The following is a 121,896-nucleotide window of genomic DNA, read 5'->3' as shown; positions in this document are numbered from 1 at the left end:
AGATGTAACATCAGAATAACTTCATTTACACAGTGTTTCACAATATCTTCATTTGAACATAAGAATTGTTTGACCATTGTATGAGATGAAGGAAGATGTGAAAACTGTTTGCAAAACAAAAGAAACTGCAAGTGCACCATTTTATTGCTAAATGGCAGCTGAGTCTGTTAACTCAAAGCAATACCAAAGTAAATATTGTTAGTCAGACTTTTAGACAACATCGGTAAAATAAGGATATATAAGGCTCATCATTCCTGTAATATGTGCATTTACTATGATAAGGGTAAAAACTGAATTTTATCAAGCAGAAATATATCCAGGCTACAAAAGAATGATTTCCCAAGATGATGTCTTGCCACTCTCAGATTGAAGAGATAACATTCTGTCTAATATTTTACTTGACTCACCAGGCACATCAGTCTGCTGTGTGACTTTTTTCTTGTCTTTGGATTAAACAAAAAATGATTGTAATTCTGCTGGTGTCTATGTCCATGGTGGTGTACAGTGGTAAGTGGCAATGTATTTTTCTGATTATTTGACATTATGTCAAAATACTATTTTAAGTATGAGCATTTGGAAACAGTCCCTTAGAAACACACCTTCTCTCCTCAAATTTTGGTGTTCAACACCCAAATGCACTTGAAGACATTTCTTTATGAAGTACTTATAAAATATTTTTCTCAGGACTTGTAGTGAAGCAACAAAATATGTACTGGGGTTAAAAATACAACCAAAAAATTGCAACTTCTTTTTGCTAGCACTTTGTCATTATTTAAGGCATTAAGTCTCCAAATTTATAAGTTTCATATAAAGAGATTCTATTCATTAAATACATCTGTATTGTCTTAATTCTCCAAACTGTTCAGTAGATCCTGAATTAGAACCCATGTCCACCTAAAGCTCCTCTTTTGAATTTTATTATGAATAGCTTTTTCTTCATATAACTCTTTAGATTTTATTGTCATGAGTGAATGAACTTCCTTGAGTCAGGGATGAGCAAACATCTCAAATTTCTGCAGTCTCTGCACTGTGTAGGAATGTCAGTGAGAGTTATGATGTGCACGTGAAGAGAAGGACTCTTAGAAGGTCTGTCACCATTTCTGGCCAATCCATGGGGATATTTCTAAAGGGAAGAGAAAACTCAGGACCCCAACACAGAAAAATTCTCCACTGACCTTCATCAGCTTCACCAGCTGCTTCTCCTCTGAGGGGTTGCTTGCATTGCAGTTCAGAAATTAAACAGGTCTAACACAAAACATACAGGCTAAAATTATGAAGCTGAACCTTAAGACTTCTAGTATATAGAGAGAAATCAGAGATAATATTCACATTTCCCACTGCAGTGATAGCAAATGCCCAAGTACCTGCACTATCTATTTATCTTAAATATATATATTTTATATTGGTACTGCACTCAAAAATATCTGGACATTCATACATTTTTCTGACAAAACATTTAAAAAAAGTCCCCCAAACTTTAAAAGGCTGTGCAGCAGTGTTTAGATTCTTTCCCTTTAGCTAAATACAATGAGAACATGAATATTTAAAGTGTTACCACGTTTAGGTTTGGGGAGGATTATTGATTTATATTTCTGTGGGATTCATTCTGCTGATCTCTGCTTTGAGATTGAAGCAAATATCTGTGCATGAAAGAGCATCTTTGAGAGGAATTAATGTGATTTACCCTGAATAAATAAAATAGTTTGAGTTTTTGCTTCCCGAGGATTTTAAGGAGTGCATCCATGCCCTGTTTTAGGACATTTTTAGTGAGCCATGGATGAAAAAGAGAACTGGAGGTGCAGTGATGTTTTTTTGATGGGATTTTTTTTGTACAGCATTTCAGAAAACTGTTGTCAGGTAGGAAAATCACAGATGCAGTCCAGAAAGAATTTTATATGTAACTGACATTAAAAGAAATTCCATGGATAAGGTGTACAATGGGAAAGCCCAAGAGCTGATGTATCATACAGGAGTCTCCTCAAAACGTAATGAATTTTTTAACAGGTTTTGAGAGAGGTGAGACAAGCTGGCATGCCCAGGGTCTTCTGAGGTTTAAAGGATTGATTTTTGTAGCGAAATCTTTCACAGCCTCCACAGGGAATGACATAGGACAGTATTTCCAAATACATGATACCAAAAGAGGAAAAGAGAATAATTACTCCAGAAGGTATTTTCTCCTTGTTCCTCCCACCCCCAATTTAAACAAAAGTAAGCAATCTTGTTAGCAAACATTGGTTCATTGATCTTGACTTGGTGACAAATAAAAAAGTTTTTTTTTGTAAGTATAGGATTAGAAGAGCCAATGATTTACCAAAGTGCTGAGCAGACATTCCTCTCCAGGGGAACTTCAAACATTTATGTGTTAATTGGGTGTACACAGTTCAGTTTATTCAGAAGAACTAATTGCAAGTGAAGGATAGGGGAGCAAGCACAGTTCCAGTACCCCTGGAATATGATTTTGTCAATTTTCTCCTCTGACACATTTCAACTCTATGGGATTTTCCTGTTTTCCAAACATTTTGCTGAAAGGACCAATTGAGTAATGGCTCTTCTTCAACACCTGGTTTGAGCTGTGGTGTGATGCAGTGTGTCAGACCTGGCTCCAGTTGCACTTGACAGAATCTGGCCCAGGTGATGTCTGTCATTGCAGAGGAAATACAGGCTTTAAGCCAGAAAATAAGGGTTAGTTTTTCTCTGGCAAGCATGTGTACAAATTTAGCATTCAATGCTGGTTTTTTGCAAGGCATGCCATTATTTTGCCTGAAGCTGAATTCCTCATGGCAATGAAGCTTTCAACAGATGTGTTCCAGTTCTGTGAAAGACCAGCCTTTATTGGGAAGCTTCTTCTGGTTTGTGGAAAGCAATTTACTCCCCTTAGTCCTGCTGCAGAGATGGACACTTTTGGTGGATTATTCTTTATCTAAAAGTTTCTCATTGTGACCAAGAATTTCAGGAAAAAGAATAACACAAGAGGAAGCACCTCTTCCTGACTCACTCAATCCTGTCTTCATATTCTGCAACTGAACTTGAGAAATTAATTGCTGGGAGGATATGACTATTACCATGAAAATCTTGTTCACATCACAAAAGTTGTGGATATCCTGAGAAAGCACTTCATATATGATCTTTAAAAAAAAATAAAAATCCTATTTTTCTTAATCCTTTACTAAGCATAGAGTTAAGCCTCCTGTCTAAAAACCCCACTACTCTTCTTTACTCTTTTGCACCTATATTTATTGCAGGAAAATGTAACAGATGAACAAGACAACTGTCAGCTCTTTCCCAGAATTTTTTTAGAGAAAAAGGACAGCTTTCCTAATGCCAGTTATTCTGAGACATAACTTATGCCATGAATTTAACACTATGGGCTTTTTCAGTTTTAAATATATAGATCCTTAAGACAGCAAATACCCTTTACTTACTACATAAAAAAAAAGTTAAATAAATCCAAAGTAATATATTTTCTTCTGAAATCATGCAGAGGAAAAAAAAAACAGATTAAAAATGGGAAGGGAGAGAACAAATGTTAGATTTTACTCTAATTCAGAATTTGGCCAACAGAAAAAATGGAAGTGTTGAAAATACACCAAATCTACCACATCATCTTCAAAAGGAAGAAAAGATAATTAAGTTGAAGTATGAAGTTATAGGAAGAGAGACAATGAGGCAATAAGGCAATAGTCAAGACTGACTTAGAAAAACCAGATCACTTCAAATAACTCTGCTTCACATTATAGCACATATAGAGTGCTTGGGACATAGGTGGGCACTAAACCAAGTTTATATAATTCTACTAATTTGTCCCAGAAAGGGCAACTGTTCAGATGAGACAGGAAGACAAGGGTTAGCTCATCCTCAGCAGCAATACCTGCTCAACAGAGACTGGGTTTTGAGCTGAAGTGGGTGTGAATTCCCAGTACACACCAGTCCACACCAGTACAATTCTGGGCTTCCCAGGGTGGGGGTGGAGCTGAGCAAGTACTTCATATCTCTGATAAATCAGCCTACCAGTGTATGAAGATATTCAAAATGCCTGCAGTGTGTCATAATGAAATACATGTTGCTGGTTTATTGTGATCTTTTGGAGTTTGGTGGGGTTTTTTTTTGGTTTTTTGGTTTTGTTTTTTTTTTTACATTTAAATGTTTTTTTTCTCAAATTTATTTGCTGAGGTAGGTGGCCAAGAACTGGAGCCGCCAGCATTCCTGCCAGAGCTGCTTAACACACCTGAAAGAATCTTGAGTAAGAAAGGTTTAAGCTTTACTTTCTGCAATACTGCATGGCAGTGGGAATCCTTGTACTCCAGAGGCATCAAAGGGAAGTGTGAGCAAATAGCCAGGGACTCATGTCAAAATGGTTTAACAACTGAAGTGAGACTAGGGGAAGGCTGGTAGGGGGAGAAAATTTTTTTTTAAAGTAAGCATTGTTTGTTTATTTTTTCATTTAGACAACGCCACACTCTTCAATGGAGTCTTTCAAAATGTGGAAAGTGTTGCATTATTTTTTGGTACGTATTTGTTCCAGTTGTACTTTAGCTCTGAATAGAAATCCTGTGGGGTTTGTTTTTGTATATTTATTAAGATGAAACAGGGATTTTTATGGGTGCAGATCTCCCCAAAGGCCGCTGTAACACTAAACACTGCTGAGTGCCAAGCACTGCCCAATGTCCCTGCCTAGTCTGGGCTCTGTGCTCCTGCAAACATCACCTGTGTGCCACCCACAACTGCCTCACCTCCACTTACCAGGTGTTCTATGGCTGTTCTCTTCCAGACTGCCTGGGCTCTCACTTCACCTGGTTACAGTCCATCTTCACCAACTTCCCTGCCCTTCTCAACTTTGTGAACAGAATGAAGTGTGTCACTGGGTTTTGCCCCAGGGATTTCGAGGACTACGGCTGCTCTTGCCGGTTTGAGATGGAAGGGCTCCCCGTGGATGAAGCTGATGAGTAAGTCACATCCATGAGAGGTCCTTTTGTACCCTGACTGGCAATAAATGCCCTCCTGCTCTGATTACCCAAAGCATAACACCTGTATAAATTATTTAAAAACAGTAATAAAAAGATAGATTTATTTGGGGGTAAGTAAGACCCACACCATCTGGCTCTAGTGAGAGAAAATGTAATCTCTGGCCAGGACAATCAAATAGTTGTTTAATTATATCAGCAGGAGATGTGAAAGGAAATTCAAAGAGAATCAAGATACATCCATGTCTGTGAAGAAAATGGGTTTTCCAACAATGTAATGTATTCATTCCCTGAGTGAGGACAGCAATGGCTCAGAAAGGGCTAAGCCTATAGATAGGTGGAAATTAATCCATCCACTCTACAGCATGGGATGGCTGGGAAAAGGAGATCTAACCCTGCTACTGGAAAAAAACCCATGGAACTTCTCTGTGAAAGGTTTTCTGAACAATTGTGATGACATCCTGAAATGGGAGCCTGATTCAGTTCAATGGATTGATACCCAGGAGCTGAGCACCTGGGCTCTTGCTTTACTCAGCTCCATTTTAGTGCAGAGCAGCACAAACCCAGAAACTGCAGAAACATCCATCAGCAGGTTTGTCCTGAGAAACACTCACACAGCCAGTTTGTATTTACAAATTGTGCAGCCCTGGGGTGAGGTTTCCTTGTCAGCACAGAATTTCTACTGCCATGTGCAGCAAACAGAGACTGATTCTTGCTTTGCCACTGACAGAGATGTGCTCCTGCTTCAAGGGAGCCTCCAAACCAGTGGCTTGCCTGTCTCTTCCAGAGACAGTTCCCACAGTGTTGCAATTTCTTTCACTGATTTTATTTCTTAGAAAACAGTTTTGCAAATCTTGGGGCTTTTCTGTGCCATTTCTGTTCTTTAGAAAAGGATTCAATGCCTCACAGCAGGTTTTTAAGGCATGGGAAAGTACCAGTGCCTGTAAGAACAAGCTTTTCCCATTTCCCAGAGTAGCTCATTGTCATATCTAAAATAGGAGCCTCCACAGACTTTGTCAAAGAGAAGCAGGCCCTGAGGACAATCCATGTCTTGCAATGACAGAGAAACAATCCCTTCCCTGCTTGCAAAGGGAAACTAACTGAATTTTTGGATTAACTGTTGCAGTAAATGTTGGTGTAATTGTGAATCTCTAAACAAACAAGAAGTGCAGAGAGTTTGTGTTAGACTCCTTATGCAGTTAGGGGAGCTTTTAGATGCTAACACCTCACTACACTTCAGGTAGAGTCAGGAGAGGGTTGAGACATCATCAGTCAGGTGTTCAAAACCCTGTTCCTGAGGGGCTCACAGATTTCAGTCTCATCCCTGGAACAAGGCACAGTAGAATTTGTGGTGCAGAGGAGACATCAGGCCTTTCTGCTGAATGCTATTTGCCCTCACTTTTTTTAGATATATTCCTTGGACTCCTTCTCTGGTTGTGAAGACAAATAAAATATTGTGATAATTATTTATTAATACAGTCAGGGATTTGATATGAAATTCTTTCTAAATATAGGAGGTGAAAAAGTGAAAGTGCATGTATAGCATGTGTAGAAGGGCTCCCTAGCAGGGAGTCTGGCAAGGAGCAGGTGTGATCCATCCTGGCAGCAGATGCTGGGTTTGGATGTTCATGCTGTCCTTGTCTTCAGCATTTTCCAGGACAAATGCAACTCAATAGCAGAGCTGGATTTTGAGTCCATTTCTCTGAAATGAGGATATTTCAATCTGAATCTAACAGCAAGACTGTTTAATCTATGTAACAATTTTACCTGGGGTAAATGATGACTGTTTTACTTGGAGTTTCATTTATAGCTGATGTCAGTGCACAGAGATATTGTGGAGATGATTTGTCTGTGCAAAGAGCTGAAGAGAGGAGAGGACTGAAGAAGAGCTTGTTGGTTTAGTTGACTTTTTATTCCTACTCAAAGTGAAGTGGTCCTGTAGGCAATTTGAGTTTGGCAGAACAACAGGGGTGCAGGAAAACACAAGGTTTCTGACTGCCTCTGTTGTATAGTGGCAGGAGAAAACTGTTTTACTCCAGTGTGAGAAAAATATTTCATGGCCCTTTCCCATGGCTAAATGGTGGATTTCAATTGTGATTGTTGCATAGAAGTACAAGAAATAGAGGATAAAACTGCATGTATTTATATAGTCCCAATGAGGAATTCACACTGCAGAGCCATTAACCCTCCGTGAGTGCCAGGTTCAGTTTAGTTCTCCAAATCTGCAGTGAGGAAGGTTGGGATAGGACTGGATCCAAGATCTCTAGGGCTGACTTGTGGGGCTTTGCTTGTGAGTGAGCAGTGTGTTGAGGGGAAGTATTTGTGCACTGGCAGTGGATTTCTTACATGAAGTGCCTGCAAAGTCCTTGCAAGCACCCGGGAACCACAGCAGGACAGAAATGTTTGGCCACCCACAGCAGGAAGACCTGCTCCCAGCATGGAGCTTTGCATGCAGCCATGGTTATCCTTCCACTCTGACTCAGGGGAAAGCCTTTCCTCTGTCTGGGGATCAAACTGAATGGTTTGACCTCTCTGTTATTTCCTCTTTAAGATGCTGCTTTCAGCACCGCAGATGCTACGAGGAAGCGCTGGAGATGGAGTGCACGTGGGACCCATCAAAAATCTCTGCAGATGTCAGCTGCTCTACTAAAAACCTGACCTGTGGTGAGATTGACCTGTCAAAAGAGCTTGACACTGGAGCCTCACAAGTAGTTCATTCTGGTCTACCTACCAAAAGTCATAGAGAAATTATTTGCTCCACTTCCCAGAGCTCCTCCAACAGGCAGACCACTAAGCAAGACCACTAAGCAATGCTTGAGATATCTCCACACATCAGAAATGCAGCAGATGCTGAGGAGACACCTGAAAAACAATCTTCTGAGGCATCAAGGCCTGATTTTTCAGCACTTTGAGGGATCAAATTCTTTCTTCAGAGGGTCACACACACTCATCAGCTAAGCTCTACCAGTGAGAGCAGAGATTGTGTGTTATAACAGGAGCCATTCCATGCAATGCTGGTACAGGCCTGACAAGAGTGGGGTTCTTTAATGCCTAATAACATGTAATATAAATTTTCAGCAAGTTTTGGCTCTCAGAAAAGACTAAATGCTAGAACATGGTTTGAGGACACCAGCAAAGAGGAGCAGAATCCTCAGACTATACCCTTACATCCTATTTAAGCAACAATCTGATCCAAATTCCATTTCTTGTTTCAAATTGAAACCATTTTTGTTATTTAGGCCAATCTCTAATTGTCCAAGTCCATTTAATGCTTTTTCAGCTCTTTCTATATAGTCTCCATCACAAATACAAAATAGAAGTGTCGCAGCTATGAAAAGTCAATGTTTTTTAAATTCTGAAAGGTAGGAAATTTTGAAAATAGTATTTCATGGGGAACTGTTTCCTATCCTTTGTGTTAGGAATAAATTTTTAACTTTGAGAGAAGTGAGGCACTGGCACAAGTTGCCCAGGGAAGTTGTGGATTCCTCATCCCTGGAAGTGTTCAAGGCCAAGTTGGATGGGGCTTTGAGCAACCAGGTCTAGTGGAAGATTTCCCTGTCCATGGCAGGAGGTGGAAAGACATGAGGTTTAACACACCTTCCAGTCCAAGCTGTTCTAAAGTTCTTTGATTCTTTATAAGGAGCAAATCACATATCTATGAATGGCTTGGATTGTGGATTGTGACTTCATGGAGTTAGGAGGAATATTTTAATGAAGTCTGTGAAATGTTAAATGCAGCATCAGCTGCATTAAGTTTTCCATGGAAGAATAGAGCCTTGCTCTGTAGTCCTCAATACTCTGCAGACACAACCAGAGGCAATAATTTATTGACAGCCATGCCAGGCTGCATCAACTGGTGTTTAAGACAAGAGGTGGACTATTAAACTTGTCCATGTTTGCACTGAGAAGCACATTATAAATAGGTTTGGACTAACAAAATACAGACACAAACCTTACAGGGAGGAAAAAGCAGAAGGTGGAAAGGATTTTTCAATAGTGCCTTGTTTGAATTTTTGTTTTATTTTCAGAGTCTGTGGATCCCTGTGAACAGTTCCTCTGCACCTGTGACAAAGATGCCATTGAATGCTTTGTGAATGCCAGGATCAACTCCTCCCTGAATGGGCTGGATGTCTCCTCCTGCCCATCTCCAGTTACAGGTAATAACAGGGATCTGACCGAGTGCCCCCTCCTGCCAGACTTTCTGCTGGCACCAAATGTGACCTAACGAGAATGAAGCAGGAGCTGGGTGCCTTCCTGCCATAAACCTGGTCTCAGTTTCATGTGTCCTGTCCATTTACTGCTGCTTGGGTGAGTACCAGGAGAGAAGGTGGTGGCAGACTGATTGCTGTCCTGGAGCAGGGCCAGGAGAGGCCTCTGGGCTAGGGAAGGGGCTGGAGGCCATGAGGCAAGAGGAGAAGGCTTGGGAGGGATCTTATTGCAGTTCTCAGCACCAGGTGAGGTGTGGAGAGAAGGTGCAGCCAGACCCTTCCTGGAGGTGCACAGGGTGCAAGGAGCACCACTGCAACAGGGAAATTCCAGTTAGATGTGAAGAAATCTTTTTCTTCAGGAAGCTTCTGCCACCTGGAATGAATGAGTGATACTTGTGATGATGTCACTGGCAGGAAATGTTGAAAATATTGCTAACCCAAATCTTCCCTTAAACCATTCAAAAACTGACTGGAAAAGCAAAAACAAGCTTACGCTGTTCAGTTGCTTGGTTTCTATTCTGGAGGGAAAAAACCCTGCAAAGGATGAAGGGGAGGTTTATCCCCATGGTCACACACTGATCTGTGCTCTGTAGCTGAAATTACAGCCCTGCAAGGCCAAATGCCTGCCCTGTGGGAGCAGGCCTGGATTAAAAACTTCATTCATATGGATTGCAACCAGAGCATGGCAGGGGCAGGAGCTCTGGGTTCCTAAGCTGAGAGAGATATGAAAAAGCAGCCTTAGCTTTTCTAATACTTTGGGTCACAGTCACAGCCTCCAGGGCTAAGGACAGACAGACACACACCTGAATCACAGCCTGGATGTGTGCATACCCTCCCGAATGCAACAAGGGAGAAGAAAATGCCCCAGGAAGGTTTGCATCAAAGCCAGTTCATTGTCTTTTTTAAAGACAGCAATCTTTCACTGGGATCAGATGTCCCCGATATACAGTATGGTAGATCCAACACACCAAAAGTAAAGGGGAAATTGTTCTTTGCTAACAGGAAAATCATGCTGATTTTATCACTGCTGATAAAGACAGATTCCATTTGAGTTCACTGGATGTCTCTGCTAATTTTAAATTATATTATATTTTTTGATGATTATATTTCTTGATGAGGATTATATTTCTTGATGAGGAGAAAAAAAAGCAACTTTTGAATGAAATTGTCACTTAATGTTCACTCATGTTATAATCCTTCTGTGTAGCTCTTCTGACTGTAACTGTGTCCAGTTCTGACTTTGGGGAAAAAAAATAATAACCCTATCTGATCAATCCATAGACAAAGGATTTTGGTAGGTTCTTTATTACAGAGAAAAAATTGAGTGACATGGGCATGTATTTGACTAAATCTTTAATAGGAATACATTCAATGGACTCCTGATTTGTGCTATTCAGATCAAACAGTGAAAAACTCCCCTTCTCACACTTTATGAGAGACTTTTCTCTTTCAGAAACAACCAGCAAGAGAGAGCTGACAACACGACACAAGGAGGGTAGGTCACCTCTGTAATTCTTTGTCTGGAATGTATTAAATTGAGACCAGCTTATACTCAGAAAAATAAGCTGAAGAAATGGGAATTTAAAGAATGCTGACTGCCAGCCAATTCCTCTTGTTGAAGTTGAAACTCTTTGGGATTATTTTTTATTATTATACTGCATGTAGCTCAATAGAATTTAGTATCAGCAGGGTATAAATACTAAAGAAATATTTTAATACTGCTGCTGTAATCATAATAATATTTAGAAATAATTTCCTTTTCGATGACTCTGATCATGTTATTCCAGGATACAGTCTAAGGAGCACCCTAAGCCATGATGTTCTGGAGTAAAAAAAAAATTTCTTTTTGCAGCATTGGTTCATCAAAGGACTGATGAAGCACTGGCTGTGACTGCATCTGTGGAAGAAGGTTTGCAACTTAGAGTGAAAAAAGCCCTGCTTGCAGCTCCCAAAAGCTGAGAGAATACAAGATATTTTCTTTCTTTCTGGCCTTCTAAAAGGACTGATGTAAAACTAGATGTAATGTTTTGGTGATGGAGTTCAAGATTGAATGGGAAGGTGCAATTTTTCAATTTGTGCATGTAATGTGTTTAACCAGTGTTTACAGCGAGTTTCCCAAGGGCTGAGAATCAATGCTCTTCAACAAAACCTGTTTTCATCAAAACAGCCTTTTTTCCCTGGGAACACAGACTGGAGCAGGTGAGCTGTTTGGCAGAGAGGCCCTCTGTGGGTGCCAACCACAGCCAATTGCATATTCTTGTCTTTAAAAGATATTGAATTAATTAAGATCAAGCAGTAGCACGAGGAAATTCTGAGCATGGTTTGTACCAATGAGCCACCAGTTTGGTGTTTTATTTACTTGTAATGAAGAGATCCAGGCTGAAATCTCCTCACTCTGGAGCCTCCTTGGCGAGTCTCTAAACCACAAGGCCGAGTGGTTGTCATGGAAGTCACCTCACTGCTGCAGAGAGAATCTGTTCTCCTCTTGCCTGCATGAGGATCAAACCATTCAGTTTGATCCCCAGACAAAGGAAAGGCTGACTGCTGCCTTTCCCTGAGTCAGAGTGGCAGGATAACCATGGCTGCACACAAAACTCCATGGTGAGAGCAGGTCTGCCTGCTGTGGGTGGCCAAACATTTCTGTCCTGCCACACGAGAGGCCAGGGACAGAAGGACCCAAAGCCCTTGGTAACTCTGGGTGGGCCAGGATATGATGTAGAGAGGGAGACCAGTCTTGGACTCTTACCCAGTTTAGCACTTTTCTTTTGTGGCTTCATCACAAGCAAAGCCACACTGCTGTAAAGGGAGAAGTGGCACCAGAGCTGTTTGGAAAATGTCCTGGGGGTGCTGGAGCACAGCTGCCTCCGTAGGAGCCAGTGAGTGCCCAGAAGGCACAGAAGGTGCCCAGAAGGCCAATGACAGCTGTGTGACCAGCAGGACCAGGGCAGTGATCACCCCTCAGCACCATGAGGCTGCACCCCGAGTGCTGGGCTCAGCTCTGGGCTCCTCACTTGAGAAAGGACATTGAGGTGCTGGGGTGTGTCCAGGGAAGGGCAACGAAGCTCACGAGAGGACAAGAGAACATTTCTTTTGAGGAGTGGCTGAGGCAGATGGGTTTGTTTAGTCTTGAGAAGAGCAGGCTCAGGGACCTCACAGCTCCCCAAAACCACCCGACAGGAGGGTGTGGTGAGGTGGGTGTTGGTCTCTTCTGCTGTGCCTGCAGGGAAACAATCAGAGGAAATGTCCTTAAGATGAGACAGGGGAGATTCAGATGAGTCATTTATAAGAATTTTTCCACTGTTCAGGTGCTCAGACATTGGAAGGGGCTGCCCATGGAGGTGTTGGAGTCACCACCCCTGGAGGTGTTTAGGAGGAGTCTGGATCTGGCACTGTGCAATGTGGTTTGGTGGTTTGGAGGTTACAGGGGCAGGGCAGGGCTGACAGCTGGGTTGGGTGATCTGAAGGTCTCTTCCTACCTTGGTGATTCCATGATTCTCTGTTCATAAACCCCAAATCTGCCAAGCACAGATGCAGCGTGCACTGGACATGTGCAACCAGGCCACTGCTTGACCCAGAAAATCACAGAGTGGTTTGTGTTGGAAGGGCCCTTAAAGATCATCTCATTCCAAATCCCCTGCTGTGGGCAGGGACCTTTCCACCAAACCAGCTTGCACAGGGAGAGGTGGAAAGCTGGATTTTTTTGAGAACCTAAGAACCTGATTTCAAGCTTTAGTGTGCTCCCCTGTGTGTGCCATTGCCCTAAGTGTGAATCTGAAATAATGAAAACCACATTGAAATTTTTTTTTCTTTTTAAAAAACAATGTTTCTTACATTTAAAGGTTTGTGGGTTTATTTGTTCTTTATATGTTTAAATAGCAGCACCTGCAGAAGTGTAGGTACCTGAAAAGGCTTTATGCTGAATGTAAGTGCTGGCTGTTCTTTCATAGCTCTCCTGGATTATCAAAGTAGTTTTTTTACAGTATTTTTCATTCTCACCTAGCAGCAGCTCCAGTGTTGGTTCCTGTTTTTCTATCTGCTTCTGGGACACTTTGTAATAGAAAACAGAACTCCTGAAGGAATGAGAGCATCTGTATTTGCACATCTGAAGCAATGTTTTACTTCCTGAAAATAACTACTCCTGCTCCCTAATGAGGCACAGTCCATCATAAGGTTCCAAGCATTACCAACAAACAAAAACCTGTATTAGGAATTTTAGAAAGCTGAAAACAATATAGGTAGTGTTTCTAATCAGTCTTTGAAGGAAACATTTGGAGAGCCACTTACTATTTAACCAGTTGTCTTCCTCTTTAAGCCCAAAGAATCTTCAACATTGACAACTGTGGAAGCTTCATTAAACCAAAGCTAAGTATCATTGAGAAACTCATTCAAAGGATTTAAGAAGTTAATTCTTCACATCACAACATCCTAATAACACAGAAAAAAAAAGGGGAGATGATTTTTTTAGATCATTTGACAGCTGTTTTTAAAATTTACCAAAAGGTAGCTGACAAATGGAAATCATTTTATTAGGTAAAGGAAAGAACTTAGAGGTCAGGGAGGTATTTGGACTTATGGCTGCCCATCCATACCTGACTCTCAGTGCAGACAAACACAAGATGTTTGCAAGGAAAGCAGCATCCTTCCTTGCACAACACTGGGATACCAGACCTAGTCCTGTTTAGTCTATTTGTCTGTAAAATGAACTTAATATTGAATTTCCCAATTCAGCCATATTTACACTTCTTTCATAGAATCATAGAATCTTGTGTTAGTGCTATGTAATTATTTGCATGCAATGAGATTAATTTAGGAGTATCACTTTGTCTACAACCATCCATACACCACTGAGAAAAACAGGCAAATGTCTCTCCATGCTATGTCTGTATCTTCCTGTTTTCAGAAAAAGCTCTTCTCAGCAGCCTGACTGTCCATAACTGTGCTGGCAGTGTTCCTGAGTTTATATTTTCTATTTTCAACAGTGGTTTCTTTTGAGCCCCGTGACAGAGCCTTGGCAACTTCCAAAGCCAGAGGTAAGAGTCATTAAATTTTGTTGACAAATTTGGCACTCTTGACTACAGGTGAAGATGGATTTTCATTTATGAAGCTCTGTGGTGTCACAATCAAAAATCTTCAGCACAGGATTTCTGGATAATATTTCTTCTGCTGACTTGCACATCCTTCAGCAAAACACTTTGATTCTCCTAATTACTATCTTAATAAATTCAGGCTGTTTGGTTAAGTTTTATAATGCTTTAAGTCAAAGTAATTTCAGAAATGCATGGCATAAATTCAGCTGGCAGGTCAGTTCCATGATGCCTCTGTTTTTTGTACAGTTACCTCAAGGGACCACAGAGGCACAGCTCCTGCTCCCCCCATCCTCTCAATAAAAGGTCAGTGACCCTCAGTTTTCCTCTTTCTTTGACTGACACAGCAAATCTTCATCTAAAAGCATCACAGTTAAAACTCTGTGCATGGTAGCAACAGGGCTGCCAGAGAATCAAATTTAGATCAGGGTCAGATAGAAGATACACAAACAATAAAACCTGGCTGAGAAGCATTAGCTGTTCCTTGCCTCCAGCCACTCATTTGCACTCCTCATCCAAGTGTTTCTGAAAGCCTCTTCACATAAAGTTTAATGATATAATGGTTGTTTCTGTAAATTACATTCACAGCATCTGCTGCCAGAAGGGTTTATTTTGATTTTGCCTCCTCCTTTATTACAGATAATTTCATGGAACTCTCTCCCAGTCTAAAACCTGTTCCAGCTTTTGCAGGTGTCTGTGCTTTGAGCACAGTCTCACCAGTAGGCAGAGCTGAAAATGGAGCACCTTGATAGGCCTGGAAGTTTTCTCTGGCCCCTTTTGGATAGAAAGGATTATCCAGGCAGGCTGAAATCCACCAGAAAAAGTCAGAGAAAACTGCATATGGAGAGTAGAGAGCAGTCATTTTTTGACTCTGATTACACTGTCTGAACAATATCCCTGTCTCCCACCCAATGGATTCAGCACTGCTGAACTAAGCACTGGTCAAAATCACTAAATGCTCTCCTACATTAACTTGGATGTACCAGAAAATCTGTGTACTGTGTTTTAGGTTTGCACGGCTCCCAGGAGATTATTTGTGATATCTATTCTTAGCTAAGTGTAGAATTTCCCAAACTCTGGTTTTATTTTTTACATCCAGCAGGAATCACTTTCATTTCAACATTTCACTGCCAAACAAAGTGGCATAAATTGTGCACCTTGCTGAGCTATCAAAACCAGTGTGTGACTATTGATCCCTTTCTGCCACCTTTCATGGGCTTTGCTGTGTTCTTAGCAGTACTTTAATTTCTTTTAATCTGTTCTCTTATCCTGTGACAGGTTATTTTCAACACATACTAAAACCAGAACATCAGAGGGACAAGCTTAATGAATTTGAGTTTAGTCCAACCAATAAATTCAGCCAAAGAATTCAAAAGGAAAGCTTTAAATATGAAAATACATGCCCATTAGTATTTTAAAAGTATTTATTTTGTGAAATGCCACATGGTTCACATTGACATTTAGAAATGGAAATGGAACCATTTGATAAGTGTTTTCATTTACAAATTAGTTTATATTAAAAAGGCATAAAAAGATTTTAAGTACCTCCAAATTCAAAAAAACATTCCTGATCAACAACAAAGTGTCAGATAATGTAAAAACAAACACCAAAATATTTTTTAGGATAAATAATCTCCTGAAAATAATTATTTTTCAACTTTTTTTGCCCTCAATATTTCCTTGTGGTTACAACCCAGTGAACCCTTCCGTCACCCAGCTCTGCATTAATCAAATTATTTCTTCTTTCACTGATGTTACTCTCAGTTTTAGAAACTTCAGGTAAACAGACACTTTTTAAGCAATTTACTCAGCAAATGACATCTCACTTGTACTTTATCTCTCAGTACAGCTGACTAAGCAGCAAACATGATTTTCAGCACCTGGCAAAGCTCTTTGTCTCAGTACATAGAGAATTAAAAAAAAAAAAAAAAAAAACAACAAAACAATCAGCAGTTAAATTGGAAGTAGTTAACCACAGTCCTTTCTTCTGAAAGGCAAGAGATGTGCATAAATGACCAGTGTGGATACTCTGCTTTTCCAGTTTTCCTCTCAGATACTCCTTCTCTGTGACCATCAATTCACACTGGTTCTGCCTGAGGATATTACTCTCAGCAGCTATCTAAAATTAAAATCTTGCTGGTTATTTTCTATTTCTTCTTCTGCTTTCTTTTTTCTGCTTATTCAGAAGAAGATAGATTTATGGAAGCTTTGGTCCCAGTGGAAGAGATAACCACCTCCCCAGCCTCATTCCCAGGAGACAGTAACTCAATGCAAGTCAAAATTGTCTCCACCAACAGGAGTCCTGCAGGCACACCTGCAAGGACAAAAGGAAAAGGCAAGTGAAAAATTAATTACACTTTTTCTAATTCTAAATTAGAAAATTCTCCTATTTGTGTTTACAGCTATGTGAGGAGCCAGCATTTTTAATGGCTATGTAGAATGAAACTATTTTGTTATTTAAATCTGGAGGTTGCATACAATACAGGATGAATAGCACTGACTGCCCTGGAAGGGGCAGCTCACTGCCACCAGACCAGGAAAACTTAACCAACCATTAATAAATAGCCTCCCACTAGAATGAACAAATTTTAGGAGACTGCAGTTGATAATAGTTTAGAATATGCACTTTTGGACACTCCTGAAAGAAGAGCTATTCTACCTTCACAAGTCTAACCTATGCATTTGTCTTCTCCAGAGACAAGCCCTGCAAAGGGTGGCCTGAGCACAGCTTCCTCTGGCAGAGCTCTGGACCTGGGACTGTCTGAGAGGGGACCTGCAGGGAAAGGTAAATAAAGGCCTTTTTCCCCATTACATCTGATGAAATATTCAGCAACCTCTGTATTAAAAGCAGGTATGTATTACATATAAATATTATAGTTATTTTAAACCAGTTTAGCACATATGTATTGGTACTTAGAAGAACAGGAGGTGGAGACATCTGCAAAAGCTTCCATCACTTTAACCTCTTCTGCCAAAATGCTGTCAGTAACACTTATAAAAACTACTAATTATTAGCTTGTAAGGAATTTTTTTCATTTAGTGCAGTATCTAAAATGAGCTCAGGGAATGTTTCTCCCTGCTTTTGTTTGCTGGAAGTAATTTAATCACAACCTTTAAGTTCTTTGTTTTATAAGCAGCAGCAATAGGAATTTTCCTGCTCTTCATTCTGACCTTTTCCCACAGCCTTGCCAGTCAGACTTTTTCTCACCATTTCTGATTCTGTTCCAATTCCTGCTCAGGGATCCCAGAGATCCTAAGACATTTTAGACCTGTCATGGCTATAAATCCACACTCAAGGACTGTCTCATCCATCTTTTTAGGCTTCCAATGGAGAGAAGGAGCCCTGGAACTGGAAATGAGCAGAAGAATCAACCCCACCTTTCACTAAACTGGAAAACACAATTTTAAAATACCAGCGTTTAGAGAGCACAAATCAATTCCCTGAGCCTGTGGTTTATGCTGGGATTTAACCTGAATGAATCAAGACCCAGGAAGGCACATGGGCAGAATTTCCTGTTGGAAACAGTAATCCAGGATTGACCCTGACAGGAGCAGGGAATCAGACTAGAGCTGCAGAGGGGGAGATGGGATTACTCGTGGGAGAAGGGAGGATGCAGAGGGAACAGAAGCCCTCCCTCCCTCCTTCTCCTGCAACAGCCTCTTACATCCTTTCCCCAGCAAAGTCCCAGAACAGGTCCCTTTTTCCTGATATGGAACACTGTTTTCTTTTAAGTGGTATGAATAATTCCCATAAAAACAGTTCTTCCTGAGTAGAGGGTGCCACAGAGACATTAGGATTGGGATTTGGTGATGCCAAACCCTCAGCAGCACAATAGCCATTACAACAGATCACTCCTGCATTTGGCCTAGGGGCACTGCAGCTCAAATTGGACTATATTTCAAATGAGAACAGAAAAAAATATTGTTTCCTTCAGCAAAACATGGTCATTGTCCAGCTATCACTGTGGAAGCACAAGAGGTTGGGACTGTATTTTCCAAATCACCAAGACAGAAACCACTGAATACTCAGCTGAGTTTGAATATTCCAAAAGAAAAAAATTTACCTATGAAGGAGTCCAAAGGACTGCTAAGTATTCTCATTGCAGTCCAATTTGACTTGTATGTTCTATCTTCATAGGAATCGCTCTCCCCTTTAAACTGCCTTGCCCTTTGGCTGTCTTGCTCAGTCAGCACTCTAAGAGCCATAGTTCATGGACTGAAGCAGTAATTTAGAGGTGGTAAAATGTCATCCTTCAAAGTTTCTGGTAGCTCTGGAAACACTTCTATCTTCACAAGAGAGCCCTCAAGCAGTGAGGACACGGTGTGTCAAATAACAACTTTGCTTCGCAGTGTGTGAGCGACTGACCTTTCTGCAAGAGAGAGGACGTGGAAGAGTGGAGAGGGAGCTGCCCCAGCTTGGAGAAATGCTGTTCTGCTTAACTGAGAGATGCCCAGAGGAATTTGAGTCCTATGGCTGCTATTGTGGCCAAGAGGGAAGAGGAGATCCCACTGATGCACTGGACAGGTGTGGGCTCCTCTGTGTGTGCCATTGTTACTGCAGTGCCCATGGATAAGGAAGATCAGAACATCATTTTCTGGGCATTGTATAGCTATGGAGCAGTAGTGAAGTCACATTCTGGGGAAAAAAAAATCCACTTAAATACATAAAACACAAAATACTCTCATGTGACTAAACCACATTCAATTGTTGTGCCAATATTTTGGAGAGGACTTACTAACTCCAAATAAGAAAGGAGAATGATGGGAGGTTAGCCAAGCAGAAGGAGGAGAACATCAAAGGGATGAGGATAAGGGCCACTTGGCTAAGAGGTGGCTTGAACAGTGACTTATGAAGAGCAGAATTAACATCCACCCAGGGCACACTGTCCTCCAGAAGGGAACAGAGCTGAAGCAGAGTTCTGTCAAAGTGGGAGCAAAGTTCTGTCAGAGCTGCAGCCAAGAGCCAGCAGGGCTGATGATGAGGGGCAATGCAGAGAATTCCAAAATAAAAGCACCTCTGGGAGCGTTGTATTTACAGCTAAAAACCTCCTCCTCTGAGGAAGTTCATACAGTTGGGGCACATCAGGTCCAAGTAGAGCACACTCCTTTCTCCTGCACTCACACACAAAAAGACAGCCCAGGCATGAAAAATTGGATTAGATGATGGCATGATCTGGGTATCATGATGCAGTTTTCAGATTTCCAGCCAAGATTTGAACACTGGAAGACACTTCTCATGGCAGACTAGGTCATGGTTACAATTGTAATTGTGTCTTGAAATTAAAACACACCCCTCTTAAACACGTGACACGAAAAGCGTTAGAAGAGGAAAGTGAAAGTAGGAACAAATATAGAAATAAAGTAGGAACAGCTTAAGTTGATTTTTGTTCTTCATAGAAAAAAAAAATTCCAGGGTATGAAAACGAAATTTTTTTAGTTTTAATGGGCACTGAAAATAAAGACAGACAAATAATTGTGAGAGTTCTGGGATTCAGGAAGAGAAAGTATTTTCCATTTACTTCTACTGTTTATTTTAGATGCTGCTTCTCTCATCACTGCTGTATGGAGCAAGTTAAGAAACTTGGATGTCATGCAGAAAGAAATTTGAAATCTGAAGTTGTATGTTTTGATCACACACCAAAATGTAAGCTTGCGTGAGAGGAAACTCTCATGTCCTGATGACAGTGTACCAACATGACAGACTGAGTTACACTATGACAGAGCTGCTAGAGCTGAGTATGGGACAGAAATATTTAGCTTACAAAAAATTAGCAATGTTTACTATAAACTTTTTTCCTAGTTGAGACAAAGGTTATTACACTACTGTCTATGTGACCAGTAATGTGGCCTCTGCTGGGTTTTGGGGTGTCCCCAGTGGGCTGCAATGGATCTGGACAGCTCAGTCCTGTTTGGAACAGCCTGTCCCAGTTCCCAAGCAGTCCCCAGCCACTGGCTGCCTTAGCAAGCTTAAGTGATACCAGCTCTAGTGATTATCAGCTCGTTTGTGATTTCAGCTCTTTGCTTGCTAGGTGCCTAGGCAGATGCAGAGAGAGGAGAAGGCTGTGTGAGGTTCCACAGGAATCTTTATTGAATCTTCTGTGAAGGTTCTCAGGGACAGATCTTCTGCTGAGCTGGGCAAAAGAAGGGGTTTTTATAGGATACAGGGGTTTTAGAAAGTGTCCAATAGTAGGGGTCAAAACGAAAGTGAACTATAGTCTTACAGAGAGATAAGCAAGGGTCCGAGGCGGAAAAAGGGGCTCCTGTGGTCCAGTCATCATGACTACTAGGCATTTCCTATCTTAGACTGCTGAATGCCATGGGGGCACTGCAGGATCTGAGCCTGCTACAGACCAGGTCAGGCTGAGAAACTTACATTCAGACGTTTTATAATTACAGTCAGAAGTCAGCTACTTGTGTCTTTACATTCACAAATTCAACTAAAGCCAGCAGCACCTTCCACTGCCCAGCACCTTGGTGCCAGGCTTTTGTTTAGGTAATTAATTGTGACTTTGGAGACTAAAATTCATGGCAGATTTGAAAATTTTATTTTCAAAACCTCATCTGCCTGTGGCAAATTATACATGAAGAAAGTTCAACAGCTTTCAAAGGTGAATTGTGAAATTTCTCTTTCAGGCATTGGCCAGAGCACGTGTGAGAAGCTCCTCTGCGCCTGCGACACGGCCGCGGCCGAGTGCATGGGCTCTGCCTTCTTCAACGCCAGCCTGAAGATGCCCCACGGGCAGGGCTGCCGGGAGGAGAAGCTCTCCTGCCCAGGGGACTCTGCTGAAAGGCCTCCAGCAGGCACCCAAACAGGCTCACAAACAGGCACAGGGGCTTCCAGCTCCGAGGAGAGCAGTGAGGAGGAAGGAGCTCGGCGGGGAGGATTCCGGAGAGCCAGGAGAGGGATGGGGAATGCCAGAACTGGGGGGCACCAGGGCAGATAACCCTGAGGGCAGAACACCACCCACCTCCAGGGGCTTGGCAAGGGCCAGCACAGCAGCCAGGCACTGAGTACCTGCCCTCCTCATCCTCTCCACGCTGCCTCACACTCTCCAGCACACAAATGACATAATCATAGACTAGGATTAGGTGTTAGGCTGTGTTAACTACTCACTGTGGGGAGGTCAGCACTATGGAGCATCTGTCTAGGTCAGATATTACCTTAAATACTTATTGGACAGTGTTCTATATAACTTCACTTGATTTTTTAATGTAAAAACTGTTATGATCAGACTGACTTTTGTTAACTGTGCACTTGGTTCAGACTGGATCTTGCTGATGGTGTCCAAGTATTCCAGGTTTTTAATTAAACCAACCTGCAACTACTCCAACTTCCTCTGTGGACATTTTTCCTTTACTGAGCTTAGCAGGAAACACCCAGAAGCAAAGCTAGAGTAATTGCATGAAAGTTCCTTTGTTCATTCCTGTCTATAGCTGTGTGTGACTCCCTTCTGAGGGCAATAGGTCCAAAATGCTGGACAGATCCTCCTCTTAGGGAAGCCTCTTCCTTCTCTGGGGCCCAAGTTAAGGACATGAGCAGGAAACTTCCCAGCCTGGTACAGCCCTCAGACTGTTACTCTTCCATGTTGGGGTGATGAAGTCACAATGTGCAGTTCAAGGGTGATCAAAAGAGACTTCAGCACCTTGGAATGGCTGATAGGAAATGTGGAGCATAGGTCATTTTTTCCCCTATCCTTGCAGGAACAGACTGAGTCTATCAATACTTGGCTCCATGGCAGGGGTCACAGCCAGAATTTGGGGTTTTGTGGTAATAGGATGATCAGCACAACACCAGACCTGTTTGTGTCAGATGGGATTCACATTTCTCACATGGGCAAGAGGTCTTTGCTCATGAGCTATCAGGGCTGACTGACAGGCTTTAAAACAGACTTGAAGGGAGAGAGGTGTAGTATCAGGCCATGACAAACCTCTAAAGATCCCTTCCAACCCAACCCATTCTATGATTCTGTGACTCACCAATATTCCTAGAACAAAAAATGTTGCTGCAAGCTTCCCAGTGATTCATTCAGCAGCTCTGAAAGGTCTGGATTTCTTCTTCATCATCTTGTTCTACAGGACTGAACTGTGTCACCAAAGTATTCCTACAAAGACTATAGCATGTCTCCCTACTATCCAATGACTGTGGCATGTACCCTCATGCTGGGTGCAGAGATGCTGCCTGTGTTCTTCCAGATCCTGCTGCAGTTCACGAAACCCCAGCCTGTGAATCGTGTGTGAACTGAACAGTGTGAGAAGAGCAGGTGAAAATGCCTGTGAATGTTCTTGGATGAGCAGTTTATATTGGATAAAACTCTGGCTGGTGATAAGCCCCCTTCAGTATTTTTCCTACATTAAAAGTGCAAAGGATTACTACAGTGCAAAACCCCCCCAAACAAAACCCTAAACAAACAAACAAAACTCCAAACATTACCACCCCCTTCCCCTCCACTCCAAAGCACAAACAAATTCCACCACACAAACTCCCAAAATAAACCCCAATGGTATTTAGTTACATGAATCCCTCTGGATCTCAGTGGCTACATCTTCAGCCCTGGTGAAAAAAACAACAGAACAAAAAGACTTTCTTTAAGGGAAGGCAGAGGTCAAATAAGTGATGTGAGAAATTCGATTCGCAGACAAGATTTTCATTAACTCCCCCTTTATGCTGTACAGAAAAAGGACATCTCAGAACTGAAGCAAAATGCTAAAACTGCAAAATGCCCATTTTGGTCCTATGCTGAGGATGAGATTTGCATTACACTGCAACTTTTATCAGTTTTATTATAGGGATGAAAAATTATTTTACATTTCACAGAATTTATGAATAAATATTGCAATGAGAAAGTGAGAGAAATGATAAGCTGAAATGTGGTAAGCAGGTGAATGAATTGCACTGCAGAAAAACATCAGTTCATCTCTTTGACAAGAGTGGTGCTGCTGTTCTGAACACTGCACCTTAAAATAAACTCCCATTCCTTTCTGCTAATTATTACTTCATGGTTATGCAAACATTCACTCAACTATGCTGAATTTTCTGACTGCAGAGATAGGGATGGATCATTTAGTCAATCAGGTAAAAGAGAAATAACAAAATAAATATGCTTTTGTTCAGGCAATTTGTCATTAATTCCTTTGAGCTTTTTTCCCCAGTAACTCTATTTTAGGAAGAGTTTAACACCCAAGTTGTGCCCTAATTACTACCACATGACTTGTGATGATAAAGTGAGGTTTTAAATAATCTAGTCATGATTAGGTACATTTATTCATAATCAGAGATCATTGCTAAAATAATTTGAAAAATGACAAGCAGATAAAAAAGAAACATTTAGCATAGTTTTTTTCTTTCTTCTCTCATTCTCATAGTCACTTTACACCATATTTTTCATAGATTTGGGGCATAACTGGCCAAAACATAGCTGTTTCCCAAAAGTGAACAACTAATTTATTAACTAGTAATCTACAAATATTTCCTACTTCAATATTTTAACTTTTTAATAATTGAATTCTTTGCCTGTCCCATGGGCACCAACACCTTTCATTAGACCAGGTTGCTCAAGGCCCCTTCTAACCTGGCCATGAACACTTCCAGGGATGGGGCACCCAGAGCTTCTGTGGGCAGCCTGTTCCAGTGCCTCACTACACACACAGGAAAGAACTTCTTCCTAACATCTAATCTAAACCTTCTCTTTCAATCTGGAGCCATTCTTTCTTGCCTTATCACTGCATGCTCTTGCCCAAAGTCCCTTCTCAGCTCTCCTGAATCCCCTTTAGGAACTACAAAGTGCTATAAGGTCTCCCCAGATCCAGAGGAAATCATGTTCCTCCAGGATGAACAGCCCCAACTCTCTCTGTCCCCACAGCAGAGATGCTCCAGCCCCTTGATCAACTTTGTGGCCTCCTCTGGACAAGTCACCTCCTTGTTTTGGGGACTGCAGAGAGGGATGCAGACCTCAGGTGGGGTCTCCCAAGGGCAGAGTAGAGAGGGACAATCCCCTCCCTTGCCCTGCTGCCCATGGGGCACTGGGTACAGCCCAGGACATGTTGTTTGGTTTCTGGGCTGCATCCAGAGCACATTGCTGGGACATGCTGAGCTTCTCACCCACCAACACCCCCAAGTCCTCCCCAGGGCTGCTCTCAATCCATTTTCCTCCCAGCCTGTGTTTGTACTTGGGATTGCCCTGACCCCAGGTGCAGGACCTTGTACTTGGCCTTGCTGAACCTCATGAGATTCTCATAGCCCCACCTCTGAAGCCTGCCCAGGTTTAATAGTAAAAAAAAAAAAGGTGTGCAAACTGAGGGCTATTTTAAATGCTAAAAAAATTAGTAATTGATATATAAATTGTGAGCAATAAAAATTAACTGACACCTTAGAAAAGATTAATTTTTAAATTTTGGTTTATTTTATTGCTTAAATATAGATTGCACAGTGTGTTCTTACATTTATTGAAACTGGTTCATTACATACAGTACAGAATATATTACCATTGGAACAACAGACAAATTAGCCCTACTCTGGTTTTGGACAACAGGCTATTTCTACCTTTTAGTATGACCATGAATTTAATTTATCTTAAAATGACTCACTACCAAAAGCTATATTTTTTTCAAGATGACATAATAGGAAAGAGAACCCCAAGCAACAGCTGGAATACATTGAAACTGGGTACCAATTATAACCATTAAGACAGTGCTCAGTGTGTTGCAGATAACACAGGGCCAGTTTGCATAAGGAGCTTTTAAGTTCTGCAGCTTGTCTGAAGAACATGAAGAGAAGTGAAACAAAGCAGCTTTGTACTGTACAACAAACAGCATTCTCAATTCTTTTGGTTTCATTCATTGGCTCATATGACAATAACTACCAAACCAATACATTTTACAGTCACTCCCATCTCCCATGTGTCTAGAAAGGCCAGAGTGAACCAATTATCAACTTACAGACTCCTCAGAGTAAACCAGTTATCAACTTACAGACTCCTCAGTGAACCAATTATCAACTTACAGACTCCCTGAATTTCCATAAAGGAAGAAATGAAATATCATGTGAACATACAGAGTGTTACAAACTCTTCACTCCCTGCACTACACCTGCACAACACCTCCATTTCCCAAACTGAACATTGGAAACACAGAAACCTACCATTACCATAAAGGAAAAATATTTCATTAACAGAACAGAAAATGAAATGCTGAATCTAGTTTTTTCACATGCAGCATTCATGCAACAGAATTCAATCACAGAAACAATCCTGTATTTACAGCACTGTCTCCATACTGCACAAGTGCAAACAGAAGTACATTCTGTATTACTTAGACTCCTCCTTTTTGTACAAAAGTGCCAAGTGTTATTCTTAAAAAAATGACAGTGGGTAGGTTTTTTACATTGTATCCCTATGTTGGATTTACTTTTTAAAAAATTACAGTCTTTATACAGGCCAAAAAGTCTTAGTCTTACCTTAAAAAAAAGGAAAAAAAAAAGTGAAAACTAAAAGCTAGAGTCCTATTTATGTGTAGACTGTGGTCTGATCAGGCTGACACGCTGCAGCAGTAAAAATCACAACGGAATGCTGTAGATAAGGGGTTGTTTCGTCATCCACTAACAGCTGTGATTGCACTGTTAAACTGAAAAGAAGGTCTCAATTACCTTTTGAGCTTTGTGAATGCTTTCTGAAACTCAGCATGTCATCTCATAGGTTTAAGTAGCTGATATTTCTCTATGTCATGCCACATCAGGCCTTTAAATACTGGACTACTGTTCAAAAAACTTAAAATCCTTTTTACAATGGGCTTGCAAAGGCTCCAGTCAGCAAATCAGCAGGGCTAATAATCCTTCAGGTCATGAGTTATGCAATCAAAGATTAATTTAGGTTGGGACTTCTGAAAGTCATCTAAACCAAGCTCCTGCTCAAAGCAGGCCTAACTGAAGTTCAGTTACTTTCTTCATGTTCACTGTTGATCCAAAACACTCAATTAAATGTCTACATTTATTATAGATATTTGAGAGCATTCATTCATGTTTACACTGCCCCAGTCAGATTCAGATAAATTAAGGGACTTCAGATTTACTATTCATGGCAATCCTTTTTTTGCTGGCAGGATTTAGTGAGTCATAAAGAGAACCTTGATAATTATCATCAAATGTCCAAGATTTACTTTATCAGTTTTACTTTATTTACATTTGAATAGTATATGCTCAGATACATAAACCTATGAAATTTACCTTAAAGGTTTGAGAAATGAAATAAAAACAAACACAGAGATGCGTCTCTAAAAATGCTTTTGCTTGAAAATATATGTAATAAATTCTTCATCTTTAAATGGTTTAATTGAGTTTACTTTCAATTTCTAAAATATCACTAAAAAGCTGTTATAAACTACAGAGAAATGTCTCACAGAATATAGTTTTAGTATTTATGATTTAAAATGCCCTCAGTTTATTTTCTGCTATACTAAATATATCTCTCCTGTATTTATACTAAAGCAGACAAAATACTACAGTGTTTTCAAAAGTACAGTCTGTAAACCATACATCTTAAGACATGAAATATATTGCACAAGTCCGTGCTTCAAGAGGAGATTTTCTCCTCTCTTATGCAAAGCTTAAGATTTAACTTTTAGCAAGAAACACAGTACATATACTGGATGTAGCTATCTAAAAAGCATGTTATGGGATGCATCAAAATATACTTAATAAGTGCCCATTAATTCATTCACTGTATTTGAACACATGTAAGGTATTGGTTTTTCCATCTATTCCAAACCAAACAAGTTGAGCAGCTGTGACAGCAGGAACAAGAGGGAGCTCAGGTAGGGCTCCCGTGGTTACATTGAATGAGATGAAGCAAGCCAAAAGCATTCTAGTTTGACATAGAATTGAGGTGGAGAGGAGTAAAAAAACAAACAAACAAACAACAAAACAACCAACCAAAAAAAAACCCAACCAAAAAAAACCCAAACCAAACAAAGGCTTTAATAGGTTTTTCAGTTACAATATCTCAAATTAAAGGAATTTGAAGCAATACAAATTCCTAGAGTAACTGAAATATTTACCTATATGGCAAGACAAGTTTTAAATCTTTCCCATGTACTCAAATATGAAAATGAAGAAACGTGGTCTGTGAAAAACCTAACTCAAAATAGATTACAGAATAAAACAATTCAAGACAGTTTCATGAATTTGGCTAAAATAATCTGTATTTGGCTCATGTCCATCATTATATTAAAGTTAGATACAATAAACAATAAAATTTGAAAACTCATCTTGTTCTTTCTATTGTACTCTATTCTAAATAATGTCCAGCAGACTTCAGAAGACACTTAATACACACAAAGATCTGGAAACTTCATCTCATAGACTGGAACAGAATGGTAATGAGGATGTCCAGCAGTCATGGTCATCGCTCCTGAGGGGCTGGGTGGAGGACTGTGTGAGAAGCACAACCAATATACAGAATTTACACTTACATGGATTGCTTTTATATAAATTTACACACTTACAGGAGAGAAACAAGATTAAACTACCCCCCATATATATACCAACAGTATATAATAAAATAATAAAATACCAGTAGTATTTTATCCTAGTCCTGAAATTCTAATTAAATTATCATGCCCTGAGGATTTTTATATTCTTGTCTGCATCATCAATTTCACTGATGTTACAGAACTATCAAAATGCATCTTACTGCTAATAAATACTATTTTTCCTGCATAATGATGTGCACAACTCTCTATAATAACACCATGAACTACTTGGGGGGCTCAATATCTAATTATTTTCTCAACCAGATGCAGTATTGGGAAAACAACAGCATCCTGCAATACTACTGATAGACACAGAGATACTGTAAGACACAGTGACATGGTTTCTGAATATTCTCCACTATCAGGAAGATTCAAAGAAGTAAGAAAATAGAAAAGCACTCTTTTTCAGTGTGCTGGTTTGGCTTGGATAATTTTTTTTTTTACAGTAGTTGGTATAGGGCTGTGTTTTGGATTTGTGCTGGCAACAGTGTTGATAAGACAGGGATGTTTTTGTTACTGCTGAGCAGAGCTTACACAGAGTCAAGGTCTTTTCTGCTCCTCACACTGCTGGGCCAGGGTGTGGGCTGCAGGTGGACAGGAAGTTGGGAGGGGACACAAATGGGACAGCTGACCCCAAATGACCCATGGGATACCCCATATCACTATGGGACAGCTGACCCCAAATGACCCATGGGATACCCCTTATCACATGGTGTCATTCTCAGCAGTAACAGCTTTAAGGAAAGCAGTAAGAAAAAAGAGACATTCAGAGCGATGGCATTTGCCTTCCCAAAGAGATTAGCTGGAGATGGCTGAACATCTGCCTGCCCATGGGAAGTGAAAGAATTTCTTATTTTGCTTTGCTAGCATGTGTGACTTTTGCTTTACCTATTAAATTGCTCTTATCTCAACCCATGGTTTTTCTCACTTTTACCCTTCCAATTCTCTTCCTCATCCTGCTGAGGAGAGTGAAGCCAGTGGCTACACAGGGCTACATGGACCTATCAGGGCTAAACCACAGCATTCAGTTAAAGCAAGTATTTTCTCCTTATTACATGTGTTTGAGAACACTATGACATAACCATCTGAAAACAGCCACCATTGCTTAATATTATCATTTTTCAGGTATGATACTGTTCTTGCATAAAGCCTTACCGGATGGTGAGTTCCAGTATCTGTGCCAGTCTATCGTGAAGCAAGTTTGCCTAGGGAAAAAAAATTAAAATTGAATTATTAACTCCTAGATATTGAACTGAGCTACAATGGCTGTGCCAGGCCACACTCAGGGTGAGTGTGTTCCACACTGCCACATGTAAATCTAGGCCACATTTCTTAATTTCCTTTTTCACTGCTGCAAGGACTCTGAGCCTTAAAGATGTATTTGAGATTGGGTGAGTGTGTCCTGGAGTGTCAAGAATTATGGACCAAATTCTGCTGCTGCAGACAGGAGTTTAACAAACCTGAAATAAATTTAGTTATTTAAAATACATAGTGGGTTAAATGCTGCTCCGGTTATCCCAGAATGAAACAGGCATGGACTGTGAACCTGGATTTCAAAGAGAGCAAGAAGAAGAATTAAGGTGAAGAATGTACAAGTTACCCATTACCTTCCAAATGGTCCAGGAACAAACACAAACACATTCAAATTACTGGAATCTCCCACCATTGATAGCACTGAAGACAAAACAAGGAACTGAATTTCTAAACAAGTAACAGCAGCAGTGACACAACAACTTAAATCACCTTCAGTCAGCACATGCCCACTAGTGCCTACACTGATATCCTCAGTGCTAACATTTTGCAGAAACTCACTTTGGTTTCACATTGAGCTGCAATTTCTTCAAATGGAGCCTTTTGGAACTTTTCAATCACGAGACGCCTCTTTTCCTTTTCCTGTTCTTCAAGTCCATTGTTATCTTGAAAGAATAATGAAAAACAAAATTAAAGACAAATGCAATCTTTACCTATGAAGTACAAGAAATATCAAATGTGCACTGCAGAAGTGAACAAGGATTGTGCCTGAAGTGATGCAAGCATTCTCAAGTGATCTGTCATCTGGCACCTGCTTCTAAAGCCAAATGTAGATAAAATTCCAGGGAGATGGTTTGAGGACCAAATTTTTCCCCTTTCTTACTAAGTCTTTAATTAAAATTAACATCCAGACTCCCTTTTGCTTTATTGCCTGCACTTCTCACTTACTGCACACAGGTTCAGATTTAAGAGGAAACAAGAATCTCCCAGTATCATGCTACTGTTCTTAACATCAATGTTTAATTCAGATTTTAAAGAGGATTTTGGTAGACTGAAAAGCATTAATTAGCAATTACTTATAGTAATATGAAATAAGGAATCTGGATAATTCTGTGTTCTCACAGCCAGGTCACTTGTCAAAACAACATTCTTTTAAAAAAACCTCAGTACTTTAAACTCCACAATGTGTAATTTACAACCTATTTTTGAATGCACTGAAGACTCAAAAATCTTAATACAAAAAAAATACTCAAGTTACCTCATAAGTAATCACTCAATGTTACTAGAGTATCTCACATTTATAGCTTTGTCTGTACTGCAAATGTAATAGATGACAGGCATTTCCAGATGCTTTTCATTCAGCCCCATTAACTTCAGAAAATGAATTCACTAACATTATCAAGATATCATTTCAGAGATTTAGAAATAAGTAACTGGAGTTCTTAATAAATTTACTAGCTGAAAAGAAAAAAAAATGTAATATTGTATGTTATTCCGGCCTCTCTCTTTTCTTCAGCAATTCCATAGTAATCATGAATTATGCTGCACAAACACAACTGTAACAAATCTTACCAATGGCTTTCTTCAAAGCTTCAAAGGTGATTTCTTCAGTATTATCAACCTAAACACATAGAAAAAAAAACTCCTTAATCATCACATATAAAATATAAGCTTCTAAAAAATAAGGAATATGATAAAACACAGAAGGCCAAGAGAGCCTTACAAGTCTCCAATAACTTCATTTGGACTTTCTGTGACAGCCAACAGATCACTAATTCACATTTTGAAGCCACTGCAGTTAGTGAGGAAATTTTTACCAAATGAAAACTTTCCAGATTGTACTCAAGATGCTCTATGGTAACATCCTTTATAAATGGATTTGGATTTAGGCAGAGGAGTCCTTTAGGTCAGGAATAAGCTATAGTGTCTCTATACTGTAAAATCTCAGTACTGGTTCTTAGGCAGCTGTTGCCAATAACATCAACTGCTTCCTGAGGCTCGCTGAGTGTCTTGGTTCAGGGCAAATTTGGGAGAGAACCCCCAAAGGGATTCCTCTAGAAAAGCAGATTCAACTGGCCCAACTCAGTTACCAGCAATGTGATGCTAAAATGGGAGCTGACAGTGGAGTGCTGAGTGGAGAATGGTTACTGCTTTAGGCTAACTTTGTATCATGATGGGTTCACATCATTTGGTGCTTACATCATAAACACTGGAGTGAAAGGGCTCTTCATAACAAGCTATGTCTGATGCACTGAGAAAATCTGTTCATCTACTGATAGGAATATCCATTTACTGATGCACTTCACCAGAATTGCTTGAGGATGCAAAATTACTGAAGTGTTTCAATTAGTTATAGATCTAGTTTCTATACCAGTAAATATATTTATAGTGAAGCCACCCTCTTGGCATTAGGGGAGAATGTTTAGATGGCAGAACAGTCTTCATCTGAACATAACATGGTTTCTTGACTTGAATTTCCCCACTTCAATCCTTCCAACATGTGAACAGGCTTCCTGATAAACACCAACTCTTAAGAATGGTCTAGTATGATTTAAGGTAAGGGGTAAGCTAGCAAAAAGTTCCTTTATTCCATTCAGAAGATTATGAGTTCTTCCAATCTTTTAATTTATTGGCTTGAACTACTGCTAAGGGAAAAGGAAGTAGCTGTTTCCTTTTTACATGAGAGTTATTTCATGAGCTGCAGCTGTAAATTATATTTTTCTAACAGGTTTTTATTAATAAGCATGTATCCTCTACCTCTAAATAAATAAAAATAAATAATTTTTTTGTAAAATATTTGTGGATATGGCTACAGATCCAGAGTATTCAGGTTCTGAAATAATCTTTTATACAGCTCACATTTGGTAAATGTTAGTTGTTTATGGCTGCCTTTCATAGTGTTAGTTAATCTCCACATTAGTTGCTGGTATTACCCAGCATTATACTTGATTAATTAGTACTCCAGAAGCACTACCTGCATTTACAGGTAGTGTACCTGCTTCACCTTATGAATGGAGATAACTATGGAATAACTCACTTCCTGAACAATATTCACTAAAAGACGTGGCACCACAAAAAAAACTTTGAGTCTCCTGACAGAAGAACTGCAATTGTATTGTAAAAAATAACAGCTATTTAATGGATAAACAGTCTTCTATCTCAGGGCAGAAATGATATCATACATCATTATGTCCTAAAACTTCCATTAATTAAGTAGGTAATCCTCTCAATCATAAAGATTTATGCTTGTTTTTTTTTTGTAATTGAGTTCTGCTGATGGTTATGGATTGCTATACTGACTAACCTACACAGCAAGAAAACCAGATTTCATATATAGGTATGAAGGTCCAGTCAGCTAACTGGAAAATACTGTTTTATCCTTTGCCTTGTAAACAAATCTCATAAAGCAAGTAGAGGAGGAATACTTTGCTTCTCTGTTCCTGATTAATAAAATTCACATTTTTAAGAGATAAAAAGGAATTCATTATCTAAGACACTGGACTACATTAAGACCACATTAAGCTGAGAATCCATAAAAAGATTTTATCTACAACCACTACATCCACTTCAAAATAGTCTATGTCTCAGTGCTTGACATAACATCAGCATAACTTGAAATCTGAAATGGAAACTTCTTTCATTTAATTCTACTTTCAAGGGAGTTGGTCAATTACACGTAACCACATATAACGAGTGATTTTAAAAAAGAATACTTATGTCAAACAGTCCTGTGAGGAGCATTTACTTGCTTCAGAAAGCTAGAGATCTGATTGCCTCATTTATTTTTCAAACACCTTTTTATTCTTTCCACTTTTATCTGTATCCTTGCTAAAGCACAAAAGCAAGAAGTGAACACAAAAGATCATCTGAGGTATAATGAGCAAAAAGCAGAAAGGAATAATAATAGTAATAATAGTAATAATAGTAAAAATAATAATAATAATAATAACAATAATAATGCAAAACATATCACTTCTGTCTAAAGTAAAGCTTGCTCCTTTGCTATAACTTAATACTGAATTTTTTACTAACAAACACCTCCATTTCAACAGCTCATCTCCATTGCAGCCAGTAGAAATCTACTTAATAAAAATCAGCAGGACCTTGAAAAATATCCAGTAGAAGTAGAAATTTAATACTTCAAATGAAGTGTCAAGTTATGTGGGAGAAGTTTAGTTATAATGTGGTCTTCCTAAGGGATAATTAACATCAGCTCCTGTACCCTACATATGAACTTTTTGTTGCTACTTTATACTTCCTTTGCTGCATGTCAAACTCCTCTGGAGAGGAACCAGTGACACAGGTGCACACAATCTTCACCTGTCCCACTCAGAGACTGCAGGTCTCCCACCAGGCTTCTGTTTCTCAGGATTGTATCTCACAGCCCCAGGCTGTTGAACAAGTCTCTCAAATACTTCAAATGATACAGGGATACAGATACTGAAATTTATTGTATCCCTCAAAAGGCAAAGAAAACATTTTAGAGTATCTACTCATAAAGCACCAGTTGTTCAACAAGTAAATGAATGTATTGCTACACCATAATCTGTAGTACTATCTGTAAAAACTGTAGTGCCAAATAGTTCACCCTTTTAAACAATAAGATCTTTATATTTTATTTTTATTTATTTATATTTTATATTTATTTATACAATAGGAGTGTCTTTGACAACACATTTCTGCAAATACACAACTTAAAAAAGAAATCCCCCAAAATATTTAACATTGCTATAATAATCAGATATTTGATTTCCTGGAAATATTTCAATTACATTCCCCCCTCCCTCCACTCAAGATGCTGCTTTAAAATAATCTGTGATTTTCGTACCTTATCCTCTATGCTGCAGCCAGACAGAATATCCACCTGAAGAGACACTGTGTCCACAATACTCTTCCTCCTGGAGAGTCTGTCCTCATCTATCATAAGAAGAAATTATTTTACTTTTTGCACAACGCTCTTGAAACATGTTCAGTCAAATTTTTACCCATCAGATGCAGTTTTTTTCCATATGCCTGTTTAACCCAAGATCATCTATTTTATCAGTTGAACTGTGAAAAATGATACATTTAGAGTTACTGCTCTAAATTACAAATCATGAAGAAAAATAACCTTTTCATAGTCCCTCCCTCCTCAAAATTACAGATCTTTTCAACTTTCCCTTCAAAGTCCAGAATTTAAAAAAACTGATGTCTTATTCAAATGCATAATAATAACAGAGCACATGATGATACACAGCTGTAAAATCCTTTACAAAAGCCTTTCTTTTTTTCTTTTTTTTTGTGAAATTGAAGTATTAATGTCTTAATTTTAAGGTATTCTGAAACAGAAGAGGGCTTATTGGAACACGATTCATTGACAGCAGAAACAAAGATTTCTGAATGGAGATGAACAACAATCCCTCCTTATTCTTGTTGCTACAAGTACCATATTCAGCAAGTCTAAAAATCTACTGGGTGAAGAAAATTCTCTCCATTTCTCACTTCCTTATTTTAGCAGGTCCAGCTGGCCTAAAAAGTTGTCAGAATAAGACCAACTGTGCTGATCCTAAAAGAAGCACAACAATTTAATTACCGCATAAAGAGATTATGATCAAATGATCCATCAGTTGATGGAATCTCCTTCTGTGACTGCAGTCGTAGGACATTGCACCACTAGTGTTTTGTCATTTTTGACATTTAATATATTAACAAAAGATTTTAATGAACAGTAAAAATACATTTTAAGACTTGTCACAAAGATCCTCTGACAAACAGACACTTGAGTGGCCTGGCCTCTGCATGTGTCATTTACAAAACCATGAACTGCAATGTCACATTTTAGATTTTAGGCAAGATCAAGCCATTTGGACCTTGCTATTATTATCTGATGACTTGCACTGCACAGTTAAAAGCAGCTACAGGCACTTGATACTAAAAGAAAAAGAAGAACTGCAAAACACCCCCATGAGAAGGCAATTTATACTGGTTCTTCTGCAACCTTTGTTTAAACCACTTCTAGCCAAGCAAAGTGCTTTTGCAGTGCAAATATTGAGCATGAACAAACAGAATTCATTCCAGCAGAGCTGAACATGCTCAGCTTTTAAAAACCAAGAAATAACTTTCAGAAGTCACATATATGAAATGTCATTTTAAGATCAAGAGGCAGTGAAAGAACAGATTAGTGAAAAACACCTGAATTTCTACTAATATTTGCCAGGTTCTCAGACACCCTGAGCATTTGAAATGGCATTCTGAAGGATTAACTGAATTTTTAATCCCTGATGGCTCACTGGTACATGACCCAATACATTCCAAATCTGAGGAAAGCACTCAGCCTGCAAGAGAAAACACCCAACAAAACCACACCTCTGCTGCCATCTTGCTGCTCTCTCTATAACTGACACACAAACACCAGGAGATACATTTTAGGGACTACTTTGGACAGAATTCATTTTTGTAATGGATGCCTCACTAAACTTACATATGAAATATGCCCATTTATCTCTAATTTCAACATATTAAGTGGGCAAATATTTGTGACAATTACAATTTTTTTCTCTTATAAAGTACAGTGTTCACCCACACACATGAAGGAGCCCAGGGGCTCAAGGACAGTGATGGAGCCCAAAACCCACTGGCCCAGCCCCTGCCAAGGCTGTCCCAAAAGCCTTGGCCCCATTGCCTGGGCAATGGGAGCAGCTGTGTGTGTCACTTCACTGACCAAGGTGGGCTCCATCACTTTTGACAAGGGACAATGGCTTTAAATGGAAAGAGGGTAGATTTAGATTAGATATTAGGGAGAAATTCTTTCCAATGAGGCACTGGCACAGGTTGCCCAAAGAAGCTGTGGCTGCCCCATCCCTGGCAGTGTTCAAGGCCAGGTTTGATGGGGCTTTGATGGGATAGTGAAGGTGTCCCTGCCCATGGCAGGGGGCCTTGGAACAAGATGACCTTTAAGGCACTTCTTTTCCTGGGTGAGGGACTCTGTTCTTTGTACAGTCATTATCTTGAATGACCAGTAATTAAGATGAATAATCATTCTTTAAACAACTGAGAGCTTTTTCCAGCTTTCTACAGATTTTTGTAATGTCACTCAAAGAGGTAATTAGTACCATCACAAAAATGATACCTATGGCTCTACTACCTGCTCAGGAAAACAAAACAGGAAACTACTTTTTGGCAGATTAAAAAATCATGAGCAAACACAACAGCAAACCCCACAGCAGCTAACATTGCTACAGGCATGTCAAGGGGAGAAACAAAAAAAGCATAAGGAAACACTAAATCCACTAAGTACAACACAATTTCTGGCCTAAAGGTCTTTAGGCCTTCTAAAAGCATTTTTGACTGCACATCCTATAGGGACACACCACAGGGCAGGAGAGCAGGCTGACCTACAGCTCATTTTTACCTTTTGACTTGTGTTTGCATTTATGAGGTTTTTTGCCTGATGGAAATAGAGGCAAATTAAATATATTTATATATATATAAGTATATGTAGACAAAAAATGACTGAAAGTCTTTTAAATTAGTTTTCTCCCTCAAGTAAGAAAGAGAAACAGGTATAAAAATTTGCAAATATGAATGTCTTTCTAAGTTGTTAAGAAGTATCAAGAGATGAAACAAAATCAGGATGACAAAATTATGTTCTATAAGTCATTGTTAAGCATTGTAACACTGATATTTGGAAAAAGCAGAAATAATTAGGATGAAATATTTACTGGCATTTTGGGTTCAACTCTAGGTTTCACAGGAATATACAATAAAAGGTATTGTTTCTTTATTAAGGTTAATGATCTCTTTTGAAACACTACATTTTAGCATTATAATCTTAATAGCAGAAATGTAATGCTTCATTGCAGTAAAAAAAGAAAAACTTAGGAATTCCAAAATATTCACTTGGTCCTGATTCAGTTAAATGAAAAGCTTGGGAAGCTCAATACTCCACAGGATCAAAGATTCATGAACTTAACTGGCTATGGCAACAGTCAAGAAACAAGTTTTGGTTGCTGCTCTTTATAAAAAATTACAAAATCCCTGAACCCATCTGATTCACATTTACTAAGGATTAAATATGGCAATTTCTCATCACCTGCAGAGGCAGTTAATCACACTTGCAGCTAAACTCAATTAATGTTGATGTCAGAACTTGCGTCTCTTCCTGTGTGGGAACGCATTTTTAGCAAAGTGTACAAGAAAATCTTACTGAGGTCATTTGGGTACAAATATATCTGAGCTTCTAGAAGAGGCTTAACATAAATTTCAAACCAGGCTATCTTCTTCACTCCATTCTCATTCACTCAAAGCCTGTAACATTTCCTCACTTGCTGCCCACCTCTTCTGCCAATACTAAAATATAACGTTAACTGGTTTTAGGTGCCAGAAGAAATAAGCATATGAACATTATCCTTTTCAGAAGAAGACAACCAGCAACAGAAAACAGACACTGTGGCTGTGCTGGAACATATCACTAATGGGCCTGCTTGCATTTTTGGGACAAAACCACATCTGCTGTGTGGAGAGCTCAATTCCTCCCACAATAACTATCCAGAAGAGAGATTCAAGAGCAGGCAGCAATGTCTCTAAATCAGACTGCAAGAGAACACATCTGGCACTCACTAGCTGTATGTACTTTGGTTCCTTCTATGTGTGAGCTAGAGAATACAGAAATCACATTTTACTGCTAGGTACTTTAAAAAGGCCCTGCTTTGGGCTGGGGTATCCCCTAGTCTATTACAATAGCAATCCATTTATATACATAGTCACAAAACACACATGGTTAAGAACAAATTCTTCAATCATTTTTTTTTTCAGTAATTTGCTCAATTGGCTGTTGAAAAGATATTAAAAGTGAAAACCACACAAATGTCACATACTAGCTAGTCCTTCTGACATTATTCACTCAGCCTGTGCAGCACCAACTCCCACAAACCTTCCTCAGGCAACACTTTATTTCCACTGTTACCAGACACTAAGCTTGCATAGGTATCTGGTGGAGGAAAATATCTTATTCTTGCTTAAATTAACATCTGCTCATTGGCAGTTTAAGGCAAATAAATCAGCACAAGTCCATGTGGCAAAAAGATGGAGTATCTTTCATCTAATGTTTACATGAAAAGCTGACTTGTATATTCTTTCCTCATTTTCTAGATAAGTTAGTACAGGTATTCTTTTGAAGCAAAGACTTCATTAAAAAGAGTCAATATGTGTTCTAAGACCTTCTGCCTCACTTCCATCCCTTAAGGAAAAAAAAAATCTTTGAAACTTCTTAGCAATAATACAGTAGCTCATGAGAAGAAAAAAACCACCTTGAGAAGACAAAATGATCTGATTAGGTTTTGTTGCCAAGCAGTCACATTACATTTCATTGGCACACAACACATTAGGAAAACATTCTTAATAACTGGTGCTAAGTGGTGTTGCTATTAATCACCACTTACCTGTTACCTGGGGCACATATGGAACTGACAGTCTTTCCACATTGTATCCACTGCCTCCTAATGATTCTGCAATCTTGTTTGTCAGGAAAAACAGATCTGTTTCATCCTTCTCTAAGGATTTTGGAAGACTGTCAAAACATATATTTGAAGTTATTGTCTACCAATAGGTATTTGTTAGTTAAATAAAATATTTTTCTAATGTCTGTGAGCAACCAAGAAGGGTCAATGGTAATGATTTGATGGAAATAAAGCTTGGTCAGTTTTTTAGGAATGAATACAAACCTAAAATTAGTCCACTGAAAACCTCTGCAGTATTTTAGATTACTTTAATTAACACTTCTTGTTATCTGAAATATGTTCTTCACCTATTCTGCTACATCTTGAGAGAATATGATCTCTGTTAAATAAAAAACCTGCACAGCAACAGTAATACTAATAGTAATTAATTAATTGTAATATTTGTCATTTGCCAGCAGTGTGCCCTTGTGGCAAAAAAGACTGAGGGCATCCTGGGCTGCATCAGGAGGTGGAGGGAGGAGATTCTTGCCCTTTATTCAGGTGTGGTGAGGCCACACCTGGAATGCTGAGTCCGGAGCTGGGCTAGCCAGGACAAGTAGGGAGCCCACCACTGGGCTCCACAGGGTCACTGAGGTGGATTATGGGGCTGGAGCATCTCTCCAGTGAAGACTGAGAGAGCTGGGCCAGGTCAGCATGGAGAGGATAAGGTGAATCTCATAAAGTGTACAGCTCCCTTAAGGGAGGGAGGGTGGAAAGGCCTCAGAACTAAGCACCTCTCAGTGCTGCTCTGTGACAGAACCAGAGGAAATGGGCACAAACTGACACACAGAAGGTTCTGCCTCAACATCAGGAAACACTTTTTTGTGCAAAGTGAAGGTGACCAAGCACTGGCACACGTTACCCAGACAGGCTGTGGCGTCCCCATCCCTGGAGATATTCCAAAGCACCTGGATGTGGTCCTGCACAGTCTGCTCTAGGTGACCCTGCTTAAGCAGGGGACTTGGACCAGATGACCTCGAGATCCCTTTCAGCTTCACCCATTCTGTGATTCAGTGAAGATTTATTTTGCTGTCTTAGCACACTGAGCATCCTATTGTGTATAAATGCCTCTGACTACTATTAAAAAAAGTCTGAAGCCCACGTTTTTTTTCCCTATAAGTGTACATGCTTTTAATGCTTGGGATTCTTCTGCCTGTTCAGAACACCATAAAACCTCTGATTTTTTTCACATATGGAATATTTCTCAAAGATGTATGATTTTTAATAGCAAAATAGGGGCTTCACTGTCCACTAATTCCCATTTTGTATCTACTTACTTGGATTTGTCTTTGAAAATTGTTTCTGGTAGAAAATAAGCTGCTTCCACACTTCTGGTTTCAATGACCTGAAAAAAAACCCCATGTCAAATAGTAAAAATTGGAATAGCTCCATAGTTGTTTTCTTCAACACCTAACCTTCACAAACATCAACCTCAGCACAAATGAGATGTTTGGGATTTCTTTTAACCAGGGAAAGAGACTGTGGCTCTCATCCTTTAGACTAAAAATCTGATTCTTATAGGTCTTGTGCATGTCAATACTATTTTAGCAAAGACAGTGGGGCCATAAAGTCTTATACCAGATTTGGCTCTTTATATATGGCACCATAAGCAAAATAAAATGTTGTATCTTGAGAGAAGATTATTTTCTTTATAATCTTAAGAGTCAGCAAGTAATGCTGACTTAATGAGAGACTGAAGATCAAGAACAATGTCAGTGGACACAAACAGGGAAGCACAACAAGCAAGCACCTGACACAAGTTATTTACTGATTTTACAGTAGACTGTATATTGCTCTAAATGACCTGAAATATTTAACCATGTCTTACCTTGCTGACATGCTGACAGAAGGCAGGCACTGCAATCATCTGACTCAGGAAGTTTAGATATGCTGCAACCAATGCCATGACACCACAACGATTAAACATTGGCAGATTATCCTCATTGATGATGGCAATGTCCTGAAATAGAAGGGGTAGCATGATGCTTTCCCAAGTTAGCAGGCTGTCCTGAATACATGGAAATCAAACTTATCATTGGTTACACTGTATGACATACGATGTTTATCTGCTATTACTTAACATTTGATATCTCTCATCTTAAAATTCTAGTCTTTTAGCTCACTCCTGAAGTAGGAATATATTGATCTGAAGTTAGAGAGCTTAAAAGATTCAACCATTATGAAGAAAAATAAATTTACTCGAGTCAAAATTCTGCTTCTCAGACAGGAAGTACAGGTTAATGACTGGTAGTCTCTTGTCCTTACCACCTGTTGATCTTAACATTTTCTCAGGAAAACTAGAAGGAGCAGTTTGATAATAAAGATCACCAGTGTGAATCACAGATACAGCACAAAAAAGGGAATTATTTAATCCATATTGGCACTTTTATGTTTATTCAGATTGTATTATTTTTGCTCTAATAAAACTCCTAATGTCATTCCCAGCAAGTAAGGATTTGGTTCAATTACATATTTTAAAATTAAGGATGTAAACTGCATTTCAGATATTTTATAATACAGCTGCACATTTAGGAATAAGGTTAATGACAGAATATACTGGGAATACAGGGCCCAATTTCATCTAATTTCCAGGGCACATGTTAGGAGTACTTTATTTTTGATTTCAACACAGATAAAATTAATAAGTTATCCAGCTTCCCTGAGGACTGTATGCAAGTATGAGTTAATATTTGAACCTATAAAGGAAATGTTAAGGAATAAAGCCTAAAACACTGACAGAATATTAGTCTAAGGTCTAAGTATTAGTCTATTTAGTCTATTAGACTAAATAGAGTGCTTTAGTAACTATTCCCAACCAATCAATTAATTATACAGAAGTTTTCATCCTGGGTGCAGACAGCCCATACATTTTATACAGAACACAAGATCATAGGTTGAGAGAACACCTTGTCAATCTGCTAATGAGTATGAGTGATTCTAATAAATGTTTCAAATTTTTCCACATCTGTTTTTCCTGAACAGCACATGCTGTGGAAGTTTGTTACAAAACCGATTAGATGAAGTTTCCCCATCAGTACATACAAATTGCACTTCCTTAGTGACCAATCAAGTCCAGACCAAATTATGGGATTTCCAATTTGAGGATCAATACACAAAACCCCCCAGTTCTTCACATCTCCAATTACACATTTGAATTGTCAGTAAATAAGATACAACACAGACCCATACCTGCAAGGCAATCGCTAATCGAATGAGGTCAATAACCACTTCTTCATTGGCCAGTTCTATTGTGGTAAGAGCTAGAGATGTAAACAGGAGTTCAAAGTTCTTCTGGACATTGTCTTCTTCTTTGCAGCCTAGGTAGATGTGTCTGTACAACTGCTGACCATGCTATGAAACACATAAAATGGAAAATGGCTATTAAATAATAGAAAAATTTAGGTAAGAAAGGATATTTAAAGGTCTTCTGGTCCAATTCTCTAGTCCAAACAGAGCCAACTTTGATGTTAGATTGAGAATTAAAAAACAAAAAAAGGATAAAATACATGGTGTACATATACATAGAGAAATAAGTACATGATTAATCAAGTAGACCTCAAGTTTCTAGTAACAGCTACTTTATAAACACTATACTGTTCTATTTTATGCACGAATGTACAGATAGAGGAGATGATACAGAGAATTGCATGATTACTGCACAGTATCAGATGTTGGAATTTATTTCCTGTTGAAATATTAGAAAAATAATATTTGCCCATTTATGAAAAGGAGAAACCAAAAAGTAATCTTGAAATACTTTTCAAGAACATTTGAGACATTTCAAGAACTCATTTTCAAGAACTGATGAGCTCCAAGTGTTATCCTTGTCAAGACATCAATTTGTTCATTGAGCACCTCCCCTCAAACAGCAAACCAAGAAAAAATTCTGCTAGAAGGTGTTTCACAAGGTGAGCAAGGCTCATTTACCAACGTGTGTAGGGAGGCTGCAGCTCTAGTGAAGAACAGTGGTCATCTAATGAAAGACTCTCCACTTCAAAAGTGACCTTCTTCTCATTACACTGTGCCTAACCAAATATCAGTAAATAAACTATTATCTCAACACAAAAGAAAAATGCAAACACAAGAAACACAAGATAAGCAGCAGGTGCTGTATGGAACAGAGCTCAGTACCACCCCAGCATTCCTCATCTGGTGGGGGGTACAAGTCTCTATCAGCTGACACAAATAATTTTCAAGTTCTAAAGACCAACTCTAGATGTATTAATTCAGCTCTAGAAGGAAGCAGAAAAGTGATTTTCAAGCTCTCTTTTTCAAACAGGACATATTTACTTGAGAAATAATGATGACATTGTTGGTCTTTTCATTACTTCTAAAATCAAAGAGCTGCTCAAATACACACTGTATTTAGAAAAGAGGGAAACACAGCTACCAGCAAAGCACAGAAGCTACTACAAAATAAAGGTTAGCTGTTTAAAGACCCAGTATATTTGGAAAATAAAAGTAACGATTTTTTTTATCCTACTGATGAAGAATGGCATCTTTCTAGATGACTGGAAAATGCAAGAAGTTAAATATTTCCCTTCAAAGAAAGGATAGCTATAAACTGAGCAACTGGTCTGAGACCAAGAGTTTTGTGCCTATGTTTGGTTCCATTCCACCTGGGTGTGATACCAAATTGTCTCAGGATCCCCATTAGCATCAAACAAGCCCAAATGGTCGTCCAGATATTTATGAACTTCTGGAGATACCTCATCCCTGTCCTTTGATTATGCAGAGCGTCTGGGAGGAGCAGGCTGCTAACATGCACACCTACACCAGGTGAGTAACAGTATCACACAGATAATCATTGACTGACTTCATTTCCCTGGGTTAATATATTTTTTAGAAGTCTGTATGCTCTTTTCTTGACCTGTGAAGAATCTCTTTTCCTCTTCTGCCCTTTTTTTCAGATCAATATTAACAATTCAAATATTTAGTTTGACAGCTACAACTTTCATCTAGCAAAATGCATCTTATCCAAATTGCTTTAAATCATAGATACCAAATTATTGAATTAAGATTTAATTCACTTTTTAAAAGATACATTATTAATAATTGCCAATGTTGGAGTATTTTTTATATTTGTATTATTCCAGATGAACGCATACTGGAAGAATGTTAACTGGACTAAATTAAAGCAAGAACATTTATCTTGCAAAGTTACTTGAATGCTGTACAACTCTAGTTTGCATACTATTACATGCAGTATTTTGGCCTACTTCAGTATTTTCTGGTTTTTGTTAACATACCTACACAGATAAACCAGTCAGGAATGACAGAGCACAGTAACAGCTTTATGCATTTTTCCCACATAAAACCCAAGGTGTCTACTGTAAGCCATTTCACTCCACTTAAGTATCATCTAAAAAAAGCCCATTTTTCTTTAGAACCAAATATATTGAGAAGTCACCTGGTACAAAGTCCTGTGAAAACAGTATTTTAAGAAGATAGCTGTTTTTGTGCAAAGTTAACTTTCTTTGACATCTTTACCTAAAACATAAGTCCCTGTACCACAGCTATAAAAAGATTTCTAAATACAAAATTTCTAAAAATACAGCAAAAATTAAAAGCCAAACTAGTGAAAAACTGCTACTGAGCAAAAATTAAATGCTGTGCAGGGATCTAACAACAGGGAGATCTTTTCAGAATCATGGTTTTGACATATGCTGGTTTAATTTCATGCACATGAAGGTTTTAACTGAAGACATAAATTAAAGTTTTATTGCATGGAATCATCTTTCAAGTATCTAGAGAACCTCAACACTAAAATCACTGTAACTTGCTTACAATAATTTGGTATTGATCTTTGTGACTTGTTGCAAAACCACAGCTGTAGAAGAAAAGCAAAAGCACTGGTTCTGTTACTGATTTCTAGACAGAAAAGTGATGCTCATTCTATTACCTTTTTCATGAAGCTCACGTCTTGCCTTGAAATCTTGTCTCGTTTTATCTTTAGATCAGAAACATCTGGTATTATTCTACAAATGAAAGAGATGCGTTGTTTCAGAAAAAAACAAGTTGGAAATTAAGAGAATGTGGAATACAGGAACTATTCAAATATATCTTGACCCAATTCCCATTTTAATTATATCTATGCTTAACAAGAATATTCAAATTTCAGTTGAAGATGGAGAACCAGAAAGAGAATTATGATAATCATGTATTTTTTTATCTACATAAAATAAAAATAAAAATAAAATTCTGTCTTCTACATGGCTAAACTATGATATTTGTAATGATTCTTTAAGTTACTGTGCTCTGAGGCTTACCTGTAAAACTCTTGCCATGAATAAATGACACTGAACACCGTGCATTTACCAAAACAGTATATTAATAATTCGTAGTAGCAAAAACATTTAAGAATCAACAGTAGCTGTCATTCAGGTAATGCACTGGAGTCTCAAGCAGGCAATAAAGAAGAGCAGTACCTGATCCCTCTGAGCTTGGCTCTGTTGTCGTGCCGATCGATGAGGTTGTGCAGGATTTCCAGCACCAGCTGCCTCAGCTCCGAGTCCTCCATGAGCGAAGGAGACAGCAATGGGTCCAGAAAGGGGGCAGGAAGTGCATTACTTATTGTTGTGGCTTTGTATCCTGAAGTCACCTGTTCATTGTTTGAAATAAAATTCATGTGGCATTACTGCATTTTAAGAATTAATCACAGCTGTCACTTTTTAGTGGGATTGCTTTGGCATCCACAACATAGATTCAAATTGAAGTATTGTATTAATTTTGAAAATTCCTGACCTCAGTATGAATTTGGAAGGATGTCAGCATACATTTTCAAATTAAGCCACTCATGCTAAAAGGATTTTTCAGGATCCTTTCTTTAAAAACACACTCTGAATCAAAAAATAATGTATGATTTATGATTTGTTTTTTTTATATGGCCTATGAAAATTTGCAGGGCATGAATTGAAGATGATGGGAATTCCAGTCAATAATTACAATAGAAATTTTTCCATTTCAGGTTATGAGCTGTTCACATATGGCAGAGTAATCTCAGGTGAAATAAAAAATGAGAAATCAGGGCCTATATGTACACCTCAAAGATTTATGGATACTATTTTATTGCAAAATATGAAGTAAGCAAATATCACTTTCTTAGAAAACTGGTGCCATAGTGTTATTTTGAAAATTAATACTACCCTGACATGTCTCATTCAGTTACTTTTAACTAAAGCAAATTCTGCAGGTACAAGAAGAAAAATAAACAACTACCTAACAAGTAATTCAAATTTTAATTAGCTAAACATCTACAGTAGCCAGAAATATTTAAAATTTACCATCCCTTAAAATGGAGGTTTACCACAATATTACAATTTCAAAATATATTACAAAGTACATATAACCTGTTGAGCATGAGGGAAGCAAAACTATTCCAAATTTAGTTATAATAAATGCAATAATATTTTCATCCAAGACTTATATAATAATTCTATCTTCTTTATATATATTCCATACCCTTACAGTTTTTACATGTGAGCTGTGTTTTACTGGTTTTGGCTGGGATAGGTCATTTTCTTGATAGCAGCACATGTGATACTGTGTTCTGGATTTGTGACCAAAGCAGTGCTGGTAACACAGAGATGATTTGGCTACTGCTGAGCAGGGCTTACACACCTCCAGAAGAATATTCCATATTAAAATGTGCCATGTTCAGCAGCAGAACAGGAGGCAATTTGTGAGGGCTGCCACTGCTTGGGGACTGGGCTGGCTATCAGTTGGCCTGTGGTGAGTAGTTGGGATTTTGTTTTATTTTATTATTACTTCTTTTTCTTGTTTCTTGGTTTCCTTTTTTTACTTACTAAAAGGTCTTCATCTCAACCCACTTCTCTCACTGGTACTGTCCTGGTTCTCTCCCCATGCCCCTGGGGCAGGGTGAGTGAGTGCCTGGGTGGTGCCTGGTGCTCTGGGTTAAACCTGAGTGAGCACAGTGCTCCCAGCTTAGCTGAGGGCTTCCCAGGGACGTGGCTGACAGGAGCACCAGGGGCCAAGAAGCTATCTGATCAATCATTCTGAACATGGAAAATGACTGATATCACAAGCAGCAAGGCTGCAAAACAAAGTGCACACTTTTAATGAAGTGCCAGATTTCAACTGCCTGTACAGCATTCACTTGGCTACCTGTATATGCATGACAACAGACTAATTATGCTATGAAATATTTTTCTTTTGTAAAGAATACATGGTGTACAATGCTGGATTTTTTTCACAATATTTATCAATGACTAATTTATTAAGCATGAGACAATGACTTTCACACCTTTGTGCCATGATTTTATTTCCATATTCTAGAAGATGCAAACCAAAATTTATGGATTTTATTTCCGTATTCTAAAAGAGATGCAAACCAAAATTCAGTGTCCAAAATGTTAAATCCCTTCCACACTCTGACTCCCTTAAAGCATACTTACAGGCTATGTAGCACCCCAAATCATTAGAACAATTCTTACCTGTTTTAATGGAATTTTAATACTGGTGAGATGTATATTGTCAGGAACAGTTTAGACATACCTGAGTCTATGTTTAATGAAGACAATGTGCAAAATGACCACCTGAGGTCCTTCCTAACAAGTTTTCTATCCTTAAACTGCAACTCTGAATGCCCAGTTCTTCTGCAAACCAGAGTCTAAGATTTCAGATTTGGACAAGCCAAGAATGCTTTAACCTATTTGCCTAACACCATATACGTCATGTCAAAGCAGGGATAGAAACTCATTTTGCAGGAAATTCTTCTGCTTTAATTTGTGAAATCATTCCCCTATTTGAGTCACTAAACAGTTCTCAGCTTCTGCAAAAAAAACAGGCCAGGATTCTACTGGCAAGAGCCTCCTTTACTACCCACTTCCTGATTTTTACCATCTGGGTCTATTTCCAGAAATACTCTGAAGATTTACAGCTGAAAAATGTATCTGTGATAAAAAATTCAATCACACCTTACAAGAAATTTGGGAAACATTAGGAAGGAAAGAACAACTGTGTCTGAGGTATCCATTCCTATGGTTTTAAAACATTGGCCATTCTACTAATTACCACTTTTCCAGGCTCAGAGATGAAAGTGATTTCACTTTGATGTAGCCAGTATTGCTGGCAGAACTCAACCCACCCTAGGATGTTCTTTTGGATCTGCAGATCCAATTATAACTGACATTCACTGAAGTGCTCTAAGAGGTGGAGGTGTATTTCTCATGCTGTTTGCAATTTAAGTTGGAAAAACGCTTTCACAATATTACACAATAGAATTACAGGTCTATGCAATATGAATATAAGTTTATTTTCACAGCCCAGTGTTGTTATACTGTACTTATATGCATAAAGTGGAACTGTGTGATTATAACATATTATACTCATCACAAAAGCCTTACCATAAGTAAAGATCTCAATAACATGATTTGAATCCTCCTGGTTCCCAAATCTCTGCAATTGGAAAAAAGATTGCAAATTAGGTTTTCTTGCATATTTTTGAAATATTATTCTACTCTAGACACTATTCTCATTTTTGACAAGTGAATACAGCAGTCTTGGAAGAAATGCTGGATGATCATAGATAAAGGAAGGTACTTCCAACTGAGTTGCAATAATTAAATATTTTTGAAAGACACATTTATAGGAAGGCTTAAAAATGGAGCAGTTGAAGAAAGAATTAAATTGTATATGTGAAGCAGGTATAAATCTTTATGTTTTACTTAGAAACCTATAAAAAGTTTGACTACTATGAGCTTGATGTTATTTTCACAAGCATCAGCACTGAAAACTTCTTCTGGACTAAAATGCAATTGAGTCTTTTAAGAAACAGAGACATTTCTTCTTTAAGCCAGACCCCAAAAACTTTGAGACTGGAAAAAAGTTATTGGCAAAATCAGTAAGAAAAACTAAAAGATTCCTCAATTTTCATATCACAGGAAGGTACATGAAACATTACTTGACCTGTTCTTCATCTGTTTTCATTCCATCCTGTAGGTACTAAAAGTAGCCAAATAGCTGAAAGTACATAGTCACTATTCTTGCAAGGTCTTAGGAGATAAAAGTGCACTTGGAATAAATTGCTTTGTTCACAGAGATTCTTTCAGGAAAGTAAAAAAGGTACAAGCCATTTTCTCTATTAAATAGTGTAAAGGAAGATCAACCCTCTTCACAAAAGTTGGCCTCTATGTAACAGTGGAAACTTCTACCTTAATGGGCTACAATCCTGGCTTGTCTGTATCATTCAAATGTCTTGGGCAGCTGGAATCAAAATTCTAAGTAATGCCAAACTTGATCAGCAATCAGAAAGCCTTCTCTGCTCAGAGTGACACATGCACACATCATACTAACACACTGCTCAGGCACATGTTTACACAGAATCTCATAAATGGAAAATTACACAGTTATAAAAAAAACAACCACCACCCTCAACTGTTAATCCAAGTAGAGAATTTCATATGGATTGGTTCTTGAAATACCTGCACAATGAGTGACAACTGCCTGGCACAGACTTCTATCTTCCATGGAATAGCATCCCATGCTGCAGGGATACTGTATGAAAAGCTATAAGAAGCTGGAGAATGACAATGACTTCCTACTTAAAGTATTAGGGAATCACTTATGTGGTGCAAAATGTCTGTGCACATCTGGAAAGAACAGCTGCAGCCTTTTCAGTAATTCCTCATACTGAGGAAATGCAGTCTTTTAAACAAAATTATTGCTGCTACAGGGAAAAGTATCCAGTGTAGGGTGACTTTTAAATTGTGGGTTTATTAAGTCTGCCTACTTATAGCTTTTTTCTATTTCGAAATACATAGGAAAAATCCAAAATTCACTGGAATTTCTGCAGTTATTTCTTAATCTGAAGTCAACTTGTACAGAATTAAAAAAAAAAAAGAACAAACCTTAAAAATAGTTTGCAAATTATGCAATTTATAATTGAATTCTTCTCATTCTCAAAACCAATATATAAAAATTATGGAATTAACAACCATAAAGTTCATAATTTAAAAAAAAATGTACAAATGCAGAGACAAAGAGTGTTTTAATGAAAAATAAATGGCCTTCCAATCAGGTAATTCTTATCAGTAAAATGTATGTAGGTTGATTTAATATTGCTGACACTGAGCTTGTCTTGGTTCTGCATAGTATTTAATACAGTCTCTAAGGAGTGAGAATTTGCATTTTGCTTTTCTTAATGTTTTCCATTTCTTAATTTATCAGGATTCTAAAATCTAGATTTTTAATTTGAAATTTAAAAATGTAGCATATACAAACCCAAGGTTACTGGGATCCAGCGATTGTGAAGTTGTTCCCAAAACAGGTACTTTGCTCATAATGAACATCATAATCTCTGATCTCTGGTAATCTGGAAGATTGCTTCCAAAAAATCCTAAATAAAAACAGAATGAAATCATAGAAGAGATATAGGGCCCTTCTCTTTATAAGAAAAGCCTTTAAAATACAAGGAATATATTAACAGGTCAAAATAGATGAAGAATAAACATATGACTTGTTTTAGGGCATAATCTCATATTTATTTTTGCTGAATGATTTTAGTGAGTCTTTTTCATGATACTTTCATCTTTGAATACCAAAACCTAATTTTATCCTCCTCTAAATATACAATTTAAAAATTAAGTATCTGGATTCTATTAACTTGTACCTAGTGAGGAATTGGAAGTGTTTCTCATGGCATATAGTATTATCTGTTAAGTCTCCAATAAATACTACAAGTGAGGGGACAGAAATCCCAGAGACATACAAGTATTTTGGGACTGTTGCTGTTCTTGGGGAGTGATGAGATGAGCAGCTTCCATGCCAGCACCATGGGAAGAGGAGCACTCCAGCATGGGGTACAGGGAGGGTTCCTGGACCAGGGGAACCTCACAGCAGTAGAAAGAGCCACAATGGCTGAGGGAACCTGGGCAGGGCCAGGAGAAATGTCAGGCACACACACACACACACCTCTTTAAAAGTATCTCTGGGAGTGCTGGCATCAGCTGGCAGGAAGGGCACTGCAGCTCTGCCAGCTCCACCAGTGAGGAATGGTTCCCACTCGCAGAAGACCCTGGTCTCTCCCAGCTCTGCACCCACCACAAGTGAAGCAGCTGCCCAGACACAGCTCCAGTGGGAACAGCTGCCATCCCAGTGCCAGCTGCAGGCTGGGCCCTCCTCTTAGGGCAGCACAGCCACAGCAGTGGGCACAGCTGTGCCAGCACATGCAGAGAACTGAGCTAACACTGTTATTCCCAACATTCCCCAAGGAAAGAGATCGGGGGGTTGGGTTAATGGCAAGTCCAGTGTGCATCAAGTGTGCCCTGGCAGCCAAAAGAGCCAACTGTGCCCTGTGGGGCACCAGGCACAGCATCACCAGCTGGCTGAGGAGTGACTGTCCCATCCCACTGCACTGCTGCAGCCCCTCCTCAAGTCCATGCTTTGGTGCCTCAGTCTAAGAACACCAAACACCTTCAAGGGGGGCAGGGAAACAGGAGATGATGATTTCTCTCTGGTGACCAGTGACAGGACATGAGGAAATGGGATGGAATTGTATCAGGGGAAGTTCAGATGGGACATTAGGAAAAGATACTTCACTAAAAGGAAGGTTGGCCACTAGATCAGGCTCCCCAGGAAGTGGTCACAGCACCAAGCCTAACAGAGGTCAAGCAGTATCTGAGCAATGCCCTCAGGCACATGGTTTAGCTGAAGCAGTCCTGGGAGGAGCAGAGAGATGGGTTCAATGATCCTTATGTGTCTCTTCCAACTGCAGATATTCTATTTTATTACTATGAAATAGTGTAACATTAACTTCGAGGTTGGTTTGTGGTTTGTTTTTTTTTTGATGGGAGAACATTTTAACTTGGGAACTTTATGAAATGGTGAGAAATAATCTACTATATACTTGTTACTGCTCTTCAAGGCAAGCAGAGGTGCAGATCAGTGAACAACATTTAAGCTACATCTCCCTTGTTCTTTAAGAATAGGAATACATATCATAAATACACCCCAATATATAACATCACTGTCATAATGGGAAAATCTAAGAAAGGGGGGGACACTGATGAGAAAATAATTTCAAGTGCTGTGCATTAAAGTACTTCAGTTTAGTTATGGTAGCACAACTGGCCATTAGGTGTCATTGTTGCTACTATGTTTAACATTCATTTCTATCAATTTTAAAGCACTACCTACAAAAATATGTATTACTGCATACAACTGTTTGCAATGATTTTCATAGAAGGACTAATAGTAGTTCTGTACCAAAGGTAGAGATTTCTACATTTCAAGGGCCACATAATAATATAATTAAAATTAATTTTAAGTCCACCAGCATTTTTAATTTTCATAACCTTCTTGGCTATGTGTTCAGTTAACATTTAAAAGAAAAACCTTTCAGAAATCAAACACATAAAGCAAGCCTGAGAATGAGAGGCAAACACAATCAGAGAAACCATACTTGGTAGTATTCCTTCATGATTCAAACTGGTCCAATATCATCTCGATGGGGAAGAGGGAAAAGGGGAGAAATTTTAAGTGAGCCTGTGCCAATTGTATTACTCACCAATTGTTTGAATAATTGCATTCTGGACAATCCTCTCATCACTCTCCTTGGAGCTGATGCTTAAAGTGGTGCTTTCACAGGAACTGCGCCGGTCACCCAGCTCAAAGTCAACGCTGATGCGCAGGTGCTTCAACAAGGTATTAAAAACCTCTAGAACTGTTGGGCCTGGAAACAACAAATAACAGTGATTGCACTTGTCAAGGGGGAGATGTCTGAAGAAAATTAAAACTGGGCTTTTCAATCCATTTTCACACGTAATGAGAGTAGGATGATGAAGAGAACAAAGTGAATTACAGTGTTTGAGGCATCATGACTAGAGAAAAACTTTTGAGGTGTGCCTACACTTTGATACTTTAGAAATTAACTTGGAATCAGGAAACACAGTTAGGTATGTATGCACAATCTATTATGATCCACTACTGGGTCTGGTCAGGATGGAGGTAATCTGATTTTCCTTCTGCATGCAGCTTTTGCTCCACCCATCAAACTGTCTTTATCTTGATCCATGAAACTTCTCACTTTCTTTCTACATTGTCCCTGTTCTGTGGGAAAGGGGAGTGCAAACAGCCCAGAGTCAACTCACCATGCAAGTTTCAGATACAAAACAGAAGTGGTTGCTGAAATTAAGCATCAGTAATGGATTTAACTGCAGGTACTTGCCTGTGAACTTCAGTTATTTCAAAATCTGCTACTAAAATCCAGTTCTATACATTGGAGCAAATCATGAACTCTTTTCATCATATGGTAAAAGATTTCACAAGTCTGTGAATGCAAGTGGGTCTCATATAAAGAGGAAGGACACATTCAGGCTCAAGCTAATGAAGCAAAACAATATTTCAGCAGGACACCAAAGAACATCAGGGAAAGAGCACTAGAGGGTGCATCTCTTCATAACTACTCTTATTTCAAGGAACTATCCTAATTTTAAATGACATTATTTCACCTTATTTCAGCTTCTTCACAGTCAATAAGGAAACATTTCTCAAAGATCATTCTACTCCTGCAATATTCAGGTCACAGCTGTATCACAAAGCAACAGTGCTCTTGACATTTTGTAGTGACACATGGTTCTCTCAGACTTTATGATTTCTTTCCAAACAGGAATACCTGCCTTTCACAATTTTTTCAATGCAAAGGATTATCTAACAGTCAAATAACCAAATGTATATGCTTGGAGTAACTGCAAACCAAGTAAGATTTCAAGCATTTTTCAGCAGAAAGGGGAAAAAAATTATACACAAAACCTTTTCAAAATGTTTCCAATCAGTCTGAAATCAAAGTGAAAATGAGCACTACCCTGCAAATTTATCCTTTGACCTGATGCCTTTAATTTAATACTACTTACCTATTGATCCTTTAGCTGCTATTGCAACTGCTTCCAGAAGAACCTGAATAATGCCAGCACGAACTCGTGGTGAATCCCTTTTGCGGACATCAAGGTGCCCAAGGATTTCTTGTATGACATGATGGGAATATTGTGCCTATTAAGAAAACAGACAGAAAATCTTCATCTGTGACTTTAACAAGAATAAGCTCATACATCACTCAGCTACGGTCATGACCATGTTCCCATTCTGCAACATTTTCATTCAGAAATTTATCGAAATTACAATCAATTCATGACTAAATATGGATTCAAAAAAGTGCCATGACAGATGAAGAAATACAGGTTCACTCAGCCAGCCCCATGTACAAAAGAGTCCTTTAAAATATCCAGGAACATCTACAAGCACAGAGGAAGCATGAAATTGTCCCTCACTCAGCTAACTGCAGTTCAAAGAATACAGCACCATTGATGTAAATGGTGAGAAAACTCAGCTTTCTCCCACAAACCTGGAATTTTACACTTTTATCTTCTGGGCATCTGTGTTTGATGCAATCAAAGAATTATACCTTGAGGTTTACAGCAGACAATGAGAGCCATAGAATGGTTTGAGTTGTGAGAGATCTTCAAGACCATCTTGTTCCAAGTCCCCTGCCACGGGCAGGGACAGCTTCCACTAGACCAGGTTGCTCAAAGCCCCATCCAACCTGGCCCTGAACACTTCCAGGGATGGGGCAGCCACAGCTTCCCTGTACAAGCTGTTGCAGTATCTCACTACTCTTCAGGTAAAGAACTTCTTCCTAATATCCAATCTCTACCTTCCATCCTTCAGCTTAAGGCCACAATACAGGTTGTCCACTATTAAAAATCCTCAGCACAACAATTGTATGTGAAGTTGGTCTCTGGAGTTGGAAAATCAGCACAGCTGTATTGGCATAGAAAACCAACCTGAGAGATTTCTTTGTCAAGCATCATGTCACACCAGCACCCTGCTCCTTGTTCTGGAGAAGGACCATCCCACTACCTTCCCTTGAATCTTTTGGATTCTTTGACTTATCTACTGTCTATGATTAGCATGGTGAGATGAGCATCAAAACCTCTCTCAAGTGCTTGAAACATGCATGCAAGGAAAAAAAACAGGAGAAAATCCTACCTGTATAGAATACATGATGATTTTAAAGCAGGAAACAGCAAATTCATTAGGATCCCATAGTTTATGATGGTCTAAATGCCTGTAAGCAAAAATTAAGACATAATGAAGAAATTATATCATACAGATATAATAAATGGTATCTTATGAATTTTCTCAAAATTCACCTCAAAGGGATTATTTACTAACATAAAACTTCCATACAATAACTTATGAGAAATTTAGAACTTCAGAAAAGTACTGGTTTTCTAGGTTTAGGATATGATCACAAAACATTTGGCTGAAAAGAAATTCCTGTTCTGGAAATTTAAGGAACCTAGATACACCAAACATATATAGTTAAGAATACACTCTTTCCATACAGAGTGCTGGGACATTAGATGCTTTTTTACATTAAAGGAATCTGCTGAAGGTTGTAACACCTTGAAAATTTGTACTTTACAAGATAAATAAGTTGTTTTGAATTACAAGCTGCAAAATAATTAGGGCTGAATGCTCCATCCAGAATAGAAACTCTCAGAAATATTTTTGTTTTCATGGTGGTTTCATAAATAAAATACATTGAAAACAAAAAAGAGCTGCTCTTTGTGTGTATATGCCTTTACGCTTGGAAGCATGTCGACACTTACTGCAAGAAAGATGAAAACAAAATCCCAATAAAAATGCATCAGTTTCTCTTTAAATGGAATAGGAACCACAAACGAGAAAAAATTTATCAGTGTTTCAAGCAAATACAAAAAATTCTGCTTAAGCAGAAATGTTGAGAGCTATGAATAGGACACACAGATTTTTGCAAAAAAGAGATCTGTGTCCCTGAAAAAGCATTAAAAAAATAACTGTGTTTTTTCATTCTAGAAGACTGAAGAAAAGGTAACTTTGGATGCATTTTAATTGGTATGATTTAGGTTTTAAAAAAATCAAAACAAATCCACAAACAAATTCACCAGTGAACAGCAAATATGGCAGCCAAATCAACAAAAAAACTTTGTAAAAGAAGATGAGTTTCTGTTCCTAAACAGGTATCTCAGCTACAGAACCATTACTGCTCTCCCTTTTCTCAAAGAACTTAGGAAACATGAAGTTGTTTGAAGCAACAAACTGAAAAGCTCTGGAGGTGAAAGAAGTCAGCACTGTGAAGAAGAAGGATTGGCTGGATGCTACAACCTACTCTGTCTACAATCTGGAGATCTCAATTCCCTCACTGGGCAGCTGCTCCCAGCCCAGTCACCTGCACACACAGGTCTCCTTCAAGGCTGATTAAACCAGATGACACAAAGCATCTCCTATGCCCTAAATTATCTTGCACTCTATTGCAGAGATTAAAAAAAAGTTCTGCCATCTTTACACATCACATACCTTTAACAGAAATCCCTACAGGAAAGAATGTCAGGAATTTTAAAAGTATTTGCCTGCCAAGATAACAGCAGATTTACATCACTAAATCAACTTGAGTACCTATTGGGAGTAGCTGCTTTTCTTGTGCACAGGTGTCATCGAATGGAAAATCTTACTCTCCACTATCTTCTCCTGATTGGAACTCATCCTTTAATCTTTCAGGGCATTGTGTTCTTTGTTATCCTTGACAGTTCCTATTCATCTGCCCCAAAAATCCATTCAGGCAGATTATGGTCAACTGCATCCCATATCACATTAACAAACAAACAAAAAATTCCTCTCTGAACAAGACATACAGATTTATATTGCCAGAAAGGCCAAGTATCAGCTACTTCTGGTAGATAAACTGCTGGGAACACAGCAGGGAGAAGATGACAGACTTGGCTAAAGCTTTGTATAACAGCTCAGTGGGCAGCATACTTTGTATACTGGAATCTTCCTCCTAAGGACAGCTGGATTAGATTCCTGTAGGTGATGTATTTTACTGACCATAACAAGTGTATTCAATGTAGCTTTGTTTTTGCAAAAGACAGTAAAGGGTATTTTTAGTATGGTGCATTTACTTTAGTTAAAATCAAGTCACACCTTAACATATTTTTTTTTTCAAATTACACTTCTTTCAATAAAGAATATCTACTAAGATTACAAAAGATTCTATTGCTGGATTAACAAATGCCAAACTCTGCCTTCCATTGAGATCTGCTGCACATATGTAGCAAAAATGCACAATTAGGTCTCTCAATTTCAAAGGAACAGCAGAACCAATAATGCAAGTTTCTGGGGAGAGAGCCACTAATGATCCCTGAATTCTTTCTCAGTGCCACACATACAAGTAATCCTTAAAGTAATAATGATAAATTGGTACCAAGGATCAGAAAACATAACTGAGTCATGCATGTATGGGAATGTATAAAATATTCTGCTCATGCATCATGTTTGCTGAAAGAATATTGAACACCAGTCTGTTAATATTCCAAGCCCCTCCACACCTGATGTGAACTGACAAGAATGGAAATGCAGCTGTTACACTTGGGAAGTTTCAACAGATTTCTGATCTCTCTGAATCTGTCTAATCTATTCACCATTGCAAATCCATGCTAAGTATGTCTCAATAGCTTCTGACTGTAGACACAACTTAAATTTTTTTTTCAGGTAATATTATTGTAACATATTTTGACTTTCATTAAGCAATTAGTGAGATTAATCTGTAAGATTTTATTGCAAATTATTATTTGAGAGTTTCTAGCTACTGTACGCAGACATAACCATGGAGATTTTCTGCCTACGGCAAGGAGAACTAATGTCAATCCAAACCTATACGAGGAGACTGACTTCAGATTTCCACTGCAATCTGAAATTTCCCTATCTTTTTTTTATTAACACTAGTAACTTGAAATTGGCTTTTGATAGCTTGAAGGTCTTTCAGTGTATAAATAAAATACTTAATTTCTGTGGGAAGAACTAGGCCATCTAAGAGAACATATTCCTGTACCTTCATTATATTTAAACCCCTCAATCACTTAATAAACCCTGCCTCATGATGCAAGCAGCACTGCTCTCTCAGTTTTGCAAAGAAGTGGCAGCATGTTGCCTGATATTACAGTGTCACATGAAGCAAGCCTTCAGGTGGGGAACTGAACCTGCACCTTCATGTTAGCACTGTAATAAGAGGCCCTATCTATATTTCCAGAGTTTCCTTAAAACCTGTGAAAGAGCTGAACATTGTTAGAAGAAACTGTTTTCTAATCAGAAGCTAAGCCAGGTTTTTCAATCCAATAAAGTGCAATAGACTCTCTATCTCAAACTTTCACTCTAACTGTTCTGTCATTCACAAAGTGCTCTATCTAATGAGATAGAGCACTCCCTTTTTGTTTAGGACAAACAGCTTGAAATTGCATTTTCTGCATCTCTTGTTCTTCAAAAATACTAAACCTTTTACAGCAGTCATTTCTAAAAAGACACACTTGGCAATTTGTCCTCAAAGTGGAACACAAAAATGGTGACTACAAAGACTCTCTATTCATAGAGGAGATAACATTCTGAGCAACTGGTCATTATCTACTCATTTCAGTGCATAAATGCAGCATGTGGAACGCTGCGGTGCACACAGAACCAACTGGCCCCTTACAGTCACGGCATGTGAGAACTGAAAATAGGCTGGAAATAAACTTTAGAGACATAGGCTTTAGATTAGCCACAGGAAAAGCAGCTATGACACCTTCTCAAATCCCAAAACAAGCACTACCTCTAGTCTGCGGAATCAGGAATTATTCATAGGAAACTTCCCTGCTCCCAAAATGATTCAAAAGACTCAAACCACTGCAAATGATGATAAAGTTTTGAGATAAACTAACTAAAAGAATTGAGAAGTGGTCAGAAAGCAGCTGCAATACAGCACCAAGTAATCCATCCAGACTGTGTAGTAACAAGGTGTTCACTGTGATCACAGGTATTTTGGAGAATGCAAATTTTAAATCTACTAAAGAATGAGTGTTTTTTTAATAAAACACTCAACTTTGTAACAGAAACTCCTCTGAGTTGGTATAACAAATACATACAGAAAGTAAGGGAGTGGTACAGTTCTTTGTAGTTAATGTTTTTCAGGATAAACAAGGGGTTACAAAAGTTTTCTCCCTTCAATACCAACCCTATCTTTTTTTTTTGTTAACACTAGTAACTTGAAAATGGCTTTTGATAGCTTGAAGGTCTTTCAGTGTATAAATAAAATACTTAATTTCTGTGGGAAGAACTAGGCCATCTAAGAGAACATATTCCTGTACCTTGGATGTACCTTGAAAAATCTACAAGAAGCAAGCAGGTGTCCTCATCACCAGGAAAAGCCAGAGTTTGAAAGTGGTATCACTGAGTGTTAATACAAGAGGTATAATTTGTACTGTGTGTTTTTGTGCATAACGTGCATACTGTGTGCATATCTGCCACTCACTCCTAAATGAGTTGTTAAAGATATTCATCAAAGAATATCGAAACTGGTCCTGGAAGAAAATGGCAGGAAAACATAAATTGTAACTTTATGGGGCACAGTATTCCTTTGTGCTACTTGTACTTTACTTGGTTTGTCTCTCCACTGATTGTGACACTCATCTATAGGACATGAATAGCCTGGATAGTTTCACATTTAAAAAAAAAAAGCCAGCTGAAGCAACAACTCATGTAAATTATTGTATTTTGCATGTAAAAATCAATAAAGCAGGACACACATTCCTCTATAACTGCCTTCAAGTTTATAGACAGATGAGAGAGGAGAGATTAAAAGAGGGGCAATTTTTTTAAGAAATGTGAATGGAAACCTTTGAGCTGAAAAGTAGGAAAAAATTTAATGCAACAGAATTGAGAATGAAATAAAGAAAACCTCTTTATTTCTCAGATCTTCCACAAATTTTCAACTTACGCAAAAACTGGTCTGACAGCATTGTTCATATTTCCATAGGTTGCTCGTCCCAGTAGTTCCCTGAAACAATTCTCAGCCAGCACAGAAGGATTTTCTTCTTTCACTCCTACTGTAGGAGAGGATGGGGGGCCTATTCTGCTGAAATAAGACAAAATGCATTGATTATATTACTGACTAATATTCACCTTTTCTTTACTGTATCCACCCTTGGTATTAAAAACATTCATGAGTCACAATCTTCAACTAGGCAAGAACTGCATTTCAAATATGCACCAAACCACAATTCTGAATAACATATTTTATTCTTTTATAGCAGGACCATAGATCATCATTTGTTCACTCAGTACTTACCACTGTATTAGTAAATATTTATGTGGCAAACACAAAAGCTGCTCATATTCAGTTAACTTGTTACCTACCTCATTTTGACAACACGCTATGTATTGCTAACAATGAACAAAGGCTGTGAAACCGCTAAAAAAATATAGACAGAATCTTAGTAATATAGCTCAGATTAATGATCTCATTCACCTGCCCACTACTGAGTCCATACTGTGTGGGTGACCATTAAATGAAACTCCATTACTTCTGCACAAACAGATGGCTTGTGAGGTGAAAAAAAAATGTCTGAGTGAACTGATTGGAACATTATCACCCACACAGCTACCTCTAAATAGACACTGTAGAAGTTGGTCACCCTCTACCTAAGTGTCTTCCATCATTACTATGGAGAGGGCACTGCTGAGCCCCTCCCTGTGGCAAACACGGGTTTCAGAAAGGAAGCAAACAGCTCTCCCTGAGGTACCTCCATTACTTACCAAGATTCACTGGACCTACAAGTGGCAACCTTTTTTTTTCCTCTCAAAAAATACATTGTAGGGACTTAAGTGAGGATTCATTCATTTACATTAATATTATGCATCTTTAATTTTAGACTGCAGACACCAGTACACTAAACCTTTAAACATAATTTCAGTTCTGCAGTGCAAGCTTGTGTGTTAAATACATTTGAAAGTGTCAACCAAGAGCATTCAGTTTACTTAAACATCATAAAAGCTTTAGACCATTATAGAAAATTGCAAACTGAAATATCAGTAGTCAAATGAACATGTTAACATCATAGTTGTAACATATCTTTTGATGGCAAAAGATTTTCTAGTGTTTCAATACTACTGAAATCTAAAATTGGCCATATGAAAATCCTGTTGCCTCTGGAAACATCAGTGTTTCAGGAGTTACCACAACAATGCTAGCTTGTCAGATTTTAATAACAGAAGAGCCTCAGGAACTCTGTTAGATAAGGAGAAGAGTTTTACAAGTGCAGCATGATTAGAATTTTAAAAGGTATGATAATTTGTATATAATCCACCATAAGTACCACAAAACTCCAGCTTTATCAACTACTGTGCCACCCATCCTCCCTTTTTTTCCTTCCCTTGTACTGCCTAGACTCTGATCTAGGGAGATGGGAGAGAAGATAGTGTAGGACTGTCATTTCCATTGCTGTTTTGACACAGATTCCCTAAAATACAACAGCACTGCAAAGGTGGGTGTGTGGGGAGGAAAGACGAAAGCAGGCAGCATAGCACTCAGAGCTTAGCCTGTCTGAAAGAATTCCAGTTAAAATGAAGTAAAATAAGTTACATTTTAAGTGGTTATATATGCAAACCTACAGAAGGTGACTTCTCAGCGCTGCTTGGAAGTCTTTTTTCAGATGAACTTTCCTAGTATAACATGTTACTCTTTGCATCAAAATGTCTACAATTATCCTGTGTCATCTGTGGGAGTAACATTTTATTTGAACTTTAACAGCACCTACCTCAAGGTATTTCTCAGTAAGCATTCCTTGGCATTGCAGACAATAGACAATGAATACTGAATAATCTTGTTAGTTTTATAGAAAAGCTTTGTACAGCCTCTTAAGTTTCTACATTCAAATGAGTATCTCACACTCATTTTGTTTCACTGACTTGGTTTTTACAGAAATATCAGAAAACCTCTGAAAAATCCAACTGCAACAGCTAAGAATAAAACAGTATTATTCCTCTGCAACTAAACCTTTTGTACCAACCACAAGAGGGCTGAAAATGTGCTTTACAATGAAATGGGCAAGGACAACTCCTTGTAGCTGCTCTACTGGCTTTTTTGTGGGATATCTCTATCAGAAGTGGCAACAAGGAACTGGAAGGAGAATGTGTTGAAGTACAGCAGTTTCCATAGCAAACACCTAATCACAGGTGATTAACTTAAACTAGCTCACAGTAACTCAGCAACTTAAGCATGAGACTTCTTAAATGCCAAAAAGCCAGGACTGGCCAAAGATATGACAGGACATGAAAGACTGAACCACCACTTCTGAGCAGAGTAGGTACAGGAGTGTTTTACTGTGATTCACACACCCTGAGAAAGAAATAAATTCTAACTTTCCTCTAAAATAGAATTTGTATGAACATTAGATGTATCAGAAGGATTTGAAGTCAAGTTTACATTAAGTGCTAGTGTCCCTCTGCCTGAAATCAGGCTGGCAGGTTTAGCTCCACAGTTATGAAGAATATGTCATAAAGTAAGGGAATTACTTATTTCATACATCCCCTCCTTATTTTGGAGATGCACATAAATAGATATGCACATAACATAACATCTGATAGGCACGTAACTAAAATGTGCACTCTGATATATGAACAAATAATGGCATCCACAAATACAATTATATTTCTTAAATGTTATTTAAATAGTAAATTCTTAACTCCAAGAAGTGTCTCATCTCCTATGTACTCAAAAGAATCTTGAATTAAGCTGTGAAGTTCCACGAGCTAAAATCACATTGACTTCCAAGGTAAGTACCTATATGTACTTCAGCTATAATCAAAAATGATTTTTCTTCTATGGATTTAAGTTGGGGTTATTTTCTGGAATTTCTGCTCTTTCTCAAATAATGCTTTGACTCCATCTGCCAGAACAATATGCTTCTTACTCCTACTCTTCAAGATGTCTCTGTGCTCCACAAATATGAAGTCACACATAAAATAAAATGAGAATTTGTCTGTAACATCATATAAGACCAGCAGGTAACAATTAACAAACACTGTTTTCAGCTTTTCTGTCATATGCACATCATAAATGTCCCTACTTACCACTAGGAAAATCATTAGTCTCTTTTTTTCATGTTCAATAGGACAAGTTTCAAGCACAAGAGTTCAGAAATTTAAGTTGTCTTTTGATAGATTTGTTTTTCTACCACTACTATTGCCTTGCTCCACAGATGATAAAAATCATTCCTGCAGTACATATAAACTGATCCACTTTAAGTGGTTAATCCAAATCCTACTTCAGTCAGTTTTTCCAGCAGTAGTTAATTTACTTCTACTATAAAAAGGAAAGTGTATGCCTGAGGGCACTGTAAAGAGTACCAAAGGAAAGGGCCCACCTGCAGTTAGAAACCCTGTAAGAATAAGCAAAGGCAAACCAGGCTCTCCTTGTTCAAACAGCAGCTTCAGAAACCTTTCTCTCTTACTCAGTTCACTCTTCAGATGTAACATTCAAGTGGATATTTCTATAAATACTGTGTGGGCCCTCAGTTATATACAGTAAATAGATAAGGCATAGACAGACAGACAACTATTGATTTTAGCTACTTGGTCTGAAAATTTGTTTTAGAGATGAAACAGGCACTGGCAGTCAGAAACAACACAACAAAAATAAAGCTGAGGAATTGAAAAATAAATGCCAAAACTCAAAGGAAAAAAAGACAAACTGACAGATCTAGAAAACTGAGTGAAAGCATGAAAAGCTTGTTGTTACAGGAAGGCTGCTGAGCCTCTTAGCAAGCAAGTTTTGAAGTAGCCAGAATTGGACATGGAATTAATATTTCATTTGCTTGCACTGTTGAAGTTCATTTTATGGAAATTTCCCAGTGCTACCAATAAACAGTTTTTACACCTACATAGTGTTTAAACAGGGACCCAAAAAAAGAGACTTTTCAATTGTAAGGTGACTGGCATCTCCTCAACCTTAATTGTCACAAAGACCTTTTGAATATCTTTTTGCAAATGTGGCAAGTAATATGCCTAGGAGTCACTGAAAGCAAAAAAGAGAAGGTGATCTACACATAAATAAAACTTTAATTCCTTACTCTGAGTATTGTTTCAGCCAGGACAAGCAGTTCTTACTGATGGCTAAAGGAATTAAAACCTCAATTTCTAACAAATCTAAGTAGCAAAATCATTTGAGTCACCTAAAGCCTTTGCTTACTCATCTCTGCATCTGATCCACTAAAATACAGTTTACCATTTTTATCAAGTCAAAATATGGATATATAATTTCCAGAATAACTTTTAGGCCAAGAGAATCTTGAACAAGTGAATAAATGTGGTTGAAAAGATTTTAAGACAAGAAACATTAAGAACCAGTATGCAAACCTACACTATCAATTTCAAGGAGCCTCAGCTAGTAAAGGTGAGTTGTTGCTTCCACTGAAAAGAAAAAGGATATCCATCATAAAAACCCAGCCTAGAGATTGCTTAAAAAACCCACACCAGTGACAAGGAATACACTTACCTGTCAATATCTTCTATTTTCTGCATGTTGAACAGCAGTGATGGCACTATCTTGTCCATGTGCTGGGGTTCCCATATGGTTGCTCGAAGCTCGTCATTAACTGCTTTTCGAACCACTCCCTGGATGCCCCTGATTCCAGCAATTCGGATCCTGAGCAAGGAAAAGAGGAATTACTGAAGCTGAGCAACACAGCACCCCCCAGCAGGGCTCTGGCAGCAGTAAAGATGAACTGTGGAATTCCAGTAGGTTCTCACAAGCAGCAACTGGGAAAACTGGCCAACCATTAAGATTGGCTGTGCTTTCTCTGAACACCTTTAAAGCCAGTAAGGAAGCTGACAAAACAAACAACAGAACAGAAGATGGCCTGTAAGGATAAAGCTGACACCACTCAATGAAGACTCAAACTTTGTGCATCACCTCTGACAAAAGTCCCCTGGATAAAACCCACCAATCTACCCCCCATCAGTTGAAACTTCACACAATCTCAGCCTATTCCAGAGCTGAAGAGAAATGGGAAGCTACCACAACACAGCTGAAGTAATATCTAGCACAGCCATGTGATTGTGCCATTAGAAGTTGTAATTAAGACAATGGATTAGTAGCAAAGGATAATTCTGTCTATTTAAGCCTAATTGACAAAAGGAACCACCACTTTCATTCTAAAACCATTTGAATGAAATCAACTGAGAAGTAATCAAAAACAATGAAATAATAAAAAGATTACATAAGTTCAAAAAAAGACTTGGTCTAGCTGCTAGCTATTGTCATCATTTTATTAAACAAAAATAGCTTGCAGGAGAATTTGTGCAATGACATGAATAGCAAAATACTATTTTTTTAAGTGATAATAGCAAATTATCCATTGTAATAAATGGTAGGAAGAGAATTTGCTTCCTGAAAACAAGTAGAAGGTACTACAGCTATCAAATTAAATAAATACAAGCCTCACTAAAATTTTGAATTATTTCTCTTAAAATCCACCCCTCATTTTTTAAATCTTGATTCAGGTATGGACAACACTTTACAAGCCCTTGCTCAGTCAAACTCCCCGAATTAAGACATTTCTAAGATGAACTATGGAGGTAACCACGTTCTGTAATTATTTTTGTTTGGATTTCAATTTGTAAATACATAAATCTGTAGTTGCTTGTATCTTAGGTATTCCTGAAGAAAATTTTGTGCATTCAAGATGAACCCAATTTCATTCTAGATTTTTTGAGATGGTTTCAATAGGATTACATACAAAGGAGGAGACAAGAGGGATGTACAAACAAGGAGAAAAACTGCTGCAGGGAGGGACACATCCTTCAGGGGGGAGCTGCAGGAACAAAAACTGTGGCACTTACATAAGAATGGGAAAAATAGAATCTCCATTCATGGAGGCTCTTGAGTTTGACACACATGAGCATACTTCAGACATTTAAGAAATCACAGTTTTAATGAGTAATTCTCAAAAAACAGACTAAATATATGCTTTTGCTTTTCATCTAAGTAGCCTCATTAATATCTCAAGGAAGTTATGAACTCGTGCATTTACAATAATAAGTGGTGCCTTTCTGGAGAAAATCCACATAATCTAACATGCATTATATTAAGGTAAAATTACACCTAAATATCCCAGGAGTTCCAGCTACCTAAGGTTTGCAATATTCGGCGCTACTCAAAAAGTCAGACTGTCATTTTCTTCATATGGAATGAACTAGTCCAATAAACACCTTAATAAGAGCTGTATTACAGGCAGTATTAATGTGTCAACAGTTTTCAGTAATTCCTGCAGAATGACACTTACTCATTTTGTATTTCTGGATCAGGGTCACGGGAATGACACATGGCGCTGAACCGGGACACAAAGAAGTCGTAGCGTCTGTGATAGGAAGGTGTGTCTTCTTCAATGTTGGCAAATTTGACAAACTAGAAAGTGAAATACATTAAAAAAGCTTTTAATACCAATTTCCTAAAATAGAATAATGAATAATAAGCTTAATCGAAGCTTAATTTAACAAGTAACATGAAGTAACTGCATTAAGAACCCAATTTTGACAACACTTTAGAACTTCAGAGAAGAAAAATCTGAATAGGAGGGTTTTCTCTTAAAAGTCTTCCCACAAGAACTTCATTTAGATAACTATGGAAGCATGAAACTGTATGAAATGCAACATACTATGCACTATGGAAACATCTAACACTTGAACAATGAGTCATCAACTGGCAGAATCATTTTGGCTGGGAAAGACCCTCATGATCATCAGATCCAACCATTTCCCTAACACTGTCAAGTCACCACTAAACCTTTTTTTACATAACTCCAGGGATGGTGACTCAGCCACTTCCCCAGGCAGCCTGTTCCAATGGTGGTAACTCCCTCAAAGAAATTTTCCCTAATATCCAGTCTAAACCTCCCTTGACACAACTTGAGGCCATTTCCTCTTGTCCGATCTCTTTCAGCCTGGGAGGAGAACCTGACACCCACCCTGCCACACCCTCTCTCAGGCAGCTGTAGAGAGCAGCCCAAGCAATCAAACACAACCCTGTCACTACCAGGTTACCTAGCAACATTCTGATGTACCAAAATTCAAGGGAAATAAACTTGGAGGCATTCTGTCAATGTCTAGACAGAAGGGAAAAAGGAGGAGTCAGGGAACCAAAATCCAGTCAACTCTAGTCCATACACAGAAAAACACTGGAAAAAATGCCAATTTGCCAACATCTACCAAGTCTCAAAAGGGTAACTAACAGTCAACATGGATTTGTCAAGAACAAATCACATCAATGCATCTTATTCCTACAACAAGTAAATAACTTTTGTGAATCCAGATGAAGCAACATCTGTCAAAACTTCAGTGATGCTGTTGACAAAAAAATACACAAAATTCTCAAAGGAAAGCTAGAAAAACACTGTCAAAAGAACACTCTCCATAAGAGAGATGTACAAGAGTTTGGAAAAAAACAAGTTCACACTTGTAAATCATCAGAGTACAAAAATATGATTTGAGCTTCACTAGAGACTCAGATGAGCAGCCTGGGCTCATCAAATTTGCAAAGAACACTAAGATGGCCAGAGCTGGAGGGACACTTGATGCCTGGTTTTTGAACAATTGGAAACAGGACCTGAAAAACCAAGGAAGCAATTTGGGAATGGTTATTGCAAAACAGCATTTTAGCCAGAAACAGCTGAATGAAGAAAAGGAACTTAGTCAATGCCAATACGATGGCATGGAAAACAGAACAATATACTAAGATATATCCGCATTACTCATGGCACCCATGAAGAAACTTTTGCTATCTAACTGGGCCAAATAAGGCCTTAAATGAAGTGGTGCATGGAGCTGAAACATCACAGCCTAAAATGGTGACTAACTGATACAGTTCTAAAATTATTCAAGAACTAGACAAAGCTTTAGATAAACATCTGAAAACGAAATACACCAAATTACCTTAACTACAGCTGCCTGAAAGGTATCAGTCTTAAATGGTACAGAAGACAGCAATAAAAACAGAATAAATAGTTTTCTTTGTCCAACGGTAGTAAGAAAATCAATAATAGGCTTATATTGAAGCAAGCCTAAGTTAGCCATTAAAACCCCTCCTTCCTAAAGTGAGCAGACTGCCTAAAGACCTTTTGGATTCTCCATCACAGACAGTTCTAAGAACAGACTACAGAGGGAAATAAAAAGCAAAACAAAACCCTGTCAGGAAAGGTCAGACACCATGCCGGCTCTGCCCTGAAGCAGAGTGATGTTCCATTAAGATCCCTCTGCTTTTACTCACACCGTTTTTATCAATTCCTAAGCACAGGCTGAGGCATTTCCTTTGTATTTTTCATGATGTAAAACCTGCTTTCATCAGCACGTTACCCACAGACAGGCCCAAAGCCCTTTAGCATAATCACAGCACACTGATTTGTGGAGGGTTTGAGGTTTTCTAAGCTGTGTATTTCAGAAAAAAAAAAAACTACCATTTTTTTCTACTCTTTTGTTTAGTCTTTTTTCCTGTTTTATCTAGAACAGTTATCCCTTTTAGCTGCACTACCAGTTCACCCTCTAAAAGCTACAGGAACAGAAAATTATGTAGTTCATAAAACTACATTCTCAGCTGTTACTGAAAACAGAGAAAATTGTATAGTATGAGTCGATTTTACAAGTCCTTCTGTTAGGAATACCCTGTATTTCAGGTGGTAAAAAAGTGGCAGAAGTCAAAATCTAATTCTGTATGGTCCACTGCCATAAACTGAAAGATGATCTACAGCACACCTATGTTTTCTCCAATAGAGTCAGTTATAAAAATGATAATTTCCTTCCCGAGAGACCCTGGCAAATGCTTCATAAGTACTGTGGCTCCCTAGCTTGTTTCATGAAACTGTTACTAGCAAAACAGAATTTTTTTTTTTTCAGACAAGAATTTTATGAGTCCTTACATCTCAATAAGGCACCAAGACCGAGGATTTAGTAAACCCCACACAATATTATCTTAATATTTTCCAGACGTTCAAGTGCTCAAATCAACAAATGATTCACCCAGAAAACCCCCATAAAAGCATGGAAAAGAATGGAAACAAAGTATGAAGAAGACAAAGCACTAAATGGTTGTGAGAATGAGAATATTAATTCACGTTGCTAATTCATGTTGCATTTAGTATCAGCCTTTAATATTATTATTATCTGAAGTACTAATTATTTGATTGACAGGATCTCCCAACAGGAAAGCTTAATATATTCTAATAACTGTTTTGCTAACAGAAAGATTTATTGTACCAGGAAACAGCTTTGTAAGAAGAAATGATGACTTTAGGCCAAGCAAGTGTCAGGGACTCCCTCACTCTGAGTACCTCTCCTGCATCAGGGGGCAGCTTTGCAGCAGGGACACAAACACATGGAAGTCAGACCTTTCAAAATGGCATGCACAATAAGAGATCCAAAAAGGGCAAAGGTTTTTTATGTCCTCATGTCTATAACAAAACAATTTCCCCACTGAACATACAGCATTTCTGAAGCACAATCCAGGACTAGCATTCAGATGACTGAGCATTTAGGCCACAGGAAAGCTCTCTATGGTAAGAGTTTTGAGTTGTGCACTGTCATTCAGTAAAGTGTAAAATTCCATTCCATCATAGAAATTTTAAGTTTTTACAGTAGACATCACTCGGTACTTTGCAGTGGTGGTGTTGTTATTGTTGTTACAGAATAATTGCAAAGCACCTGTTTTCAAACAAACTTCAAATATAGCACTTATTCAACCTAAAAAAGGATAAAACTCTTATGGAAGTCCAAGCACTTGCCTAGGGATTATTTACAAAGCTTTTATAGATGTAAATATGTCATTCACAGTAAATGCTTTCAAGTATCCCATGGTAACTTATGGAAGTTTTACCAGTACAAGCATCTTCTATATTTTATAATACAGAAGGTACAGAAAGGAACTTACATGGGTAGTACCTTATTTCTATTTATTTTGAAACCAATAAAATTCAATCAGTATAAAAACATATAAATCTACCACAAAGTAAAGAAGAAACATATCATTTATTCAGAGGATGTTTGTTCCAGACTGAGTAGAGAAATTTGTATCATATTACCAGGGAGAGAGAGAGAGAGACTGTGCAAGCCCTGTAAGTAAATCCTATAATTTCTCAAGGACAAAATTCCTTCTATGCATTTATGCTGTTTTATCACTGTTATATAGCAAATACATGAGGAGAAAAATCATAACTTTCAATGGGCCCTGGATATATTTAAAAAAGGTCAGTTTTATTCAAGAATAATCACCATGCATCATATTTGAGTTTGAGTCATGTTACTTAAAGTATCTCCCTGTAAGAATACTAAGCTCGACCTGAGAATTATGTATTACATATCTGAGCTCCCCAGTTTGTCTTCTGCAGCCTGCAATTTTCTCTTGTTTCAAACACAGTGCTGATACTGGCAGTTATCACCTTTCACAGGCCAAAGTACTGTGTTTCAATATTATGAAACTGTCACATGGGAAGTCATGATCTCCTATAAATGTAAGACTCTTAAAAACCACACAGCACAGCCTTACTGAGAAGTGTGAATGCTATGTGTGCACTACAACAAATAAATGCCAGAAGGACAAGCACTTCAACGTTCCTGAAGAGAAAAGCTTCAAACACTGGATACGTTAACTTCACACTGGATACATTAACTTTACAAAGACAGCATGAAAATGATCACAAGGTTCTCAGCAATGAAAACTGGTGATTTAGTTTATTTATTAATACCTGGGATCACCTGACACTTTCAGTTTTATCAGAATAGGATGGAAAATTTCACATTCTATTTTAGTTTGTGCCCCTTGGATAAAAATTCTCCTGACCACCACATGTACAGTTGTGTAACAAAATCAGCAATGGAATGTTGGCTTACAGGGTCACAGTAGTGTGGCCGTGGAACTGCAAAACCAGAGAGCACAAATATGAGTGGGGGAAGCAATACTTAACTTTGAGTGACCCTAAAGCACTTAAATTCTAGCAGATGCAGACACACAATTTCTAAGATAATTTAATAACTCACAAAATGAGAAAGAGTGCTGTGTGTTAATCTGTCTCCCTGAGATTTAAATCCTATTAAAAAGACAGAGGAGGCATCCTAGAAAAGGAATTTTTCCATTGTGTATTAAATCACTACAAGCATAAAATTCTGTACTGGTACATGGAATGAAAGAAGCATCTTGCAATAAGGGTAAGTTTTCATTGCCTACTTCCAGATTAGCAAGCTGTAGACAAGGCAAACAAGTAAATACCCTGCTGGGAATATGAATTCTGACATAGCTTAATTTCAAAGTGTTGACATTTGATACTATTTTTACATACATATGCACTTAATTCTGCCCAAACCCACTGCTTTTAAAAGCCAACACTAACAAATATGAACGTCTTGTCTCAGCCACTGCTTGATCACTTTTCCACTTGGGAATATGTCTATCTTCCTTTAAATTACAGATGATGACAACCAGCAATAACAGCCACCTTCTCAGGCACAGGAAGCTCAGCACTGTCACTGATGGGATCATTGCTTCACTGCTCCTACAAAGAAACTGCCTTTATAAAAGGAAGTACCCTATCAACTAAAGAAGCACTTGTGGTACATAATTAAAATGTGGTAATAATGGGTTCCACATATTATCTGCTATTTTTCACATGAAACCCCAGTACCTTACTGAAAAAATACAAAGAATTCACCTCATCAGCATTCCAAATTAGCTTAAAATATTTGTATTTAACTGAGTCTTGTAAATATACATTAAGATGAAAGTTTTACAAAATTATGTATCCAGTTGTTCTTGACCAGTCGCCCATTAAAGAAATTTTCTGAGCCTTCTTTAAAAACTTTAGAAATAGACATAAACTGGATATAGATTAATAGATATAAATTGGATCTCTTATTCCAAAAAATTTTGACCACAAGGTGAAAGATTTTAAAGCTTGTCACTTCTATATAGTAAAAAACACTAAAGACCTAAGCAATAAATTTAATTCTTTGTACTTGAGCAATGGAGATGCTTTACATGATACTCAGTTACTGAAATTCTGCAAGAAATTAGAGAGAGAAATACAGTATTGTCATAATTTTCTAAGGAAAAGCTTAAAAGCTTATTGCAATCAGCCTTCAGATCCTTAGCACATAAGCCAAGGAGATACCACTTTTCCCCACCACATTTTTTCAGTTTCCTGACCAGCATATGGTATCCTTGCACATGGTCTATAAAAACATCTTCCATGCTAGAAAAAGCTATTTTGAACCTCACAGACATTAGCAATTTGAAATTTGGTCTATATAAAAAAAAAAAAAAACTCAACACCTATTCATTATATCCACTATTGAATTTTACTGTTTTTAAGTATCTGCCTTATATAAATAGATTTAAAATTATGTTATTAAGAAAATAAAAAAAAAAACCAGCTGCTGTAGGAAATAAGTTGACATAATTTATAAATGCAATACATAAATGCAACTAATTAATTATATGTAACCTGAAGATCAGGCTTAAAAATGCATAAATAAAACCCAAACAATTATTTATCTAAAATAGCCATCTTCAGGTTTGCTTTTCAAAAACTAATTGACTTTTTATTATAAATTAAATGAAATTTAAATTCCAAAATTAATTTAAGATGACAAACATCTAAGTAAAACTTTTGGGGTTTTTTTTCCTGAAATATAGGGCACAAAGTAGAATAAGTTCTGCATCTGAAACCAAATACCTGGAAGTCAGCAAAACACAGTGGAAGGCAGTGGGAGCTTCCAAATCTTTCCAAGCCTTTAAAGTACCCAAAGATGTCCTGTACAGAGATTTGCTTCATTTGAAAACCTTTTAACCGATCACAAGAGTCCCTGCAGCTGAAGCAAAATCTGTGAGGCTGAAAAACCCTACAGCTCAAGCAAAGAGGTTTGAATTTTACTTCAAAGACATCACTGCTTTTCTATATCAATGAAGTTTTGGGTAGAAAATAATCAAAATCTACTTAGAGCCACAATCATACTCCATGTATTTAAAATGTAAGCAGACTATAAATTTGTAGGAGCCCTAAAGTGAGTTTCCTAAAAATACTATGTAAAATTTTCCAAAGGTTGCCTGACTTTTCACCAGTTAATAACATTTACTTCATATACAACCCATTCTTCTCTTCTAGACAATACCAGTTTGCACTCCAAAGTGGTTCATCAGCTAAAGCACATGAAGCATTATTCAGTCACCAGACCATCTCCCTTGCTTTTTGGTTTTGTTGTTTGCTTATTTCCTTCTGAAGGAGAGAAAAAAGGCTGAATATAGCAGTCAACTTTTGTTAATGTAACAAAATCTATTTAAGAACACAGTAAGGCAGTGCCCTTGGTAACAGACAAGTTGTCACCCTTGTTCCTTCTAAGTCAATACAAATAGACTTGTATCCTTTGTCTTCATTAACTCTAGAAGGCACCTAGGGAAATTAGCAGAGTTAGGCTAAAATAAGGTTTTGGAATGCTGCTGAAGAGCTGTAAAAATTCTCTCTCCTCACAGAGTTTCTCCTCTCATTTAGGGAAACCTTTTTTTTGTGAGTTTTATAGAAGACAAACACAATTTATCTCCTAATTCAGGAAGTCCCTTAATCTCCTTTACTCACAAAAGACTTAGGAACCAACAGGAATATCAAACAGATTACCCTAAGTGGAGTCCTGCTCAGTAATGTGCATTTTGAAGTGACACATGCCTTGTACATCAGAGTGGAGGTTGGCACTAACCAATGATTTTAAACAACTGGAAAGTGTTGCACACCTTGCCATTTGGCAGCCTAGGAAACAAGTTTCAAAGTCATTTCCCTAAAAGGACTTGCCCATACATTATTATACAAACAAATCAAAAGAAGCAGGGTAGCCTGGCTCAATGATATTTAAATAAATAAGCAAAATTCTTTATGTATAATGAGATATAGATCTTGTTATCCTCAGTAAAGCTCCCCTGCTAGTGGAGGAACAAGGGACACTTCTACCCTACATTACAGCAAAAGTCTCTGTATTTCACCATAACAAGAAATCCTGCTCTGGGGTAACATCAGTTTACTATGCCCTCTTGTCTTCCTGAACTGCAACACCATTAAATTCATCAACTGGGAACCAAACCCAAAAGCCCAACAGCTTTACTGATTCCACAAAGAAATCCCCCACTGTTAGCAATGGCAATAATTTACATGAAAAGCAAGTACTCTGTACTCACATAAAAGCAATAACTCTAAGTGAAAACAGACCACATCACAATCCTGGAATTTATGAGATTCCCATTTTACCAGCTGGAAAATACAGTACTTAGAAGGCAAGTATTACAGAGCTATACTCTTGATTGCACCCATCACTCTAATTGGAAAACTACATCTCTAAATCTTCATTTTGACACTTTTAGTTATGCCCTTCAAGCCTGGACCTGAATCCTGAAATATTTAAGCTGATAAAACAGTGAGATTGCAATACTCAAAGCTACTTTTCAGCTAACGAGAATCTTTCTGTGTAGCTTAAGCTGCCAGAAAACAAAACACTGTCTTACCTATATACTGGCTCCAGGAGGGCTGCTTAAAGACCCAAAACATGAACTCACAGCACAGCTTTCCTGTTCCTTCCGGAAGTTATTTTTGGAGGGAATGAGCCCACACATGAAAAGAATTTGGGATACTGCAGGGAAACAGTTTATCTGCCTCCAGCTGGTATCTGCTCTGTGTCTAGGCCCAAAGGATACACCCTGTTACAGACAGCATCTTTCAATTGATGTCAACTGGCAGACCCTTCAAGACTTTTCAAACTACTTTCCCAAGCAAAGATTAACTCTGATTTGATTTAGCATCTGAGCTTACTCACAGAATTCGTCCCAAGGACTTGCAGCTTTGGTTCGCCTGATTCCAGAAGCTTGGCCACCATATGAAGGAAACTTTCCACAAATGGTTTTATGCTTTGAGAATGGCAAGCCATTAGAAGTTGGTCCAGTGCCTCCATGGCAATTAAAACATAACTGAAAATTAATTAGAGAGACACATAAAAATGTATTGCATTTATCGTTAACTCAATTAGTTCACCTTAGGATCTTACCACAAAAAATAGAAAGAAAGAATGGAAGGTGCATATTTCCCATTGCATAAAAACGACACTTGGAGCTATTTTCTACATCCATATTTTCTCTCTTTTTTTCTTTTTTTGGGAGGAGATGGGGTGGTGTAGGAAGGAGGGAAGTATAGAATTCAGTGCTGGCTATTTACCCTTTCTATAAAGTTATAAAAACAGCTTTGGATGTCATAAAGGCCAAAAAATGGTCTGTGATGGATGTTGCTTTTCTTTAACAATTCCTGCCACTTCTTAGACTTAAAATTTCTCACTTAAATATTTGATTTAGCCAAAAGGGCTGAAAATAAAGATAATGCTGTTTTCATATGTCCTCACTGACATTCAAGGGTTTACTTGGCTTACATAGCCAGGTTTTGTCAGCAAGGAGCTGCAGGGGTGGTTTCTGTCAGAAACCAGGAGTTGTCCCCATGACACACACAGCCAGCTCCAAGACTGACCCCCAATTTCCCAAACCTGAGCCCCCCAAGGACGCTCAAAGTGCCCACAGGTAATCAGATCCACGATGCAGAGCATGGAGGACCCCCTGCTGGAGCAGGTGGCTGTGCCTTCAAGGAATCTGCTGCCCACAGAAAGGCCCTGCTGGAACAGGAACAGGCTTCTGGCAGGCCCCATGGAGAGCAGCCCCTGCAGGAGCTCTTCTGGCAGGATCTGTGACACCATGGGGGACCCATGCTGCAGCAGCCTGCTCCTGAAGGACTGCACCCTGAGGAAAGAAGCCATGCCAGAGCAGTTCTTAAAGGACTGCCTACAAGGACAGAGCCAAGGCCAGAGCAGGGTAAGAGTGTGAGGAAGAAGGAGCAGGAGACACAAGATGGTATGAGCTGACCACAGTCCCCTGTCCTAATCTGCACTGCTTGGTGGGGGGTAGAGGCAATAGACCTGGGAGTGAAGTTGAGCTTGGCAAGAAAGATGGCTGGAGGAAAGATGTTTTTAAGCTCTGCTTTAATTTCTCATTATCCTACTCTGTCATTAATTGTCAATAACTAAATCAATCCTCCCCAAGTTAAGTCACTCAGTTCCATCATGGGGAAAAAGAGATCTCCCTGTCCTTATCTCAACCCATGAGCTTTCCATTTTATTTTCTCTTCCATCTGGCTGAGCAGGAGGAGTGGGAGCAGCTGGATGGGCACCTGGCAGTCAGACAAGGGTAACTGACCACAAAGGGACTGTGTCTGTCTTGCTTTCCAGACTTGATCAGAACAAACGTGATGAAATTCCATGACATGTTTGCATCTATTTTTAATGACTTCTCTCCTTACCCATAGCGATGTCTGGCCACATCCCTGGTCAGTCTCTCTGCCAGGTAAGCCCCAATTCGATCCAGCTTCTCTGGGGCAGAAACTGCATAGAAAGTCAGTTTCTCCATGTCAGCTTTAACAAGACCATCCTAGAAACAGAAATACAAAATAAAAAATTAATGAGTTCATAGGAAATATAAAGCTTTCCAAGTGTTCTTCGTTTTTTTCTAGTTAATATTTAAAGGTCAGACCAATCAGAGCCTTACAGATGGAAATAAGCTACTGAAAAAACTCCAAAACTATTGAGCAAAACTGCCATAACCTTAGCTCAAAAATCAGCAACATGAAACAACTAAAATATTTATAAAGGAAATGAAGCAACTAGCTTGCTCTACCCTTTTTTTGTGAGGGAATGAGTATTTTAAGAGAAGGTATGTAGTGAGATATGTGACCAGTTCTAGGACACACTTCTTTCCTAACAGTGCAATGTAATTTTTTCTCTTCCCATCCCCCCACCAAGTATATTCAATGTATAATTTTGATAAAATACACAAACAAGATTGTAGTTTAAACATTTAATATTGTAGTTTAACTGTTTTATTTCTTCTGTGTCAGATCTTGAACAAGGCTGGCCCCCAGGCATCTGAGGGCTAATTGTCAGAACGAGATCAAAGATGAAGATATTAGTTCCAACATAAACCATAACATGGAACTGCTCAGATGAGGTTATAATCATAATTATCAGGTAAACAGAATAAGCCTTTTTGTCTTTTTTTCCCCCCTGGAAGTTCATAAAAGCATTTCTTTTTCAAATAAAATACTTAAAATCTTTTCAGACATTCATTATTGATTAATGAACTTTATCAAGCAAATCTTCTGATACTATAGAGAAGGTGTGCAACTGAAGGGAAACATCATGAACTGGCCTCCACTGACCCTATGAATACTAACCAAAGCAGAGACTAAGAAGCACCAACTCAGAGCAAATGAGTCAGATTTGAACTAAAACACTACAGCTGTAGCATTTCCAGGTGTTTCTACATCTGTATCAAAAACTAGACTAGAACAAAAAAACCTACAGACCCATACTGTTCCATGCATTCAATATATTGTATACACAGAAAAAATTTCCTTTAAAGCCAGTATTATGCACTTACATAATACCTGGCACTGAGTAACATCATCATTGAAAAAAAAGCCAACATACTTTGTAAACATAAACCAAATATTACACAAATATATATACACAAATACTGACTGTGCTGCTTACTTCTACTATAACAAAAGATATAAAAATTTGGTAACACACTTAAAAAAAAGAGCAGCAGAAACATAAGCTCTTAATCAGTCTGAACTGTCAAGTGATTATGCATAGACACATGCATTCCTCCATGGTAAACAGAAGTTATTTATTTTCACAGAGAGTAAGAGTTAGGCTTTAATATAGCTCCAAGACTGTTACAGTGAAATGAAAAAATAAAACTGTAGATGAGTATCTGGAAAAATTAAAAAAAACACACCAGAAAAACCTTTCTGGGTCACAACAGACTACCAGAACTATAAAAATGTTCATAGTCAGTAAGTCAAGAGTTAAAAAATTAAAATCCTGTAGAAAATCAGAAAATGTTCACACCTGCAACCACAAGAAAGCAATTGTTTGTGGTTCTAAAAAGTGATGAAGTTAAGTGCTACCTCTGCAGCAGAATACCTTGCTTAATGAAATCTCTGTTTCTCTGAGCAAAACATACTAATTTTATTCTTCAGTGTGCATCCCTGCTTTGGAAATGGAATTAGACCAGATGATCTCCATGGATCCCTCTCCAGATAAATTATTCTGCTAACCTCTCTTAAAGCTATTAAGCGCTAAAGCAGAATTTATGGTAAAATGCTAAAAGTGAAAAAAAAAAGAAAATTTAAAAAAACTGCTAAAGCACAAGGTATAATCACAGATTTTCAGACACCAATCCTTTGAAATTTTCAAGTCATGACTCACTTTAGGATCTTCAGGAAAGATGTTGTCTACCAGACGCTTGTAGCGAGGTCGCAGCGCAGCACAGCAGCAGCAAACTCCTGCGGAGAGATTTACCCAACGGGATTTAGGATGCACTCCTAGGGACTCATTGGAAGGGACAAGCTGACAAGCATGGAGGAAGAAGATAACACTGAATTCAGCTTGCTATCAGCAAGAAAGCAAAACCAAGGGAACTGAAAGTTCAAGTAAGTCAATAAGCAAAACGACTGACACACTGCAATACATGAGACAATATGCAAGGATCTCGGGTACCAGAAATGCACCTGCCATCCACACTTCAAAACATGCAGAGAAGTCAAGGAATTTTAAAATTGAGTCGTATTAAAACCAAAGCTACTGCATTTGCAGGTTTATCTTCACTCTGAAAGACTGTTTCAAATCACCCAAATGTGCATTATGTGCATTATTCTAAAAAAAAAACCAAAAATGAAATATGTTTTAAAGGCACCCATATAAACCAAAATATACAAAACATGCTTTGCCTTCCTTATCCCTTATCCTTCCTTTTACTGGGCATCAGTGAAATGACAGTCACTTGAAGCAGAGAAATGAGTTTTTTTGATCTCATTACTCTACTACTAATCCATATAATCAGAACAATGCATGTAACTTCAATTTTATTAATTTTAAAAGTCATACTGTCTGCTTTAAAAGGTAACAAACCTGCAGACCATTGTTTGGTCCTTTTTCTAGCACTAAGAACTAGTAGAAGTTTGGAGTTAGGTTAAAACTCAGCATAAAAGAAAAAAAGGTTTCTAGGTATCTGTCCAACTGTTTATCAGGGTTGTTACTCCCTTGTTTTTAATGCAGATTCTCTCTTTCAAGTTGCAACACCTGAAGGATTCAGAGCAGCTAAATACCTTACAAATGTCTTATTAAAGATTTCCACTCACATATTCAAAAAATCTTTTAACACTGCTAAAAACAGTAAAAAAAGGCAAACAATAAAGGGTATCTTGGCAGAAACTTGTGATGATTATAATTCCTCTGCAAAAGCATAAACACTTGCACTTTTTTACTTAAGATATCTCAGTAACCTAAGTAGTTTTTAACCATACTAATCAGAACATATGGGAGGTTCATAACAAAGATTTCACCTGCTGTGCTTAGTTTTAATTACAAGACTCTATGGGAGTCGACATTCTCCCTCAATTACAACTGTTTTCTAATACTATTGTCTCTTGGACAAAAAAATGTATTCTGCTCATACTTTGACAATTCTTGCCACTTATTTAATCCAAACCAATTATTGAATATAGATCTATGATTTTAAAACTGTGCCTTAGCTCCAAGTACTCCCCAATGTACTTGAATTCTGCCCAGATTAGGAATTAAGAGTCCTGTACCACCAGGAACATCAACACTCACTTATTACTTCAATACATAATTATGAAAATAAAAAGCACTCAAGGAATAAACAACTGAAATATTGAGAATTTTTTGTTAAACAGTACTTTGTAATACTGTCAAGTTCTTCATACCACTCCTGCTGATGTCTTACTCATGGAGGTCTAACAAATGTAAAAATCAACATTTACATAAAAGCTGCAGGTATGAAGTAGATAAAATCAAAGTTCTTCAATATGCTGGAAAATGTAGGTATGAAAAGAGGTTAAAATCCTACTTGACTTAAAATAGAATAATTCAGACAGTGCTACAAATACATTCTATTGAGAGCAATGCTGTGCAACCTCTTAGAAGTAAGAAAAATCATAATAATAAAGGAGTACTGTATTAGTGTCTTGTATACCACTCCATACTGGGATGTTCAAGTAAGAGCATCAACATCCACCAAACCTCATGTATTATTGCTAAACATTTCTTGAAGTAAGTATGCAACTCTGCAGCACTCTGGTCCAGCACTCTTTGTACTTGGTTTTCTACCTTATGGTTGACCATTAACTTTGGTCCATGGTAAACAGCATGTTTGATTAGTACTAAATATAACAAAATATTCTAACAAATAACTGTAGCATACAACTACCTAAAACATAACAAGAGCAGGAAAACAATCTGAAATATTGCAAGACAGGCAATTAAAAATACTTTTTAGAATTACTTTCTCCCTCTTTAAGTGACAGAAGAAGAAAATCTTTGCAAAGAACTGCAATTTAAATCTTAAAATGGTGTTTCAAACCTGTGTTAATTACATAAATTTAACATAAAATCTGGATCCAGTTACTTCTTTGAGATTGATAAAAAAGATCAGGTAACAGTACCAACTCATTCTGACAGCCTTACCAGATGGTTTCACTTAATGGAAACATATTATTGCTTTATTGAAATACTGCTCTCCAAATTTATGGAACATAGTGAATTTTGACACCAAAAAAAGCCTAAGGGTAAGTATGCATAAGATTTGAAATTTCGTCCTCATCTTGGGTTTTGGTAGCATCTTTAAATTGCTATGTATTTAATTATGGAACTGTTTATGTAGAAAAAAACCCCATAAACTTGTCAAAAATTTTTTATCATCAAAGTATAAATGTAAATCTATGATGTTATTACCATCAAAAGAACTTCCTACATTAAACAGAACATTCAAGTATCAGAAAGTGAGATTTCATCTGTCAAAGTTCTCAGCCTCCAAGCAGAGCACTGTCAGAAATAAAACTGACAGGCACTCCAAACAACACAGAAATAAATGACAACCTAAATCAAAAACCAGAATAGTTAACAGTCACGACACAGATTTTGTGGGAAAACTACTAATCATTGCTCAGTTATATCATTTTGATATAAGTATGAAAGGTTAAAAAAAATCATAGGAATAGGCTTAAAGAATGCATGAATATTTAAAAACAACAACAACAAAAAAAAAAAGACAACAAAACAAAATTCCCACAAGATCAAGTCAACAAACTACATTAAAAGTAACCCATAAAATTTAGGAACATACATGGACCAAAAGGATGAATCTTGTCAAAGATGGACAGAAGCTGGGCAACTGAAAATGGATTCCCTGCTTCTTGGATACCAATTTAACACAGATAAAAATTTACTTGGATAAATGCATTCATTTGGATAAACACATTCATTTCACATAAACAGACTGCTTTGTAGGTCTATAGAACACAGGTCAGAAAAAAACCTGTTCCATTTTATGCAGGTTTACTGAGGAAAAATCCTATGGCAATTCCTTTATAATGTCAGACAAAATTTACATTTTAATGGCCTCCCCCTTGCACACATCTTTACATCATTTTATGCAAGTAAATATAAAGGTTAAAGCAATATCTACAGAGAATCCTGCACTGTAACATGATAGTTAATGTATAAGGTTTAAAAAATATTGTTTACTTCTCCAGTAGTTAGATTTTTATCAAGTTCAAACATGCACATTCTCTTCTGCTTAAGAAGTCCAATAATCTGCATTTTTCATGTTAGAACTGTACACATTTACCAGCTGCACAGGTACTTCTTTTTACACGTATTTATTCTACACAAGAGCAGTAAGACACAGCCCCGCCATCAGAAAATGGTAATTTCACCTACCCAAACACATACATGGCCTTGGCTCAAAAGCAGAATTATAATCATAGGCTTTTTCTTGCTCAACAGTTGGAACTTGCACATACTGCCTCATCCTGGATGTGAATCCACTCTGGGGGAACTGTCTCCTTGCCCAGAAATGTTCTCTCTCGCACTCGCACAGCTGCGGTTCCTTCCTGCCAGGGCTCTGCAACACTGTAAGCTTATCTGATCAGCTCAGTGACATCTGCATAAAGCCACCAAACACGTGAAAAACCTCAGTATCAAATTCTGTTAACAAGGCCAGGCACAGGAAAAGAGCAAAGAAAAAAAGATTTATTGTTAATGTGTGATTCACACACATTCCTCCAAAGAAACTGCACAGACAGTTTCATTACTTCAACTTGCCTGGAACACACAGTTCATTATTTCTCTGACTAGAAGTAAAAAATCCATATAGTTCCAGGTAAAACTATCCTCAGACAGCTGGCACATATCACTGTAGAGTGATAAATATTTTAGCAAAACCTACTCGCTTGGTCTTCCTGGAGAATGGATACAGAGTAGTGTATTTAAGGCAGACTAGTACTGACCAAAAAGACTTTCTTAAACAGAAAGGTTTACATCTAAGATCAAAGAAACAATCTAAAAATAATGAAATTAACATTATCGCTAATAATACTTCCTAGTTTAGGAAGCAAGGATTACAGAATTTAAATCATTAACATGATTATGATCCAGCTGGTAGAAAATCAATTTTCAGTTAAGCAATTCTGAAGTTACTTTCCAGCTTCCCATTAATTCTCAGCATTTTATTGTTTTACTTCCTACATTACATCCACTTGGGATACACAAATACAGGATTTGCATAGACATTTTTATAAACCCTCAAAATTATAAGTACTGTTTTTAATAAAAACACAGCTAATAATTTCCACTACATAAAAATTCCATTTCTGTTCAACACTTAAAAGATTAGTGCCAATAAAATCAGGGAAAACACTGGGCTGCACAGAAAGTATCCACACACAGTTTACTACAGGAAACCCTATGCTGAAATTAGAAAAATCGCATTACAATAAAGCTGTATTTCAAAATAGTGTGTCTGAATATTTCTGCTGTATTTTACTCATACAAAATTACAGGAAAACAAAAGTTTCATAAAACATAAAAGACTAAGTTTTGCCAGTTGAGTTTAAAACTGCCACATTTTCTTCTATCAAAACCTAGGGAAAAAAAATCATCTGTTTTATCTAATGCTGGAAAAAACTTCTTCCATAGTTTTTTCCAAAACTTCTTCCATAGTTCTGTCATGTTGTCTAATATTATTGTCAACTCTTTACAGAGCATTAATAACCTGAAGCAAGATTTCATGTTCACTCCCTGAATATTTTTATTATGTCCCAAGCTTGGATGTGGTCATCCCCAACTTTATTTGCAATTGTCAAAGCTTTTTTTAAAAAATCATATTCTATCAAAAATGGTGCAATTAACATAGAAGTTTCAATCTACAGAAAATGCATGTTTTGCTAATATCAAGCAACACAGCAATATTAAAATTATATTTGATTGCTCAGTGTACTTAAATATAACTATGTAAAAATTTATTTGACTGTAATACATTAAACTTTCATTTTAGTTATTTTTCTGCATCTGAGATGAGAAATATAAATAAAATAAATTTCTTTCAAATATCCTGATGAAAGTGCATAAAAGAACACTTTAACCATAACCACTTACTATACTGGGTTATTTCTGAACTGTTAACATCAGTTGATGCATTTAATTCAGAACTAAAATGACTTTCAAGGGTACTCTCATTCCACTATAAAAAAAGAGATCAGACATTTTATAACAAGGAAATTATTCCAGCCATATAAGGGAGTTAATTAAAAATATTCTTCAACCTGCTATAAAAAGAGCAAGTGCTGTAAGGACGCAGTGCTCAGCCATTGCAGTGTCCCTGGAATGCACTCCCAGAGGGCACAGTGGGCTCATCATTCAGAGAGGATGAGCCTCTCCTCCCCTCACCCAAAGCCAGCTGACTCCTAAGTGCCTGGTTTCCAGCCTCTCTCCACCAAAATGCACCCAAGAAAACGTCCAACATGCAGATGAAATTTTTGTCTTGAGAACAGGATATTCCTCTGTGATGTGAACTTTTGGCTCCCATGACAGCAAAGCTGCAGTAACACCTAATGGGGAAAATTCCATCCATACCTAGGTTTGACAATTTTGCATTTATTTTTTAAAATATCTTGGTGCTCAGTTTATTTGAAACAAATGAAAACAACAGCCAAAAAAACAGCTTTCTGTTTAAAATTTCCCACAGTAAGCAAAAAAGTTCAAGTTAATTCTGCTGTGATATGACTTCAAGAGTTCTTCTAAACTGGAATCATATAATCATAAAGGTTGGAAAAAGACTTTTAAGATTATGAAATTCAACCATCAACCCAGCACCAACACCACGTTCATCATTAAATCATGTCCTGCAGTGCCATATCCCTGTTTTTTGAACATTTCCAGGGATGGTGACCCTATCACACCCCTGGGCAGCTTTTCACCTTTTCTGTGAAGATTACTTTCTTAATATCCAATCTAAATCTCCCCTGGTGCAACTTGAGGGTATTTCCTCTTGTCCTATCTCTTGCTACATGGGAGCAGAGACCAACCCCCACCTGAGTACAGCCTCCTTTCAGGCAGCTGTAGAGAGTGATAAGGCTCCTCCTGAGCCTCCTTTTCTCCGGGCTGAACACCCCCAGCTCCCTCAGCTGCTCCTCAGCCTTGTGCTCCAGACCCTTCCCCAGCTCTGTTGTTCTCTGAACACACTCCAGCCCCTCAGTGTCTTTCCTGCAGTGAGGGGCCCAGAACTGAGCGCAGGATTTGAGGTGTGGCCTCACCAGTGCTGAATACAGGGGGAGATTCAGTGTCCTGGCCCTGCTGGGGACGCTGTTGCTGATGCAGACCAGGTGCCACTGACCTTCTTGGCACCCTGGGCTCACACTGGCTCATGTTCTGCCACTACTGACCCACACCCCCAGGTCCTTCTCTGACAGCTTTCCAGCCACTCTTCTCCAAACCCACAGCACCGTGTGCTGGAATCAGCATGGAGAGATGCACATTTTGCTATGGTGAAAAGCATGTAAAAATAATTTGAATGTAAACTTTTTATGAAAGCAAGAAATGACAATGCACGTGAAGTTACTAATAAGAAGTAGGGAAAAGCCCAAGCTAGTCAAATAATGCTCACTGCCAAGCTTCTTCATTGAAGTATTCTTTTCAGAGCCAGTAGCAATTAGAACAAATCCCCAGGAAGATATTCTTTTTGGGATAGTGTATTTTGCAGACCTCTAATGCATTAAAATAAAGTTTTCCATTACACCAGGTTCTCCAGCTGCATTCCTAAAGTTCTACCACTGGCAGTGTTTCCATACCATCTCTCCTTTCCCCCACCTTTGCTGGTTTCACAAAGTAACTTTGCTTTACTAGCTCATTTCTGTTCTCCTCAACACAGCCTCTTTCTTTCCTGCTTTGAGATCGTACTGTCACTCTCTATTTTTAATACAGCATTAAAATTACCTAAAACTAATCTGGTTCCAGTGGAAGAAGCTCTATGATATGAGTTTTGCTTCTTAATTCCTGTCCTTACTTATATTCTCACTAAGCTAGCCAATGTCATTTACTTCTCTGACTTCTATCACTGAAGCAATACAAAAAAGAGACTTTAGGAGACAAGAAAGACACATTTACATAAATCTCCTTGACCACTCTTCCTCACAGCCAGCACTGCTAATCTGTTCAGGGGACAAAATGAACAGGCAAAGTCCAACTTCCATTCCTGCCTTCAGTATTTAGTTTGCAGTTGGGAAATGAGTTCTAGGTGATAAATCCAGTGGACAGAAAAAACCAAAGTTTTTGTTTCATTGTACCTTTATTTCTAAACAAATACTGATTTCATTAACAAGGTGTTTCATAAATCAGTAAAAAATGTGATGTAAATAAACTACAGGACTAAAGGAGACAGAGTGTGAAAGAGAGGTTCACAGTGCTTTGTGTGCTCTCTGAAGAACATGAACTGCTTTTGTCCCTCCATCCAGCCAAAGAGCAGAGCATGGAGCAGACTCCTGACACTGACAAAACATCCACTGCGCACATCCAGTAACACACTGAGCCAGCAGGACATTCTTATCTGCTTTAAATTCTGAATAAAAGAAGTAAAGAAGGATAGGCATTATCACAGTGTCCTTGTTCTACTCCTGCTACTTAACCCACCTATCTGCTTGTCCAAATGCCTGGCTCCTCCCAGCATCCATGGGTACCAGAGAATGGAAAATTCCCAGCACAGTGACAATTCTGGCATAGAAGCAGCCTCTGAGCTCCAGACAATTCTGCTCAAAGCCTGCTTTCACTGTGACCCTCAGCTATTCTTTTACCCAGATGAGTCATTTTCAGAATGCTGCATCCTTGAACACTTGCCAGGTGCAGAAGAGAGTTGCAGATGATGGAGAAGAATACTGTAAATATCATGTGTGCTCAAAGGCCAAGTCACCTAACTTGCTTAACACTCCACTGAGAAGAGGGGCTGCAACACCTGCACTTCTACCACTTTGTTCCCTGTCTGTGGCAGGTTAGGGAGAAACACCAAAGACAGAAGACAGAAGAGGCTGGTGCACCTCTGAATTGAGACAGACACTGAAGGAGAGGAAAGACGCTACACAAGGCATGGTTGAAAGGCAACAGGCCAAGCAGCAACACTTAGCCTATCTCCAGGGTGGCCAGAGGTAAGAAGCAGTTCTAGAGGTTTGCCAGAGGAAAATTATTCCAAAAGGGTTACTCTCTGCCTCAGGAGCCTTCAAACCATAATTCAGGTCAGCAGGTTGGCCAACTACTGGTAAAAATACATACACTTGTCTAAAAGGCTCAGTACTTTGGTGACTAAGTCCAGGCTGCAGAATGCCTCCCAGATGCTTGTGCTGGTCAGACCTTTTCTTCTCAGTTCCAGCCCCAGGCAGCACAGCAGACTGCTGGCAGGGACTTTCTTTATGCCTTGCTGCCCAGACCCAGTTACTCATAAAATTTCTAGTCTAGATGTTCCACAATTCCCCTTCCACTGCATTTCCTCATACTACTGGACACAGCAAGGAAAAGAGTTATTTTAACACTTGCTGCTTGCTTCTGTTTTGCCACAGGGACTCATGTGGATTAAGCTACTGCCATTAGAGGAACACCTCCCTTTATACATGAGGATGAGAGGGGAATCAATGGGAAGCTGGACAAAAGCACAGATCTAGGTACAACTCTAGAAATTATAATTAATGGAACCTTTAAGTTCTCAAGCTTAGGGAAGCAGCACATAGAGATTACTTGGCATCTCAAAACACAAACACCATGAACGGTTCTGCTTTTCAGCAGCTGTTTTAATTCCAGGGTCAGCATCCTAAGAGTAACTGGAATAGCTCCTGACACATAGGAAAGTTGCCAAGATGTCAAAAGTTTTATCTTCTTGGTCAACTGAAATCTGCATTACAGGGTAGTGTATTCTGCTTTGGAAGTTGTTGCTTCCCTACATCAAGAAACTGATAGAAAAGCGTCAAACACTCTCTAGTTACAGAATTTCATGAAAATTTTGTCAATACTACACATCTTTATTATTTGAAGAGAGCTATAAGGATGGCACTGATAAACTATCACCTGCCCTACAGACAACAATCCTACCTCAAACCAATGAGAAACTGGTCAGCAAGTGCCCACCAGGGTTTCAAGTCTTCTTTGAAGGAAAGCACCTGAAGCTCTGTGCATTGAAAAACCTGAATGTAAAGCCACATGAAGAATTTTTCTGATGACTCCTACTTTTTCTATTTCCTTAAGATGATGCAGTTTGCTTTCTTAATCCAATCCACAGGGAAGGAATAACAGCTGTAGTTGTAAGAACTCCGAGAATCTTATGCTGCTGCCCATCTTTTTCCTTAGAAAAATGGATGCTCAGAACTGTTGCATCACCTCCTCACTGCAGTAGGTGGGCTGGGAGGATTTAATTCTCCACTCCTGCCCAACGGTGCCTTGCAGTTCACCTGGCCAAACCCCCAGGGCTGAAACAGACCAGGGGAGTAGGTACCACACTGCCACGTGAAAAACAAGGCACGAGAGGTTTTTCTGAGTGAAACATGAATGTATGTCATGATTAAAAGTCCTGATGATGAGGAAACAAAGGTTCCCAGGCCTTCTCTCTGGAACCCTCAAAGCTAATGGAGAAGACAAGCTTAGCTCAGGAAACTAGATTTTAACTAGTTCAACATAAAGCACTGACCTGTTTATAGAATATGTAAGAGAGTGCTGTTCTATAGATGCTTTCTTCTATTAAAACATCCCAAATACCAATATAAGCATGATCAGAGCTTCAAAAACAAGTTTTACCTTCATTTAAGCAAACCCAGCTACAGGCTTCAATAAATTTGCACAGATTTTGAAAAACATTTCCTAATTAAAAGAAAAATGTTCTGTTCACAAGTAGTTCAAAACCACATTACATACATTTTATTTCCTGCATACACACACAATGTACACAGAAAGTAACATAAGAGTGGATGAAAGTGTTTCTGTGAATCTAGAACCATACTGTGATATTTATGCTGAGAAAACAGTGGAGCAATTCTGCTGAGGCACATACACAGAGCTCAAAACATGACAAAGCATCTGTTCCTGTTCAGTAACAAAAGTCTTTAAACTGTATTGACATTAATGAAAAATAAAACACTAAACAAAAATGTTGTAATGTTACTTTGAAAAACAGTCACAGAGGATACTTAGGCTTCAGAATTAAAATTCTTGTTTAAATATCACCAATCTTCAATTAAGTGCTCTGCTTGTGTCTATTCCTAGCTGTTTGACTTTCCCAGAAAGCATTTACAAAATGAGATATTGCCATTTGGACTTGGAAACGCACATGTTTCCATTAAAAGAACATTAAAAGAATATGGAATCAAAAATTTGAAAAAAAAAAAAACCTCTTTACATATTATCAAGAACAGGCCGTTGGAGCTGCCAATACACTCAATTTTTCATGTCTTCCTTTCCCTGCAAACAATTTTGCCTTGTTCATCCTGCCCGCACAGAAGAGCAGCTTTTGAACAATCCACCAAACAGAAGTATGTACAACACAGTTTTAAACATAGACATGAAAGACATTCAGTTTCACTGAAGAAAACCCTCCTTATGGGTCAATACGAATTATAAAATGTTGTCATGGTTGTTATCTTTCCTATTAGCTCTAAAGAGTACTTCATCTTGAATTTAGGTTTCCCCCAAGAACTGAAATGCAGCTCTTCTCCCAAGCAGTGGGATAGATTTTAGAACATATCCCTATCTAGAACAACATATCCCAGCTGATTAAAAAGCAATTTCTCCCTTCCTGTAATGTCTAATCAGTTAGAGAGGAACAGACACAGTGATTTGCTCTTCTGGCAACCCTCAGTACCTAAAGACTGTGCAAGTCCCTTTTCCACCACAACTTCTGTTTCCCACCAGACTGAACTGGCCAGTCTAGAAGATGGTCAGTGGAAGAGTGTTGCAGTGTGTCCCATTTCCTCTCACCTATCCCATCCCCCTTAGGTATGCCAATCTTTCCCCCTCCTCCTGTGCCCTCCTGCCTGGCACCTTCCAGCAAGGCGTCGTGTGATTGGCAGATGCCCCCCCAGGCCTGGGCTCATTGGTTTGTCCCAGTGTCCACATCCCCTGACCCTTCCCCTGCTCACACCTGCTTGGCCCTCACCTGTCCCTCCCCTCCCCCTGTCCCCGGGGCTTAAAAAGGACACGAGACCATGCGGTCGGGGTCTCTGCCGTGGTTCTGTCTCTGCCGTGGTTCTGTCTCTGCCGTGGTTCTGTCTGTCTGGAGCTGTTGCCAGATTCGGAAATCTACCATGCTACAATAAACTCTGGATCTAAGCTACACGGCAGAACCCGCTCCTTTTCTCTTCACCGTCTGAACCTTTTCTACCAAAGGTAAACTGAGTTCCTATTTTGCCTGGACTTGTTCTGAGCACCCAGCTGCAGCACCTAGCCAGCCAAATGCATCTCTGGGGTGAAAAACGCCACAGCTGCCGCCTTTGGTCCAGCAGCGAGGCCAGACGAAGCCAGGCAGGACACACCCCGAAACATTCGGGGCTTAATATTTAATAGAAGAGACAGACAGCTTTGCATCTAGACACAAAGAAGTCATTTTAATAACACATCTTACATCTAATAAATACATCTTGTTAAGCAGTGAATCTTGAGTGCCTCAGCTTTCTGTAGAAACCAGACAGGACATCTGTGGGCACACAAGCTCACTGGTTTCTGCAGCAATCCAGCAGTTCTTGCCCACAACCAGCACTTCTAACCACACTGCAATTCCAACATCAGACTCAATTTGCACAAATTATATTTTGTCAGTTCTGAGGAACTTCAAGCTCATGCCTAAACCAATGTTAGTAATGGATCAAAAACTCATTTAATAGAACAACCACAAACACATAAAAAGTCTTGAAAACAGCCTGCACTGCATTTATTATGAGACAAGAGAACTCTGCCAGCTCAATCATGTCAGACACAGATCAATTATAACTATTCATATTTTATTACATATAAAGTTCACAAATAGGGTATCATCATCCTAAAGTCCTTTCCTAATCATTACACAGTTACACCCTAGTTTAACAAACACAGGAATTTTTTTTAATAGCATAAATTATTGGGTATTTGTTAGTGCACTTCTAACAAAATATCCATGAAGCTTTATCTTCACCGATTTCCTTACGCATTAGCAGCTTTACAAAAGTATCAGGAAGGAGCACTGATTTAGCATAATTATATAGCCTAGTGTTAGATTGGAATTCCTTTCTCATTCTCTTGCTAAGGAATGAGTAAGCGTGCTCAAAGCACAATTACAGACTCAGGGTGCCCATTTCCAGCCAAAGTACAGACTGTTATCAACAAAACACCATAACAGGTCCAAGTACAATTTAGAATCACAACTGTGCTCTTCTTGAAAAATGAAAGGACTGAGACCTTCAACAGACCTCAAGCAGGACACGAGTTACACAAGCACCAGCTATTTTTGAAGTCTTGGGATCAACAAGTTGTTAGACTAGGAATCACAGAATTGTAGAATATTCTGACTACGAAGGGTTGCAACAAAGATCAAATCCAACTCCAGGCCCTGCACAGGACCGCCCCAAGAATCCCACTGTGTACCTGAGAGCATTGTCCAAATGCTTCCTGAACTCTTAGAAGACTTGGAAGAGTTTCATTCACCTACCTAACCACCTCTTATTAATTTCTATCTAATTCCTGCATGAATTAATCTTGAATAATGTAACTTCCTAGAAATAAAATAGCATTCTTTGAAAGCCAAGAGTGCTGTACACAGCTAATTTTGATCTTCAGCAATCCACAAGGAACATGATTCCCTAGAGAGCTACTGAGGTTCATAAGGGCCAGCAGTGGGAAGGAAAGTCCATATAGGGAAAGCCAAAACACTTTTAAAAGGAGTTCAACGTGGCTTTTCCAGAGACATGCATTTAATCACATAATGGAAATCTTACCCCCGCTCCCCAAAATCAATTTTGCTTTGTTGTCATGCACAAAAAAAAATAGGACACTTGCATGCACAATCAGCATGAGCCTTCTTACCCTTTTGTCCCATGATTCAGAAATCAATAGCAAACAAGGCTGCACATGAAGATTAATCGACTGATAGCTGCAAAGCCATTTCTGTAAATAACAACGACAGCCATATTTTAATAATGCCCCCAAAAATTACTAAGCTACATTTTAATATTTGGGGAAATGTCCACATACAGTTTGAAAACACACAAAGGCTGTGATGAGCACTGAATGAAGCTCATCTCTAAAGAATTTAATTTTTTATTTTAGATGCCCAGATTGAGCATACAGAAGTAACAACAACTGAAGAAAAATATTTCTTCATGTTTTAAAAAGGAATGGATGAAACACCATTGTTCATTTCTTGGCTTTATTAAAGAGTGTTCCAAAGGGAAGAAATGGAAGGATGAATGATGATGATGATATCACTCATCATGTCTTATCTTAATATGAATGGTTTTGACTCTCTATGGAACTGCTCCTCAACATTAACTTTCCCAAACGGGGCTAGGATGATCTGTACATAGAAATGACAGCTAACAGAAAACAACAAAAGGAAAATTTGCTCCGAATCAACAACTCTTAAAGAAATCCACGTGTATTCATTAAATAAGGAAGCACCAATTTGGTAGCACACAAAGTTGTTTAAGGTACCATGAGTTAAATAAACAGATGCACAAAGAGCTACAGTTTTCCAGCTGCAAGTTCCTGTTTTGTTTATTTTCTTAGCTAAATCAAGGATACATTTGGAGAAGTTACTAATTTTTCTTTTCAACGCAGTCACCTGAAAAAAACCCTGTAGCTGTTTTCGTATTGAAAGCAATTCTTGCATATTATGATGCAAAGAATCTATTATATATTCTGCAACCATAGCATTGTAATAGTTACAGACATCCTGAAATAATTATTTCCCTTTTTTGGCCTAGTCCTAGCAAGCGGCAAACTGCCAAAGGAAGCCCAAAACCATGGCCTTGCCCTGGCAGCTGTTTTCCAAGTTCCTGTGGTCCTTTAGGTTAGTAGCTGAAAAGGACATGATACAGGGCCCCTGATGTGTCTCATCCTAAAATATCAGAATCAAGCAGCAAACAAAAATCTCAGACACCTCCTGATGTAACTCTTCTGTAATAGCTGAAGTATGAAAATGTTACAGAATGATAACCTATTTAACACTGTTTTAAATAGTCAATAATGCTGTCATAAAATTAAGAGGGTTTCTCCTGCCTAAAAAATAAACTAAGAAATTACAAAAAGTGCTTTATTAAGTAGCAGGTGCAATTGTAAAGTGTGAAGGCTACATGAGAACCATATTCCAGATAAGGAAAAAAGTATGATGGATGGAAAGAGTGGAGACAGTAATCAATGAGAACTATGGCTTGATTTTCACTAAAAACATTAGAAAGCTTAGTCCCTGAAATATTTATACTGACACATTTAGGAACACATCTCCAGTCACTGGTATTTCAGAATTTTATTTCACAAGGCAATAAATCTTCTCTGCCCATTACCAACCTTGTTAATACTTACTTATTATACATACACAATAAAAACTAGAATCACAAAACACAAATAAATGATATTCCCAAAACTGTTGGAAGGGCAGAAACCAAAATGAGGAAGTTATCTGCCTCTTAAAATGTGTTAAAAATGTTAAATGCCAGTTAAGAATTCACTCATTTCAAATTCCATTTCAAGTGCTGTTTTCCCTCCTACACTTGGCAAGAAAACTCTGTGCACATAGAAAATTATAATTTTTAAAGTTTGATGGGTATTTTTGGGTTTGAGGGAGGACTGGGTCATTTATTTGTTTGAAGACCATGAAGAAACACAAGGAAAGAAGCAGCATACATGAATACAGAAACGGACAGGCACTACTCAATTGTTCTATCTTCTGTTTTTCACCTTGCACGGGTGAAGCAGGGAAGCCACCAGCACACTCACCTGCTGTCAGAGGAGCTGCCCTACACTGACAAGGGCCAAAAAGCCACATGGTGTTTGGGAGGCCAAGAAAATAAAATATTATGTACTTTAATGAGCATGCTTGGAGCCATTCTGAAGTCACCAAACTGCCTCTTCACTGCAACCAAGAACAGGCCAAATCATGGAATATTTTCCACATAACTAATATATGTACCTCTTAAATCAGAATGGTCCCTTTCCAACTGACAAATATCTGACAGAAGATGTGGGAGGTGTTCATATTACTACATTTCACAGCCATAAATCAAAGGAAGAATGTGGGAACATTACATTTGGCAAAATCTTTATTTTTATTTATTTCGTCTCTTAATTTATATGCTAGAGTCAATCATAAGGACCTGCTAATCAGTTAAAAACAATTATTATTAACAAAATCTTGAAGACCAAAGATATAGTTATGCTAATGGCATAAGCCAAAGGAGAAAAGAATAAGCTAAGAAAAAGTTTAAAAAATTCAAACACAGAGCTCCCACAAGTAAAATATTTTTATAGCCAACAGGTGTTCTCACCTGTGTCACATATAATTCTCCTAGTTCAAGCAATTTCATTTTAGTATAAAAGCTGCCTTTTAAGTTAAACATTTCACTAAAGTCAGGGAATAAATCCAGTAAGTAGGTCAGCTGTTTCTAGAAAAGAAAAACCTCACTATCTACCAAGCTGTGTTTCAAACATCTGATTAAGTGTGAATATCCAGAACATAATGTTCAAAAAGAGTCTTCAACAAATATTTTGATATGACTTAGTTAATGCTTTTTCTCCTTAGCAGAAGCATTTTCAATCCAAATGCAGCCAATAAAAAACCCTACCAAAACCACCCATGTTCCATAACAGAAGTATGTTAATGAAATTATCTGCACAAATTATTCAGCAGGGAAACTGAGAGAACACAAGGCAAGTGAGAAACACATACAGCCTCTACTGCAGAAGCTATCTAGTTATATATTCTTTGGCTTCACTTTTAAATAAAAGCACTATTTAATCTTTTACTCCAGTTTCTTTGTGATAAAGCACACCTTATACCTGTGGTTCAAACCTACTCCTACTGTACTCAATCAGAAATGAGAAAACACATTTGCTTTCTCAACATTTCAGAATTTGCGTTTCAGCTTCAGCTGAAGACACCATGCATGTCTGTAACCATATGCATCAATATCCATCCTATTTGCACAAGAAAAACTTGTAACAAAGTTAAACATAAAAAGTACAGGAAAAGCTACACCTTGGCAAGGTTGATCCAAGTGCTGCATCAATGACAGAGCACCACACCTCCACTGCCGATGCCAACACAAATGCCATGTCATGGCTGGTCAAAGCCAAGCAATTTTACTTCTCAAGGTAAAGAGAGCAGACTGAAAATTTTCTATTTGGACTATTGCAACTGCATTGAGACTAAAATCTTAACGTTTTTTAGGACTTAATGCAGCACTAAATCCCCACATTCCTAAGAGAGACTGCTAAGCAGAAACATCAATAGAAAATGGGATAATCCAAATATGCAATGAGCAACTTGTGCAGAGCCCAGTAGCCATGGCTGAGCTGAGGTTCAAAGAGAAGAGCATCCATCACCTCTGGCTAATGACCTTTGTTCATCTCCCCCCTCTCAGTACCACAGCCCAGTTCTGACTAATGCCTGTTTTTCCACAGTTAACATTGAAGGACTTAAAAAGCATATTGTCCTGTCAGTGTTTCACACACAGTAACTTCAATACTGACCTCTGAAATATCACCAGGTACAGCTGAATTCCCCAGAAAGACTAATTAAGCTTTTACTCAGTCTTTCTGTAATACCAGTCATCTGGATTTCTCATAATATTCCAGAACACTGCCTTCAGACCTATACATTCATTCAGCTACTGTAGGAAGGGGAGGAGGGATAAAATTACCACCAGGAACTGCTACACAGACCCAGGAAACAAAGCAGGACAGTAGTGGATATGGGAGTTGCTCAGTATGACCCAAGAACTCTATCAAAATTTCCTGTTAACTAGACACTATTTTTCTACTTCATTGTAACATGACAGAAAATATTTTTGGAAAATAGCTCACTGCAACAGCCTTTTGTTTAGGAATAAGTTTTATATGCACTTCTTGATGTGTGGGATGAGAGAACTTCATGTGAAAATAAAAGAAAATAAAAACAACACACAAAATCCCCCAGCCTTTAGAAACAACTGAGTTTTTCAGATTTCAAGGACAGATACTTTAAGAATTCAAAGTAACACTGGAGCAGCAGCCTGCTTCATCAACATGTGCTGAAAAGAATCCTATGGAACCTTTAGAGAAGCCTAAATTAGCAGGCAGAAGATTTCCTTTCCACATGCAACAGAGTTGAATTCCTGAAGGCTCTATCTCTACTGATTAGAAGTACAACCAGCCACAAAAGGATGCTTGCTTGCCTTAAAATCCCATTGTACTTCTTCTCTGCCATAACTTTTGGAAGTAAAATATTATGAAAATACTGTTATTTCCCAAGAATTGCAATGCACACATCTGTTAGCTTTCCTTTTCTTCACCCATGCAGTTACACTCATTAATACAGGCAAAGATAAATAAATGGCTGTGTAGTTCTGAGTGTCTTGCACAGATAAACATTGCAATCAGTTGTTTTGGTCTTCTTTAACTCCCATCTGACTGCAGTAATGCAAACTCTACTTGCATTGATATTAATGACTCTAAACATAAGCACATCTGGTTTAAACAAGAAAAAAAAAACAACCAAAAACCAAAACAAACAAACAAACAAAAAACCAAGCAAACAAACAAAAAAAACCACTTTACTTTTCCAGTTTAATTGGTTAAAAAAATTCCACTCACTGCTTCACATGACAGGTGTGAGACATCTTAGAGTAAGGTATTTGACACAACACAGAACTACTGCAAGGCATTTCTAGTGCCCACAGTCACAGCTTATTACAAATCACAGCAATGAACAAATGCTCAAAGACTTCCTCATGAAATCAAGCATCCATGAATCAGAATGCACTCAGTATGACTGGTACTGTAACTTTTTTGATAAAGCAGATTGCTTTATCCAAAGACTGGTGTTAGCAATGTTACTACAGATCACATAGAATTTTTTCTAAACAGAAAAAATGATTAAAGGGTTAGTTAAATTTATGCTTTTCTAACACATTTTATAACTTGATCCTTTGAGTTAGAGAAATTTGCTACTCTTGAAGGTAAATAATTTGATTCTTAGAAACATTTGCCTCAAAAATCTCACTTAACTTTGAATGTCAAAAATTTTAAGTCTCATCACTTTTTATCCTAAATAGCAATTCTATCTTCTATAAACACTAGTTGTCATTTTCCAAAGATAGGATTATAGCTATATCAAAATATAGCTTTTTAATATCAAAAATATCTTTTTTAATTTTTGAATCCAACTATTTCAGAACACAGTCTAAATCACAAAATTCAGTGTTATACTGTGGAGCTGTAATCAAAAAGGCAAATGCAAAGCTCACATTATTATTTGTAAAATATATGGAGATTTACAAATGCAGAGACTAGATAACATTAACATCTTAAAATTCTTATAAATGACAGCAAGTATAATGCTTCTTCTTGCATTTTTTAATTTTTAAACCCCAAAGAAAATAACAGTAAACACTCCTAAATTTTGTCTCAATGTACTTAAGGTAAGAATACTTACTGCCGGGCATTGTTAGTCAGGGATCTGTCTTCAATTTTGTAAAAACATAAGAAACTATGAAGAAAACAAACAAAAAAGCAAAGTCAAGACCATAGCTTAAGACAATTTACATCCAAATATGCTCAGTAACTCATGCAGAATGAGCATTCTTCAGCTCCAATACCAGAGAGGCTGTTACCACAGAAATCCAGATATCCTCTTAGCTGACCAGACTAGATGGAGATTTTGCCTGTTCCTGAAATGCAGTCATTCTGTTCTTGCCTTTGATGCTGGAGTAAACATTTTTCTGCTGTGTACAGTGACCTTCCCAAGTGCCACTGTTTAGGATGATAAATCCTGCACATCTCACAGGATATTTCCACTTCAGCTCTAAACCACAGCTCTCCCCTGTTAAAATGCCTGAGAGAGGCTTCTGCTCATCACAGAAAACAACTGAAAAATCTGTGTGACCCTTTCTAGGGCATTTTTCTCCCAGTATCAAAAAAGGTAGATTTTAGATCAGAGTGCAACCTCCTATACACAATAGCAGCAAAAAGGATTTTTGATGCAATTAAATATATTCATAAAATGAATTCATCTGAAGTTACAACAATCTATTTCGGATATAAAAGTAGCCAAATCTACTGTTCTTCTAATTAGCACTAAAATGCAAATTATTTGAAGATTTTTCTGTATTTATTAATTGCCAAATGCAAACTCTCCACAAATGTACTTTTCCACAAATAAGAACAAAATCTCAGTTAATGATACTGGGTGTTGCTTTCTTCAAAAATCAAATAAATTTTAAAATAAAAGATATTCAGCTAACAACTGTATGTATACATACACCAAAAAAATTGTAATTCCATGGATGGATAATATGAGAATAAACATTTCATTTGGTCAACATATGTTTTAATGACCACATATTAAAGCAATGCTCATAGCTGCTAAAAATAAACTTTATTCTTGTATATGCATTTCAATCAAAGTTTCCAATTTGCTGACAGCAACTGGGATTAAAAATAGTACTTCAAAGTAAGTTATTTAAAATATCCCATCTATTAGAAAGCTGTATGTCCCTCTCCAAGGGCAGCATGAGAAACAGTGCAATTTTATTAAAGGAAACGTGCTGCAGATTGTCATGTCCAACAGACACATGGAGAAGCAAAATCTCTGGTTCAGAATGTAGTTATGGACCTAGCTGAAACACTACAGAAAACAGATTTACTGACATAAAAGAAAATATAAAAGCAGAGAACCTGGTGAGAGTTTCAGGGAGTCAAGTGCCAGAGACTCAAGAGCATTTTACTGACCATCTCCAGCAATCAGGAATTCAATACATTTTCCTAAAACACAACTACTGCTGCCAGCAAAGTAAACTCACTTTTACAAGACTTTTAGAAGAGTCTTCTGCATAGATTACTAGAAAAGTTGTATCAACTAAGACATATAGAAAATATCTGTTTTAAAGTAATTCACTGGGGTTTTAATCATTTTATGATCTGTAACAGGACCAAAAATTCCACATGGAGGTGGCCTGGCTGCTACATGCAGAACAGAGCACACAATTTCCTCTCCATAAAGTCTTCAATCACTGTCTCACTTGGCCTAGGACCAAGTTTCATCCACACATGCTGTCACCTGTTACAGCAGAACTGAACTAAACCAAACCAAACCAAGAAACTTTCCACTCTTGAGTTTGCTCAGCTATTTGTCACTGAGCTAAAATTTTACCTAACAAAAGAGGGAAACTGCCCCCCCCCCCAATCTGATGAAGCAGAACTTAGCTAATCAAAAGGAACTATGGACAATCATGTGATATCATTTAGTTTCCAAGCCTAACACTTGCTGTTTAACACATTCCATGTCAATTTGTGACACGTGACAGATCACCAGATGCAACTTCTGGATATCAAATACTACACACTGTTTTCTTCACCAAAGCAACTGACTCCTGGATATTAAGAAGGTAAACAAAATCTTACCTACTTTTCTGGGGAGGACTAAGGTCATTGTGTTTTTTCTAAGGATATATCAATAGTTCTAAATGTAATGATAATCAAGGTGCAAAGCTAGTTAATGTACCTTAAAAGACAGAGGAACACTTGCATGACACACAAAATTGTTCTTCTACAGAAAAACCCTCAGTTTTCTTTTGAGATGATTTTACATCATTTGGCTAGGAAACCCAAGGCAAATTTATTGTTCATCAGAACAAGGATAAAAATACAGCTTGTTCCTTTTTTTTTTTATTAACTAACCCAGGATCTGAAATTGAAGGCTAGTTTATAAGCACAAATATTTCTTATTCCAGAAATGGCATTGAAAGCCAAACAGAAAAGCAGAGATTGTTTTCCTGTACGCCCTAATACAATGGACCTCTCTAAAAGACCTAAAATGGAAAAAATTATATAACCTTGTGCTACAGGTAAAGCAAGAGAAGTCAGCATACCTGAGATTTTCTATTTTCTTCCAATAAGCCCTCTGTTATGTTATTATGTAACACCATAAATATTTAAATTGATTTTGAGTCTACAAAATGAAATTGCCATCTGGGCTCCTTTTCCTTCCTCCAACTTAAGCCAAATAAAGGCAGAGGCTTAAGCACCTCTCACAGCCACACAGACATGAACTGAAAAATTAAAAATCCACTGCACATTTACTTTATAAATCACTTAGCTCCCCACTCATATTTCCTCTTTGAAAAATTAATCAATGCCTTTAGCTTTGAAAGTAGGCAAATGGCCAGTGCAATGCAAGATTAATAAATCACATGTTCATTCCTAAGTATAGACAGTTAAGCTCCAACTGTGATTCCCAGAACCCAAAAAATGCAATATAAAATGGATTTACATACCACAGTAATTCTGGGAAATGTCTGACTTTAATCTGAATTACCTTTCTCAACTGGAGAGGAAATGCCATGTATGAAGCTGGCTCAGTTAATGAGACTACCCTGCTCTCTTACCCAAGACAGAATGCAACTACAGAAAACATTATTTGCTTTTACTTCAAAAAATCACATATCTTCAAATTGTTTAAAAATCGTGTGGTAACTTTACAAGGATTACTTCCTTATGGAGCTAAGCTGGGCAGTTAAAAGTCACTGACACCAAATAAAGCTGTTTCTAACCCGTACTTTTTATAATTTAGATTTTATCATTATTATTGAATTATAATGCCAACTCTGGTGAGTATTTTCACACCCCCTTCAACTTACATGCAACATAAAATTTTTTCATTCTTTTCTACTGCACGAGTTTGAATCAGAAGTAGAGAGAAGTTACTGTCCATCATGAACAGCAAACATTGGCAACATCTAAAACAGATGCTTAATCACAAAGTGTATTTTAATTACCTTTTTGTAAGTTTTTTCCCTGAATCAGAACTCAATCTCATTCTAGCAGCCTTTTTTAGACAAATATTAAAATTGTTGTCAAAAGGTTTAAATTAAACCTATGGATAAGCCTTTAGGCCTATCAGAGCACTACAATCAAGATTTCCTCTCCAAGCCACCAATTTCTCAAAAAAATTTTACCATATGTTTAAGAGCATTTAACACCAAGTCTTCAAGCAAGATGCCCCGAACATACTTGAGAAATATTTCATATTATTTAGAATTAATCACAAATGCTTTAGGAAGTAACTACCTATAAAATCCCAAAGCTTTGGCTGTTAACTGCGTTTAGTTTACCTACTCAGTTTGCACAGCAAACATTGATGTAGCTCTGCAAAGTGAAACACCTGGGCTAGCAAACTGGGTTTTGATACAGCAACTCAAACTCTGGTTTAAAGTTAGTTATAGGCTTCCCCCAAGTCCTACAGCAGCATAGACACAATGTACACCACAATCTTTTCTTCCTTGTATCTCAGCTCAAAGGACCACGGGATACCTTTCTAGATGTATCCAAAAAGAGACGTTGTACTATGGTTTTCAGTCACAGGATTTGTGAACCCACACCTCAATTACCTAAAGCATGGCTCCGTGATGCACAATTAACTTCAAAGAAGAAGCCAAGAAAGCTCACAGTGTCGCCCTCCTGCCAATTTACATTGTGTTCAGTTATTATCTCGCTGTCTTAAGGTCCATTTGAGGAAAACCTGCTGAGGGAACTCTCAAAGCCACAGCCCCGCCCGGTGAAAGCGGGGGGATCCGCTCGCTGTCCCCGGAGCTCGTCCGGAGGCGGGGAGGCGGAGAGCCGGAGAGCCGGAGAGCCGGAGAGCCGGAGAGCCAGCCCTTCCACCGGGAGCCAGCCTGCCAGCCCTTCCACCGGGAGCCAGCCTGCCAGCCCTTCCACCGGGAGCCAGCCTGCCAGCCCTTCCACCGGGAGCCAGCCTGCCAGCCCTTCCTCCGGGAGCCAGCCTGCCAGCCCTTCCACCGGGAGCAGCGGCCACAGGGACCGCCCGAGCCGCTGCCCCGGCGGGTCCAGGCTGAGGCCATGCCCGGAGGCTTCTTCCCCCGCGCCAGCCTGGCGGCCCGAGACTCCCGCCATTCCCTTAGCGCCCACCCCTCTGGCGCGTCCTCCTCGTTCCCAAGCGTGGAGAAGGGAAAGAAGAGAGAGATCGCAACGAGGAGGAGACTGCGAGGGTGGACGCGAGTGGCAGAAGCACTGCCCGGCTGCCCCAAACTCACCTCAGCCTCCCATCCGGCTCCGTTTAGCAGCGGCCATCTTCACTGGCTCCTCCCGCCCCGTTGACTGGTCTGTAGCGCAGTGCACGCCGGGAGCTGTAGTTCTATCTGGAGTAGTTCCTTTTACTTTTCCCTCCATCCCTCCTAGACAGAGAGGACGCCGAGGGGTCGCGACGGACGAAGAAGTGCCCCGACATGGCACGGAGGGACAGGCCCGGGGCATGGAGCCCCGCCAGGCGCGGGCCGGGCGGGCAGAGGCCGCCGAAGCGGACCACAACTCCCAGAGGCACTTGCGGCGTGGGCTCGCCGGCTGCTGGGGGCGGCGCTGGCCGTGTCCCGTGCCCGGCCCCGCGCCGTGAGGGCGGCTCGGTGCCGCGGGCGGGAGTTGGTGCCGGGTCCGGTGGGTCCGGCTCGGGCGCTGCGCTGGGCTCCTCTGAGCCATGCACTGAAGGAAAGGGTGGGAGAGGGTGAGCGGTGCTGGACGCTCCTCTGAAACCGAAGTTCAAATTCACCTACACAGACCGTGATGCCAAATCCCCCTGAAAATCAGGGAAGCCCAAGGCAGCAAAACCTCTTAGTCTGTTTTCTTTGAAATAATACTTCCAGCTTCCAGATCTGATGATGCCTTTAATACCAGATTTTCCAGACAAGCAAGAGGAAAGTGGAAGTCTTTCACAGAATCGTTAAGGCTGGAAAAGACCTCCAAGATCATTGAACCCAACCTATCACCTTGTCAAGCAGACCAGGGCACTGAGTGCCAGGTCCAGTGGTTTAACACCAGCACCTCCCTGGGCACCCTTTTCCAACGCTAAACCACCCTTTCAGTGAAGAACGTTCTCCTGATGTCCAACTTGAACCTCCCCTGCTGCAACTTGAGGCCATTTCCTCTTGTCCTGTTGCTTTTTGCCTGGAAAAAGTGACTGACCCCCACCTGGACACAACCTACTTCCAGGCAGCTGTTGAGAACAAGAAGGTCCTCCTGAGCCTCCCTTTCCCCAGGCTAAAAACCCCGAGCTCCCTCTGATAAGCTGCTCCTTATCAGACTTCTGCTCCAGCCCCTTCCCCAGCCCTGTTGTCCTTTTCTGGACATGCTGCAGCACCTCAATGTGATTTTTGTCAGGAGGAGCTGAAAACTGAACACAGGAGTTGAGGTGTGGCCTCACCAGTGCTGAGTACAGAGCAACACTCAATGCTCTCACACTGTTGCTGATACAGGCCAGATACCATTGACTTTCCTGGCCACCTGAGCAAACATTGGCTCCTGTTCAGCCACTGTTGACCAGCACCCCCAGGGCCTTTTCCACCAGCATCTTTCCAGCCACTATTCCCTGAGCCTGCAGTGCTGCATGCAGCTGTTGTGACCCAAGTGCAGCACCTGGCACTTTGCCTTGTTGAACCTCATTCATTGGTCTTGGCCCATGGATCTAGCCTATAGCCCTAAAAGCCCATTTTCTGTTGTAGTTCCTTCTAAAGGAGAACATGTCAATCCATTTGAGTTTATATCTTTCAGTGACTTCAGTTCTGCTTATGTTGTATCTGTTAAAAACTAGCATTTCATTTTCTTATGCTTTTGAAACTACTTGAAGCTTTTCTTTCACCAATAGTAGAAACAGGATCAGTGTTCCTTGAAAACAATCCCTAAAAATGTGAAACTGAGGAAGTGAGATGTCTACATGTCTCACAGTTTTCAGCAGTATCCAAAACATGTTAATTTGCAAAAATTGGACAGGCTCTCACATGTGGGTGCAACTGAGCAAGTTAAATGAATAAACTGTAGTCTTTCTTATTCATTTATATAATTTCTGAAATACAGCTTATAGCTTTGAACTCTTGGGGCCAAACATAATGAAAGTGATGAGACACAGTGAACATTCAGCCTTCCATAAATATGTGTATTGAGTTACTGCCTGCAAAGCAGAACATGTTGGCATTAGCAGCCAATTTCTTAAGGTTTCTGCCAACAACAGTCAGAACTACATAGATCTACATTTGCCCTTTGTCCTTTAAGTACAGCTGGTGATAATAATCCTCCTCATTTTCTAAAACCTAGAGGAAAGTTTTAATTTTTTTCAATCAGCCAAAAATTCAAATGTATTATTATGGTTTTAACTCATTTCAGATGCAGCTTTAGTTCAAAGATCATCTTTCTAACCATCAGCTACAATCTGCTCTCTTCACTGAAGTGTTTTATTCCAGCTATTTGTCTCATTTTTCTTTTCTCTGTGCATAAGGGCATGCAGGCTCCAACATTCTTATCATACCATATGGTTTCAGCAGAATGCTGGCAACCAGTGCAATTGCTAGATCTTACTAGTTGTCTAAACAAAACAAGAGCAAGCCAGGTTGGAGCCACTGCTCACAGATATTAAATGTAAGACTGTGAGGAGCATCCTGATTTCTCTAAAACAGTTTGAAACCAGTTTAAGTTGCCCTACATCATAGATCCTGTTTCTGTGATGAATACTTTTTATTCTCTGAGGGTTTTCAAAATGTTTTGCCCCATTTTTATTGTTTTAAGCACATCTGTGTGGAGTAGCCTTACAGAGCTCAGATAACAGAATAAATACAGTTTTGGGATTGAGGTTTGTTTGAAGACAGCTGATATGTTTCTTTTATTACATTATTACATAAACCATGTTGTATGTAATACTTAATAAAATTCAATAAAGCTCTTAGCATAATTGTAGTGCTGTTGTTTAAAACAACTGTTTTCCTAATTCAGTTTCAAAACAGAGGAAACAGCTGTAGTCTATGAATATATGTGTTGATCTCTTTGAGCTTCCTTATATGTTATGTAATGGGTAGCAAATTTAGTTGTGAATTACAAGAATTTTTAATTTTAGTTAGGACAGCAGAAGAGTATCTGGACACCTTTTTGTCCAATGCCAGTTTTCCATTTACTGTCAATGAAAGATGGACCTGATCCTTTGACCACATCTAGGCTGACAATCAAACTACCCAGTAAGGTTAAGAAAAAGTTGAATTGCATACATAAAACATTGCTGCATGGGTAATTTGCAGCCAAACTATCTGGTTTTACACCCCCTCATCCCAAGCCCGTCAAAGTGGACTGGCCAGTTTTGCTTGAATATCTCCTAAATCTCGTGGAGCAACAGTTTGTACACATGCTGGTCCACATATGCCCAAAACTCCATGGCCCAAGTGACCTCCTTTTACAGTTCTTTAAAAAGTGATGGTCATCATTTTGGAGCAGTCCATTGGATAGCAAGAGAGGTAATTGGAGGGAGCTGGGCCTGTTCAGCCTTGGGAAGAGACAGCTGAGAGGGGACCTCATCAATGGCTGTCAGTGTCTGTAGGGAGGGGTCAGAGGACAAACAGGCTCTGCTCAGTGGTGCCCAGCAACAGGCCAAGAGGCAATGGGCAGAAACTGATGCCCAGAAAGTTCCATCTGAATATGAGGAAGAACTTTACTGTGTGGATGACTCAGCACTGGCACAGATTGTCCAGAGAGTTGGTGGAGTCACCCTTACTGGAGATATTTAAGAACTGTCTGAATACAATCCTGTGCCATGTGCTATGGGATGACCCTGCCTCAGCAGGGAAGTTGGAGCAGATGACCCACTGTAGTCCCTTCCAGCCTTATCCATTCTGTGATTCTGTGATTATTATATTAGCAGAACTTTTAGAGCTTTCACTTGAGTAATAGCTAAAGTGTGAGACTGAAACATCTTGTTCAGCAGCCAATAATGAAATGTGAATTGCATGAGTAATTTAGCAGCAGCAGTTCTTAATTTTCTGATTGGATTACTAAGTCACCTAAGACTGCAATGAAATGTTCAGTATTTACAGCAAGCAGCAAAAAGTACTTCAGTTTGAAGTGCTCATGGAGGTTCAAAAGGTATCAAGAATTAGTTAGCCTTAAATGGTCTAAGAGAATGAGCTCTTCAAGGACTTTTAAAGAAAAAAATAAAGTAAAAAATCCAAAAAAATTAACGTACCCCAATAACAATATAATGCAGGAATAATAGAAAGCTGATAATGGCTTCATACCTGTGTAAGAAGGATAATGTTAATTGTAAAATGTTGCAGATAAAGAGATAAGGGAATATTCAGTACTCATTCACAGAAATGAGTAATGGGTGCATTAGTGAACATTAATAATCCAGTTGCTGAACAGTTATAATCCATTATAACATTAATTTCAGCTTTCAACAGTGAAAGCTAATGAAAGCCAATCAGAGGCATGTCATGAAATTAAAATGAAATGTTATAACTATATAATGAGACACCAAATGGTAATTTTGTTAATATGTGTTTTTGTCATATTTTTCCAACCTTGCATTTTTATGGTTGATTCTATAAATGGGTGGCAACTACAACATTTTATTACCATCCAAATGTAGTTGATATGTTTCTACCAGACCCATGTAGCCAGTGCAAAAGTCTAATGGGGAGCGGAGGCTGATAGTGGATTGTCGTGGCCTGAATGAAGTCATGCTGCCTCTGAGTGCCGCCGTGCTGGATGTGTTGGAATTCCAATATTAGCAGGAGTCAAAGGCAGCCAAGTGGTGCCACAATTGATATCACTGATGCATTCTTCTCAGTCCCACTGGCAGCAGAGTGCAGACCAAAGATTGCTTTTGCTTGTAGGAGTGTCCAGTATACCTGGAATTGACTGCCCCATGGGTGGAAACACAGCCCAACCATCTGCCATGGACTGACCCAGACTGCACAGGAAAAGGTGGAGCTTCAGAACACCTGCAATACATTGATGATATCATTGTGTGGGGCAATACAGCAGAACAAATTTTTGAGAAAGAAAAAAAAATCCAAATGCATCTGAAAGCTGCTCTTGCCATAAAACAAAGTAAGATAAAGGGACCTGCACAGGTGAAGTAGGACTCTCCCCCCTACCACAGAAGAGCTTATCTGTTCTATCAGCTGGTGTGACAGCTCTGGGCATTCTCCCCCTCACATAAATTGGTGAGATCACCCAGACTGGACATTTGTCTGGTAGGGAGTTGTCTCTGGTGCCAGAGGTGGAATTCCCAGCTGACAATAAACATCTGGCCTTGAGAACATGCTGTAGGGAGATAAGCTGGAATTTCTGACTGACAGACACTTCACTTTACAAACTATAAATACTACACAAAACTTTCACCAAATCATAAGTCTCCTACACACATCCTGGAAATGTGTAGGGCTTTTCCCCAAAGTTTGGGTGCAAACTTTGTGGTCACTTCCCTGGAAGTTGAGTGAAAGGATTCTATGTGTACTCCATCATCAATTCGGTGGTAACATTTTTATCGTGCACTGTATTTTTTATCTACTCACAGTTCTTTTTGTTACTTTAGTAAGTATTCTGTTTAAAATCTTGTATCTGTTAATCTTGTATCTGTTCAATAAATAATTCATTTTATAATAGACTTAATCAGCCATTCTTAAGAACTTGCAAGCGAGAGCAATTTGGTTTGCAGGCTGCATCGAACAGAGCTACTGCCAGAAATCTGAGTCAAAGGCAGGACTTGTCTAAGCTTTCACTCCCTTTGTAACAACGGGAGATCAAGTTCTTGGGAAATAAAATGGCAGGATAGATGCAATCCATGAAGGTGGTTAACAAAATAGCTGTCCTCACTGGCTAACAGGAAGATAACACAAGCTTTCCTAGTCCTAGTGGGGTTTGGGAGAATGCACATTCCAGGTTATAGTCAGCTTGTTGGCCCCTTTATCAAGTGATCCAGAAGAAGAAATATTTTGAGTGTGGCCTTGAGCAACAGGAGGCCTTTGAGCAGATCAAAGATGAAACAACTCTTGGTCCTGTATTAGCAGGACCAGCCATGCAGAATACGCTCTACACTGCCGCAGGGAGCAGAGTGTCACCTGGAGCCTCTGGTAAAGTGTACTGGTTTGAAAGCAAACCAGTGGGAGAGCCCAAGTCAGAACTACAATTTGATAGGAAAATTAAAATAAATGCAATTGTACAAAACACTGACAGAGTCAGAACACAACCTGACAACCCTGTTATTAAGAGTGTTGGTAGCAGTCCAATCTAATGGTGGCTGCAGTGCTCTTGGAGTAATAGAAGTGGTCCTGTTGCAGCAGTGATCCTGTAGAAGGGTATGGTCTTCCTCTGAACGTCCAGTGGTGGTGTAGATGGGCCTGGTCTTCCTCTGGGAATCCAGTGGATAAGGCTGCCTGTGGTGTTCCAAAGCCCAGATTATATCCAGGTAGGAATGCTTGGCTCCTCCCCCTGGGCAGAGCATCTCACAATGGGATGCTGTGATGTTATCAGTCATGCAGTGAGACTTGATGGCCCATTAACAGAAGATATCCCACCCAGAGGGAGTTATGAGGGATGGGTCATGGAAGAGATAAAGAACACTGCTCCACCTGGTTTTAACAGATGGTGATAGAATACGTACTTTTGGTTACATCTTACATTGTAACCTAAGACACAAGGGACCTCAGGGGAAACCCAAGGTCACTCCAAGAAGCCAGAGTTATCAAGGATCAGAAGCCCACTGTACTCCAAGTCATGGATCTGGAAGGGTGAAGGAAGCCCATGAAATGGCAAAATAATATTTATCTGTGAAAGGATGACGGATAAAGGTTAATGAAAATCTGTGTCAGGTATGAAGATGGTTTAGGGACATAGTTCAAGTTATGTGTGTGGGAAAGAATGGATTCCAGTAATGACAAATAAATAGAATGGAACACTGGAAGATATATAAATTATGTGGGATTTGAGTATGACTCATGGTATGGAATAAGGGATGGAGACTGTATTGGGCCTGACTGAGGGAGAGGTCACTTTTCCTTAGCAGCCCTCTCAGTGCTGTGCTTTGCATTGGTAGCTGGAGGGGTGTTGATTACACATGAGTGTTTTGGCTACTGCTGAGCACTGCTGGCACAGCAGCTGTGCTGTCTCTGTAACATTCCTCCCCTGCTCCCCTGTCAGGGGCTGGGAGTGGGCAAGATCCTGGGAGGGGACACAAGCAGGCCAGCTGACTCAAATTATCCAAATGGATATTCCATGGCATCACCTCAGATATAAAAGCTAAGGCAGGGAGGAGGAATGGAGGAATTTGTTATTTAACAAACTCTGCCTTCCAGAGCAACTGCTCCACGTGTTGAAGCCCTGATTCTTGGGAAGTGGCTGAACATTGATCACCAGTGGGAAGTAGAGATCAATTTTTGTTTTCCTTTGCTTATGCACTCACAGACCCTAAACTGCTATATCTCAGCCTAGCAGTTGTTTTCCTTATTTTTCTCTCCCCTGCCCTACTGGGAAGTGATAGAGCAGCTTGGTGAGCACCTGGCATCCAGCCAAGGTCAACCCATTACAGCGTTGTTAAACTGCAGAGATAAAATCCCCAGGGCCTGTGTTAGCACTTTCACTCTGCCATTGTTAATTTTGTCAGGAGCCATGGTGGATACAAAGTGACGATATTAACCAGCCGTGAAAAGCAAAGCAGAGAGTTCCTGCCAATTCCACACCCCAGACCATCCAGCCAAGGTCAACCCATTACAGCGTTGTTAAACTGCAGAGATAAAATCCCCAGGGCCTGTGTTAGCACTTTCACTCTGCCATTGTTAATTTTGTCAGGAGCCATGGTGGATACAAAGTGACGATATTAACCAGCCGTGAAAAGCAAAGCAGAGAGTTCCTGCCAATTCCACACCCCAGACCATCCAGCAGCTCCTGCTTGATATCAGTTTTTTTCCCCAGTTTCATCTCAAGTGAGAGTTCTCAGTGACAGCTCTGCTCACTGGGATGACATCTGTCAGAGGGACAGCAAAAATGGATTGGAATGACTACATTTTTTTTAAATTCCCAGGAAGAGCTGAGCTGCCACTGACAGAAAAGTCTCACAGATGTCTTAGAGCAAAAATCTAAAAATTGCAGCCCAAATCCCCACATACTTTTCAAAACCGTGGCCATATATACTTGGAGAGTCAATTCCACATCATGTCAGTATTACAGAATCCTCAAGGGAGTAAGCAAGGTTCTCATATGACATATATCTACACACATATGTATTTGGTAACAAATAATAATTTATGATTCAGAGGTTTTATTCTTAAGTCAGTAATTGCCTTAAGTATGCTTTGCAACAAAATTATTCAGGGGAAACATTCTTATTTCATTGGATTACATATTTTACATCCTTTCTGTCAACAGGAATATTTATAATTATGATTTTTTTTCTGGCAGAATGAAGAATCTTGATAGATTTTATTTTTAGAATAGGCAGTGTTTCTATGAAGTTAATGGGTTATAGTACCATATCCAAGTGAGGTCTGTGTGATTAACTTCTCCAGCTGAGGGCAGAAGGAGGATGAACTACAGAGCTTTCACCAAAGAGTGGATGACAATGTCATGCCTCAAACATTCCATGTGAAACTCTGATTTCCTGAAATGCTGTCTGTAAGGAGAGCTAGCCACGTGGACAGGTGGTCACACTCAAGTATTTTATACTTCAAATCAGTGACTTTATGTTTTAATCAAGTTCCCACTCCATTCTACTGAGCTGCTGATGTACCTTGGCATATTCTGTGGATCTTCACTTGAAGTATTCTTTTCCCTTTGCTGTGAAATAAGAAAATAGTGTCAAAATTTTTGATTACCATGACATTCAAAAATAGAATCTAATTATTCTCTTCCATTTTCAGTGTTGGCTAGATTATATTTTTTTTGGGAACCAATTAAAACCCACTAGAAAAGAATGAATGTGCTCCGAGAATCTTTGCTTTTTCTGCAAAACTATTTATTCTGTGTCATTTAAAGTACTGGCAACAAATAATGCACATTATGTTCCATAACTTTTTTTTTCCCCTTGGTTTTTAAGGCTTTTGCAATCACACTGACCAGTCTCTAATAAGTTGGGAACCAACAGGTCAATATTAGCCCCATTAGACAATGATAGAAGTCTCACAGGTAAAATGGTTCTGGAGGTTTTGTGAAAGTCTGTAAAATGGTAGGCAAAAGTGAACTGAATTAATGACCTCACTGAGAAAAAAAAACCAAAAACATGTACTCAGTATTTTTTTTTTTTTGGCTTGGCCATGGTGGTGGTGGTTTTTGGCTTGGCCATGGTGTGCCTAAGAGCTACAGACACAACCAACTGCAGACAGCACAGATACAACACCAAGCCAGGCCTGACTGTGCTTCTTTCTTCCCAGATGGCAGTGAGGGAATGTGGGGGCTACTAAAATATCATGGAATGAGATCATTATGAAAATAAGAAAAGAATTTGAATTATCACAGGTACAGGTATGCAAACCCATGCAAAATCAAGATTTACTGGTTCCACTGTTCACAGAAAAAAAAATGTTTTTCCTGTTGATACTTTTTGGATAAGGACATGTCACATCCATAAAAATAACCAAATACATTTCTAAATGGCCTGTGGGTGACAGCCTCCACTGACTATAAAAAGACCTAATTTCCTATCACAGTGGGCCAGATTCTCAGCCTGTGTGAACTGGCAGGATTAATATGAAATTAATTGAGTTGTGCTGACCTAATGCCAATTTGCCCTCTGGTTTAGAATGTTAAAAATACTTCCTAGGAAATACATAAAATAAAAAAAAAAAATGGGCAGGAATAAGTCTTGGGAAAATGGACATAAAACTATGCTAGGGAAGTAAAATATTGACTATTTTAAGAGTATCAAGACTAAGTAGGATATTCACCCCTTTTTATCCCAAAACATTTCTCAGGTTTCTTTACCCTGTGTAAGGAAAGAGTGTCTGTTTGGAGAGCAGACCTGGGCTGGGGGAAATGCCAGAAGCGTGGATATAAGGAGGAGATGGGGCTGTGCAGAGGGGTCAGTGGTACCAAGACACACAGAGTGGCACTGGGAGAGCAGGACCTGGGAACCCCTCTTGGTTTAAATGCACAGGTTGAAATGCACAATCTGTGCTCACTACAGCATCCTCCTGCTGTGCTAGGAGCAGACACCAAGGCACAGGAATCCCGCTGCCCCTCTGCTGATCCCTCATCTTCATAGGAAATGCTGCTAGCTTGAAATACCAGGGTTAAGGGTAGGTAATGAGTGTCTTGGGTCAACTCACATCATTTAATATATCTAAAAAAATAAATTCCCCCCTGTTCCAACTGCTGATAGGTCCAAAAGATTTTTTCAGCTGTTTTATAATCTTTAATCCACTCTGTCTTTTTACATAAATTTTGAAATAATGCTACATGGAGTAAAATTTGCAAGAGATTTTGTTTTGAAAATAACAGTGTAGATGTAATTTATTTTTTTTTTTTTTTTTAGTCATTATTATTTGGCACATATGTCAGATTTGCATTTTCCTGCAAAGTTACAATGTGGGAAATGGATAAATAAGTCACAAGCTCTGTTTCGGAAATGCCAGGAGGTGGCGTGTGCCTACCTAATTTCCTCCCTCAGACTCAAGCACAGAGTTTTGCACTGCATGTACCTGATCATATATATATATATATATATATATACACACACATTTGCTTCCACTTGTACTTCTGCCACATTCTAGGTACATAGTAATTAGTGTTTACCAAATGAGAAACTCTTCTCTAATTTGTTTGCTCATTCCTGTTCAGTGTATGCCCCAGTGGAGCATTTGTTACCCCTTCAGATTTTGCTTTTGTAACTTAATTTCCTGGTGGACTTTTGCCTTAGTGCTCATCAATACTTATTTCCTCACTAAATGTACATTCTAATTTGCTTTTTACAGCCCCATTTTGAGATGAGTAGATAAGACACTTTTACTTCATTTGAATTGAGGCACAGGCAGATTAAATTTTGGGACATAGAGTGTGCAATGGAGAAAACTTTCTGGAATTTTGTTGAGGAAGGCTGTTGTGGCTGCTCTACCAAGTGGCCCCTTGCAGAAAAGCAATTTTCAATACCTACCCACTGATTTCCTGTGCCTCCAGAGGCTTCCCCTCTAGTCTTGTCTCCTAGTTCTGAGGTTCATCTTGTTTTTTAATCCCTCTGCACCACTGAGTGGAGAGAAGTAGGTGTTGTTGCTTCTTTCCTTGAAAAATTTGCAAAACTATAAGTACTTGGCAAGGACAAGATAGGGTTTTTGTGTTATGGGAGAGGTGGACAGACCCTATAGTTCAGGGTGACTAAGGAAGAGGAGACTAGGTGGAGGCAGAGACCCTGCAACCTACTGTATCTCAAAGTCTTCCAGAGGCATACTGGCATCACTCAGCATTCCTCACCAAAGCCTACCAAAAAATTTCTTTCATTAATGGCACTTTTCTTGGAGAAAGGAGTCACATTATTATTTTAACTGAACTAGAATTTATTTTGCTGCTTTTATTTTCTTCAATACTATGAGATCTTCAACTTAGAAGGTTAAAAATACATACAAGCTCTCTTGCTTCAGAAACTTTGAAGTGAAAACCAGTTCAAGATCGCAAAATAAAGTTTTTATTCCTCAGAAACAACAAATTGTTGCTATTCCTGAAATGAAAGTCATATCTTCTGCAAGCTATTTCAAAAGCAAAAGAAATATCTCTTTCATGCTTTCTTTAGAAGGCAAATCATAAAGCCAGCAGAAAATAGAAGCAATTGGAATAGATAAGCAATTTAGAGACACTTGTTTAATCTCAGTAATTACCTATTCACAGAGGCAGGATTGGTTGGAAAGGGCTATAGATATTTTTCTATTTAAAACTTTACAGAATTTCCTGAGACATGTTAAATACAGGATAAATGCCATCTCTCTTCTGTCAAAATCATCCCAAGATAAAGAACAGAATATGGTCAGATAATATTTTCTACTGCAGTCACAGCAGATGAACAACTCAGAGCTAAATTTTGTCTGTTCACATGTATACAAATCTTGCTTATTTCACTGAATTTCCTTCTGTCAGGCAAAGCAATGTCAGAAAGCAACTCTGTCAGTGATTTCTGAACAGCATTTCTTGAGATAGTTTTAGAGTTCAGGAACATCAAGAAGCTGCATTTTAAAACTATGTCCTCTTTATAATTTTTGTGTGGTTTGGGTTTTTCAATCAGATTGAATAGTATTTAAATACAGACTCAATCCTTCACTCTTCCATTGGGCATCTCAGTCAGCTTGGGAAAATCAGATGAATTTGTTCCCAGAGAGCAGGAATAAGCTTCAAGGGACTAAGATATACATGGCATGATATAGCACTTGGCTGGGCAAGTTCTAGATCACTCTGGACAAAATTAATGAATTACAGTGCTTAAAGAAAAAGAATGTGAATGATAGACAGCATCAGGCCACTTCACAGACAGCAGTAACCCAGCTGTGGCAATGCTGCCCTTTCTGGCTGCCAACTTTTTGATCAGTTTTGGCCCTAATGAATTTTGTCTTCAGGGTGGCCCTTAATGTGAACCCTTAATGAAAGACATATTGCTCACAGAATCAGGTTGTGAGTGTGCAGGACCAGCTGGCACACCTGAGAGCAAAGCTGAAACCAGTCCCAGATTTGGCAGGCACAGATGTCACATCAGGGCATGACCTCCTCCCAGGCTGCTGCATCCAACACAAACTAGATAAAACAACACCTTTGCCACAGTTTTGTATTTATGAACTTGGCATATTCATGTAACTAAATACATGAAAAAGGGGAGAAGAGAGGAGAGGAGAGGAGAGGAAGCAGGGGAATTCCCCTGCATGTCTCCCAGCCCCTTGGTCTTCTCAGTCCCTTCATTAATTTTGCATGGTTTTCTTCAGGCGTCTCCTCCTTTCCTTTTACCCCCTTCCTGCCCACATTGTCACTGCCATCAAGCTGAATTTTACCTACAGAGCTGAAATTCTGATTAAAAGCTGCTCCCACCAAAGACATAAAACACAGTCGAAGCCTCGTGTGTTTCTGTGTCACTCGTGGCACCGCCCGGAGTACATCTGCCGTCGTGACTTCTTCCTTTCCATGTCCAGTGCTCTCACCACTGAACATGGACCAGAGCTGCTTCTAGGGTTGTCTTTTAAGGATGCTCTGTCCCGATCCAAAAAAGGCACAGTCTCTCCTTTGGGACACCTGTCCCCACAATCTCTCCTTTGGGACACCTGTCCCCCCCATATTTTTTTTCACCCCCTGGGGCCGAGGGGCATCAACACTGAGCAGTCTCTGTATCACAAACAATCTCTCCTTTGGGACACCTGTCCCCCCCCATATTTTCACCCCCTGGGGCCGAGGGGCATCAACACTGAACCCTCTTGGTTCTGAGGCCATTGCCTCCCCCTAGAATGCAGTCTCTGTATCACAAGGAACATGGTTCTGTCCATGGCTATACAAAAAGAGTCCAGCAAAAGCCACTCCATCATCTCTTCCCACTAGGATTCTTCTCTATTCTTCTACTATCTCTCACTCGCCCAGACCTCTCTCACACTGGCCCATTTCCTTCCTCATCTTCCACTCTATCTTCTAGAAAAGGTCAATGTTCTGTAAAGTTCTCATTCTCCAAAAAGGGGTTAAAAGCTCCTACAAGCGGCCGGCTGAACCCCCCCCTTCTTCTCCGTCCCAGCCGTGCTGCCGGCACAGGCCCATGTTTATCAAGCTTCAAGGTTACAGTCCCAGGCAGCGGCTCTCTCTCTCTCTCTCTCTCTGTGTCTCTCAGGGGGGGCTGCCCGATGGCTCCCGGTGTCTCTCTCTCTCTCTCTCTTCCACCCTTCCACCCCTGGGCTCAGGCCTACCTCTCCCGGCCACATGGCTTTTCCCCTCCCCCTGCCCAGCCAGCAGCTGGGCCGGGGGAGAGACCCGAACTCTTTCCCGCCGGAAACCCAAGAGGACCCTCCCAGGGGAGAGCCCTGCTTTTAACTCCGTGTTCTCAGAGGCGTGTCCATGTCTCAATGGTCAGGTTAAATGCCAATATTAAAGTCTGAATATCCATTGGCCAAAAACACAGCATCTCAAAAAACACATTTCCTGTCAAACCACCACACAGTGTAAAAGAAGAACATTGCTTATAGGAAGTGTTTCTCACTTAGAACTAACTTAAAATCTGCTTTGCTTGTAACATGGAAATAATTATTAGAAGTCAGTTATTTAAAATAAACCACCACTATCAACATGTATATTGAAGAGTAACCCAGTAACAACCAAAAAATACTGTGCCCTGGTGTGATTCTGAGCCACTACAGTAATTTCCTGACCACCTTCCAATTTCTTGCAACTACAAATACACTTGCCAAAAAGTCTAACCAGGTTTAGCCTCTACAGGCATAGGATAAAGTGTTTGCTTGTCATAGTTGCTCATAGTTGATGTGTGTCAGCCATCAGATGCATTAACAGCATTTGCAGTCAAATCCATCTTCAATATGATTTATACTGGCAATTCTATTATCTCCAAATGCAGGAGCTCATTTTGGATAGTGTCCAAAGAATTCATTTGAATGTCTCTTCTGTCAGAGATTCTAAACATGTTCTGGTCCCACACAAATGGGCTGTGCTCTCAGGCATCATCCTACAGCTGCAGTGTTGCTCTTTTTGTATTTTAAAAAGAGAAGAGGCTTTAATTTACAATTAGTGCACTTGATTCTTAAGTGAAAGCTGAGTGAAACATTTTTTTTCGTATCAACAACAAAAATGTTAATGTCAATATTAAAAGCAAACTGTACTTTTTTTTTCCCCGGTATTGTATAAAATGCAAAAGATTAACATCTTATCCTACTATTTTTAGACAGATATTGGTCTTTAATTGCAAACTTCTGATGCAATTACTCAGTCACTTTAATCTTGCCTCTACTTATTATTGGCTCAGAAGGTATTCAATATTCCCTGTACTCTTGTACTCTTTCAAAGGGTAGATGGGAAGCGTTGCTGTCACATAATCAAAGCCTTTTTGATGGGAAGGCTTTATCTCCCTATTTGACCTTTTTTAAAGGAACAGTTTTGCATAAACCCCTCTTCCCTCCCAGCTATAGTGCTATAGAAGATATGTTCTGTAAGACACGTAGTATTTCCTACCTCATCAGTCCCATTCCCCAGAGAAGTGGTCCATAAAATTACACCTTTCCACTGGGCTGACAGCACACTATCACTTTGCTCTGTCTCATGGAGCAAAACTTCATAAAGTGAAAGGAGGAGTAAAAATAAATGAAGGAGCAGTTGTTTTATTTTTTTCCAGGAGCTCTGTATTGACAAGAAGCAACTTTACTTAAAAGTCAAAAGAATCATAGAATCACAGAATGGTTTGGGTTAGATTGGACCTTAAAGTTCATCTTGTTCTTGCACCCTGCCATTGGAGGCAGTATCCTGAATTTGAAGCAAACTGAAATTGAAAAAAACCCAACAGTGCTTTGGCATTTATCCTTGATGTCAACCTTCTCTTTTCTTCTCAAAAAAGACTAAGAAGTTTAAGAACTCCAGCAACTCTTCATCTTCAGTCTCTTAGGCTTGTGTTAGGGAGGTTTATAATGGCTGTTCAAAGCAGATGGGAATGGTTGGGGCTGTCATTTGAGGTTGCTTTTATTCTCCCACAGCATTCATTAAAAATTTATTTATGTGATTACCTGTCCAACCTGAAGAGTATTTTCCCACAAGTCTCTATGTATTTGAAATTCTTGACAGATAACAATTTTGATCAGCAGAGCTTGATCAGCAGGTCCTTTCTTTAATTCTGAGGATAGATTTCCATGATATCATTAACTAAACTGTAGCTGGGTGAAGCTATGGCAGGGGCAAGATAGGGGACAGGAGGTGAGCCAAAGTTTGGTTGGAGAACTTGAGGAATAGGAATAATTTCTCCGTGATGCTCCCTGAATGTTATCTCAGGCCCAGCATTTCCTCCCAGCTCTGTCTCCAGCTGTGATGACTGTCTGGAAAGGTGACCTACTTACATTCCCATCTCATGCCTTGCTGAGGAACAACACCCAACAGATTAGGAAACTGCTACAAGACAGGAAAATCTTAGCTGAACACTCATGCTGTTTAGATGATGGGGTGGTAGATTTCCTGTGGTGATGAGTATGGTGAGGAAACTAATTGAGGGCAGTAACTGATGTCACCAAGCTGCTCTACTGTGACTTTGAATTCAAAATGAGTAGCTCAAAAAGGCTACCCATTACAGCTTTTCCCCTAATGTGTGAAGTCTCCTTAAATTTCAGGCTAATTCAACATACTATGGGACGTGCTAACAAATCCTGTATTATATACTTCTATGTTTATAAAATAAATAGTTATGGATGCATTGTTACTCCTGCAGAAGTGAATGGAGCATATAGATGATAAAAGGTAGACAATTCCTCAATTTTAAAACACTGACTCACCCTTCAGTGTTACTCTGAGTGTTAGAGCACTTCAGATTATTCTGATAACTTCTGTCTCTGGAGAGAATCCAAGAAAGATGAAGCTGGGGTGAGAGAAACATAAATGTTTAAGGATGAAGGGAACACCATCCTTCATAAAGGATGAAGGGAACATCAGTGCCATTCTGCAAAAGCCTGGTTTTGGCCCCATCAGCAGATCTCAGACACCAGGGAGGCTTAAGACCATTCTCCACAGTATTTCTGGCACCCTTCAGGGACTGCTGTTTGATGGGACTAAGGGAAGGGGACAGACAGGCAACAGGACACTGTGCCCACAAGCTGTGAGGTACATTCAGAACTGGGAGATCAAAAGCAGGAAAGAGTTGCCAGGCTTTGAATATTTGCATTTTACAGAATAAATCCCCAGTTTTTTGCCCACAAGGAAGAACTGAAATTTCAGAAATATTTAAGGGATAATAGTACTCTTCTTCCAGGCACAGATCCAGCCCTTGCTAGGGCTGACCCAGTTCTGTTCCTCCTTTAGTGAGTCAGTATCTCTCTAGAATAGCAACATGCTTCAGTTCGTACACAACGTCCCTTGCCATTGCTAAGATTCAGAATATAATTTAGTTATAAATATAGCTATTAATTTCAGGATCTCCAGGGACATGCTGAGACACTGATGCCTAGTTCCTGCATTACTCTATGATGTATTTTACACACTCAGATTGCAGAAACATTTTTATGCATTCTTTAGTTTAGATTAATGCAGCAGTGACTCTGAATTGTCAGCGTCCGGCTAGCTCCAGCACTGCTAGCAGCACGAGGGGGCACTTCTCCCGAGAGCTGGCTTCGGGATAGCGCCTAAGGCAGTGCCCAGCTTGCGGCTGTAGGCACACCTTGTGCAGGACAGAGTCTAGTAAAGGCTGCAACCAGCGGAAAGAAGACGGCGGACTCCAACTGTGGCTTAATCCAGGCTTTAATGAACCCCGGAGGGACCGACAGGAGAAGACGGGGGGGGGGGGGGGGGGGGGGGGGGACGGGAGGGGGGGGGGGGGGGGGCGGTGGTGCTGACAACAGGTTTTAAGGGGTAGGGAGTTGCCAGGCTCTGGGCCAATGGGGGTGCAGTGGGGAGTGGGGTCCAAGGGATTGACACGTGGGTAACTCCAACGGGAAACATTCTGGGGAGGGGCCCCGGTTCCTCAGCCAACCATCGAACTCCCCTGCTGGAACATTCTAGCAGTAGGGGTGGGGAGTGAGAGTGATTGGCGGGGTACCAGGGAGGGATCAGAAGAAAAAATACAAGGGTTTCCAGGGAAACCAGGGCGGAGTTTAGGGGATACATTGGTGGCTGGAGTGGAGCCAGGAAGACAGACAGCTCCAAAGGCGGGAAGGGAGAACTGGGGCAGAACCATTTTCAGACAGGAGGGGATTGGAATAAACCAACCTAATAACTTAACAAAACACACTGCAACATCTCCCCCTTTTTCGTTTAAAAAAAAAAAAAAGAAAAATCAAGTGAAGGCTTAACACACATCTTGCGGGTCTTGACCTTCAAGTTCAAAGTCCATGTGTAAGTCTTCAGCATCTTGTACCTCAATAGACTGTCCCTCTTCTTCGGCCGACACTTGATTAACATTAGGGGGGGTGTCAACTTAACTAAAAGTCCTTTAAATAATCTCCAAACAACCGCTGACGCAACCGAAACTGCAAGTATAACCAACAGGACTAGCAAAGCTGTCTTTAAGATTGAGCCGATCCAACTGGAGAGGCCCCAGTTTTTGAAAAGGTCCCCCAGCCAATCCGATGTGTCTTGCTTGATCTGATGGACCATGTCCTGCATTTTTTGAATGGAGGCTCTCACGTCCTCGGCCCGGGATGATAAATTTAAACAGCAGAGGCCCTCGAACTCTTCGCATCGATGGTTATGTAAAAGCAACAGGAAATCAATTGCTGCCCTATTCTGGAGCGTTGCCTTCCTCGTTATTTCCTCGTCTGATAGGAGGTCTGATAAGGTGGCTGATGTAAGATTAGCTTGCTTAGCAACCCAACATTCTAGGCGAGCCAATTCTCCTAGTGACTTAGCTACCGACACCCAAGGTAAAAACAAGGTGACGGCTACAATTTTTGGCTTGGACCAATGGATAATTTCAGAGTCACACTCCGGATCGACATCCTTAAGGTCTCTTTTGGACCGGACTGATTCCGGGGCGACTCTTTTCACCTTCCAATCATTAATTTTGGTCAGGTTGGGTGTAAACAGCGACAGCCGACCCAAAGTACAAGGACCTCTGACCAGGCGAGAGGGGATGCCTGCCCACGCTCAGTCTCCGCAAATAAAGAAAATTCCCTGGGGTAGGGACAGCGGCTCGCTTCCCAGGGTGGATGCAATGGGTATTTCAATGGCCGTCTCACACCACTGGGCAGGAACGTATTCGTTCTTTATTGGTTTTATACAAGTATACCTGCTGTCCCAGGGGATTGGGGAAAACCAAAACAGAAAACAAAGCGAGGCATTAGCGGAGCCGAGCAAATCCAGTTCTGGTGGTTCGGAGGTCAAAGGGGCCAGCCCCTTGATTCCGTCCCTCCAGACATCGCTGGGATTCCTACGGTGAGAAAGGGTTTGGGTCACGAGTGGGACAAGGGAGGAGTTGAAAGGGGAGGGCAACTCATCGGGAGAGAGAGGGATCCCCACGAGGCAGGTCGACATCGGGTCCTCTGCTGATGCCATACTGAGGCAAATGTGTTCTTGGCCGAGGGCGTTAGCGAGAGTTCTCCAAATGTTGGCCCTTGGCTGGGGGATGATCCATGGGCTCACAGGTGGGATAACGGGCCACAGAATGATGGCCAGCAGGAACATAACTGAATAGGGAGCCATCTGGAGGGAATAACTAAAACAGCAAGAGAACAGAGTTAACAAAACAAAGCTTGAGGTTTGGTTCTGCCCTCAGAGTGGGGTGAGGTTTGAATAGGAGGGTTTCCGCTTCCTTCTCCAGCAGACCTCCTCCACCTGTGCCACACTGCCAGTTTGTCTTGACCGCTTAGGGAGGAAGGGCCTGACCCACTTTGATGGCACCCACCTTAAACCTGAGGGGGTGGATACGCAGGCGTATCCCCTTCCCCAGGTGACCAGGTCGCATGGCCCTTCTGTCTTCCAGGTCTCCGGATCTTTGACTAAAACCGGAGGCCTGGCCTTTAGGTGCAGCTGCTCATGGTGACCGAAGTGCCGCACAATTGGGGGATTTAAGTTATCAAATGAACAGTTCAAAAAGTTGATGGTAAAGAGTGCCTTTACCACGGACGTGAGGGGACTCCACCTTCACAGCCGTTCGTTGTTGTTCGAGTACCCTTTTCAGGCTCTGGTGGGTCCTCTCTACCACGGCTTGGCCTGTCGGGGAATAGGGGATGCTGGTCTTGTGCTCTACTCCCCATTGCTGCAGGAAGCTCCTTAGCTCCCTGGATTTGTACGCTGGGCCGTTAGCAGTTTTGATGACCTTAGGGATGCCCAGAACAGCGAAGGCCTGCACAAGATGCTTTTTTACATCTGCTGCTCTTTCCCCTGCGTGGGCAGAAGCATAGACAGCACTGGAGAAAGTGTCAACAGAGACGTGAACATAACTGAGCCGGCCAAAGGAGGGGACGTGAGTCACATCCATCTGCCACACTTCACAGCTAGACAAGCCTCTGGGGTTTGCCCCAGAGCTGAGGGACGGAAGCTGATGGGATTGGCATTGGGGGCATGTAGCCACAATTGCCTTGGCCTGCTCTTGCGTGAGTTGGAATTGACGAACAAGGCCAGGGGCATTCTGATGGAATAGCTGGTGGCTAATCTTAGCTTGATTGAATATGTCAGGGAGTGGGACCATCTGGGCTGCAGCAGCAAGGGCATCAGCTTTTCAATTGCCCTCTGCAATGAACCCTGGCAGGTCAGTGTGTGATCTGACGTGCATCACAAAGAAAGGTTGCTCTCGGTGGGAGACTAAAGTAATCAACCTTGAGAGCAAATTGAACAAAGGTATGTTAGACACCTCTTGAAGGACTGCGTTCTCTGCTCTGGACACTACACCTGCGACATGTGAAGAATCTGTAACCAAATTGAATGGTTCAGAGAACCTCTCGAAGGCTCTGACGACAGCGTCCAACTCAGCTACTTGTGGAGAACCCTCCACCTTAGCAACATCAGCCTCCCACTGCTGAGTTTGAGGATCCTTCCAAGTCACTACGGACTTATGGGATGCTCCGGACGCGTCAGTGAAAATGGTCAGGGCTTTCAGAGGGGTTTGACTCTGAACCTTTTTTATTGATAATGCGAATTGGACGTCCTGATTAAATAATTTATGGGCCAGCCGATCAACAGCAATTTGACCGGTGTAACTGTCCAGTGCAAATTGTAGTGTCTCGTTTTCCTCAAGCAGCCTCTCAAGGGTTTTCTTTTTGAATTGGCCCGATTGCAATTGAATAGGAATGTGAATGCAGTCAAAATCACAGCCTGCAAGCTCCCTGATCCGCGATCTTGCTTTGCGGATGAGTTCTGCCACCAGCTCCTGTGGCTGTGTCATTCTCTTGGACCGGTGATGACTGAGAAAAACCCACTCTATAATCAGAAGAGGGTCTCTCGAGCCTTGGTCCTTGCCCCC

The 121,896-nt window shown here is 39.2% G+C and overlaps 2 protein-coding genes across 10 annotated transcripts; one reads left to right on the top strand and one right to left on the bottom strand.

The window, feature by feature from the left end:
* The first annotated feature begins 461 nt into the window (after nucleotides 1–461).
* OC90 (otoconin 90) lies at nucleotides 462–21,423 on the top strand. The gene is made up of 15 exons (XM_036406913.1): nucleotides 462–504; nucleotides 1,931–1,932; nucleotides 4,171–4,240; nucleotides 4,446–4,505; nucleotides 4,769–4,943; nucleotides 7,513–7,625; nucleotides 8,990–9,118; nucleotides 10,623–10,664; nucleotides 11,022–11,078; nucleotides 14,149–14,199; nucleotides 16,442–16,588; nucleotides 16,949–17,038; nucleotides 18,604–18,778; nucleotides 19,791–19,897; nucleotides 20,887–21,423. The coding sequence occupies exons 1-15, from the start codon at nucleotides 462–464 to the stop codon at nucleotides 21,195–21,197; spliced, it is 1,572 nt and encodes a 523-aa protein (XP_036262806.1). The 3' UTR covers nucleotides 21,198–21,423.
* Nucleotides 21,424–24,630: 3,207 nt separating this feature from the next.
* EFR3A (EFR3 homolog A) lies at nucleotides 24,631–101,148 on the bottom strand. 9 transcript variants are annotated; one of them, XM_036402702.2, is made up of 26 exons: nucleotides 96,632–96,846; nucleotides 96,469–96,522; nucleotides 90,864–90,944; nucleotides 77,691–77,767; nucleotides 75,719–75,846; nucleotides 74,199–74,349; nucleotides 65,651–65,772; nucleotides 63,862–64,011; nucleotides 59,305–59,442; nucleotides 54,504–54,582; nucleotides 53,372–53,507; nucleotides 52,027–52,191; nucleotides 49,743–49,857; nucleotides 47,867–47,918; nucleotides 44,930–45,102; nucleotides 44,404–44,479; nucleotides 41,691–41,852; nucleotides 40,330–40,461; nucleotides 39,779–39,846; nucleotides 38,445–38,572; nucleotides 33,854–33,942; nucleotides 30,598–30,646; nucleotides 29,587–29,690; nucleotides 28,930–28,979; nucleotides 27,579–27,673; nucleotides 25,765–25,872 (listed from the first exon to the last, which is right to left on the bottom strand). In XM_036402702.2, exons 3-26 carry the CDS (start codon nucleotides 90,874–90,876, stop codon nucleotides 25,868–25,870), a joined length of 2,457 nt encoding a protein of 818 aa, XP_036258595.1. In that variant the 5' UTR covers nucleotides 90,877–90,944; nucleotides 96,469–96,522; nucleotides 96,632–96,846; the 3' UTR covers nucleotides 25,765–25,867. The 9 variants fall into 9 exon arrangements, with proteins under 9 accessions (XP_036258532.1, XP_036258522.1, XP_036258558.1 ...); XM_036402639.2 differs by lacking the exons at nucleotides 27,579–27,673; nucleotides 96,632–96,846 and adding an exon at nucleotides 101,084–101,148 and having other exon boundaries at nucleotides 24,631–25,872; XM_036402629.2 differs by lacking the exon at nucleotides 27,579–27,673 and having other exon boundaries at nucleotides 24,631–25,872; nucleotides 96,632–96,847.
* Between the last annotated feature and the right edge of the window lie 20,748 nt (nucleotides 101,149–121,896).

The sequence above is a fragment of the Molothrus ater genome, chromosome 1 (genome assembly GCF_012460135.2).
Source record: "Molothrus ater isolate BHLD 08-10-18 breed brown headed cowbird chromosome 1, BPBGC_Mater_1.1, whole genome shotgun sequence".
Classification (NCBI taxonomy): Eukaryota; Metazoa; Chordata; class Aves; order Passeriformes; family Icteridae; genus Molothrus; species Molothrus ater.
This window is presented reverse-complemented; position numbering and strand designations above follow the sequence as displayed.

Coding starts and splice junctions, on each gene's coding strand:
- OC90 (XM_036406913.1), top strand. CDS start 462: ATGATTGTAATTCTGCTGGTGTCTATGTCCATGGTGGTGTACA. Junction 10,665..11,021: donor GACAACACGACACAAGGAGG/GTAGGTCACCTC, acceptor TTCTTTTTGCAG/CATTGGTTCATCAAAGGACT. Junction 18,779..19,790: donor CCCACTGATGCACTGGACAG/GTGTGGGCTCCT, acceptor TGTTTATTTTAG/ATGCTGCTTCTCTCATCACT.
- EFR3A (XM_036402639.2), bottom strand. Junction 41,853..44,403: donor ACGTGAGCTTCATGAAAAAG/GTAATAGAATGA, acceptor TGTGTTTCATAG/CATGGTCAGCAGTTGTACAG. Junction 25,873..28,929: donor ATACTGGAACTCACCATCCG/GTAAGGCTTTAT, acceptor CCTTCTTTTCAG/TTTAACAGTGCAATCACAGC.